The sequence below is a fragment of the Mus caroli genome, unplaced genomic scaffold (genome assembly GCF_978045245.1).
Source record: "Mus caroli unplaced genomic scaffold, Mus_caroli_1 scaffold_14, whole genome shotgun sequence".
NCBI lineage: Eukaryota > Metazoa > Chordata > Mammalia > Rodentia > Muridae > Mus > Mus caroli.
In genome coordinates this window covers 10,201,601-10,345,779 of record NW_028227269.1, presented here as the reverse complement: position 1 = coordinate 10,345,779, position 144,179 = coordinate 10,201,601, and the positions used below count along the sequence as shown (strand labels likewise).

The following is a 144,179-nucleotide window of genomic DNA, read 5'->3' as shown; positions in this document are numbered from 1 at the left end:
AACACATAGCTATGGGAATGCACGTAGTGCTCTAGTTGAATGATATGCACATAGGAAAGGCTCAGTGGGCCGTATGAGTGAATGGCAGGACTCAGTGGCCAGTTAACAAGACTCATGGGAGCCAACGGTCACACTTACACTGTAGAGGCCCAGAGATGGCACTGTGACCCGACCCTTCATCTTAGAAGGGAACAAAACACAGAGCCAGGCGAGTTCTGTGTCATTCCAACAAGCCGGAGAGAGCATGTCGCAGAGAATACCTCCAGATGTGCTCGGCAGATCAAAAGCACAGCTCCAATCATGCCATCAACACCTCTCCACGGTGGATGGTAGATGGCGGAGCTCCGTCTTGCCTATCATGTTAATTATGAAGTCTTTATCTTGGTGCCTGAAGACCTTTATAATTTGGACTCAATGTGAATAAACAGCTTTACTTCCATGCGCCCCCACCCCTTGGCATAACGCCTTACAAGCTGGAATATTTCACATACACTGGACTTTCCTCGAAATGTCATATTTATTAGCTTTTGTTCAGGTGTTTTCTGAGCTTGAGCTAGCCATTCATATATGTATCCTCCCCCCATCCCCCACTCGCCCTTTTGCCTTCCTCCAGGTTCTGTTTTGCAAACCTCATTCTGTTTCCCAGGAAAGGTATGCACTTTCCATACCTCATCGACATCTTAGGGGTCATTGACATCTCTCCTCCTCTGTGTTTACAAATAATTTATTGTTTAACTTATATCCTAAATCGTGTACCAGGTTTGTGGTTCAAGTCTGGGGCACTGCCTGCTTTGTCAATAAAGTTTTATTAGGACACAGACATGCCTCCCTGTTTGCCTATTATCTACAGCTGTCTGCACATGACTGCACACTTGCTTCTGAAGTCACACGTTGGCCCAGTCCTACAGCATTTAATCTTTCTTCCTTCAATGAGAAAGCTTCCAGCCACTAAGTCTGTCCAAGTCACTTTGTATGTGCTCTCATGCTCACTCAACTGGCACGATGCCAGCCAAAGCACCACGTGGCGTTTTCCTCTGCCTGCAAGTTTGTCCTGGTCTTGATGCAGGGAAGGATCAGACACATTGAAGAGTGACCTGTCATTACCTTTTATCCCCAGCATCACCTAATGCCCATTAAAGAGAATGCTTCCTCCTGAAGTGCCAGCTGGCTGCCTGCTGCTGAACCTCTGGGAAACTGTAGCCAACTCCATCTTCATTCTTTCCCTCCTTCTCTCTCTTGTCCCGGACTCCAGGGCATGGGGACACAAAGGACAATAGACAGAGACCCTCTGTCACACAGCTCCTAGCTCAGTATCAGGTGTTAGGACAGTCAAGTACAGTCAGCACCCGTCATGCTCAGGTTCTGTTTTGGTGAGTGTGCCTCCTTAATAATTATATTCATCACTCCCAATCACAGGCAGGAGTGTACATATATACATATACATACATATTAGTGAACATATCTATGGTGGTAACAAATCCAAATTATCAAATGTGCCTGTCACTAGTCAAGGTCACCAATGTAAACTCTGGCTTCTTTCCAGCTCTCATACTGCAGTATATATATATATATATATATATATATATATATATATATATATATATATACAGAAGCATGCCTGTGTCCTAATAAAACTTGGTTTATACTTCTCATTGGGTTTTTAGTGTTTAGAAATGGACTTTAAGCATCTTGCTGAAATGTCATCCACAGTTCCTAAGCACAGGAGTTGTAAAGTGCCCTATGGGAAAAATGCTGGTGTTAGACAGTTCTTCCTTCAGATATGTGCTGTTGGCTGCCATTAAGTGTGAGTCAACATCTACCACATACCTTATCTTATCCCAAGAACACACATCAAACAATATTATGCATTGTGGGTGATGAAACAGTGACAGGAACCTAACAGTAACTTAGCTGTGTGTCACCCAAGGGGCTGCTGCGGGTATAGCTGGTAGCGTTTTGAACAATAATGACAATGAGCTGGTCAGTCGATTCCCAGCAGAATGTGAAACCTCCAGAAGACACCAGGCCTCCAAATAATTTAAAGGAGTTGATGTTTCGCCTTCCATGATTGTTGAGCCCTGCTCCTTTCTTCCCAATACAGCAATGGAGCTGGCTTTGGAGACTCTAGAAAAATGAGTCAGAAAAGGTCCTGCACACCAAGAGCAGCAGCCAGCTAGCTGTCTGAGGTTCTGTGGAGCCCGGAGTGTCTTCCACCTCTCCCCATTGTCTTTGGCTGCACAATCAGGAAGCCAGATCAGATGACAGACATTCACCAACTCCAAAACTCTTACTAGTTGTGACTCACTGAGATTCAAGAAAAAGATGCAAATCTTTGAATTCTGGATATAATTTGTGGAGTGTTTCCCCTAAATCTGGTTTGAAGATCACCCAGGTCTTCATTCTTTCACCAATACTCCGATTTTTAGATGTCATAAACATTTACTGAGTAGCTATGATATGCCATAAAAAAAGACAATAGCTTTCATCTATCTTTTTACATTAAAGCAAAATGAAACAAACAACATTATCTGACCAGTAATATTCTAAAGTGCTCTGTATTGACTATCTTGGCAATAATTTTTTATTACAATTAGCTTATTTCACATGTAGGGAAACTGAGGACTGTGGCTAGATATGTTGTTTCAAATTGGCATGGCTGGTGAGTGAGCACCATGGAATTCTGGTCTCTGTCCTTCTCTAACACCTAAGGACCTTGCAGTTCATGTTCTATTCAGCTTGCTTCCATTTAACTAAGCATCATTTCGCAGTGATTGACAGCAGAGGCATCCCTTGGAAGTAGTTAGTAATGTCGTCTCAGACTGGTTTCCAGATCTACCGAGCAAGATGTGCATCTTCACGAAAAAATACACACACACACACCAAAAGACTCACCTGTACCTATGTCTGAACCATATCATGTAGACCACATGACCTTCCTGTGGCTGATAAGGAAGCCAAGCTAGCTGAATCAAATAGACTGCTGAGACCTCATGGGAAGAAACAAAGAAGTGAAGAACTGGACCCAATATGCTGGTGCCAAACCACAAACATCTTCCACGGTGCTCATGGCCTTTAAGGAGTGTGGGAAGTATTGAGTTTCAGGGTCCAGTTCACAGTCATGTACTTGTGAGACAAAGCTTCGGGAGAGGTGGTGCTCCAAGAGAGGGGGTAGTGTGTGCTGCTGACCAGCAGCAAACATCTCTGATAGCACAGAACCCTAGTGCTAGGTCACAAAACTTACCCACCCTGTCAGGCATTGAAAAGCCAAGAAGAGAGAGACCTGGGGTCTATCTAGCAGACAGTTTCACCAGATGTGACCAGTGACAGACAAGAGCGGGATGAAGAGTGGTGGCTGTTGTATGCTTCAGGCCAGGGGCAAGCACATGAAGAATCTGAATGCCTCCCACACGGGCCAGCCTTTTAACTGTGTAAAGTTTCCCCAGAATGCAGCCAGGCTGATCTCTGTGGCCTCTTGCCCAGGGACCATCTGCTTGCATCTTTTAGCCTGCATACCCTCCAGGACTAGGAAACTCCTTTCGTCCTGATGGAAGTTAACCTTGTATCCAATATTTAAAACCCCAGAACTGGAAAAGCATTCTGGGAGACTATTCCACTGTCATTTCCAGACTCTGCCTTGGAGACACAGTTTAAATCATAAAGCCACATGATAGTTCTTCAAATATGGGGGAGCTGTTGTCAGGTCCAGGCATGAGGGCTGGGCACGAGACACTTAACCTTGGGTGATGTTCATGAAAGAGAGTCTTGGTAGTTGAGTAGAATGTGTGCTGTCTGTGAACCCCCAGGTAGCCTTGCTGATGAGCACCTAGGAGGGAGGAGCCAGGTAAAAGGCAGGTAGCTGTTGGCTGTACATTCTAAGGATGAGACAAAGACAACAAGAGAGGCAGGATGGGATCAAGAAAACGGGAGCACAGAGAAAGAAGACTGGAAAATATTTATCATCTGCTCTTCTCAGGGTGGCATGGGCACCCCCTTGAAAGTTCCAAGAATCCACTCAGGTCTGCAGACGAGCTCTGAACTGACTTGCAAGGAGGCTCAGGGAACAGGCATGTTGAGGTCATGTTTATCTGGGGTCTCCCACAGAGCCAGCCCTGTGCACTGAGGAAGCCATGGCTTTGTTCGAACCTTACTTTTCTCTGATAGAAAATGGAATGACGAGGAAGGGCATTGCAGTTGCTTCAAGTGTTTGCAGTTACAAAATAGAGGTAACAATGTCTGGCAGGAAGATATTTAAGGCTTTTTGGAGGGCAGGGAACCATTGTTGACTTCTGCAGTAAGCTGCTCACTCCTTGAGCAAAACACATTGCTTGAGTGGCTCTTTGTACCCCAAGGCCAGCCAGGATTTTTTCTCTACCCACTGTGTTCAGCTGTGACACAGACCCTCAGCATTTCCCACTCAGCAGCTCTTTTCCGTTTGCTCTCTTCTCCACTCTGGGTATGATAGCATTTCCAACCCCTAAGCATGAACCAGGGAACTCCCGACTCATTTTCTTCTAGGAGATGTCATGACGGCTTCCAGAGGAGGGCATCTGAGTTGAGTGACCACTCCCAACCCTGGACCTTCCCAGACACGGAAGAGAAGGTGGCCCCAGACTGCTTCAGGTCTTGGAAGCTGACAGACCTCCTTGTGTTCGCCCCCAAACAGAGTGGATGCTGTCCCAGCTCCTGTGGGCAGCACCTCTCCTCTGGAAAGGCTAATCAACTGCAGCTAATTGAATCCTGCCTGTTGCCCCCTCCCTCCCCAGCTGAGCTCCAGTTTAGAATATAGTCCCCTCCTCCCTCGGCCCTTTTTTGAATCCTGTGATCTCAGTACTTGAAATCACCTTTAATTTCCTTCAGGAATGAGCAAGCATTTAGAGGTTTGGTTTCAATTATATGTAGTACCTCTCACCCCCCACTTTACAAAAAAGAAGTTTGACCCAAATTTCAAGCCAAATAAATTAGGAAACTACAGAGCTTGGGATATGAAGCAAGGAAGAGGCCAGGCTGAAGTAATTCGCTGGGAGACAGCCTTGTGCTGGTCTCAAGACCTCCCTGCTCACCTTCCAGGCCTCACTGCCTAGAGGCTCAGGTCTTGCTCCACACAGCTCTTCTCTTTGTCTTTGGAGGGCCCCCTCCCTGCCTAGATACCACTTGTCACAGCCTTTAGGCTTTCATTACTTTAACACCTAGTGTCTCTCATTCCCTCACCAATATGCACGAATAGAACCCACAGTGCTCAAGGCTGCCACTGTTCCCAGGACAAAGCTGGCTTCCTTCACCCACTGTGAAGTCCCAATCACTCCCCAGCACTTTTATTGGGAAGCCTTCCTTAACTGCTTCAAGTCAGGTAGGAAGCGAGTCCCATGGGAACCAGACGCCTCACCTCAGCGTCTCTGACTTCCACTCTATGTCCCTGGTTGCCAAGGGCTGTCTGATCATTCATCTTACTCGGCAGTCACTGGTTCATCTACTTGAGCCTTTTGCTACTGTTCTGTACTCCTGACCTGAAATATTTGACCCAGAATCCTCTCTGCCTGCCCAGAAGTTCATGGAGACATAGAAACCTTCCTCCTCCAGGACTCTGCTTTATTGCTTGAGGTTTCCGCGAGTCCTCTGCACACCCACAGAATCAGCCTCAGCTGCAGAATTTAGCACACTACTTCTCCCAGTAGACTGTGGGCTTCTTGAGGACAGGTTTCTATTTTGACTATGGGAAGGGAGGGAGGGAGAGAGGGAGGGAAAGAGAGAGAGAGGGAAGAAGGAAGGAAGGGCAGAGGAAGGAGTCTGGAAGGAAAGGAGGGCAGGAAGGAGGGCAAGCAAGAGAGAAGGCATTGTAAGTTCCTGAGGCATCTTAGGAAGTGCTCTGGTCATGGCTCAGTTGGGATATTTCAGAAGAGCACACGAAGCTAAGCTGATTCTGATGCTACTGGGCAAAAGATTCGTTTCCCAAGCAAGCTACAAAGTCCTGGTGATGTGGTGGCTATTAGGATAGTCACTTCCAGTCTCATCTTCACAATGAATGAACACATAGACATACCACACACACACAAATACACCACACAGACATATACACACCACACATACACACACATCATACACACACACCATAAACACACAGACACATCACACATGGAGAGACACACATCATTCACATACATATACACCACACACATATACATATATACCACACACATACATATATGTCATACACACATACACCATATATGCACAGATACACCACATACACATACATACATACCACACATACACATATTATACACACATACACCATATATGCACAGATACACCACATACACATACATACATACCACACATACACTTATCATACACACATACACCATACACTATATACACACAGAAACACCACACAAATATACATACACATCACACACACATACACACTATACACATATACACACACTATATACACACAGAAACATCACACAAATATACATACACACCACACACACATACACACTATACACATATACACACATTATACACACTCAGTCACATTATACACACATCATAAACACATACACCATATACCATACATACACAGAAACACCACTCAAACAAATATACATACACACACATACACACTATACATACACTATACACACTCAGTCACATTATACACACACCATACACATAAAGATACATCATGCACACAGACACACACACCATACACACACAGAAATACCACACACACACACACACTCACACCACATATATATACATAGAAGAAACAGCACACACAAATTTACATACACATCACACACACATGCGCACAATACATACACACAGACAGTGTACACATAGACACACATCACACACACACACACACACCACACATTTGGACCACAGCCTGGCTCATCACTAACCACTGTCCTTTCCTTCCCACCATGCATGAATTTCTTGCTAAGCTTCTAGGGTTCGTGTGTGGCATCCAGCACTAAGGACACATAAATCTGACAAGCTCCAAGGAGAAGAAAGTTCATGAGCAGCACGGAAAAGGAACGTCTGAGACAAGATGAAGCATCCAAGGCTACCTACAGCATCAAAAGGAGCATTGCTGGAATAAACGGAAGAAGGAAGAAAGGAAGGAGGGAGGGAAGGAGGGAGGGAAGGAGGGAGGGAGGGAGGAAGAGAAGAAACGAGGATGGGCAGAAGGAAAGAGGGAAGGAAACCCTATACTGAATTGGAGGGTGAGAGCTCCTAAGTGAATATGTCCAGAACAGAGGAGCAGCACATTCCAGGCAGAGACCCTGCTCTGAGCTCCAATGCCCTGCCTTAGCACCATCCAGTCAGTTCTTCCCCTCCTAGACACTGAACTCCCCCTTCCAGCAATCCTGCCGTGCAGGTGAGTCCCAGCCTAGGCGTCCCTCTCTCTGTTTATGCCTACCATCCTGCTCTGCTTTCTTTCCAAATGTGAGCCTGGCCCCCTTGTTCCCAGCCTGCAGTCCTCTCAGAAACAGGAGATGTGTTCTTCCAGCTATCCCCTGCAGAGCCAGACAGGCACGAAAGAGCCTAACTTGCAAGTGTTCATCTGTAAATACCAGGTGTGGTGTGGAGCAACAGGCTACAGAAGTCAATCCACACCATCGATATACACATAGAGTCTTTTCCTCTCCCCACTGCTTGCCAGGGCTATGTGCATGTCATGGATCTGGTAGCATTGTGTTTCCAGGTCACTGTCATAGAAGAGAGAGAAAAGCTTAAAATCAAGACCTGGTGGCACATGTAAGGAGATTTTACTTCTAATTCAACATTCTCCCTTCACACTCCTAATGTCCTCACTGTTCCCAGGGTTGTCCCAAGACAGGAAGGAGGTCTGTGTGAGTGCACCCTGAGTACTCTTCAAAATACTCTACAGAGAAGAGAATCGTCAGAGCATGAGCCATAAAGTTCTGGCTACTTCTTGAGTCTGGAGAGGCAGGTGTCTGGTGACCTTGACCCCTGGCCTGATCCTCCTTATATGAGTGCCAAAGACCTAGGAGGCAAGTGTAGAAGCATCCAGAGAGCGTTTGTATGCTGAAGAGCAAAGTGGGCTGTCCTCTAGTCTCTAATTTTTCTGGCACAGAAATTCCTGCCCTCCCAAGCCGGTGGTCGGGAGTTTCCCCCAGGCATAGCGTTCCAGTGAGGTCAGCCCGTGTAATCTGAATCAGAAACATATGCACCAAGGGTAGCACAGGCTCTGGGAGCTTGGAAAGCTATGCTGTAAAGAGACTATTATAATTCCAGAAGTTGTCACCATGTATGCTTTGTATAGCACTCACATAGCCCTTATCTCCACACCAGTGGATGCCAATGGTGTTAAAATCATGAAAACATCCCATAGATGGAGCACAAAGCCAAGTAGAGTAGAAAACCATCATACATGTGTAAAGTATGCTCTGACTGGGATGACAGAGCAATGCCTCTGTGCTCTGCTCTGGGAATGACCACCCCTGCCCCTTCCCTAGAAAAGAGTAAGCCCAGAGAGAGAAGTGCCTAGCCCAAAGCTACAGCATTTATTCAGTTGCACACACTCCTTTATCCATCCCTATTCACAGGGATGATACTGCTCTGGCACAGCACTGCTCATTTCACTGCCACAACCTTTTCCAGAGGCAGAATTGATATCTTCATTGAACAAAGGGAGGAGTGAAGGCCATCAGAGACAGAGGAAATCCACCAAAACCATGCTTCTGCCAAGTGGCAGATCTGGAACTCAGACAACCAACGGGTCACATAATGGTGTGCATTCTCTGAAGAATGGAAGGCTCCACACAGGATTGCCCAAGCCTCGGGGGACACAAGCAGAATGCAAAAAAAAAAAAAAAAAAAAAAAAAAACAAAAACAAAAACAAAAAAACAAAAACAAAAAAACAGGAAGTAAGGCTAGATGTGAAACCTGACCAGGACAGGAAGAAGCCTTGCAGACCTACCTGCCCAGGCAGCTTTCTTCCTCCCCCGGGAATCTGAACAATGTTGGATGTATAACACGGTCTAACACAGTGTGACATAGGCCCTTAGCAGCCTCTTGGGTGAGCCCTGTCTAGGCTGAGGCTGCACATCCTTTAAGATGAATGAGCCCATAGTGAGAGAAGAGGTCTGGGGCTGGACTCTGGGCATCAGAAGCAGGGGCACAACTATTTCATTGTATGGGCATGTGTTGCAGGCACCCATAGGGGCCACTTGGAAATAAGCCCACAGCTGTGGGTGGGTGGCTGAGGCCAGGAATTGGCTAAGTAAAATAGCAACTCTAAAGAAGCCTGGGAACTTGGGCACATAACTCAGTACTCAGCCTGTGACAGACCAGGCCTTGAGGGAAGGCTGCCCAGTCTGGTTCATCCATAAAGGGCATACTGGCAATGTTGCAAAGAGATCCTGTTGAAAGATCCTGCCATCAATACTCCCTTCCTCAGCTAAAATCTAATGTGCTTTCATACATACAAGCTGTGGTTGAATAAGAATGATGCACCCTGTAGGCCCATATGCTTAGTCATCGGGGAATTGAACTGTTTGAAAGGATGACAAGGATTAGGAAGGTGTGGCCTTGTTGGGAGAACTGCCACTGGGGGTGGGTTTGGGTCCCTGCTTGGAAATTTCTCAGGGTCTGCCCTGTTGCCTTGAATCTGGGTCCTGCCCTTCATGTAGGCTCTGTAAGCTGTCTCCTGCTGCCTAGAGCTATTTGTCCTGCATTATCCATCTGATTGTAAGCCATCCATGTTCTGCCTCAGCCTTCTCCATCATGGGTCTTCTTAACATAGCTAGGTTTTCTCTGCCTGGTACAATTCAAGACTTCATTTGTTGTTATTGTTTGTTTGTTTGTTTGTTTGTTTTTGTTTTTTAAGTCACTTTGATCAGGAGAAAATGTTTAGCTTTGGTTATGACAGGAGAGTATGGTACCCACACAGTCGTGTGAATGGTCCCATCATTCCAATTTGCATGGGATCGGCAGGAAAAGGGGAACAAACATCCTGGTTAAGATAAAGTTGTCTATTGACCTAATTTCCCTGCTGAGCCTCTGAGCACTGGAATTCTAACTACAAGAAAGAAAGAAAGAAAGAAAGAAAGAAAGAAAGAAAGAAAGAAAGGAAGGAAGGAAGGAAGGAAGGAAGGAAGGAAGGAAGGAAGGAAGGAAGGAAGGAAGGAAGGAAGGAAGGGAGAAAGAGAGAAAGGAAGAAAGGAAGAAAGGAAGAAAGGAAGAAAGAGAAAGAAAGAAAAAAAATCTGTTGAGTGTTTTGGGCCTAAGTATCCATCTGAAGATTATATATGGTTGGAGAGATGGCTCAGTCGTTAAAAGCTTTTGCAAAGGACCAGGGTTCAATTCCCAGCACCCACATGGCAGCTCAAACCCTTCGGTAACTCCAATCCCAAGGAATTCAGTGCCCTCTGGTGGCTTGCATAATCAAACACATATTCAGGCTAATACTCATACACATAAAACAAAAATAAAATTTCAGGGGGGAACAAAAAGCCTCTGACAAGTGGGCAACAAGGCAAATGTTTAAAGATATTTTTTATGTTTTAAATGTATGTGTATGGAGGACGTGTTCACAGTGGCTAGAGATATCTGATACCCAAAGCTCAAACTACAGGCAGATGTGAATTGACTGGTGTGGGTGCTAGGATTTGAATTTAGGTCTTTTGGAAGAGTAGTAGATACTTTAGACTGCTGAGCCATCTCTCCAGCCCCTATGTGGGGTAGGCACTGAGGTTTTCTTAAAACCATAAAATGTCACATACCATAAAATGTCTCTCTCTCACACACACACTCACACACATGCACACACACAAATACACACACACACACACACAAACACACAAGCATGCATACCTCCACCACCACCACCACCACTCCACATACACATACCACCATCACAGTTGTATGAGGAAAGCTGTGCACAACAGTAGCAAAGTGTGGCCACCTTTTACAACCCCACCCCAGAAACCACTGACAAGATTGCACTCCATTGAGGCAGCAGGAGAAAAAGCACAGTGAGTGTTTATGGGTGGTGTGCTCACTAGGGGGTCCTTAGTAACGGTGCAACACCAGAAATTCTATGGGAGTGTGTGTGTGTGTGTGTGCACCACACTAAGTGTGAATCCTTATTCTTCATTTTCTCCTATTTGAATTGGAACGAGACTTGATCCCCTGACTTCTTCTGTCCTTGTCTGAGAACAGACAGATGTGAAGAGCCTGGCAAGTGTCTGTGATCTGGATGAAAACATCTGCTTCCAGCACAAACCAAACACAGCAGCAGGAGCCAAGAACCTTCCGTTGCCCCCGCTACCGTTTGACTGCTTTTATTAATAACTGGGGAGGACTGCAGGCAAGGGTTTCTGGCAGGAATGAAGGGAAATGATCCAAGAAAAAACTCAAACCCATAAATAAGTTAAAGTCACTGATGGAGGGTGTTTGATCTTTCTTCTTCTTCGTCTTGTTTTGTTTTTTGATAAAATATGAGCAATGCCCTTTAGAACTCTGCACGTAGAGGAGGCAGCCATGAGAGTTCCACCTTAAGTGTTATGGCAGAAGGGTTGGGGGCCCAGATGTGTCACTTTTGAGCTATGACCTCTTCTGGTTGAGTCTTTCATAGTAGGGGAAGAAGGCATTAGAAAGTCTCAGCTTAGCATTGAGGAGAACAGCAGTAAAGAGGAGAAAGAACCTTTGATATCAAACGAGACTAAGATCTGAACCAATTACAATGTCTTGCAATGTTAGGCAAGTCCACTATTTAAATTTTCTGTTTTCCTTTGTCTCACCTGAAGGAAATGATAACAGCTGACAGAGTGTTTATGCAAAATGATTTGGTGATGTGACTATATTATGCAGGGTAGGCATTCCTACTACAGATGGACTTCAAAAATCCAAATCCATTATACAGGTACTCTACTTCACAGCCTGGCAGTTAATGCAGGCTCCCCTCTGACCCAGTCAGTCAAAAGGACTGGGTATCCTACTTTTCTGGAACCATATTGATTTATAATTGCTACTCCGGCACGATCATCAATACATGCACGCACACACACAAATACTTTCATCATAATTGTAATGATAAATTTTATGGTCACTTAAGAATCAGACTTTGGGTTCCATTTTATGATGTGACCATTGCTACTTGCATACAACATCAGCATGGCATAGTGGCCCTCAAATGCCTTGGAAAAAGTAACCTGGCTATTTTGCACCCATTTCTTTGGCTAGCCAAGTCACACTACCTCGTGAGAGGGGCATGCCATCTTCCTACAGGCCCAGGAAGAGAACTTGAGTCAGACATGAGTGTGTTGGCATTAGACGAGGTTCTTGGTGACATTTTGTCCCCGGTCTGTTCCTCTGTCCCTCCTCTCAAGCAATGTTCCTCACCCTTGCTAATCCTCGGATCCTTTATGCAGTTCCTCAGGATGTGGTGACCCCAACCATAAAATCATTTCATTCCTACTTCATACTTGTAACTTTGCTAGTTTGATGAATCATAATGTAAATATCTGATATGCTGGACATTTGATATGTGACCTCAAAAGATGTGAGACCCACAGGTTGAGAGCAGCTGCTCTAGAGATACAGAAAATATAAAGAGGAAATAGTGGTCTATGAACGTGTCAGACCACTGAACATCAAATACATGTTGGATTTTTTTTTAAGGCAGGGTCTCATGTTGCTCAGGCAGGCCTTAAACTCACTACCAACAATGACACTGAACTTCTGGTCCTCCTGCCTCTACCACTTGAATCTTGGGATTCCAAGCATAGTGCTACCATTCAGTTTTGTGCTCTTTTGAAGATTCAATCTAGGAATTCCTGCATGTTGAGCAAGTGCTCTGCCAGTGGAGACCCACTATGGGTTTTTTTTAAGTAAAACAAAATACAAGGTCACTGTTTCCAAAGAGCTCCCTTGTTCATGATCCTACTAAATTCTCTTAACAATAAGATAATATTGGTATTTCCATTTACAAACAAAACTAAGGTTCACTGACATACATACCACTTCCTAAGGCTACGGAAGAGTGGATCCAAGACCTGAACTCAAGTGTTCAAATGCCTAATCTTTCTGCCTTTTCTCCCAGTGGGCCTACAGATACCTATGGAGAATCTCAGTTTCACCTGCTTGAAAAAAAAATGTGTCTATATGATTAAGCTGTAAGGCGTTCTCTTCTTGTTCTGTGTTCAACAGAGGAGGGCCCAGCCCAGTGTGGTACCAGACAGTCTAGTAGTCCTAGGCTCTATAAGAAAGCAGTATGAACAAGTCAGTAAGCAGCACCCCTCCAAGACCTCTGCATCAGCTCCTGCCTCCAGGTTCCTGCTCTGTTTGAGTTCCTGCCCTGACTTCCCTCAATGATGGAGGACAATGTAGAAGTGTAAGCCAAATAAACCCTTCTCTCTCCAGCTTGCTTTTGGTCATGATGTTTCAAAGCAGCAACAGTATCTCTAACTAGGACACCCACCACAGTCAAGGTGGAGAGAAACTTGAGAAAGAAAGTATATATATATATATATATATATATATATATATATATATATATATATGGAAACTAAGACTCAGAGACGGACTGTGGCTTGCCTGATGTCACACAGTAAGGCTGAGCCAGTTGGTGCTCCAGATTCCTAATCCGGGATTCTTTGTGCTTCTCTTTTTAAAACTAGAGACGAGAAAAGGAAGACTCTGCTCCCTTTCTTCCTCATTCAGAAGAGCAGAGAATCTAATAGCGGCACAGGGAGGTAGGAGGCCATGTTTGTACCCTGTAGTCCATGTTTGTGGGAAACACAAAGACCATCATGTTGCTAAAGAGAGAAGAATCCCTGTGGAATCATAGGAGCCAGGAAAGCTTCCGATTGGTAACATTTGAGACAAACTTATGACACAGACCTTCCACTCTAACTAAACTCCACTTGTCCAGGTAGCTGGCAATTTGGTTGCCCAGCTCTTGTACATTCCACAGCCTTTCTTGTGACTAGGTGTGGCCACATAATAAAGATTGTCACTAGAGGAATGTATGCCGAAAGGAGGTGCAGCCCTCTGGGAACCAATCTTCTGAATTGCATGTTTTGTGTGTTTTTCTCTTCTCACGAGAATGGCTGGCTGCAGAAGTCAAGCACCGGAAGTGCAATTCCATGATCTGATTCTCTACTGTTGGATTGAGTAGAGCTACTGCCCACACAGATGCCCCACCCCCTCGCTTGGTGGTATGAGAAAAAAAATGAGTCTCTGGAACATGAAAGAACAGGAGACTTGGGAACTATCTGTTACAGCCATTTAGATTGTGCTAACATAACCTTCTTGAAGGCTCGGTCAGCTTTTCAGAGGAAGAAATGGAAATAAATAGTTCTAATTAGTTCTAATTAGATTAGAATGAACTAGCTATATACCCAGATAAATATTCATCTCTTGCTATGTAATATAGGCTAGCCTTAAAATTAAGACTCAACTTTCTGAGGACAGGGATTTCAGGCCTATGCCACCACACATGATTTCTTTGATGAATATTTGCTAGGCATGCTGTGTGTGCTCAGGTTCAATGCTGATACTAGAACCATCTGAGAGAGAGAGAGAGAGAGAGAGAGAGAGAGAGAGAGAGAGAGAGAGAGAGAGAACAAGACAGCCAGTGAGAACACAGGCACTGGTCTAACCTGAATGAAGTGATCTTTAAGTTGAGACTTGGAGCTATGAGCAGTTCTGGGTTATCCTCCACAAAACTAGAGTTTGAAGACAATGACAGGTGATACAAGACACAAAGGAACCGGAGTGTGATCTTTGGTTGCAAAGGGTTTGTACTTGATCCTCTAGGCAATGAGAGCTACCAGTGAGCCGGGGTGTGGCAAGATCAGAGGAGCCTTCAGGATGTATCTCTGTGGATGTCTCACAGTGGCCGTCAGATCAGCTGAAGATGGAGACTAGAATTGAACCTATTTTTCTCTGTATTACACTTCTAGTATCCTAGCTGAGGTTGCCAGCACCCTTTCCTGAGGAGTGAAACCCCCTCTAGAATCCCCACTCTGGCCTAGTCTCAAGGGGTCATTGGGAATGATCCTTCTAGAGCCTTCCCCTGCTCAAAACGTTGACACCTTTTCAGTGCCCCTCACCCATCCCTAAATAGTCTAGCCACAGGTAACTTCTTAGCCTCTGTTCTTGGCACAGTTGAAAGACTTTGAACTTTTAAACAGATTTTTGATTTTTACAAAGGCTTTGTATTTTTAGAGACTGAGTATTTTAAAGAGACTGAATTTTTAAGTGTTTGAATTTTTAAAGACTGTGGAACTTTTAAATTTTGGAATTTTTATAACATAATGCTGATATGTGTGTGTGATCTTGGAAAAGTTAGGTCTTAACAGTGATATGCTTGTGTGTATACTTGACAGGGGGTCAATTTGTGCTGGCTAGTTTTGTGTCAACTGTACATAAACTAGAATCATCGGAAGATGGACACTTCAATTGAGAGTATAGCTCCATAAGATCCAGCTGTTGGGCATTTTCTTTATTAGTAATTAATGGGGAAAGACCAAGCTCAGGGTAGCACCATTTTGGGTTCTGTAAGAAAGCCATGAGGAGCAAGCCAGTAAGCAGCACCCCTCCATGGCCTCTACATTGGTTCCTGCCTCTAGGTTCCTGCCCTGTTTGAATTTCTGTCTTGAAATTCAATGGACTTTCCTTCAGTGATGGATTACACAGTGGAAATGTAAGCTGAATAAACCCTTTCCTTCCTAACTTGCTTATGGTCTTGATGGTCTGTCACAGCAATAGAAACCCTAACTAGGACAAAAACCATATGTGGTAATTTAAACAAGAATGGCCCTTATAGGCTAATAAGTTCGAATGCTTGATCACCAGAGAGTGGAATTGTCTGAAAGGATTATAAGGATTAGAACATGAGGCCTTATTTGAGGATGTGTGTCACTGATGGTGGGCTTTGAGGTCTCAAAAGCCCATGCCAGGCCAAGTCTCTTCCCCCTTCTATCATCTCTATCTCTACCTCTATCTCTATCTCTATCTCTATCTCTATCTCTATCTCTATCTCTATCTCTATCTCTATCTCTATCTCTATCTCTATCTCTATCTCTATCTTTTCTCCAATATATCAGGATGCAACTCTCATTAACTGCTCCAGAGCCATGTGTGCCACTATGCTCCCCACTGTGATGATACTGGACCAGACCTCTGAAATCATAAGCAAGTCCCCAGTTACATGCTTTCTTTTATTAGAGTTGCCTTGGTCATGGTGCTTCTTCACAGCAGCAGAACATTAAGAGGTTCAACGGAGCCTCTACCCCCTCTATACCCAGGGTCTGAAGTAAGGAAAAACACTGGGGGATGCTCAGAAAGCTTTGTGGTAGCAATTACAGATGACAGACATCATGTTTTCTTAGATTCTATTGAACAGACTTAGTCATATGTCCACAGCTGATTGCAAGAGGGCTAGGACAGATGGTATATCATGTGCCTAGAAAGAAAGGCAACTCTCTTGGGAAATAGATAGCCAGTCTTCCATGGGCACTTATACATCACATCGTTAATTTTCATCTTAAAGATTAGACAAGTTTTATATACATATATCAGCTGTGGGGACTTACTCTGAGGTGCTCTAATCTGGAAGTTAGATTTCCTAGAAGGTTTTTGAAAGGCATGAAAATATCCTCCTCCCCTCTTCCTCCCATATCACCCAATTCTTCTTCCTATGATGACAACTGTGAACCTAAAAAGACCTGAGCATCTTAAATCCCTTCAACACTATCCATATCCCTGTCTCCATATCTCCTGTATTACCATGACAGTGTTGGGCAGGCTCAGGGAGTCAGACATGCCCTATCCATGAAAGGGCTTCCCACCTGTGACTATGCTAAAGGAGCCTCACATGGACTGCAGTTGTTAGATTCCCATCAAAATAGCAGGGTTCCTGGGGGACGGGGTGGGTTTATGAGCCTACCATACATGGGAACTGAGAGATAACCAGACAGGAACAGAAAGTTCTGATTTAGGACTTCAGAGGACATCATTGTCAGGGTAGCATAGGGTTTGGGAGAGGGAGTCTCAACATTAGGGCAAGGCAGTGCCTTTATCTCATCTTTTCGAATGGAAAAGGCACAGTTGACTCTCCGAAAGGACTAAATAAACAACACTCTCCAAAAACCATTCTTCTGAAAGCCTCTATGGGGAAATGGGCCATTTCAGACCCAGCAGGCAATCCCTTTCTTCAGCATTGTGTAAGCCCCTGGAACTCCTCCACCACAAATGGTTCATGTGCTGTAGCTGAGAATTAATTAGAAAGAAAAAAAAAACTTCTTGAGTCAAAACACATATCTCACAACCTATTAGCATTAAGATTAGCATTAAAGAAAGTTGGAAACTATAACATTTTAAGCACATTTTATAAGTCTAATTTCCTGTGTGTCACTCTCAGATAATAAATGCTTTTCCTCCTAGTTCAAAAGTCTTAGTGGGAAGGGAAGGATGGGGGTGGGGCAAAAGAAAGAAAAACTCAATTTAAGGCCTATTAGTTTATTTTTAGTTGCCCAAGATCTGAGAGATCGGGAGCACTTCCCTTTTCTAATAGGACGCGCCTTCCTGTGTAGCAAGGAACTCTCTTGACCTGGGGCCTCCTCTAAGGTGCCACTGATTTTTGACAGAATTCCTCAGGCAAGGGCTTTGAAAGAAGCTAGGCCATGCTTTTGAGGGGAGGGTGACCTGGGGCCTGCAGGGACAAGGTTAATTGCTTGGAGCATTGGAGAATGGCTAGTGAGGGAAGGCCCTGCTTCCTGTATGGCCCTGGAAGACATTTGTCGCCCACAGCTTCCATAATAAGACATTCCTGCTAATTTGCCATGAGCTGAAAGGGATTTCTGTTTTTAGCTTTGGGGTCTGTGGCAACTGTTTTGTTTTAGATGAAAATTAAGTGGGGACAAGGAGCCGAGGCTGGTGGGGGGATGGGAGGTGGAGCCATAATTGACGTGCATTACTGGTAATTACCTAGCTCTTTCTTTCACTCATCATGTTGACAGAGAAATCTATTACCCAGCAGCTCCGTTTCCACAAATTGCCCTTCCCTGAGGACTTGGGGAGTGGGGGGTACTGGAGGAAATCACTGCTTTGTTCCAGAAAGTGGACCCCCAGCATGCTAAGAACATGGCTCCAGTTGTCTTTTAAGCAGAGGGAGGGGATATAAGTAGAGACCCCAATGGCAGAGAGAATGACCTGGTAGTATAGTCCCAAACAGAGAAGCATAAGCAAAGGGAAGATTCTGATGGGCATGGAGTTTGAGGAGGGTCTTCATGGGTAGGCAGGGCTGCTCTGGGCATGTAAGGAGAGTGAGATAATTCTAGAAATGGAGAAAACATTGATGGAGCCCACAAGCATACCAGGGCATGGTACTTTAGGGAAACTTACCCAAGGTCTCATTGCACAGATCTACTGAGATGCTGGATGAATAGATGGATATATACATGGATGGATGAATGGATGGATGGATGGATGACTGGATGGATGGATGACTGGATGGAGAGACAGATGATGGATGGGTGGGTGGATGACTGGATGGATGGATGAATAGATGAATAGATGGCTCAAAGGTCAAATGGGTAGATGGAAGGCAAGTTTGGTGATTATGCAAGGAATAACAGTAGTTTAAAGGAAACCATAGGTTTCAGGGGATTCCTTGTAGGGGACATGAGTTTGATTGTATCTTCTCTCATTCTTCAACTTCCAGGGCTTGTTTCTCTTCTTCCCTCATTTTCTCTTATCTCTTCATCTTCCTCCTCTGTGTGTTTGACTCTGACTTCCTTCTTCCTCTTTCCCCTCCATCCTGCTGTCTCCTGCTGTCTTGTGTTTTAGCTCTTCATGCCTTCAATTGGTAGGCCAACATCAAATCCTTTGGAAGAGTCTGTCGGCTTTCCCTGACTTTCTTAAATCACACCATTCTTCAGCACTTCCAAACTTCCCCACAACCCTCTCCCCAGTACTAGAAATGGAACCTAAGGCCTTACACATGCTTGGTAAACCCTTGACCACTAAGCTATCCCCAAACCCACCCACTCCTCAGTCTCTTTTGACTTTTTATTTCAAGTATCTCACTGATTTCCCCACGTTGAATTTGATCTCTTGTCCAGGCAAGATCAAGTCTTCCTGCTTCAACCTCTTGAGTGGTATTATAAACCTGTGTCACCACACCTGGCTCCGAGCCATCCTCCAAAACACTGCTCTCCAGCATGTTCAGGAACTGAGAAGCTGCCACCCGGTTTCTGTCCTTTCTGATTTTGTGATCCCTTCAAAATTCTGAACGGAGCTTCGATTGTGAGTCAAGTACAAGCACACCTTACAACATGCACTATAGAGACTCCTTGTTGAGAGTGGAAGGTGAGGACTATGTATGGAGTGAATGTAGTCACATTGTAAACCCGAGGCTGACTGAGGCAGCGCTAAGCTGTGCTGAGGCCTGGTCTCATTCCACAGACCCCAGTCTTTCTCCATGGTACTCAACAGGAAGAAAAATCTCGACTCCATTGCATTGAAGGCAGGGGCTGCATTTTTGATGCACAACGATCTCTGAGCATCTTTTCCAAATGAAGTGATTTCAGTCTCAGTTTCTTCACTCTCCTCTGCTATCCTACCTTTATTGCTCTCCCCCTTCCCCTCCCCATGCTTTAGCTTGTATACTTTCTTACCTGTCTACTTTTATCTCTATCACCGTCAAGGCAGAGGCCAAAATATAAAAATCCCAGCCTAGTCTGCTTTATCAATGTAGGGAAGGCATAGCTGTGAGTGGTTCCTGAGTCTGCAAGTGCTGTAGACCCATCATCTCAGCCCCACCCCAACCACCTGAGAGGTGGTCTTAGAGGACATGATGCTCCACAGGAACAAGGCTGTGCACTGAAGTATCAGTGACTGTGTCCATGGTGATGACTAGTTAAGGATCAAGATTGTTTACCTGCTCCCTGGAGAGCAGAGACAGAGCTGCTGTCCTCCCCCATGCCTCTGCTCCAGGTCTTGGCTGAAGACAGATTCGGAACAAAGCGACAAGAAGGAGATCTACTTGTGGCGTCAAGCTGAGCCTTACTTTCCAAGAAGCTGGAGGAGAATTGAGACACAAAATCAGTCAACTTCTGTACCCAGGAATGAGGGTGCACTATTTGAGATACCAAGGCACCCACCCTTGGGTTGTCTGCAGGGCTCCAGTCCATCCTTTGATCACTCAGGGGAACCTGTACTCTCTAAGAGAATGTAGCTGAGAATGTAGCTGAGGCTTCAAATGCATTTTACAGGGAACTGTCTTCTAAGAGTCGAAATCTTCTCAGGTCCTGGGTTCTGGTGTCACAGGTTCCCCAGTACCCTTGAATTACTTGGTTAAGTATCCTTGAATTACTCAGGAAGCAAGTGGCTTCCACTGACATAAATACCTGACAAGAGTTTTTCTAATCTGTGTATACTACTCTTATTCTCTTTATTCTGGGAATCCAGTCTGGGGCCACATGTATACAAGGCAAGTATTCTCCTAGTGAGAAACATGCCTAGACCTCTTTTTTACTTTTTATTTTGAGAAAAAGTCTCACCTCGGTTGCCCAGGCTAGCCTTGAAGTGACTCTGTAGCACAGGCAGGCTTGAAATCACAGTCTACCTGCCTTACTTTCAGGAATAGCTGGGATTACAAGCCTGCACCCTAGGCCAGGTTATGATATTTATTTTATCCCAACACATAAGAAATGCCTCCATTTCTCCATCAGGAGTTCAAGTCTCGCAACATGAGACTCAGCCTCAAATAAACAATAGAAACTAACACCAGAGGTATAGAGAAGTGGAGCAAAATAAAAACAAAAAACAAAAAAACTAACGAGTTACAGAAATGGATGTTGACTCTAAATCCTCTCTTCTTTCCCTGGGCCCTGCTTCCTCTAAGGGCTTCCTCAAATGGCAGAATCAATTACCTGAGGAGTAGCTGTGATGGTTTGTATATTCTTGGATCTGGAGGTGTGGCCTTGATGGAATAGGTGTGACTTGGTTGGAATAGGTGTGTCACTGTGGGTGTGGGCTTAAGACTCTCACTCCAGTTGCCTAGAAGTCAGTCTTCCACTAGCTACCTTTGGATGAAGATGTAGAACTCTCAGCTCTGCCTGCGCCACACCTGCCTGGATACTGCCATGCTCCCACCTTGATGATAATGGACTGAACCTCTGAACCTGTGAACCAGCCCCAATTAAATGTTGTTTTTTATAAGCCTTGCCTTGGTCATGGTGTCTGTTCACATCAGTAAAACCCTAACTAAGACAGTAGCCAAGTGATCTTCCTGGATGTTCTCATTTTGTGGCTGTCCCTCAGATGTCATGTTTTCCTGTAGCATAGCATCAGATAAAGCTGTCCCACATCCTTCTGGTAGAGGTCACCATAGTAAGAAGGGAGTAGAGTAGTGATCCAAATGCCACCAGAACTGGACATGTGGCCACACTGCCAGGCAGGATTCTAGACATCAGGGTAATGAGGAACTGTGTGAAGTTGATTCTCACAAGACTGCAAGGCTTCCAGCCAACAACAGCATAGACCACAGCCAATTGCATTTAATTTGCTATTGTTAAGATCTTATTACTGGCCAGGCATAAGAAAGCAGGATCCTAGGAGAGAAGGGTCTCAGGAGGACAGGCCTCCAGTCTAGCTTAGAAAAAATATACCAAGAGAAATCAGTACCAGGAGTGAGGACAGAAGACCCACTATGCCCCATGACTTCCTGGTAAGGTGTAAAGGGGCCTCTGTTCATGTGGGAACCAGTCTTCTCCTAGCAGCCTTTAAATAAAGATGTAGAATTCTCAGCTCCTCCTATAGCATGCCTGCCTGGATGCTGCCATGCTCCTGCCTTGATGATAATGGACTAAACCTCTGAACCTGTAAGCCAGCCTCAGTTAAAGTTGGTTCTTTTTAAGACTTGCCTTGGTCATGGTGTCTATTCACAGCAGTAAAACCCAAACTAACACAGAAGTTGATACCAGGAGTGGGGTCTTAAAGCCCACATCCACAGTGACACACTTCCTCCAACAAGGACACACCTCCTAAGAGTGTCACTCTCTAGGCCAATCATATTCAAACCACAACATCATCCAAGTTCAGCTTTGTGAAATAATGAATTTAGTAGGGATGCAAGTGACTCAAAGGCAGTTGTGCCACCAAAACATCTCATCCAGCACAGTGATGATTCATTAAGGAGTCCCAGCAAGCTGCGGTCAAGCAGTCAATGTTCCACCTCACATACACTCCAGCATTGCCCCTCAAGACCGCATACAACAAGGGAAGCAGGAAGGCATGGTGACAGAAACTCCAGGGGTGGGCCAGGTGATGCCCACTTCCTTCCATGACAGAATGTTAACAACCTTGTCACCATTACCATAACGCTGTACTGTTCTACTCTTTCACTGTCTCCTCTGTGGACCAAGGCTTCCTGAAGTACTCCATAATGACTGCTTCATGATAACCAGATGGTCACACCTGCTACAACACTTAGATAGCCCAGACCAGCCTCTCTCTCTCTCTCTCTCTCTCTCTCTCTCTCTCTCTCTCTCTCTCTCTCTCTCTCTCTCTCTCTCTCCCTCCCTCTCTCTCCCTCTCTCTCCCTCTTCCTCCCTCTCTCGCTCCCTCCCTCCTTTCCTCCTTCCCTCCCTCCCCCCTCCACCATTTCCTCTCTCCCTTCCTTCTTCCCTTCCCCCTCTCTCTCACCCTTCCTTCCTGACCCCCATCACTGGAGCCTGAACCCTAGGCCTTGCATGTGCATGAACAACCCCCTAAGTTTACATTTTTAAACCAATGGGGAAAACTCCCTTTCTGAAATGTCTGGGGTTGAGCACACACAGCTGGAGCTCCAGGCAGAGAGGACAAGAGCAGTTATTTTGGTCTCAAAGACAATTCACCCAAATCCCCATTTTGACTTTAGTTCTATACACTAACATCAGAATGGAGGGGGAAAGAAGGGAGAGTTTGCGGAGGAGACGGGGCATCTACTCAGTGGTTTTCTAAAGCACCCCTTATCACCACATGACCCTCACTTAACTGAACAAGCATTTAAGGGCTACCTGCTGTGTGGTTGAAACTAGTCTACATGCCTTTCAGTCATGAACAACCTGGAGCTGGTGGGCTGTGTTCAGTAGCCCAGGATAGCTCTGAGGACAGCCTCAAGCAAGACTTACTTTAAAACGTTGTAAACTTAACACATTGGAGGCAGGGGGCAGGGGTGGGGGGACTCCAGTGAGTAGTTCTCAGGCATGCACTCCATAGTCCACAGTGTTGTTACAATGTCTAAACCTTGACCATGCCTGTGATACAGGACACTCAATTCCAGGATCCATGGTAGAAGCAGATGACTCCCAGAACTCACAGGAGGTAAGAGAACTAATCCTCTGACCTCCACACAAGTGCTGTGACAACAGTGTGCCAAGTGCGTGTGCATTCGACGATGCACACACGTACACACTAAGAAGAGTAATTGTTTCAGATGCACTCAGTTTAAATCTCCCAGCTGTCCCACTGGGAACACCATTGTCTCTGCTTCCACTAGACGGCAAACTGCATCCTTACTATAAATGATCCTAGCTTCCAGACAGCTATGAGTTTTTCTGGACTTTTTTTTTTTAATTTTGAGCTCATTTGTTGCGTTCTTGGGATAGTTTGGTGGTTCTGTCAGTTATAACTTACTATTTCCTTCTTCCTTTACTCTCAGGGATGTTGTCCCAAGGGTTGGCCCTGAACTGCCTATATTTACCTACAGATCCTGTGCAAAGGTAAAAGATATGCTTCTCAACTTTATATACCCCAGGACAGGGGAGCTCCAGGGCCAAGAAGTGGGAGTGGGTGGGTAGGGGAGCAGGGCAGGGGGAGGGTATGGGGGACTTTCGGGATAGCATTTGAAATGTAAATGAAGAAAATATCTAATAAAATAAAAAAATAATAAAAGAAAGAAAAAGATATGCTTCCTACCACATGGGAAAGACACCTGGCGCCCTGGGCACAGAGCTCTGCTGTGAGTAGGTGTGGGATGGATGCTGGTGTGATCCAGGCTAGCCTCTTTAAGTAGCTGGCCTTCACGCCGATCCTGCTACAGTTTTCATCTCTGTGGAGATGTACATGGAATTAATTTCCCATGTCGGGAAGCTGAGATGGACTTACAGAGAAAACACTCAGGTAAACAGCTGTGTCCCATTGCAGATACTTCAGGACTGGCAGTCATCTTTCTCAATAGTCACAAACGATGGGAAACACTGAGGTCCCAGCCCAAATTCCTCATGGGAAAAGCATATGGTCTTCTTCTTGAAGAAGAATGGACGGAGAGAGTGGGACGAGATGTTCCATCAGCAGAGGAACAGGTCCCCATTCTCAGACCTCGCTGCTCCACACTTAGCGTAATATTGCCCAGGGATGAATTTCGTGACCAAAACCACACAGGGCAGAAAACTCATCCAACTGTTTCTGCTTGGCCCTTGATTTTGAGAAATTCTTGCACATATATGTCGGATTCTTTTTTCGAAACAAATGTTTAAAACTGAAGTATACCCTGTTCCACTTGATCCTGGAAGAAGAAGTCTAGAAACGATGAGATCTGGCTTAACACGCAGTATAATCTTGATGAAATGCTGATTTTCATATTGTTCTCAAACTGCACAGTTGCAGAAGCCAAGGCCAAATGAAAGCAGGCTCTTTCCAAGGAGAAAGCTAAAGACTTCAACCCAGCGTGACAAATCAGAGCGTGAGTGGCACGCCGAACACAAGCACAGTTTCTCAGTCTGCCCGCAAAAGCAGAGGCTCATGGAAAGAGACATGCAGGGTGAGGTCCTGATCTGGCTCCAATCTCTACCCCTGCTGACAGCTTCCCCCCTGCCCCCCAAAGACAGCTCTACCATCTGTTTGGAGCCTCAGCATCTCTAGGAGTGAAATGGACTTGCTCAAGTTTGCCTTTAGGGGATGTGTACAGAGGGGACTGTGTAAATGCTCAGTACAGCTAAGTACCAAGTCCAACTTTATCTGTTACTAATACGGCAGTCTGGGATGGGGAGGATTTAGCTGTGGGTTTTTGTTTGTTTGATTGTTTGTTTGTTTGTTTGTTTTTAACAACAGCTTTCTGGGGTGTAAATGACAAGAAACTTGAGGAAAATGGTGCCTCTTCCACAGGGTGAAGCTTTCATAGCAGCCCACAGTACGGTTCTGGCATCAAATGGGTAGAGTGTGGGAGGTGTGACGGTTAACCCTGAGCATCAACCTCACAGCATCTACAGTCACCAGACAGACAAGCTCCAGCAAGTCTATGAGGGGCTTTCAAGATTGGGTTAATTGAGGTGGGGAGCACCTTAACTGGGGGTGGACCATCCCATGGACTAAGATCCTACACTGACCAGAAAGGACAAAACAAGCTAAGCACCAGCAGTCATCTCTCTGTCCATCGGGTTGCAGGTGACTGGCTACCTCATGCTTCTGCCACCATGATATTCCCTACTGTGGTGGCCAGTACTCCTGAACTGTGCACTGAAATAAACCCTTCCTAAGATGCTTTTGTCGGGTGCTCTGTCCCAGCAACACAGGCTGTGTTCTGCACAGATGCCCTCATCTGAGCACAGGGAACATGATATAGCTAGCTATGGTGATGCTCTCCTGGGATCAGAAATATACAACTGAAAGAACACTGCCTGAGACTTGAAGGATCCCTTCCTCCTTCCTTTTCATCCCCTTGTCCTCCTTCTCTTTCACACCCTCTTACAAGCCTCCTCTTCTAGATCCTCACTAAGATGCTTCCCCATTTCCCTTGAGGCACGCCTTTCAGAACCCCATGTCTGGGTTTCCAGGTCCCCATAGCCCCTGCTTCACTAGCTTCAAATGCTTTCCTGTCACCAGCACTCACCATCCCCGGTGCTTGCAACCTACAAAGTTTCTATTTTCTTTGCCACTTGGTGCACCTGGGCAACTGGAGCCAGTTTCCAGGAGCTGCAAGACCAGAGTGACCCTTCAGACTGGATGGCCATGGTAGGCAGGATGCGTCCTCCCGCAGGAGTGCCCTCATTGGCTTTGCAGCTCTGGAGCTCCAGCAGAACTTATTGAAAGGCAGTACACAGATGTGGTGGTCGCTCTGGACAGTGGGAAGGCAGGCCTCAGCTCTTCTTTCTGTTTACGAGATGGGTCCAGCTCACCCTTGTGCACCAGGTCTGCTGGTTTCACAACAGCTTTCCTCCCTGAGCTGCTCTACAAACCAGCCCTGCTTAGAGCACCTTCCTCCTCCCTCACATCCATCCTTTCTACTCTCACCTGAGCACTGACACCTCGGTAAGATGAAGCAGCACTCCCTCCCTCCCTTCCAGAGATAACTAATCACTCTCTTCTCTCTGCAGCTCTGCTTCTATTTCAAGATTCTCCCACAGAGCACTTAGCACACTGCATTCTAATTGTCTCTTTCCTGGTGCCTGGAGCTCTTTCAGGAAGGGGTCTGCACAGAAAAATTATATGCTACTTCTATGTAAGCCCTAACCGTGTGCTATGTCTTCCATGGCCATGACTGGTTACTAAGCTTGATTCCAGCTTACGTGAAGGAGGACACCACAGCTCAGAGGGACACAGTGAGGACACTACAGCTTGGGACTCAGGCTGCCTGTCTCTAGAGTCTGAGGGCTACTTGCCACTTTCACCAGTAAGCATCTCTTCTACAGCCTACCCCACCTTCCCTGCACAGGTTCTGTTCTGGGTAGTAGTCGGGACATCCTCTGGTAAGAGTGGTCCAAGCATCTAGGGTGGGAACACTTGGCAGCTGGATATCAAATGTGCCCTAACTTGTCCTGGACAGTGGACAAGGGCAGACATGAACAGAACAAGCCCTTTCCTCTTCTGTGGGAGCTGTTATCTATACTGACCCTTTTGTGGGGCGATGAAATAAATTCCTTCTGGAGAGGAAGTCTTGTCCCACTGCTTTTTCGTTGTTCAGTATGCGGCAAGTGTTAAAATTCGTTTTCAGGATCTGTTCCTAGATGCCCAAGTGGTTGTGTTGATATGCCATCAATTGTGCTGAGCATCAGGTACCCAGACTATTTGCTTTATGTAATCGTTGTGTGGGCTTCTTGTGCACTCTCTGAAAGAATGTTCCTAAAAGGGTCATTTTTTATTTCCTGAGGTGCCTTTCCCCCCCTCTAATTGCTGGAAGGTTTGGAATTGCTCCTCCTCCAGCTCCATCTTCATTCTGTGCAAATGTATTTCCTCATGTCACATCTCCCTGACACCTCCGTTCTCCCCCGGAGAAGCAGACCCTCCTCCAGCCTCCCACGTGCCTTATGTCTCTCCAGGAAAACCTCCGCAACTCAAAACCAAGTTGGAAGAAACACACTCCCTTGGTTTTTCTCCTTTGTAAACAGATTTGACATAGTGAAGGGGGAAGAACTGGACCCCCATGAGGAAGAGATATGCCATGAGTTTTCTGAGATACCTGGGCAAGTCATTTACCCCTTCTGTTCCTTCTAAAGTGAGGGATGAACACTCTGAGACTAAGAAGTAGGAGGGCCTGGGGTCAGGAGATTTCATGAGCCAGGTTTCAGAGAATTGGATGGAGGAGAGCTTCTCAGAGTCCCTGCATGGCTGGAGAGACACCAATAGCTACGAGGGTGAAGCTGCCTCTGAATAGGCTGTACATAGAAATCCAGTCTAAGGCAGGCAGAACCAGATGACCACCAAGCCTCATTTTGCTTCTGTCTCTGGATATCTGGTTCATATGGTCAGCAGTTTCTGTCACTAGAGGTGTCAGCAATGCAGCTGTTCCCTTCCCTTCCAACCACCTGCTCCCACTGAGCTGAGCCTGTCACCCAGTGGAGACACACACTTGTCTTTCCCGCTACTTGGCTTCTCCAGTGAGACACTATAGGTCTAACCTGAGCATATGTCTTTAAGGCATGTGGCTCTCAGCCACAATCTGACCCCAGTGAAGGATGGAAAACGGAGATGCAAGTACTTCCCAAACATGGCTTCCTTACTCTTAAAGTACCTGGCTGTAAGAAGGGTGGGGGGTCAGAAACCAGATGGGAGGAGATTTTCCTCCGGGTTTTCTTTGAATATTATGTATTGCCGACCTAGAAAAGACCCCCATTGCTTAGCCTGGAGGGGATCGCCTGAGCACATGTGCTTTAGTTTAAACCAGCTCATGTGCTGGTTCCACTGGTGTGCCTTGAATACTGCCCATTTCTGCTCCTGCTGGGGAAGCACTGCCTGAACCTCTGACAGAAACTGTCCCCACTCCCAGCACATGCCTGCTGGGCCTCTCCATACATGCTCTTCCCACCTCCACTGTGGGAAAGAAAGCAAGGCAGCCGCCAGTGCTAACCTAGGTGACTTCCTCTTTAAACCTCGGATTCTACCTTGTGGGTATGTGTCTGTCTCTTTCGCTAGACTGGGAACTCACGGAGAGAGAGAGGGCCCTACATGATTAGTCTGCATATCCTTGAAGCTGATGATCGTATCTGCCACACAGCTGGGGCTCTGTGTTGGTTGAATGAATAAATGTTGACAGACACTGGCTACTTAAAATTGTAACCAGAAGGAGAAGTTAAACATGCTGAGTGATGTTCTCCTCTTTGAAGATGATTTCCAGGAGGAGGGGCGCACACCCAAGAACACTTCCAGGAAGATACAACTGGAAAGTTGTTGCGATTTGTCTTTCTGAATCCCGTTATCACCCCCAACACGACACTCTCTGAGGCTACCCATTTTCCTTGTAATGAGTAACTCAGTTCTTCTTTATAAGTAAAATTCCATAATGGTTATTCTGCATTTTCTTTACCCATTCATCATCTGATGGGCACCTAGGTGGATTCTACAGTGTGGCTATTGTGACTGGTGCCACAGTATACAATGTTATGCAGCTGTCTCCATAGTAACCTGACTTAATTCTTTTCTTTCCTTCCTTTTTCGTTGTTTGACAATCTCAAGGTCTTTTGAGGGAGGAGTGGGGGTTATTTGTTTGTTTGGTTGTCGTTTGGTTTTCTTTTGTTTTGAATACTGAGTTGGACTGGGGCTGAAGAGGTAGCCTAGCACTTAACTGCGCTTAACTGCTCATACAGAGGACCTGAGTTTAGTCCTGAGCACCCAGGTTTGGGGTTCCAATAGCCACTTCTGGCCCTTGCAGGCCTGCACTCACACAAACACACACACACAATCACACATATGCACACACACACATGCACACACTCATACACACACGGATACACACTCGTAGACTGACACACATATGCACACACACTTACACATGCACAGACACACTCACAGACTTTCATACACACTCTCTTTCACACCTATGAATACACACACACACACATGCACAAACACTCACACATGCACACTCTCACAGACTTTCACATACTCATACACACTCACACATGGATGCATACTCACAAACTTACACTCACTCTCTCACATGCACACACTCTCACACACTCTTACATACACTTACACACATGCACATACATAATCACACACACACACACAAACTCACACAAACTCTCTCTCTCTCTCTCTGTCCCCCGCCCCATACACTGTCTCTCTAATGCATATTTAGTTAAATAGCAAGAAAGAACTACCTACTGGTTCAGGGACCATGATGAACATGTGGAAATTTGAAACTGATGGAACATTGCTCTGTGTGTGTGTGTGTGTGTGTATGTGTGTGTGTGTATGTGTGTGTGTGTGTGTTTGGTTTTGTAATTGTGTTTTGTAGTTGTATGTGTGTGCATGTGTTTGTGTACTTGTAGGCATGTGTTTGTGTTTGGTTGTATGTATATGTGGCTGTGTGTATGTGTGTGTCTATATGTATACTGCTCCGTGTGTGTGTGTGTGTGTGTGTGTGTGTGTGTGTGTGTGTGGTTGCATGTGTGGTTCTATGTGTAATTGTTCAGGGAGCACAAGTATAGAAAAGGGGAAGAAAGCCTCAGAGATCTCTTGAATACTTAACAGCGACCATCCGCCTTTCAATTCCTCTTCCACAGATATCCCAAGGCCATGTGGCAGGTGCCCTTCAGTTTAGTCAAGGCCAGGCAACTGGACTCCAAGTGTTCTTGTACTCAGTGCCATGCACTTTTCTCCATCATGAGAAGCACTAAGTGCCTGCCTCTGCAATGTGTTTCTAGTAGGCTAAAGACCCATGTGCTTCAAAGAACACTAAACTTAAGAGTCAGAAGGACCCAAGCCTGGGACACCATTTTATCTGTGTGACCTTAAGACATCACTTCCTTCTCTGAGTCCTGATTTGGATGTCCAGAAAGTGGCAAGAGACCTTTAAAGTTTGACTAAAATAGCCTAGACCTTCTGTCCCAGGACAGTCACTCTGGCTTGGGAGTGGGGGGTAGGAACTCTCAGTAGTAGCTACAGGGTCATAGATGGAGTGGACCATCCCTGCATGGCATCTTAGGGGCTAGAATATCCCTTTGAGGAAAGATAGAGCCAAAGTCAGAAGTCAACACCAAGTCTTGGGGTATTGGGTTCCTCATAGAAAAAAAGTAAATATTTCAGCTTCCATGACGTCTTTCTGTGGAGAGAAATCAGCATGTATGTATGTCTCCTAGAGGCAAGCATCCCCCACAAACAGCCAAGGGTAGGAAGGGTAAATGTCAGTGGATTTCCCTTGCCACTCCAACACCTCATCTTTGCTATCCCATGGTAGAAGATGGAGATGACCATGGGTACAGGGAGGGAACACAGTCATTGGTCAATCATCCATTTGGTCATTATGCCCTGAGCACCTATTCAGCACTGAACACACTGGTGGATAAGTCTAGGGGAGTGGACAAAGAGGATGTAAGACATCTAGGTACTCACTGAACCAAGTATATAGACTATACCAAAGTTGTCTGCAAGGAAGTCGAACTAGAACCCTCCTGCACAAGCAGCAGGAGACCTGGGTTCACTGTGGACAGTGTCTGGAGAAGGTTTTTCTCCAAAGGCGCATTGGGGCTCAGATGTCACCAATGGGAAGAAACTAGATGTGTAAGAACCCCAAGAAGGAAGCTCAAAGAGTGTGTGTGAGAAGGCCCAAAAGATGCTAGAGAGCGTCAGTATTGCCTGGCACCCAACTCCCTCAAGCTTGGACTACTGACAGCTGGACAGAGGAGAGGCATTTCGTGACAAAACCCTAAAGACGTAGAGCTACGCCAACCCTCTGGTCCACAGGAAATCAAAACCTCTGATTCTGGTGTTTGTCCTCATCATTCCTGGTGTTTGACAACTGTTTCCTTTCCACTCCAGGCCCAGCCTCCAAGTGCAGAGACTCCGCAGCACGCCAATGAAATTGATTTAGTGGTTGCCGTACATTCTCTCCCCAGCCTGGAGCAGCAGAGATTTACAGCTCCTGCCGGGCAGCCCCTCCCTGCTTCCTGTAAATCTCCCACCACATTTGGGGCGGCTGCAGCTATTTGGGTAACCTTTATCTGAACCAGAACTTCCTCGCTAGGAACTTCAGAGGGTACCTCCAGGAAGGACGGGAGAACCCCAGGGGCCGACTTGTTTTGGGGCGGATTCCATGCCTGCTGAGGACAGCTGCTCCACAGGCATTGGGCAGAAAACAGTTCTTCTTTGATGCCACGACTGCCTTTGTGGGGATGGCGTGAACCCCCAAAGGAGCATTTAGGGTTTATGGAGGGCGTGTGGAGAGGCAGCACGCTATGAAGCCTGCATGTCCAACTCCTGGAAATAAGCATGGTGAGGGGCATCGTCAGAGGCCAGATGCTTCAGATGGAAGCTACAGTAGTATGTAGTAGAACGAAAGTCAGACATGTCTCATCAGTGTTATATTTACATCAAGGTGTCATGGTCTGGTTCCCAGCCTGGAATCCCATCTCCATCAGACCAGATCTTTCATTATTCTTGGATCTATCCCCAGCATTAAGAACCACACCTGGCTCCTAGTTAGGTCTTGATAATCGGTGAGTAAATAAATGATTAAGGAGAGTGGGGCTCCATCATTATATGACTGAGGGCAAATCATTGCCTCTCTGAACCTAAGTTTTCTCCATTGGATATTAGAACTAATAACGGATCAATCAAAATATTCAAGGACAAACTGTGGCCCTCTTAGAACAACATGCATAGAGTCTAGTCACTAGTTCTCCCTCTCCCTCTCCCTCTCCCTCTCCCTCTCCCTCTCCCTCTCCCTCTCCCTCTCCCTCTCCCTCTCCCTCTCCCTCTCCCTCTCCCTCTCCCTCTCCCTCTCCCTCTCCCTCTCCCTCTCCCTCTCCCTCTCCCTCTCCCTCTCCCTCTCCCTTTCCCTCTCCCTCTCTAAGGCTGGAGAAGGTACACCCTACTGGGCACCATGATTCTGGGTCTCACACACTTGTCCCTGTAGAAGTTGCTATGCCACACTCTTTTTTTTAAGAAGCCTTCCTTTTGATCTGACAGAGCTGGATTCAAGGGCTTCGAAGTCCTTAGAAGCCCTAGTCGGAATTGTCTCTTTTGTAACTGCTACCTTGTTAAACAGGCAGACCTTGGAATCAAGATTTGTCTGTTCTTTTCAGATTCTGGCTCCTCTTGCAGGGTGGGAGCCAGGCACTTGCTCTGGGCCTGACACTGAGAGGGGAACCGTCACAACTTCCCTTAGTGTTCACGGTGACATTTATCCTAAACAGGGTTAGGAGAGTGGCTGCGATCTCTGGCCAGAAGGAGCAAACTGAAATTGCTTCAGTAAACAGCTCAGTGGAGAGCAAAGCCGGGCCTCATTAAACCACAATTAGGATTTCTGCTCCGGCTTCAAGGGAACTCCGTTTGGGACCCAAGACTGTTTATTTGAATAAGGCAGAGGCTGGGGAGGCGAGTGTGGAGAGGCAGAGGCGGAGGTGGAGGTCAGGCGGCGGGCGTTGGATCTTTCTGTCATTCTGGACACTTGGATAATGGGAAACCTTTGACCTCAGCCCTCCCAGATCCCTGGATTCCAGAACCAAATAACTACAGGCCAGCAGTTTTGAATCTCCCTCAAATGACTAATTAAATGGGATAAGGTATGTAAAGTGCCCTATGAGCAGTAAAGACTTAATAGATGTGAGTTACCCCCTTAGCATTTTGACTCAACAGCCAAGCCACAGGAGAAGGGAAAAAGCTGCTTTCACCAGAAGCCTTGTGTGCAGTGCGAGCGTCTTTCACTTGATTGCTAGTGTTCCGCCCACTGAAACAAGCAAATGGCTGCGCCAGTCCTTTGCAATAGGTCCTACCTTTTAGGTTGGACATGCCACGTTTCCTTTGATATTGCTTTGAGATGGAACCCTGCCCATCCCTGAAGCCCCTCATGCTTCCCCCGTCTTCCCTTGGCAGTGACACTTGGTTAGCTCCGCTTTTCTCAGGGCTTAGTCCTTGTGAAGTCCTTCTTCAGCATGGTTTTCCTGTTGAAGCTTCCGTGGGCTTCAGAAGGATCATTCCAGGCCAGGCTTCTTGTTTTTTCTTCAGATGTTGAACCTGAGAAAGAGTTGAGGAACTGATGGTGATTTTGCCTACTGTCTCCACACCCAAAAGGAGCCATGGGCCATCCATTCAGATAGCCACTGTTTATTGAATAACTACAGTATATGAGTGGTTAAGACATCATATGTGTGACAAGTGACTACCTTCAAGGTGCTGGTCATCTGGAGGTTGAGTGGCTTCTTATGATCCTCTAGGGCAGTGGTCCTCACCTTTCCTAATGTTGTGACCCTTTAATATATTCCCTCACATTGTGGCGACCCTTCTATTCTTAAAAGTATTTTCATTGCTACTTCATAAGTGTAATTTGCTACTGTTATAAATTGTAGTGTAAACATCTGTATTTTCCTATGATCTTACCTGTCTCCTATGAAAGGGTTATTCAAGCCCTCAAAAGGTCATGACCCGCAGGTTGAGAACTGCTATCATAGAATAACTTACATGGAGTCTGGCCACTCATGTCCACTCATGGTTTCATGAATGGGACCCTCTGGGCTTCACCAGAAGCTAAGAGCATGTCATCCATATGTTAAAACCTGAGATCACAGCAGTGGGAGTTCTACCCACTTTGCTAATGACAGGGGCTCACCTAATATATACAAGACTCCAAAAAGAGGGAACAGAACTGCAGATGGGAGAATCTCTGAGTGCAGCTTCATCCCAGACATCTCAGGGCAGCCTACCTAAGATTCTGAACAGAGCAACTAGCACAAGGGTTGGGCCATTAGATTGGATCTACTGACAGATTCACTAAGGTCTAGGTAGAACGCAGACCAAGCTCGCTACAACTTTTGTGACTGCCAGCTGATGGTTTACATAAAAGACTGAGACATTGACTGGAGAGTTTTGGAGGAGAGAAGCTTGCCACCAAAGAGGAGTTAGCACTTGGTGTTCCCAGAGCATATTACAATATAGAACTGAGACCCCAGATCTCAGAAGCTTAGTTCTATCACTTACCGACCTCAGGACTTGGAACAGCTTGTCCAAAATCACCAGGCCTTAGTTTTCTTCTTTACATATTGAGAAGTGCTCTCTTCATCCAACTAGTCCCGAGAGGTTCAATAAATCGGGATTTTTATCTTATTTTTCTAAATATCAGACACTATGGAATGTGATATAGACACAGAATAAGACATGGTATTTTTGATGAATATATTACATTTCTCTGATTTTTTTTTTATTTTAGGTGAACTAAAGAGGAAAGAGCTTCCTTTTTATGGGGAATGGAATTAGGAAAACTTTCAGAGAAGTCAGTTGGAAGGATTTTTGACAGAGAATCAACCTGGCCAACATCAGACTGTCAATAAATCTCTGTTCAGTGAGTGAGTGAGTGAGTGAGTGAGTGAGTGAGTGAGTGAGTGAGAACTCCAGGCAGAATTTCTTCATAAAATGAACATTGAAAACGGATGGATATGGGCTTGTCAAATATCCATGTGTCAGTGGCAAGTGGCCAGTAAAGAATGAGTAGCTAAGAGGATGATAAATGAGTGAATAGGTGGGACACACACTTGATGCTGGCCTATGTGACTCCCCTAGGAACTCTCTCTCTCTCTCTCTCTCTCTCGCTCTCTCTCTCTCTCTCTCTCTCTCTCATTCCTGGGGGACAAACTCCTAACAGCTGAAGGTAAATAAACAAATCAAACTCTATGGTCACATCAAGGCCCTTGTTGAATTCACATTCTTCAGAGCAAAGTACTCTCTAACTCCATTCTACATGCAGCTGTCAGCCCCACCCCACCCCACCCCACCTCACCCCCACCCCCACCCTGCTGAGAACCCCCTGGGGAAAATAGTATAGGAGACTCTGGATGGAGCTGAAGATTGAGGGCATCCAAGCCCAGGAGGAATCATGAAGGATGAAAGGCACAGCCATCTCAGAGAGGGCATCGACCTTCCTTCTCTGCCTTTTCTACAACCCAACCCTCTACCCCTATGCAATTCTTTCATTTTCTGTCCTCAAGACCATACTTCTTCTTACTTTGTGGAATATGGGCAAACATGTTAGCCACCCACCCCAGCCTGAGTGGGCACTGGGTCGGCTCACCATACCTTCCCCAGTGTAGGGCAGGTCATAAAAGAGACTTTAGTTAGAGATGGAGGGATCAGTCCCATTGATTACACAGTCCACTGCTGAGGGTTCCCAGGAACTCAAAGGACAGCACTGTCTTCCAATTGTTGATGACATTTTCCCAAACAGGAATAGCACTGCATGCTTCACACCACTGTTAGTAAACAGTTGTTAGTTTTTAATAGCAATGCTTTGCTTAGCAACAAACCCTCTTATTTGCATAACCCTCTGTAGATTTTAATGTTTTATTTTGATTGTCTCATTTTCACTTCCTAGCATCCTTGACAGGGAGATGAGACAGAGACCATCCTGTCTCATTTAGGAAAGAAGCTGAAGGGCCACCAGGTCATGTGACTTGCCCTAAATCACTCAGCTGGGATGCCGGGAAGATCATTCTTAGTTTCCTGACTCCCCACAAGCTAAACACCCCCCGAAATGATGGTGTTCCACTTTACTGCTCCCGTGGCCATGGGGAGAAGGAAACAGAGGCACAGAATGGTTTGGTGGAAGACCATTTGAAAGAAATGGTGTTTTTAATTAAAGATAAAAAATGCAGGCTATGTGGGCTCATAAATACTGAGTTTAGCCTTAATCGATTAACGTATCCTAGTATCAGATTAATAGTGACTTCAAAAACTGCAAAACCCTGCCAATGCTATAGCAAAAGGTTTTCTTTTTAAAAACTTACCTTTTTTATTTTCAAACTTATGTGAAATTCTATGTCTGGGCAGGGCACCCCTGCCAGTTTTTATTATTAATTTATTCTTTGGCAATGTCATGCAATATATAATGTGTTCTGGTCATGCTCATTTCTCTTTATCCTCCGCTCACCTCTGATAACCCTGCATTCCTCCCACCAACACTTTGACAGAAATGAGATGGCAAGGTAGGATGGCATAAAGCCAAAACGCTTAGAGGCTAACCTGAGCTTGCCGCCCGGCTCTGCCGTGGTGAGAAAGACATCCAGCTGCCTTGGCTTCCTTCTAAGTTGAGGAAAGCATTCTCTGTCTCAAATGGCCAAGGTCTGGAAAGGTAGGCACAATGTCATATAGCATCTAACCGGTTTCTAGTCAGTCAACATGCATGGTGTCGTCACTCTCGGGAAGATGCTTAAAGTCTCTTTAGACATGGGGAAAAGATGCTGTATTGTGAGAGTATAACGGACAAATTCCTGAGGCCTCAGTTCCTGATCTCCTGGAAAACCTTGGGAAACAGAGCCTCTGTATTTTGTGTAGCGTCTTGCATCCTTTCCAGGCCGGGGCTGCCTCTTATCTGCAAAGTGGTGGGTCACAAAACTAATCACAACAGTTTGTCAGGACTGGATCAGTCTGGATGGTAATTCCTGGGTTCAGAATTTGTCAGCCAGTACCATTCAGCAGACTTCAAGGAAGGAGCTTGGGAGATGCAGGTTGCAGCTCCAACCAAGCACTATAGGCTGGAGAATTCGGTTCAAGCAGCCTACTTCCTCCTTCCTAGAACGGGGAGAATTGCTTGCTTGCTTGCTTGCTTGCTTGCTTGCTTGCTTGCTTGCTTGCTTGCTTGCTTGCAGCACTGCTCAGGGGCCTATGAGAAAATCAACAGCTTTCATCTTGGCTAAAAGTACACCTACCCGAGGACCTTTGAACACAACCCTACACAAAGATCCAACCTCCACCCACCTTAACCTGAATTTGGAGGACTAGGTGTCCAAAAAACCTCATCTACGATGCTGAAAAATCATGAAATTACAGATGCACTTGTTTTCTATACAGCAGAGCTCCGTGTACCTGCAAGGGCCGGGAGGGCTCCCCTGCATCTCTTGGTGGGAATGGCAGCTCCTTAGGGACACCATTCCTTCCCTCAGGCTTGCAGACATCAGCTCCTTTGATTCCCTTTCAACACTGCCCAGCATTTCTGTCCCATCTAAAGAGGGAAGCAGGGTGCTGGCAGTAACCAAGGGCCTGCTGACTTTAACCTTTAAAAAAAAAACAAGCTTTATTGTGAAGACCAAAAGGCCTTATAAACCTTAATGAGCGGCATATGTGAAACACATACGTGAAATGCTTGTTTGAAAAATATCTCCCAGCTAGCCTTCAATAGCATAGCCTTATTATTCTAAACGGGGGGCTTGTCTTACCAGCGGACTGAACAAAACCCCAGTTGGAGATAATTATCTTAGCAGAATTCCCCGTGGGTCCTCAGAGAGGGCTTGGGGGTGGAGGTTGCTGGAACACATGTGCTAACTCGGGCTGCTTTGTATACACAACAAATACAAAGGTTGGGCTTCTGGAATGATGACCTCAGCATCCGTTCCAGGGATGGCAGATAGGTCTGTCTCTATGGGAGGGGGCTGGAGATGGAAGATGTTTGACCAAACTCATAGGATAAGTAAGAAGTGTTGAGAGCAGAAGGTATGTGGGGGGTGAGGGGAGAGTATAATAGCTGGACCAGAAATGGAAAGGCCCAGGTAATACTAGCTAACTCAGGTTCGGCCATGAGTCTGAGCAAGTGACTATAAAATGACATCGATGTGCCAACTCAGAAAGACATTCAAGTGACAAGAAGTTATGGAATCCGATGTCACTGATAAATAGCAGTCTCTGTGACCCTAGGATATTGAGAGCCTGTTGCTGATTGTGAAAGCAGCAACCTGTCACACAGCCTCTCTTACCTCAGGAAAGATGGCCAAAGATGAGCTCCGCACCGGTATCGTGAATTCCCCGTGCCCCCTTTGAATGGGATGCTTCAGCTGTCATTGACTGGATGGTTGCGGCTGTCAAGCGTCTGGGCCTGGTACCCAGATGTTCAGGGAAAGTGGGCCACTGGGCTTCAATTAGCTGGGTAATTGTTTCAATTCCTGACTGCTCTCTACCCCTTAATTAGCTCCCTGCTGCCTTCCACCCCTAAGCTCAAAAATACCACAGCTCTGTCCTTTCCCACCCTGAAGCCGGCAGAGGAACTTGGGTGGGGCTGGTCCTCACAAGCACTGGCAGCCCCAGGAAAGGTAGGCAGGCCCCGTCAGGCCCCAAACACTCTTTGATCTCTGTCTTCCTTTCCAGGCTCCCTCCAGAAGATTTAGGATAACCGTACTGGGAAGCTGTAAAGCGGGAGAGCCGGGGACCTTTGAGGCCTTGAGGATAAAGTGAATCCATCTGGGGTTAAGACTTAAGGACTGTGTTACTTTGTACAAACTCTTTGGCTTCCCCTGCCTCTGTTGTTCTCATCTGTAAAATGGGGTGACAGGAATTATGCTATTAGCTCTAGTTGTTGAGGTAACTATAGGCGATAGTTGTTAGATACAGTTACTAGTATAGGTAATAGTTGTTCAGTAACGTAGCTCGTTTCAAATCTTATATGCAGGTAAGCAATATGTCTTGTACTCTGTAAACAACGCCTCACTTTCTGCTTCACACTTTTCCATAAGCAAATGCTCAGCGTGTCACTGGAACCAGTTTCCAAGTAGGGTGTTGCCTCTTGCTTTGGGACTATGATGGGCAGATAAGCCCCATCTGTACTCTTAGCCTCAGTTTTTTCAGCATAAACCATTATTCACTAAGGATCCTTCCATCTTTCAGCATTCTAGAAGGAGAGAAAAAAATGGCACTTTCTAAAACTCTGGGGACTTTCCATCCCAGGCAGAGCCCTGTGTCCAGTCCCTGCCTTGTCTGCAGAAATGCACCCCTCCTGTTTTCTCACCAAGGTAAACAGAGTCATTAACACTTTAATCTTAATTACCACTAATGATAGTGAATTTGCCTCATTAAGTAAAACGGGGCTTTCTGGTCTCATTTGTCTCCTAAGCTGCACCCAAACGTTTAAAATTTCAACTGTGTAATTCCAACTTCGAGGCTGAACCTAATTGGTCAATTGCAGGTTATTAATGGTGGATTTGAGTTCTAGGATAATCTTTGAGGGATAAATATAGGGCAGGACAGAGAGGTAAAGGCACAAACACCCAGATCAAGGCAAACTGAGCGCCAGGAGAGTAGCTGAGCACCAGGAGAGTGGCTGAGCACCAGGAGAGTAGCTGAGAGCCAGCAGAGTAGCTGAGCAACAGAATAACTGAGCTTGTTTCTTTAGTGATTCCATTAGTTTGTAAGTTTTCCTTAGTATTCATATTTTTTTAATTTTTAATTTCATGAACATTAAGTGTTATAAAGCCAGGAAATCACCACTTTTATGAAATATATAAAAGGTTTTAGAGTGGGTGTCACTTTCTATGCATGCCCTTCCACTCATGTTTTTATGTATTCAGTGATTTTTACGGAGAAATGTTTCTTTCATTATTTTTTAACCAGTTTCTTGACAATATCACCTGACCTTGATAATTAATATCTCTCTCTCTCTCTCTGTCTTGACAGTTATCTCTGTGTAGCCCTGGATTCTAGAACTCACTCTGTAGACCAGGTTGGCCTTGAACTCAGAGAGATTCACCTGCCTCTGCCTCCTGAGTGCTGGGATCAAAGGCATGAACCACCACTACAGGTGTGTGCCACCATGTCTGGCTTACTCAGTGCTGGAGGTTGGACCAGGGATTTGTCAGTGCACAGTAAGTACTCTACAATTACCCAGTCTCTTTTGTACTTTTCACTCTTTACACTTCTTCTCTTCTCTGCTGAGCAGCTGAGACCATAGACCTGTGCCACGAAGTCAGGCCAATAAGACATCTTTATGTAAAAACACACATAAGGTAAGGCTTTATGTTATAAGTCAGGGAAAATAGGAACAGAGACAGGCAGGTCTGGTTCAGTGCTGATTCACCACTCATGGTGGCTGAATAGGACAGAATAAACTAACTGACACGGCCAAAATTTAATCATTCATCTCCATTGAAAAATGTTTATATAGGCGGTGACTTAGAAAAGAAGTATATTCTCTGGGTTCTGCATACCCTAGAGTGACCAGAGAATCTAGAGAGAAATGCAAGGGTCTGGAGTATCTCTTGCCCTCATTGTGCCACTGCCTTCCTGCCGTGGCCTCTGGTCCCCAGACACCTGCCCCAGCCAGAGAAGCTAATGATCAGTGTTTAAAAGAATGAGGTTAGCGCCTGAGAAGCTTTGAGAACATCTATCCGAGCCTTCTTTTACCCACTTGTGAAGTAGGGGTTCAGATACTCTGTGGCTTCAATCTCAGAGTTGTAGTGAGGATCAAATAGAAAAAAAAATGTTCACTATAGAATTTGATAGCGTGGAAATGCCTAGGACAAGGGAGAAGGTTGGATGCTGGCTGCTGAGTCAGTTTTACTTCATCCAGTGTGGGCACACACATTCTTCTGCACTGACTTTGGGAAGGTCAGCAAGGTCACGGTCTGAGAACAGGTGAGAGGTGGAACCCTCAACTCCATCTTGCTCAGAATCCACTCAAGCAATGCTGGAGACAATCCCTGTGCATACACATTGGCCGTTCACATACCACCTTAGGCCTCAGAAAAAAGGTTTTGAAATTTTCAAAATAAAGCAATGTGAAAAATAAGAAAGGTGCTCTGCTTACATTTTCTCTGACTTATAACATAGCCTTACCATATGTGTGTCTATATAAAGATGTCTTTTTGGCCTGACTTCATGACACAGGTCTATGGTCTCAGCTGCTCAGCAGGAAAGGGAAGAAGAATATCCAATTGGAGGCCTGTCTAGGGTTTCAAGTGAGTCCACAGCCATCCTGGGCATCTCTGTTCCAGAGTGAAAAGTACAAAAGAGACTGGGTAATTGTAGAGTACTTACTGTGCATTGACAAATCCCTGGTCCAACCTCCAGCACTGAGTAAGCCAGACATGGTGGCACACACCTGTAATCGCATAACTCAGGAGATAGAGACAAGAGGATCAGGAGTTCAGGGTGATCCTGGGCTACATAATGAGCTTATAGACAATCTAGGCTACAAGAGACGCTCTCAAAAATAAGAGAGAGAGAGAGAGACAGAGAGAGAGACAGAGAGAGAGACAGAGTCAATCTGGTCAATCTGGGGATAAAACATTTATGCAGCATGCATAAGACTTTGTAATCAACCTTAGGACTGCAAAGATTAATTAATTAATTAACAAGCTATTAAGCATGTACTATGGATTCATTAATGCTAAACTTGTGGCCTGGGCCAGCACAATAATTCATGCCCATGGGATGTTTATCTATTACCTATTATCTCACCACATCTTCTTGCTTAGCAACACACTTCCTCTCTGCATTTAGGAGTCATTTCGAAATTGCCAACATAAATTACAAAAAGCAAAAACAAACAAAGAAACAAAACTTGTGATATTACACAGATTATAAAAAGAATCTGACAAGAAGGCAGGATGAGGCTTCACCTTGTTTGACCTGGAAGGACTTGAATGTCTGGGGGTCTGAAAAGGACCAGAGAGCAGTGTGGTAAGTATCATCTCTGGGGTTCTGTAAGTCTTTTAGCAATAGGTGAATTTTTGACTGACATACTTCTGATGAGAGCATGAGTCTGTACCCCTCCTTTGGAAGCATCGGGTTGTAACTCCCAAGTGTATGCTTACATATACTCTGTGGCCAACGATTCCTTCCCAGGTCGAACACGGCATAAAACTGCATGTTTGTACTCACCAAAGGAATGGCACTAAAATGTACATAGCAGAATTAAACACAAGACACGTATCTCTAGAGAGAGGACTGCTTAAAGAAATTATGGTTTATGCATACTAGACAATACTATGTAGTAGGGCTACAGTGTGGTTTCTTTTCCCAAACTACAGGCTGGCAGAGGCAGGTGGATTTCTGAGTTCGAGGCCAGCCTGGTCTACAGAGTGAGTTCCAGGATCAGCCAGGGCTACACAGAGAAACCCTGTCTCGAAAAACCAAAAAAAAAAAAAAAAAAAAAAAAAAAAAAGCCAGCACAAAAAAATACATGCTGCACTTTTCCGAAGAATTACAGCAGAAGTCAGACAGAACGTTACCTTGGGGGTGTAGTGACTGGGAAAGGGCTCAAGGCATACTGGGCCACTGGGGGACCCAGTGATGCTCTGAACCTTGACTTTGATCATGACTGCATGAGTGTACACATATGTAAGCTTTGTGTGCTTTCTGGATGCGAGATACCTGTCCATTAATAGCCTTGGACCTGAGGTGGGCATGGGGAGAGACAGAAAGGCAGACAGAAGAGGAGATGCGTTCCATTACAAATTGAACAAACTAGAGAAATATTGAGATTCTAGAGCCTAATTTGTATTCACAATGGCCCCAGGAACAGCTGTAACCCTGGCCAGGCCCACCAGTGGCCTGGAGAGAGCAGTGTACACTTCCTGACAGCTCTGCCTCCAGTCAGATGGATGAGGAGTGCTTTCTTGTGTCTCTGTGGTACGTTGAGACACTTTTCTCAGAAGCCCCCAGCAGACCTCTCTTCATGTTGGATTGAGAGGTTCTTGGTCCCTAATGAGCCCCACAGCCACACTGGCAAAGGGAGTGGGACTATTGTAGCCAACCTTGCTGCTTCCCTTAGTTCTCGGGCCTGTTTTGGAATCAGTCTTGCAGCAAGCAGTGTAAAAAATGTTCTGGGCCCTACGATTAGTAGCCTCCATACAAACACCCAAGCATGCCCACATGGAGACTTGGAGGCAGGAAATAGGGGCAGGTTTCAGGGCTAGGATTGGGACCAGAATTTGACTTGGAAGGATATGAATGATTAGCAAGTGAGAATGACAAAGGACAGCCAGGAAGGGAAGGATATCACTTTTTGGAACATTCCATTGTAGTATTCATGTTTCCTGCCACATTCTACTGACTACTGCCAACCCCATGTAGCCATAGCAGATGGTTCCTGGGCATAGCAACAACCTTCATTACCTCATTCAACAACTATGTGGGCTCATTCACCCTAAGAGTAGTTATAGCTCCAAGGAAATAGGGTTGAGTTTTCCAAGGTTCACACTTGCAGAAGCCATCTCCAACATGGTAATTGGTAATCCCTGCCTCCTTGGATAGTGTCTAGAGATATGCCCCAGTTCTGTTTAGTAGCCAAGGGCATGAAGTGAAAGGGACAGTGTGGTATTTCTGAGGTTAGATCACAAGAGTGTAGCTTTTCTTTTGTGTGTTTGTTCTCCCGGTGGGTTCCCTCTCAGTTCACTCAATGTGGGAGGAAGACACATTGTGAGCCATCCTATAGGAAGACCCACAAGGTTTTCCCATAACTGGAGCCTTAGGCCAACAGCCTTGTGAGTGCACCATCTTAGAACTATACTCTTCACCCCAAGTCAAGCTGTAAATAGCTCTGGCTGACTGCATAACTATAACCCCTGAGAGTCTGAGCCAGTGTCATCCAGTAAAACCACTTCCAAGTTCCTGACCAATAGAAATGAGACAAACAGGTTTTCATAGGCTGTTGCATTGTAAGCCACTGAACTGCTCGTTGGCAATAGACTGCTAGTATAGATAACCAATACCACTCTCCACCAATGGAGATAAGTGTTTAGTCTTCCAAGCTTGGGATGGACAGTCAGTGGTTTTATGGAGTTCCTAGGGCAATGGCACTCTAGATACCATGGTGCAAACTAGCTCAGTGATGTATCTCAGAGCCCTACAAACGCTAGACAAGCACTCTGCCACTGCAGTATGTCCCTGGTCCTTGCATCTGTTGTTGACCTGTCCTCTGATCTTCTGTCTTCCTTTGCATTCCCAGGATCATTTCCCAAATGAGCAATCTGTACCCTAATCTTTGTAGAAGGCTCTGGTTTGTTCATTGGTAGGTTTGGGGACACAACTAAGATGGAGCACTGGGTGTACCCAGGCTCAAAAGCAAGCATCTGTACAGCACACAAGTGAATCCAACGCCTGATTATTTGCCCTGAGAGTTTTGAGGACAAACAGCCCAGAACTGGAAGTTTGCTGCTCCTCCTAATATGCTATTCCTAGGGCTTCCCTAGACAAGTATCAGAAGGTAGAGGTACACAAGCTCCTGTGTCCAGGGGGCACACTTGAACATATGTACACATGTATGTGGAGGCCAGAGGCCAGTCTTGGGTGTTGTACCTCAGGAGCTGTCTCTCTTACTATGGAAGCAATAACACATAGGTGTCACCGATTCAGCTAAGCTGGCTGACCAGTGAGTCCCAAGGATCCATCCCTGCCCCTTCTTCCCTAACGCTAGAATTATTAGCATGTGCCACCACACCTGGCTTTTTATGTAGGTGCTTGGGATTAGACTCAAGTCCTCATGCTTGTGTAGCAAGCATCTAACCCACTGAGCTATGTTCCCAGCCCAACCTGGACAGATATATTGTTCCATGATTCTGGGGACTCAAAAGTGTAATCCCAAGGTGTCAACAGGACCAGGATCCACCGGAGGCTTTGGGTATACTTCCTTGCGTCTTCCTGGCTTGATGGTGGCTGGCAGTGCTGAGTCCCCTGGCTTTCAGGAGCATCGCTGTATTCTCTGTCCAACAAGGTGGTTCTTTATGTAACTTCAGTTCCTTTTCTTCTACCCTCACCAGTCCTACTAACCTCACCTTAACTTAATACATCTGCAAAACCTTCCAAATAAGATCTGTTTGAGCATGTCCCTGAAAGCTTGTCTTGAGAACCCATGCAGATGGTGTGTGGAACTATGGCCTCTGGGGAGCGGGGGGGGGGGCAGGGATTAGGACTAAAGGAGTGTGGGGCTCCCACAATGGCCTTAATGGCTTTATATGGTACTGTGCTTTCTCTCCGTGCAATGCCCTCTGCCGTATTGTAATGTGGGAAGGAGTCCCTCACCAGAGTCCATGAAGATGCTGATACCATGGGCTTGACTTCCTAGTGTCCAGAACTGTAAACTGTCTAAGCATCTGTACTTTAAAAAAGACCAAGTCTTGTGATTTTTAAGATAGTGGGAAAATACAGTCTACTACAATGTTCTGTTCTGTGGTCCTTGAATAAAATTTAGGCCGACACTATTAAATCTAGCACTAGTCTATGTAAGTGCGAATGAACCTCTCAACCTACTTAGGACTAGACATGCATACAAACAAAACACAGATATACAAGCACACACACACACAAGCAAGCACACATGCATATGCACTTGTACACACTGAATACATCTGCAGAACAAAGGAGAATGAGAAGAAGGGTGAGCTAGCTCTTTCCATCTTATGAATCCCAAAGCCCACAGTACATCCATGGATCACCACTTTCTAAGCTTGAAAGTTGTTGCTCAATTCTCTACACTAAATGTTGAGGAGGACTTCACAAGAAGAGGACCACAAATGACTATGGGATGGCTCAGGTACTCTTCCAGTATCTTGTGTTCATGCATCTGGGCTTCTGTAATCTTTCCACACCTCAGGCTGCCTCATAGACCTGGTTTGTGACCCCAGCAAAATCTGGGCCACATGTGCTCTGGGGGCCTAGGGATGAGACTTTCTGAGCACATAGATCTGCCCATCCTTCTGCCATGTCAGTCAGAGATGGAAGGGGAGGGGCAGCTTTCACACTTTGGAAAGTGACAGCATCATTTCCTAATTATCACATTTGGGGGAACAGATGGGAGAGCATGTGGAGGAATTGTGGGCTTCTTTTAAAGGGGGAGATGTTTTCTAAAGAAAGTTGCCACAAAACGCTTCCACCCGGTTGTCCCAAAAGCGCTTGAGATTTGGAGGCACTCAGTAAATAGGATGCCCCATACATACCTTTTTGCAGACACTCAGTAAATAGGATTCTCCCCACACCCCTCCCCTTTGCAGAAGAGGAGACAGAAGTGAGTGAAGGGGGACAGGGTGGGTATGTACAGAGCACCCGCAGTGTGCCAGGCATGTTGTGTTGTCAGTCTCTTAAATATCTGCAGCAAAAACTAGGCGTTGAGTACATGCCCATTATCCCAGAACAAGGGAGGTAGAGACAGGAGGATTAGGTGTTCAAGGTCTTCTCTATCTACGGGTCAAGTTGAAAGCAGCTTTGGGCTATATGAGACGCTGTATAAAATAAAATAAAATAAAATAAAATAAAATAAAATAAAATAAAATAAAATAAAATAAAATAAAATAAGAACAATAATTATAACAACGATTTGAGGGAAGTGTATGATCATGAACAAGAAAATGGAGGCACAGTTGTCAGGAAGTAGAGCTGGGGGCAGGGCTGGGGACTGAGATGACTCAGTGAGTAAAGGTGATGTCACCAAGCCCAGTGACCTGAGTTAAGTCTCTGGCACCCACGCGTAGTGGAAGGAGAGAATCCCCTTCTGCAAGTCGCCCTCTGACCCCCATTGTGTGCTGTGGATAAGTGCATGTGTGCACGCATATGTGCACAAGGTAAATATATTTAAAAAGTAATAAACTTCTTTAATATGTAGAGGTGACTTCTGAGCTGGAGATTATCCCAAAATCCTCTTTAGACTTTGCCACACAGGGGTGGGGTGGCAGTGTGGCCTCTGCTCTCCTCCTGCTTGTTGAAAGTTGGTGAAAGTTCCTCAAAAGGTTAAATACAGCTTATCATATGGTCCAGTAATGCCACTCCTAGGTAGACACCCAAAAGAATTGAAAGCAGAGATTCAGGGTACAATGGTCACAAGGTAACAGCATCCTCAGCCCAAGCTTCCACTGACAGATAATGAACAAACAAGTATGGACCAATGTGCCAGGAGAAATGGCTTAGAACATCACAATACTGACACTGTGACAGCAGAGGTGAGCCCTGAGGACATCATGGTAAGCGCGAGTAACCAGACAGCGAATGACAGATGCTGTGTGATGCCACTCACACGAGGTACCAAGTGTTGTCAAAGTCACAGAAAGTGGTGTAGCAGTTGCCAGGGTCCGTGGGGAGGGTGGAAAAGTAGAAAGAGGGAGCACATAGAATAAAGGGTTTCACTGGGAGATGAAACACTCTGGAAATGTTTAGTGCAATGCGTTTCGTACATTATGAATGTTACTCATTGTCTGCTTGTCGCTTGCAATGGCTAAAATGATTCATTTATGTTATATTTTAAAATACACAGAGAGGGAGGATATAGTTCTTGCAGAGCCCTGTGGGATCCTGGGCCAGGGAGAGACGGGTTTTGATGGTCAGATCTACCAGATCCTGGGCAGCTTTTTTTTTTTTGGAAGGGATAAGTCTTGAAGGATTGGTGGATTTCATCAGCAGCTCTGAAGAAAGAAATGCTCAGGTGCCCCAGAGAAGACAGAGCATCTTCAAACCTCAGCCAGGAAAGTAGTGGTGTATAGTATGTGTGAGATGTTCTGTGGGCTGAGTCCTTGAGACCCTGTCTCAGAAGAACTGAATGGAAAACTATTGGGAAAGACACATGACATCAGGGCCCTGGGCCCTGGGCAGTATTCCTTCAGCATCACTGCACGGGGATTGGGGGTAGGGAGGATTATATTCTCCACCTTGCAAACAAGGAGAAAAACATTTCCTGACATCACAGTTCCCTGTGCTCTATGTCTCCTCTCTGCTTCAGACCCAGCAGATCCCTTCAGTGTGGTGTCTCTCAAAACTTACTGGAGGCTAAGCAGGTCCAAACATGGTTCATGGGCTTTCTTTAAAAGAAAAAAAAAAAAAAGAATATGTATACTTCTTTGTTTGTGTGCACGTGTCAGATGAGTTGCAGCTGCAGGTGGTCATGAGCCACCCACTCTGGATGCTGGGAAGTGAGTCTGCATCTTTCACCAGAGCTCTCAACTACTGAGCCATCCATTTAGCCCCAAGGGTCACGATTTTCACCTGCACACCAATGCAGAGCTTGCTCCTCTGCCCCATTTATGCCTGTCAGTGCTCAACCCCATTTCCCACTGAAATCAAGACTTCCAAGCAGAGTCCCAAGGGAGGAGGCATGGCTTCCCCTTGTCTCCTCCACTGTTCTCAGGTCCCTGTTAGGCCCTTGCCGCAGCCTGGAGAATGTGTTCCATTCTGGTAACAGGCCAACCCCCAGCAAGAAGAACCCACTGAATGTCTTGGCCGTGAAAGTCAGTAAGTGTGCTATGGACTAGACGCTGCTTGCTCTGAGCTTCAGTTTGGACCTCTGAAAAATACAGAAATGATCATTTATGATAGTCCTCATATCAAAGTTAGACAATGCACTGTGAACTTATGAAAATGGCTGGGGAGAAACAGTGGAGCAGTCCTGGTGAAATGGAGCCCCGATCCCAGGAGCCAGAACTCTCCTATCTCATTACTAGGGAGTGAAAAGCTGGTAGCTCCTTTGGACTGAAGGTGGGTAGCTTCTCAAAATGTAAGACATACACTTAACACGTGGTCCAACCAGCTCACTGCTTGGCTCTTACCCCAGAGAACCGGACATTTACTGTTAGAAAAGCCAATGTGTGATTGCTGGTCTGGGGATTACTCCTAATCTCTGAGCAAATTCAACCACCCACTGCCAGATCAGGACATGCTCAGAGAAATGGATTGTTGGTGATTTGGTTATAAGAATATCCTCAATTGCCCTTGAGCCAAGATGACATGGGCTACAACTTCCTAAACTTGTAGAAAGTTGTAGAAGGTAGTGGGTTGGTGTACGTGAACACTGGGATTGTGGAAGTGTCACCGCAATAATGAGATCTTTCTGAATGGGCCGTAATCAATGAATTCATGTCAAATGCATAATGAAGTGGCAGTGCTTGCCTGTGTTGTGACATACAACTTCACTGCAGCCATGGTTCTGAACACTCAACACACACACAGTATATGACATCACACCACAATGTCAACTGACCCGGCCTCAAACACCTTGGCTCACATCCGAGACTACAGTATGTTGTGAACTGTGGTGTTTTGGTGCATTTACAAAGATTTTCTGCTGCCACAGAACCATCATGGTTTAATTATGGAAAACAAAGGCATTTGGCTGTTTTCCTACCACCGTTCCTCCCCAACGTAAATAATAAAGTTAGTGTCTCTTCAGTTTGCATTGTGGTAAAATGTTTAATTTTTTTAAAAATTGCCGTTGGAGTTGCTGACTTGAGTTTCATATTTTAAAAATTGCTAAATGAATTCTGGCTTGAGATTAGAACAGAATTTCCAACAATTTCTAAAATGGCCCAGAACATACTTCATCTACTTTGAACTGCATATTTATGTGAGTGGCGTTCTCAGCATTGACAATCACAAAATCAAAATATCGATCAACCCTGAAAAATGTTGAAGAAGCTCTACATCCTGCAGAATGAACTATTCAGCCAAGATTTAATTCTGCCTATAAAAATAAACAAGCATGTCTATCTCATTAGTATGCAAATTGGCTTTCATCTGTAATAAATGGTAACATATATATTTATAAGAATTATTTTTAAATACATTTCTTCATGGTTTATTATCAGTATATTTTGAAGAATATATTTTATTTGCCTCCATGGCCCCAGGCAGGTGTAAAACATTTCTTCATCAAAAGGGAACTTGAGTGAAAAAAGTTTAAAAAAAATAGACTTGTATAAGCCATGACATATCTAGGCCACACGGTATGTGCATTTTGGTACAGAGCCATGACAAAGACAACAACATGAGATTAAATCAAGACATAGAGGGGAAATGAATCAACCAAGAGACAAGCTCGAAAAATCTGAGGCTGATGCTGATTCCACAAATCAGAGTGTGTTTATCCTCAGCCTTGCATGTGCACATGTATGTGCATGTGTAGGTGGATTGCTCAGCTGTGTATGTGTGCGAGAACTAACCCTTTATCAATTCCCACCTTATTCGGTTGAGACTGGGTCTCTTGCTGAGCCTGGAGCTCACACTTTTAGCTAGATAATGTGCTTATGCTTTTTATATGGGTGCACAGGAGGCACTTGACTGAACGAGCTATCTCCCTGGCTGCTGTGTGACAAAACACTCCCTGAAGATACAGGTTTACTTGTTCCACCTGTGAAGCCCACGACCGACTAAAGTACAGATGCCACCAAAGTCCAACTTAGTGAACAATAAGTTTCTTTTATTGGGGTTACTTACTGGAGGAGAAATAACTCAAAGACAGCTCTGACATGGAAGCTCACCACTGCATGGTGGGCAGATCACAAGACTGGGAATCTGGAACATACTGCACACCCTGCAGCCGGTCCAATAGGTGGGAGAGTGTCTGTTTCTCGGTGCCTTTGTTAGCCTAGACCTCTTCAGGCCTCTCAACTGGTCTCTGCTTCCTCTGGGCAGTTCGTCTGATTTCAAAGTCTTTTTTGCAGCTCAGGCATTCTGAGACTTCTTGGCAGCTGGTCTGCTCTGATAGTCTTTGCAGCTTGGACCTGCCTCCTCTGGCAGGGAGGGGCCTAGTGAATCTGGTCAGTTTCAGGAACTCCCTGAAGCTATTTTGAGTTATTTACCTTCCTATTTGAAGACCAACACTAGCGCAGTGAACCTTCTTCTAAAAGGTAAGAAATAGAATGGGAATATAGCTCAGTGATAGAGCACTTGTCTACTTTGATCCCCAGTTTCAAAAATCAAGCAGATAGACAACAGATAGACAGATGTTTTAAAATAAAGACAAGCCATACAATTAACATGTAAATATGACTTGCACAGTCCTTTATACAACTGCTATCAGGTGTGGCAGATAGCATGTAAGTGCACATGTTTAAATTCCATCTGATTGGCAGATTATTACAAGAGTGTTATACAACACGCAATGGCTACAATATTGTGTGGTCACAGATACCCTCCAGCTCTGTGAAAGTCTCAGGAGATCACTGTGGTGTATGCAGTTCACCATGACTGAACTGTTAGGCTTGTGTGACTATTCTGAAGTAGCCTCAGTAGCCTTCACGTAGTGACAGGATAACCAAACCATGATGCCCATATGATGGAACAGGTGACACTCCAGAAGCCATAGAACAATAGGAGCAGAAAACAAATTAGAGATCCAAGGGACTGAGAGGAGAGAGAGGAGCACAATACAGAGAGGTGCCAGGCAACTGTTCCAGCATTTGACGGCCCTGGTAGCTCCATGGATATGTGCCTTTCTCAAAACTCACGAAACTGTGTACAATAAGAGAGAACTTTTACTATACCGAATAATGTCCTAACTTTACAAATGAATAGAACAATAATTAGAGAATAGACGTGATCACACTTGGAAGCCCTAGGAAGGTGGGAAGGAGAGAAAGTCTGCTATGACCCCGCCTCCTTCCATTATCACTCCTGAGCATGTGACCAGATCTTCTTCCCCCAACCTGCCAATACATGCTGCTCTCTTAAGCCAGTGGTCTTGAAAGCAGACTATTAACTAGACAGGCTTTCTCTGTCCATCAACTGTCCATCAAAATTGGGACTGTGAGTATCACCAGGGAAAGCATTTTTACTGCACATATAACTGAGAGATGGAGAGAACTGGAGAGCAAGATACAGAGAACACAGAACTATGAGACTATAGCTGACCTCTGCGAGTCTCCCTCATAACGCAGTGCTCGTTCTATAGAGGTGGGTCAGGAGACCCTGTTGCACAGAAGAAATCAGAGGATGCTCACTGGCTTTCCAAATCTGGGCTTTGAGATTATGAAAAGAGCTTTTGTCTTCTGAGTTTGTTTCCTGGGAGAAAGAAGTGATATATTGAGTAATGTCTAAACTCCTGGTAGGCTCTGGTACTCATAAAGTCCCTTGTATCGCATTGATATTGATAGGATCCATTGCCTTAAACTGTCTCAGAGGTTCAGTTGAGGTCAAGCAGTGACAGGTCTCCAGAGATGCACAGTAGAGATCAACTCAATCTAGTGCTGAAGCTGCTGGCAAGCCACAGCAGGGTTTTCTCCAGCTTCGAGTGCCTTCTTTGGAGGGAAGCTGGGACACCTTGGACAGCTCCCAGATATCTCTGGTAGTCATCAAAGGGGACATCTGCCCGGAAAGGCTCTCAATGCTCTGCTAGATGGGCCAGGAATAAAGGGGCACAACATGTTGCTGGGTTTATGTACAGGAGGCAAGGATGAGACTCACCACTGCTCTATGACACTTCTGGGTTGGGAGCTTTTACAGGAGCCGTTTAAATTCTCTCCCAAAGAGGAAACCAACCTCTGCAGAAGTGCACGTTCAGAAAACCTCCTCTGAGCTCCAGTCAGACCCAGATATCCTGAGGCTCTACCATCCATGGAAGATGCTGTTGCTCCCTCTCCCCCTCTCCCCACTCCCCCTCCCTCCCCCTCCCCCTCCCCTCTCCCCTGCTCTCTCCCACTCTCTTTGATCTTGCGCTCTCTCTCTCTCTCTCTCTCTCTCTCTCTCTCTCTCTCTCTCTCTCTCCCTCTCTGAGGCATTCTCCATACATCTTTGTATTTGGACAATTCCTTCAGGTTTTAAGTCTTAATTCTGATCACCTCACAGACTGCTCAGGGCCAATGAGTTTCCCTCCATAGTTTCTCAGCTCCTACATTTGCAACTCACTCGTGTATGTTTCCTTATGACTTTCTATCTCATGACACTGCCCACCCCTCAATCTAGAAATCTGTGCATGCTCTTTCACTGTCTGAGTGTTCCAACCCTCCTCTCTCTAGTCAGAAACAGGGCTCTTTCTATCTCTCTAAAGATATAACATTTTGATTTAACTTAGTTGAGTTTCTCATCTTTTTGTTGTTTTTTTTTTTCCTTTTGTTTTGTTTTAAGCCCTGATCTCCTGCAGCCCAAGGTGGCCTTAAACTCGTTATGTAGTTAAGCATGACTTTGAATACCTGATCCTCCTGCCTCTACCAGCCCCACAACTGTAATGATTAGGTGTGCACCACCACCCCAACTGGAGAGCTAATCTTGATCATTGACTTTCTTGTTGAACATTCATCAAAAACTCCCCTGTGGAGGCTTCTGCTGAGATCCTGACATGGACTCTGTGTGTGTGTGTGTGTGTGTGTGTGTGTGTGTGTGTGTGTGTGTGTGTGTGTGTGTGTTCTGATTCTGGGCAGGTACCTATTATTAACCCTTTGCTCACTGTGGTGTCTTCAAACTGGCTTTTCAGAGGGTGGCAAGGATCCTGTGTGATATGGCTTACTGTACCCTGAGCCTCTGAGACTAGAATGATCTTCCCTAAAAGGCACACCCTCCTCCCCTATCTACCACTTCCTACAGGAGCCCCCATTTCTGGAGAGGTAGGCGGCATCTATGGTCTCTCAGGAGTTTTTTGTCTTCATGCAATCTCTCCCTGTGTTCAGCATGCACTTGTCCCTCTATTCAAACCAGCAGATCTCACTCTTCCTAATGCTGAGACCCTTTAGTGTCATCCCTCATGCTGTAGTGAACTCCAGCCATAACATTATTTTCATTGCTACTTTATAACTGTAATTTTGTTACTGTTGTAAATCATAATATAACTATCTGGGTTTTTCAATGGTCTTCGGTGAGTCTTGTGAGGTTTTTCGACAGCCCCCCACCCCCGAAGTCTTGACCCACAAGTTGAGAACTGCTGGTCTAGATTATGTTAGGTACTGTGTGCCTGTGACTCTCAGGTCCCTGATCTTCCATGCCCTGGCCTGTGACATTTGCAAAGGCAAATTGTTCCATTCTGACCTTAGATCTTGCCTCTGCAGGGTGTGTTATAAATGACTTCTTGGGTTCCTCTCTCAGCCATCTTTGCCTTCAGTTCTGTGTGCCTAACACCCAGAACAGATCCTCTCCCCACGGAGATGACTTCAGGCCAGGGGAATGCCAGGCTGGAAGCCGGATTTGATTAAGGGGAAAAGAAGAGTCTTATGAGGCCACAGGGCAGGCGTGCCACCACACTGACCCCACAGAGGCGGGTGATAATGGGGCGGGGGACCAGTGCTGGGTCTGATGTTACCCCTGCAAACCTGATTACAGGGCCTCTGGCTGAAGCTTGCCTATGCTTCTCAGAAAAGAAGCAGGCTTTCTTGCCCTAGGCTGGTCCCTGAACAGGCAGGTTTAAATTGAATCAGACCCTGGTTCCTGGTACAGAGTGGGCCATTCACTGGCCTTACGTTCCTCACAAGACAGGCCCCAGCCATGTGGTCATGTGGGTAAATTGAGTGGACTTGTGGCAGACAGCCAGGCTTCACAGCAGCTCACACAGGCCAGCCCAGAAGGCAGGCTTCAAAGCAACAGCTAAAGCCTGACTTGGGACAATGCTGGCTTTAGCAGCCACTGTGATTGTCTTTGTTGTTGTTGTTTTTGCTTGGTTGGTTCTGGTTGTTGTTTGTTTGTTTGTTTGTTTGTTTGTTTGTAAAGAACAAAGGCAGGATTCTGGAGACATGTGTGTCACTTAGTGGTGAAGGAAGCTTGAAGAATCTCCCCTGACAGTCTCCTATGTGTGTAAGGTGACAATGGTTACACTCACCTTGACTGTCCCTTGTAGTAGTGCAGGCCTGTGATCATCCCAGCTACTCTGAAGACTAAGGCAGGAAGATGATGGCGACTTCAAGATGGCGACTTCAAGATGGCGACTTCAAGGCCTCCCTTGATGTGAGATAGGGCAGAAGTCCCAGGAAGGCCTGAGTAGGTGTGGTTGACAACCTGAAGCTTCTGATATCTTTTTTTAAAAGTCCTCCATCTTGCAGGTGGGATAGTAACACACAGGCAGAAGGAACGCTCCATCCCCTCCACTCATAGCACCTAGGTGGGAGTCACCCTGACCCCAAGGCTGCCTATGTGCTGACTCAAGTCTTAGCCTAGACAGAAGAAGCAAGCTATGAGGGACCATGGATGGAGAAACTAATCATCAGAGGGTCTACCACCTGCAGAATGACACTGGAATTCGTATTTCTTGGGTTCCCATACAGAAGCTTGCTTGTACCTTATGTTTAGAGATGGGGAACCTACCGCCAGAGGTAAGGAGTGACTCCCCAGACCTGCAGTGAGGCTCCATCTTAAAGCTTGATGCCAACTCTCAATATTCTGGCCCTAGTCTCCTGTGGTAAATAAAATAAGACGATTACTCACTGAGTGGTCAGCATGTGGGAGACTTTCAAGTTGAAACTCTGAAGGCCCAGGGAAACTCCAACATCGTATACTTAGGGGTTTTGTTTGCTTGTGTTTTGGTGGTGTTGGAGAGTAAAGTTAGTGCCTTGTGCATGCTGGGCAAGCTCCCCACCACTGAGCTGCAGCCTGGCTTTCTTTATGCTTTTAACTCTGGGACAAGGTCTTACTGAGTTATCCAGCCTGGGCTTGACCTAATTCTAGAACCTGGGCAAATTCAGAATTTTCTATCCTCCTGCCTCAGCCTTCTGAGTAACTGGTTTCATTGGTCTTGCTGGGATTAGGGGTCTTTACCACAAGGCCAGGTTAAAAATACATCCTCAAATAGGAATTTAACTATGGCAGCACCTGAGCTTCACTCAGAGCTTTTAATCAGCCCCAAGCAGGCTGAGGGACCTCCTGAACCTAATACTGGGTCTGAGTCCCTGCTCTGTGTACACCTCCAGGTCTCAGTACCTCAGGTGGACTGGATGGGGGGGGGGGTCCTCCCAATGAGCACCCTGCAGCATCACCTAGGAGCACTGCCTCTCTGCTCCTGTTTCCATGGAAACACCTCAGGACCCATTGATCAGCTCTTGTTCGGGGCTTTCATTAGCTTGAGCGGTGGAATAAGTTTTGATTCAAACATGACACTTTTTTAACACAGTGAAAAACTCGTTTTGTATAAAACCCCATTATGTGGAACAGACACGCAGGTTGATGGCCAATTTAGTTAATAGAGCTTTGCAGCTGACACTGAATTAAATCTGCAGGAAGCAGCTTCAGTTTGCCCTAGAAGAGTCACGTGTAAATTTGCAGCAGGCTGGAGGCGCCGAGGGGAGGCTCCCAACCTGACCTTCTCTATTCAGCACTGTCACCCTCTTGTCCCAAGATCAAAATGTGCAGGTGCTATCCTGTCAGGCTCTCTGGATCCCTAGGATGACATCTGAGGTCTTTAAGTGAAGGAAGAATATTCTTGCTAGGAAGGTCACTTTGTCCTGTCTCTTCCCTCCTCCACCACTACCCACCCTCCCATTTTCCATCACACAGTACTTCTGTCCTTCTAGGACACCATGCTTTTCTGGTCTCCTGTACTTACACATGAAGAGCACCAACCTTCAACCCATCTGCCTGACCAAACCTTGAAGGATGCGATTCTTCTCTTGTGGTCTTTCTATGATTCCCTCCTTGAGCCTCTCTGGCACACAGCCCCGTTCCTATATTAAAACCCATTTCAGATGGCACTAAATAGTGTGCACATAACCACCTCCTTAGTTTTCATTGTCTCCAGTCACTGCTGGCTCTCTCTGAAACTGCCCCCTTCTCTGTAAATTTAGAACGATGACACCCACTGAGAAACTGGACTGGTGCACACAAGAGGACTGCTTCTCAGCAGTGTGGTACAAGGCCCTGCCACTTTTCAGCTGTGTGGCACAGTTTCTTCATTTCTCTTTCCTTCTTCTTACCTGCACAATGCAGGTTATAAGAACACAGTCATCTATTGGCATCCCCAGGAAACTAGCTCCAGCGCACCGAAATCCATAGGGGCTGAAGTGTCTTATTCAAGCAATATAGCATTTATATACAGCCCAAGGACACTATCTATACATCCTACAAACAATATCATAATTAATTCTGATTCCAAATACAATGTATATGTTAATATGGTAACTAGCTGCTATGCTGTATCATTTAGGGAGAAGCAGCAAGGATAGAAGGCAGCGTATGTTAAAATATTGAGCTATTGTAGAAAAATATCTTCTAATTTAATGCATGAATATGAAACGTGAGGAAAAGAGGACTCCCTACTCGCTGCACTGGTTCTCTGAAAAGAATGAAGGTGTTCTTGTGTTTGTGGAAATGACTTCAAGTTGGTAGAAAGCTGTCATTTGCTCTTGAAGCAATATTCCCACTGCCAGCCCCTCACTCTGGATAATAATATCCTTCATACTATTGTCCATAAGACTATGAGTGCAGCTATACAGAGACTTTCAGGGCTCCTGGGTGATTCTCATGCCGTCCTGGGAGGGACACACATGCACATACATGTCCTTTCTTCTCAAGGTCAGAATGGGTGTGTACTATAAGGACCTTTGGTTAGATCCAGAGCCAGTGAACAGGCTCAAAGGTATGCTGGCCTCTTCTGGTATAAGCTTAGTCAGCTCCACCTCCCCCTTCCACATACTTTGAGGACATATGCCAGTACCCCGGTGTACATTATAGGACATTTGTAGCTCCTTTTATCTATCTGTCTCTCAAGCATCCTTAGATAAATGACTGTCCATCTTCCTTCCAACCTCTGGGTCTTCTCCCATAGCCTTATACTGGCATGGGGGCTAGAGATCAACACAGATCTGCTTCACACAAGAGTGCATGAGCTGCCTACACCATAAGTGGAAGGGTCAGGGTCCAGCATGAAGGGTGTCTTATTTAGGAAGCGACATTCTCCGCTATAAGAAACATGGCCAGAGAGTAAAGGAGCCCCTAAAACAGGCGGTCACCATGGCACATGTAGCCTCCATGCCCTATCCAGACTGAAGGAACCAGTCCCCAGAAGCCAGAGTGTTTAAAGGACTTACAGCACAATGAGGACACCACATGCACTGTGACTGATGCTTTCCCAGAGCAACTTCTGTGCAATGTCTAGGGAAGACCCAACCCCATGTCTGAGCCCAGAGCAAGGCTAGACTGAAGTCTCTGCTGTGGCTTCATCCCAACGCAGCTCCCCAGCTCCCCTAGCCGCGATGCTCAATCCCTAGTTCCTTAGCCCTGGGAGTCCCTCACACACTGATCTCTGTTTCAGAATCAACTTCTAAGAGGCTGCACGAGGGCCTCCCATCATCACCAATGGAGTGACATGTGGGACCTGTGGAAGCACAGCAGGGGATGACAAAAAGCAAGTAGACGCTAGTAGGAAAGGGTAAAGGTGTCAGAGAGAGGGGACAGCATATGCCAAGTTCTGGGGTATTGGAGATTCAGGGGGAAAATCACTCTGTGAGAGCAGAGACCAGGCATTCAAACCCCCAAGAGTATAAACAGCTTGGCATGAATGAAGATATTCTAAAGAGACACTTAAGTCCTGACTACCCATTTATTGAAACAACAGAACCCAAGAAATAGAAATTCCCTCTGTGTTTCTTATTCTGGGAGAGGGAAAAACCTGGGAACCTGGACCCAGCGAGATGGGGAATCTTGTCTCAGAAGAGATGCATGTGTTAGCTGTCTGCAAAGCCCTCTTATTGGATAACATAATGATGGGTCAGTGGTAGGCGGGACCATACTAGGCAATGGCTGTTTAGATGTGCATATCTCTAGCCCTCAATTTAAATGTAACCTCACAGGTTCTATGCCCCAGTGTAGGGGAATGCCAGGGCCAGAAAGCTGGAGTGGGTGGGTTGGTGAGCAGGGCGAGGCAGGTGGAGATAGGGTGTTTTCGGAGGGGAAACCAGGAAAGGGATAACATTTGAAATGTAAGTAAAGAAAATATATAGTAAAAGGAAAAAGAAAAAAATGTAACGTCACTTACAGAACCCTGAGGAGGAACTGAAGGAGGTCACTGGGTCTTCTGGTCCTGCTTCCCAATTTGTTCACACTGAGTAGATCTCCCCTTTCTGCTTTTTTGCCAATTATTTTGGCTGTTTTTTCTTAAGAATTATTTATTCACTTTATGTGTATGAGTACACTGTACCTGTCTTCAGACACACACCAGAATAAAGCATCAGACCCCACTAGAGATGGTTGTGACCTACCATGTGGTTGCTGAGAATTGAAATCAGGACCTCTGAAGGAGCAGTCAGTGATCTTAACAGCTGAGTCATCTCTCCAGCCCTATTTTGGCAGTTTTAATTGGCCTCTTGATGATAGGTCACCAAACTTAGTTTGTTTGGGTACAGACTGTGATGCCCCCCCCCCAATGGTAATAAAAGGACTGACCTACACACTAAGGGGTTCCGTACAAATCATGGAAGTATCTTCCATGAAGTGTCTACACAGATGATGACTTTCAAAGCTTGAAAGAGACTAAATAAGACCAAAAACACTTCTTGAAGCACCCATGCCAAGTTCACACCAAGGTGACAACCACAATCTATTTCAGAGGAAATTCCCATCAACTCATGGCCAAGAAAATGTTGGAAGCTGCTACTGGCCACCACTGTGGCCCCATGTCTTGAAACCAAAAAGAAAAATTTGTCAGTCCTAAAACGGGACACTGTGTGAAAAAGGTAGAAACTTACCAAAATTTCAATGCTATTCTTTTTCTGAATGCATAAGAAGCAAATGAATGAGAGGCTGCAAGAGGAGGAGGTTTGAGTTCAACAAGAATTCAGTACTTGTTTAAGTTTAAGTATTCTCTTAAACAGAAATAAGGTGAGCTCCAGACTCTTGCAGTCATGACGAAGGTTGGTCAGACTTTTGAAAACTCGCAGTAGCTGGGTAGAGAATTTCTGGCTGGGTTAGAAGATCCCATCCAAAGACGGCCAGGCATGGCAATGTGCATTCCTGTCATCATCTCAATACTCAGGGTACTGAGTCAAGGGGAGTGAGAGTCTGAAGCCAGCGTAAGTTACACACTGAGAAGTTATTGAACCAGCAAGATAGAGCAAGACTGACAGCAAGTGAGAGAGAAAGAGAGCTTGTTACTAGAATACAATTTCACCTACCAAATCAGTAGCTCGCTCGCTCGCTCGCTCGCTCGCTCGCTCGCTCGCTCGCTCTAAAGCTGTTAACTAACCAGGTAACTAAGAAGATATAAGAAGACGGTGGAGCATCTTTTGGAAATATGCTTAAGAAGGGTACAGCTGGGTCTTCAGGCAGAACGATTTCCAGTTTTCAAGGAACCGCCAGATTGATTTCCAAAGTGGCCGTACCAGTTTGCAATCCCACTAGCAATAGAGGAGTGTTTCTCTTTCTCTACATCCTCATCAGCATCTGCTGTCACCTGAATTTTTGATCTTAGCCACTCTGACTGGTGTCAGGTAGAATCTCAGGGTCGTTTTGATTTTCATTTCTCTGAAGACTAAGGACTTTGAATATTTAAGTGTTTCTCAGCCATTCGAGTTTCTTCTGTTGTGAATTCTCTGTTTAGCTCTGTACCCCATTTTTAACTGGGTTATTGAGCTTTTTTAAGCCTAACTTCTTGAGTTCTTTATATATTTTAGATAATAGCCCTCTGTCAGATGTTGGGTTAGTGAAGTTTTTTCCCAATCTGTAGGTTGCTGATTTATCCTATTGACCGTGGCTTTTGCCTTACAGAAGCTTTTCAGTTTTATGAGATCCCATTTATCAATTGTTAATCTTAGAGCCTGAGCCACTGGTGTTCTGTTCAGGAAATTTCCCCTTCTGCCAATGAGTTCGAGGCTCTTTCTCATTTTCTCTTCTATTAGATTCAGTGTATCTGACTTTATGTTGAGGTCCTTGATCCACTTGGACTTGAGCTTTGTGCAAAGTGACAAATATGGATCCATTTTAATTCATCTACATACAGACAGCCAGTTAGACCAGCACCATTTATTGAAGATGCTTTCTTTTTTCCACTGTGTTTTTTGGTTTCTTTATCAAAGATCAGATGTCCATAGGTGTATGGATTTACTTCTGGGTCTTTAGTTCTATTCCAATGTTCTACCTGTCTGTCTATGTACCAATACTATGTGGCTTTTATCACTACTGCTTTGTAATATAGCTTGAGGTCAGTGATGATGATTCCCCAGAAGTTCTTTTATTCTTGAGAATTAATTTAGCTTTTCTGGGTATTTTGTTTTCCCATATAAGTTGACAATTGTTCTTTCTATGTCTGTGAAGAATTGTGTTGGAATCTTGATGGGGATTGCATTGAATCTGTAGATTGCTTTTGGTAAAATGGCCACTTTCACTATGTTAATCCTACCAATCCATGAGCATGGAAGATCTCTCCATCTTCTGAGGTCTTCTTAGATTTCTTTTTTCAGGGATTTGAAGTTCTTGTTATGCAGATCTTTCACTTGCTTGGTAAGAGTTACACCAAGGTATTTTATACTAGTTGTGGCTATTGTGAAGGGTGTTGTTTCCCTAATTTCTTTCTCAGCCTGTTAATCATTTATATAGAATAAGGCTGATTTTTTGAGTTAATTTTATATCTTGTCACTTTGCTGAAGCTGTTTATTAGCTGTAGTAGTTCTCTGATGGTATTTTGGGGGTCACTTTTGTATCATCTACAAATAGTGATACTTTGACTTCTTTCTCATTTGTATCCCCTTGATCTCCATTTGTTGTCTAATTGCTCTAGCTAGAACTTCGAGTACTATATTGATAAGGACACATGCTCCACCATGTTCATAGCAACCTTATCTGTAATAGCCAGAAGCTGGAAACAACCCAGATGCCCCTCAACTCAAAGAATAGATACAGAAAATGTGGTTCATTTACATAATGGAATACTATTCAGCTATTAAAAACAAAGACATCATGAAAATATCATCTAGAAAATATCATCCTTAGTGAGGTAATTCAGACCAAAAAGGACATGCATGATATGTACTCACTGATATGTTGATATTAGCCAAAAAGTACAGAAAACCTAGGATACAACCTACAGACCATAAGAAGCATAATAAGAAGAAAGGCCAAAGTAAGTAGGCTTCAATCCCACTTCAAAGGGGGAAGGAAATAATCACGAGCAGAGGGAGGGGGACCTGGGTGGAAAAGGGGAATGGGAGGGAAAAGGAGACCAGGATCAGATTTGGGGGGCACAGGAGAGAAGCCCAGGGGCCCAAGAGAATGAATAGAAGTAGGCAGCCTTGGAGGATGGGAGATGGGGGACCCTCTAGAAACTACCAGAGACCTGGGAGATGAGAGATTCTCAGGACTCATTGGGGTGACCTTAGCCAAAATGCCCAACATTAGGGAGAAAGAACTTGAAGAGTCCACCTCTGGACTGTTCCTCAAGTGGAGGAACAGGGTTACTAAGTCACAATCAAAATTCCTGACCCAGAATTGTTCATGTCTGAAAGAACTGAAGGGACAAAAATGGAGAAGAGACTGAAGGAAAGGCAGTCCAGTAACTGGCCCAACTTATGGGGGGCACCAAGGCCTGACAGTATTACTGATGCTATGATGTGTTTACAGACAGGAGCCTAGTATGGCTGTCCTCTGAGAGGACCTACCAACAGCTGACTGAGACAGAGGCAGATACTTACACTCAACCACTGGACTGAAGTCGGGGACCCCTACGCTTAAATTAGGGGAAAGATTGAAGAAGCTGAAAGAAGCAGTCTCAACTAACTCAGACCCCAGGGAGCTCCAAGATACTGAGCCACCAACCAGGAGCATACACAGGCTGGTATGAGGTCTGCTTGGACTGACCTAAGTGGGAGAAGATGAGTTTAATCCTCAGGAGACTTGAGGCCCCAGGAAAGGGGGAGGCCTAGGGTGGGGAAAGCACCCTCTCAGAGGCAAGGGGGAGGAGGGGTGGAATGAAGAACTGTGCGGGGGATGGGGGACTAAGGGGAGGCAACAACTAGAATGATAATAATAATAATAATAATAATAATAATAATAATAAAATAGTAATATCAACAATGAAGATGATGAAAGAATAGGAAGGTAACAAGACAGGAAGTCACCTAATATTAAGTATGGAGAACCACAACAAGTATCTAAAACATATAAATGGAAGTTGTCTTCATTTCATTTCAGTTGTTGTAATAAAATATCTAAATGGAATGCAATGGGGGAAAGGCTGGTTTCGCTCACAGTTCCAGGTCATGATACATTATTGCAGAAAAGTCAAGGTGCAGCCAGAAACAGCACATCCACAGACGAGAGCAGAGAGAAAGGAATGCATGCTTGCTTGCTTGCTTGCTTGCTCGCTTGCTTGCTTTTACTTCTAAGTTCTCTACTACTGTAGTGTCCAGGTACAAGACCATCTTCCTAGGGAATGGTACCACCCACAGTGGTCTGGATTTCCCCATATCAATAATTTAAGAGGAAATCCACACACATACACAGACACAAAGACACATGTTTTTCTACAGGCCAACCCAATCCTCCACTGAGACTTTTTTCCCAAGTGATTCTAGGTTGTATCAAGTTAATACCTTGTTCTAGGCTGTTATCAAGTTAAATTTACCACAGTAGAGGGTCAAGGGAAGACCTTGTAGAGCTCAGTTCTAGACCCTGAGATAAGCTACTGCCTGGCAGATACTGAAGCTTCGGGCTAGAGAAAAGGTCCTCTGAGGCCTGACCTCTGAATAGGAGTTTCTCAGCTTGGCTGGTGCTGGCATCTCTAAAGAGGAGGATGAATTAAAGCTGCACGTGCAAATGTAGAAAGCTAGCCCCTAAACAGCTGCTGCTTGCATAAGAAACTACCACTACTAGGTAAAGCAGCATGGCTGGGAACCCTCCCAGGAAAGTATGGCCTCCAGCCTTCCAGTTTTCCATCATGCTCATTGTTGGCTCCCTGTTCAATGATAACAGTTGGTACTACATAATCCAAGCCCTGAACCAGAAACTGATTCTACAGTACACTTAGAGCTGAGAGAAAAATATGGTTATGTAATGAAAGCTTAACACCCAGACACAGACCTTTGGGGGGAGGGGACTGGAAAGGTTAGGCAAGGCTCAACTCAGAAGAGTGACTATTAATAGGTCTCTGTATTGACAATGTGAGGAGAAAAAAAAAAAGAAAGAAAATCACTCATAATTCTCCTCCCTGACATGACCTTTGCTAACATTTTGATATTTGGTTTACACATATATTGCAATGGATCCTCCTAAATTATGGTCTTGGTTTTATACAGTTTTACATTCTATTTTATATGTCTGTGCATGTATATTTGCAAATCTATGCACATCTCAATATATAATGAGTTGTGTTCATCAATGACATTGAGTTTCTAAAGTCCCTAGTAAATATGAGAGGGACCTCATTTGTAAATGGAGTACTTGAAGAGGAAGCTAAGGAATCGATCATCACAGTGAAGTCCTGACGTGTCATAACTGATGTCCTTATAAAAAGGTAGACAGAATGCCATGCGGAGATTGAATTATATTGCCAAGCAACACCAGGAATTGCCAATGGCCGTCTGCAACAAGGAACTAACTAGAGATTCTCCTCCACAGCCCGCTCCCCCCTCCAAAGACTCTAGTTCTGATGACACCCTGATATGAGACTCCCTACCTCCAGAACTTCAAACTAGGAAGAGTGGCTTTCAATCGTTTCAGTTTTGTAAAGTTGTTCGTGAATGAGCAGCAAATAGAAGTGGAAGTACATGCCTATGTTATTCTAAATTCTTCACTGGGTGGACATGGAGTCAGTTGCCCTATCTGGGATACTATTTAGCGATGACAAATAGCATTATATTTCATCATTTCTACAATTTTGGGCTATTTTCTTCAAATAGATTTTGTGATGTTAAATGACTTGGCCAAAAAAATAGAGAGTTTTTTAAGCTTCTAATGAAATTTTTACGAGTTATAAAGTTAGCTTGTGTTTTTAGTAGATACTTTTCAAAATAAAAGAACAGACAAATGTGAAATATCAAATTACCCAACATGAATCACACTAGCCAGAGATGTCCTGTATAATGCTGACTTGTTTTTAACATTTTCTTAACATATATAATTATACATAATAATGGGTTTCACTCATGTCCTTTTTATATAAAGGTACGTAATGTAATGGATTTCTATCATATTTGTCCCCCACATCGTGACCCTCTCTTCTTGTCCTCTTCCTACTTCTGTTAGCCTCCTTCTCCATTCCAATGATTTGCTTCAACTTTTATGGTGTGTGTGTGTTCTAATGAATTCCATTAAGGTTGTTTATAGGAGTGTGGATGGAAATTTTCTTATGGGAGCATTTGTCCTGTGGTGGTTTGAATAAGAATGGACCCCATAGACTCATATATTTGAATGTTTGGTCATCAGGGAATGGCTTTGCTGTAGCAAGTGTGGCCTTATTGGAGGAAGTGTGTCACTGGGGGTAGGCTCGCAAAAGTCCAAGCCAGGCCCAGCATCTTTCTCTTCCTGCTTCCTGAAGATCTGGACCGTGAAGTACTCTCTGCTACTTCTCCAGCACCATGTCTGTCTGTGTGCCTTCATGCTTCCTGCCATGATAATGGAGTTAACCTCTGAAACTATAAGCAAGCTCCAATTAGATGCTTCCTTTTATAAGAGTTGCTGTGCTCATGGTGTCTCTTCACACCAATAGAACATTGGTTAAGTGGTTATAATACTGAAAAGCATGTCTCTTCCTCCCCTATGAACTATTTTGTAGGCTTAGATTTTTCTAAATCTACTTTGCCTCCCTTCTATCCCACCAACCAAAGGTAGGGAAAAAAGAAGGTTTCTAGGAAAAGGAGGTTGTGGACCTGTTTAGAAGTAGTTCTTTGGAGCAATTCCACTCTTCGTTCTCAGAATACCAGCAGTACAGCCCGTTAGCGAACACCAAGCATAAATCAGTAGCAGTGGCTTGATCCAGCAGAAACCACAAGGCTCTCTGCCTTTGAATATTCATGAGTAAACAGAAGGGGCAAGAATCAGCAAGAATACCACAAGTTCTTTGATGCATTTCTCTCTATGAAGTTTAAGAACAGTGAAGATCAGCAAAGACCAGTGAAGAAGTGAGACCAGAGAATCACTGTACAAGATGTAAGAGCCTCCTTTCACTGTTTGTGTGGTTCCATTTATACTCTTTCCAAACATTACACACCCTCTCAAGCATCCAATTCAGCAAAACATCATATGTGTCTGTTCCATTAAAACATCCTCTCACAAGACAGCTTCCAGAAAACATTACATGCCACAACCGAGTTTCCAAAGAAACCAGAGATTTCCACTCTACTGTGTTCTATGTATAAATCATCAGGAGTGGATGGGGCCTGAAGAGGCCTTCCCTCTTTGATAATAGACCAAATTTTATACAACTCTCATGCAGGTAATTAATGTCAGCTGCTAAGAGACTGAGAGTGCAACAGTCATACTGTGCTCAGAAATCAACATGTCTCTTCCATTCCTTCAGCTGTTATATTCTTTCTATCCTTTCCTTGGAGAGGTTTCCTGAGCCTCAGAGCGGGTATTATAGATGCCCCTATTGTGGCTGAGCATTCAACAGCTATCTATTCTCTTTACTTTGGCCAGTTATGAGTCTCTGAAGTCCCTCAGACTGGAGCTGGCAACAGCACTAATCAATGGGCATACACATGACTATTTAGGAGGCAAATTGATAGGCATAGCATGTTCATTCAGCAAAGGAACAGGAGCCTCTCTACTTCGGCCTATGCTCTCCTCAGCCGTAAGATTGTTTTCTCTTAATTTTTGATGTTATAATTACATCACTTCCCCTTTACCTTCCCTTCCTCTAAGCCTTCCCACATATTCCTTGCTTTCTTTCAAATTCACGACCTGTTTTTTCATTAAGTGTAGTGACAGACAGACAGACAGACAGACAGATAGACAGATAGACAGGTGGATAGATAGATAGATAGATAGATAGATAGATAGATAGATAGATAAATAGATAAATAGGTAGATAGATAGATAGATAGATAGATAGATAGATAGATAGGTAGATAGATAGATAGATAGATAGATAGATAGATAGATAGACAGGTAGATAGATAGATAGATAGATAGATAGATAGATAGATAGATAGATAGAGACAGAGAGACAGACAGGTAGATAGATAGATTGATTAGATAGATAGATAGATAGATAGACAGACAGACAGACAGACAGACAGGTAGATAGAGACAGACAGACAGACAGACAGACAGACAGGTAGATAGCTAGATTAGACAGACAGACAGACAGACAGACAGGTAGATAGATAGACTAGACAGACAGACAAACAGACAGACAGACAGACAGACAGACAGACAGACAGATAGATAGATAGATAGATAGATAGATAGATAGATAGATAGATAGAAAGCATGCTCAGTCTGTACAATGGTACTTGTATCTATGTTTTCAGGATTGACCATTTGGTGCTGTATAACCAATTGCCATGTTCTTCCTGAAGGAAAACTATTTTTCCCACACTAACATGCCTGAGTTGCTTGTAGTTCTTTGTGTAGGACTGGAGCCTCATGGATTTCCCTGGTCCAATTTAGCATGTCTATCATTCAGCTAACATTCATAACAGCTGGGGAGATCTTATGGTATTGATTCTAACACTACCAGGAGACACAAAGTCACAAAAAACTCCTTGATCCTCCTCTTTTGGCCAGTTCCTATTGTTATTGCACATATAGTCTACAACTGAGCAAGAGGGTTGAGGATAATTCTTCCTTCGAATCCTGCACAGCACGCTTAGCACTGTGGGAGCTAGCTCACAGGGAGGAGAAGTCCAGTCCAGTTCCATCATCATTTCTCTAGGTTCTGCCTTTGTTGCATCAAGTTCCCATGTATTATAGATCTCCTTTTAGTTTGGCCCTTCTGCCCCTCTATTTCATACATAACATATGCTCATATTTATGATAACCTAACTGTCTAGTATTATGTTTCATAGTTTTTTCTCATTTATATCTCTCTGTGCATTCATTGTGAATGTGTGTGTGTGTGTGTGTGTAGGTGTGTGTGTGTGTGTAGGTGTGTATACATTCCAAGTAGCATTTGAACTTAGAGAGGCTACCTTGGCTACAGAGATTAGAAGGGCTTTCCTTTGAATATTTTTCTTCTAAGGTAGAGTTATATCTGTATCCACATCTTAATATATTCCTTATACCAGTGTGTTGTGTCCGGCCAGCGGCTCACATGTCTGGGTTCTAGTCTGGAAAGGCATCTTGGAAACCTGGAAGAGAAGAAGGAGCTAGGCAGACAAGAAAAAGATGAAGCTAAGACAAAATCCTGATCAAAGCTCAATTTTACTAATTTGTGCACCTAGTTATGAAGGAGGGAAAGGGGCCCGATTCCTGCCAAATCATCTTGGAGTAAGGTTGTAAGTGAACACGTGATGGCTCCTGAACAGCTAGGAGGCAGGCAGTGAGAGTGGCAGGACGATAGGGCGTCAAGCTCCGCCCAGATGCTCTTTAACACTGAAACCTGAGCAAACAGGTTTCAGGCTGGGGAGGGGATTTGATCAGCTCAGTTAAGCGTGGCCTTATTAATTTAATTAATAGAGGGGAGAGAGGTTGGAGACCATACCTTGAGAAGGGCAAGCCCTTCACAGCCTCCCACCCTAGAAAGCCAATTGGCCTTGTACTTTGGAGCTGGTCGACATCCCCTCCTCCCTGTTCCCCACCTGTCATCCAGAATGTGGAGGAATATCCATGTACACTCCTTCAGTGTTATTCAGAATAAAGTGCATTTCAAATTCGTACAGTCAGTCTTCACCAGGGTTCCAACGCCCTAAAAAGACCTTGTAGCTGACTACTCAGTATTCAGTAAAAAATTTTAACTAGAAAGTTACCTATTCAGTACTAATTAGCATTATAAAAGTCAGAGCCAACAGCTCAGGGCTAGTCTGCTAGTTGTTTACAGGGACAGAAAGGACAGTCTTATCCAGATACGGTTTACCATAAGAAAAGTTAAGAAATCCTACGGAGACATGTTTCTTCATTTAGCCCTAAGAATTCAGGCAGAACTAAAAGGCATAAATAAATTTTATGCCTCAGCCCAGCCTTTTCTTTTTTATATTAACAAGAGGGAGGAGATGTAACCTCCTCTCCCCAGCCTGAAACCTGTTTGCTTAGTGTACTGGCTAGTTTTGTGTCAACTTGACACAGCTGGAGTTACCACAGAGAAAGGAGCTTCAGTTGAGGAAATGCCTCCATGAGATCTAGCTGTAAGGCATTTTCTCAATTAATGATCAAGGGGGAAAGGCTCCTTGTGGGTGGGACCATCTCTGGGCTGGTAGTCTTGGTTCTATAAGAGAGCAGGCTGAGCAAGCCAGGAGAGGCAAGCCAGTAAAGAACATCCCTCCATGGCCTCTGCATCAGCTCCTGCTTTCTGACCTGCTTGAGTTCCAGTCCTGACTTCCTTTGGTGATGAACAGCAGTATGGAAGTGTAAGCCGAATAAACCCTTTCCTCCCCAACTTGCTTCTTGGTCATGATGTTTGTGCAGGAATAGAAACCCTAAGACACTTAGGTTTCAGTGTTATCGTCCTGCCACTCCCACTGCCTGCCTCCTAGCTGTTCCGGAGCCATCATGTGTTCACCTGCAACCTTACTCCAAGATGATTTGGTGGGAATCGGGCCCCTTCCCCTGCTTCATAACTGAGTGTCGGAATTAGTAAAATGGAACCTTGATCAGAATGACTGCCTTGGTTTCATCATTCTCGAGTTAGCCTAGTCCCCTCTTCTCTTCCAGATTCCAAGATGCCTTTCCAGACTAGAACCCAGACATGTGAGCCACTGGCCGGACACAACACCAGTGGAACCAGGCAGATAGAGGAACATCAAAGTGAGCACTGACTTCACCGTTTGTTCTGAAATGAAGAAATCTGAGACACAGGGGTTTGGAAATTTACCTAAACAAATTCCAGAGAAAGGAGGACAAGACAACAGATCCCATCCTACATCTGCCAGCGGGACTGACCAGTCAGCATATCTAGGAGGTGCAATGGGGAAGCAGCGTTTGTCCTACCTGACCGATGACAAGAAACATGTGGTATTCTGAATCCAGCTCAGACCTGGGCAACCTCCAAGAGAAGTACTCAAACCTCCAAGAAATGCCACCAGACATGTTAACTAGTATCTTTAAATGATTCTAACACCAGGCAAGTCCAGGCATGAGAAAGGTGAAGAATCCACCAGCATGGTGGCGCACAGGAGGCAGACACAGGCGGACTCACAGTTTGAGCACACAGTCCATCTCGGTAAGGAAGTCACATCGACAGGGGTATGAGGCAGCTGATCACATGGCATCCACAATCAGCAAGCAGAGAGCATGAATGCTGCTCCCTGAGTGCGGTGTCCTTTTTGTCCAGTCTAGGACACCACCCATGCACAGGTACTTGGATATTTAGGGCGTGTCTTCCCACCTCAGTTAGCCTAGTCTAGAGGTGCCCAGAGTTTTAGTCCCATGCTGATTCTAAATTCCATCAAGTTGACAAGTTTAACCCTTACAGTGATCATGCAGTCTACATGGAAGCTTGCTTCATTTTTCCTCTTCATTTGGATGCATTTTTCTTTTCTCTTGCCATGTCAGCCAAAGACTACCACCTATACAACATACAACTCTCAACAGAAGTGGTTAAGACCGGACACCATTGTCAACATCCTGAGTTCAGAGGAGAGTACATCGTCTCTCATCACAAATACATTGTTATCTCTTGATGTTTCTAGGTTCTCTTTATTAGGTTGAAGAAACTCTCCTATAGTCCTGGTTCACTGAGCATACCACTAGACAAGGCAGATGTAGGATTCGAACTCAGGCTTTCAGTCATCAAAGCCTGGGCATTCAGCCCTCTAGCACCAAACATGAGCTCTCTTCCATTATTTGTTGACAGCTCATTTTACAAAGAGCCACTTCCCCACCCCTGAGAATATATGTATTTTTTTAACTAGGTAATAGAAAGGAACAGATTTCTCAAAGGCTGTCTCAGCAGAGGCTTGACGAATGCTCTGTGTTGCTCTAATGTGCAGGTTCTCATTTCTCACCAGCTAGACTCTTCATTAATTTCATGTAAGTGGTGTAATTAAAGTAACTGTTAATTGGTGTATTGCTAAGGTGCCATTATGGTATGTGACAAGCCTTAATTAGCATGTGGTCTGGCACTCAATGTTCTCAACGAATCACTCGGAAATAGAGATTCTCTCAAGAGCAGCACTTCACATGAACGAAAAGGTAGTGCAGGAGTTTAAAGGCAATATTTTTAAAAAGAGAACAATCACTTCTTGCGTGCTTTTTGTATGGAGGTGCGACTCTGCAGCCCCTTCAGAGAAAGATTGGCAGGCCCGAAGAGTCTGTGCTCACCTCTACTGACTGGATAGTACACTGGGTAAAGATGGGTCTTCCTGTTGTCTCGGGATACACACATCTCTGGCCAATGCCCCTGTTCTGTAAACTAGACGACCTCCATCAGTCCAGAGACCCTCCTACCTCTGCTGCCTGGAATGTCTTTGGAGATTGTTACCTTTGTTGAGTATCGGGAATCATCTTTTTTATTGTTTTTTTTTTTTTTTTCCTGCCACAGGGGATTGAACCCATGCACTACACATGACAGGCAAGCACTCTGTCACTAAGCTACATCCCCAGCCCTCTCTTCACTTTCTTTATTTTGAGACAGGGTCTCATTAAGTTGCACTTTCTGGCCTTGAGCTCATGCTCTGAACTTCCCATCCTCCTGCCTCAGCTTCTTGAGCAGCTAAGATCATGGACCTATGCCATGGGCCTAGACCCAGAGGTCATTTAAGTGCACACGTGCGCCCGTGTGTGTGTGTGTGTGTGTGTGTGTGTGTGTGTGTGTGTGTAATTGTTTCTGTCATTAATAAATGCTTCCTGGAAATGTTTTATGGTCTAAGCCTCTGAAGGGATGGGAAGAGCAATGCGGCCTGGCTGTGTCCTGGGGAAGCTTGCAGGGGCAGAAGGGAGCTGCACACTGGATTCATTCAGCAGTTGTACTCAGTACCAGGTGTTATCATAGGCAACAGCAGCCAACTTGTGCCATCAGCGTAGCCACAGATGCTATAGTCCTTGAGGGGTGTCTCTCCAAAACCTGTGACAACATTTTGAAATGCTAATTACCAGGCTGTTGATACAAATCAACCATTTTTAATGATGACATTCAAAGGAGTAATGAGGTGGGAAATGGTAAGAAGAATATTGCTTTAGAAATACAGTTCTTAGCTGTGTGAGTCTAGACCAATCAGCTTGATCTTCTGGAGCCTACTTTACTCCCTTTCAACTGAGAATGAAACTAGCCACATTTTTAGACAAATGCATGGCTTAAATGATACAATTTGGTTGTTGTTTAGGTCAATGAGAAAGCAAGTGCTTTACATATATAAGGCCATGAGTTTAGTCCCCAACACCTAAAAAATACTTTGAAAATATATTTTCTACAACTATCCAATACAAATGGCATTCAAATTCATTAGTAATATGTTATTTTCTTATTGGGTGATCTACTTTTATTCATTTAGTTTTTAATTAAAATTTCTCTTTGACATCACTCAAAATAACACACCATAATTATTACTTCTATTTTAAAATCTTTTCCTAGTTTCACTTCCATAATTCAGGTAACTGTTAAGAGCTAACAGCTCTGTTGCTCGAGAAGAAAAATCTTTAAGATAAAACCTCAGCCAATTTCCTATGGATCTATACAGAATACAGAGGTATTGTATTAACCAACTCGGATCAGATGAAGGAAGGGGAGGGGAGGGGAGGGGAGGGGAGGGGAGGGGAGGGGAGGGGAGGGGAGGGAAGGGAAGGGAAGGGAAGGGAAGGGAAGGGAAGGGAAGGGAAGGGAAGGGAAGGGAAGGGAAGGGAAGGGAAGGGAAGGGAAGGGAAGGGAAGGGAAGGGAAGGGAAGGGAAAGGAAGGGGAGGAAAGAAAGAAAGAAAGAAAGAAAGAAAGAAAGAAAGAAAGAAAGAAAGAAAGAAAGAAAGAAAGAAAGAAAGAAGGAAAGAAAGAAAGAAGGAAAGAAAGAAAGAAAGAAAGAAAGAAAGAAAGAAAGAAAGAAAGAAAGAAAGAAAGAAAGAAAGAAAGAAAGAAAGAAAGAAAGAAAGAAAGAAAGAAAGAAAGGAAGGAAGGAAGGAAGGAAGGAAGGAAGGAAGAAAGAAAGAATGTTCAAAGATGGGTCCGACCCTAGTGCAACCAGGCTGCATACCTTAGCAGACAACCATCACACCCAGAACTCCAGGGGGCGCCATTGGTGCAGCCATCAACCTTGCAAAGGCAGCCCATCGGACCTGGACTGGGATTGTGCCTAGACCATGTTCTGAGGGCATCAGTATTTAATACCAGAATCATTTCACAGTTAGACATATCTGTCATTGTGTGTGAGTGTGTGTATATGAACTCACAGGTACATGTAATGAACCGTTAGCAAACCTGTACAACCAAGTCATCGAGTACCAACTTAACCCAGCCCCATGGATACCCCCGGGGACTGCAGAATTGGATAGACAGGGCAGGTGGAATTCCTGGGGAGACTCTCACTGTGTGATAAACCGTGTGTAAGTCAGCTGACATCTACTCCGTGAAGACTTCAGGGAAACAATGAAGACAGTATCTTCCATGCAATTTAAAGATACTGCTGAATCTATGAATTGAAAGTCTATATATGACACTTGGTGCTTGGTCCAAACACATGAAACGGGGAGGGGGAGCAGGGGAATTGTGTGGGATTCTCACCAAAGGGTTAAAGCTAAGAGTTTTATTCTGATAACAAGTTGTTTGAAGTCAAGGCAAGAGAATTCTATAAATATATTTTGTTATGGCAGCCTCTTTCTCCAACTCCCTGAAAGTTCTCTCAATGAATAGCGTTACTCAACCCTGCAATTGTCAGACTGTGTGCTCAGATAATGGCTGTTCATTCACTGTGTATCTCCTGGTGTGGAATTGTCTCAACTTCTCTTTTAAAGAGCGCAACAGCCTAGAAAAAGATGATTGAAGACAATAGCTTTTACAGTCTTTCTGGAGGGGCAGTTTTGTTCTGAGGCACTTGCCTTCGCTCTGTAAGAATCCAATGTTGTTTCTGCCTAGGTGATTCTTTCCAATGCTTTATGCTGTCCCTTACATTTTTATCTTAGATATCAATTGACAAGTCAATGCGCATACATTTATAATAAAATTTTGGCTTAGCCTCTTTTATCCTGCTAAGAAAGAAAGGAATAAGAATATAACCATTTACTTAAAGAGTTATTCAGTGTCCATTAGATACTAGTGGTCCAGTTGAGAGGGCTTTGGCACTTAGTAAAGAGATAAATCCCCTCCCTGCAGCCATTAAATTTATGTTCCGATAGGAGAGATAGAGTTTATATATATATAGATAGATAGATATAGATATAGATATAGATATAGATATAGATATAGATATAGATATAGATATAGATATAGATATAGATATAGATATAGATATAGATATAGATAGATAGATATAGATAGAGTTTATATATATATATATATCAGCTGTAGGACCTCAAAGCAAGACAACAGGGGAGGTGAGGGAGAGTGGGTGGGTGTTTTTTAAAGCCACTCTTCCTCTCCAGAAATCATGGTGCCATAGCTGCCCATAATTGTGTACGCCTGTAACCCCAGCTCCTCGAGAGTCTGAGGGCAGAAGAGGAGGATTACAGATTGAAGGCCAGCCTGGCAACACAGTAAGACTCCATCAAAATCTTAAAAAGAAGGAAAAAAGAAAGACCTGGGGGAAATATTAGCAGAAACTGTAACAAAGGAAGGACTTTGTCTTGGTCACTTTTCTCAATGCTGTGAGGAAAACAGCTAACAACAGAGTTGCTTAGTTTTGACTCAAGGTGTAAGAGAGCAGCTGTTACAGCAGCAGGACCATAAAGCAGCTGCTCACAGGGCATCCCCAGTGGGCAAGCAGAGAGTAATGAGTGCTGGTCCTTCTGCACTGGGTGGTCTACCTACCTCAATTAACCAAACCTAGAAACCCTCTCACAGACATGCACAGAAGTGTGTCTCCTAGATTTTTCTCCACCTTGTCTGTCATGGCTCAAAAGAAAAAATGCCCTTCCTAGGCTCATATATTTGAACACTTAGTCCCCAGTTGGTGATGCTGTTTGGAAAGCACATGGAACCTTTAAGAGGTGGAGCCTTGCTGGAGGAAGTGCATCATTAAGTAAAGTACAACATCCCCACCCCCTGCCCCTCATCCCCTAACTTCCACCCACAGCCCTACTTCCTGTTCTCTTTCTCTGCTTTCTGTGTGCTCCAGAAATGTGACCCACGTACCTTGGTGCTCACTTGTTTTTCTGGCCGTGATAGACTGTATTCCCCTAGAATTTTAAGTCAAAATCAACTTCTCTGCATTGCTTTTGATCATCACAATCAATATTAACCATCACCACTGGAATCTAGAAATATGAATAATAAGACTGTAATGGATACAGTCTTCTTTCTTTCTTCCTTTCTTTCTTTCTTTCTTTCTTTCTTTCTTTCTTTCTTTCTTTCTTTCTTTCTTAGTGGGATAATAGAAGCTAAGTTAAAATGTTATTGTAAATGCATGCATATTCAATAATAAGAAAAAGAATCCAGTCTTAAAATCAGCAGAAGATTCAACACCGGTTTCATGAAGAAGAAATGGACATGATCAATATGCCTATAAAAGGTGTTTGACATCCTGAGATGGTGGGGAAATGCAAATTTACATTACAGTGAGATACCACGTTCAGGAAGATGAGTGGAACTTTTTAGTCTTGAGCGCCAAGCCTTGGCAAGGCCTGTGGAGTCACAGAATTACATAGTGCTGGCTGGACCGCAAATGCCATAAATACTTTGAAAAAAAAAGTTTTATTTTCTCTCGAGTTAGACACAAACTTCCCCTCATCTACCAATTTTACTCTGGGGTAATTACCAAAGTGGAAGACATATGCCCAGAGAAAGCATTTATATACAACAGGAAGAGCAACTTTGTTCAAAATGACAAGAGAGGCCTGGGGGGGGGGGGAGGGGGGAACTATGACTGTCTGGAATAAGAAAATAAATAAGTTGTTGCCTGATATAATGGGGGAGAGATTGTTGATACAATCTGAATCAGAGTGAATTGGAAATTATGCACAAAAGAAAAGATGGCAGACTCAAAAGACCATATGCCATCAGATGCATAACAGGGCCTAGAGAGGAAAACTAATAGCTAATGGGGAGGTGATAGAGAGTTGGCTTGCAGAGGCGTGAGGTAGGGCATGATACTTGTTACTGAATACGAAAGGCATAAATACAGTCTCTATTTATGCAGACAGTAAAACAATGTATGTGTATATAACATACGCTCATATCCCCAATCTTGACAGCCTGAGTCTGATTGCTGAGACCTACATGATGGGAGAAAAGAGCCAGCTGACACCCACAAATTGTACTCTGACCTCCACACGTGGCTATAGTACACAGACCAATACACAGACACCCAACACCTACAATAAAGAAATGTGTCTTAAACTTTGTTAATGAACTATAATCTCTAAGTGTATTTACAGGTGGATCTCCATAAACACGTAGATACCTGTATTTTAATTAATGGGGAGGAAGATTACCTGGTGTATTTATTTGTCAAAACTCATCTGACTGCTCAATGAAATATATACCTTCTACAGTTTGCAAGTGATTCTTGTTTGTTTGTTTGTTTGTTTGTTTTTTGAGACAGGGTTTCTCTGTGTAGCCCTGGCTGTCCTGGAACTCACTCTGTAGACCAGGCTGACTTTGAACTCAGAAATCTGCCTGCCTCTGCCTCCCGAGTGCTGGGATTAAAGGCGTGCACCGCCATGCCCTGCTTTTTTTTTTTTTTTTTTTTTTGACTCTTAAATACAATATAAATAGCTTTTAAAGAAGAAAGTTAAAGGGCTGGTGAGATAAAGCTGCAGGTGAAAAGGATTCTCTCATGGACATGACCCCCACCCCCACCCCCCCTCAACCACTGTGGAAGAACAGAGCTCACCCTGAAAGCTGGCTTCAAACCTCACACCTGTCTCATTGCATATGTGTGTGCACACATACCACTACTAACCATAGTAAATTACATAGTTTTTTTAATAAAACAAAGAAGTTAAAAGGTTAAAAAAGAAATGAAAGAGATGGGCTCCAATGAAAAATGAATCCCAATGGGGAAATGGTAAATTGGAATATAAAGAAATGATTAAGGATTGACAAGAAAGACGAAGAAAGGTAAAGATGCATAAAAATCAGGGCAAGAAAAACTGATAGTTTCTGCTTAATGATCCACTAGGACAGGTGGGGCACGCCCTGTCCTAACCTTTGTCCAAACTGCAAGGTCATGGACAAAATTCAATCCTGTTGTTTTAGTGCACCAAATTTGCTCTGTTTTTTGCTTGTCTGTTTTATGAAACAGTAGATAACTGAATGGAAATTTTGTTTGTGTTTAGCTTTGGTTTGTTTTTTGAGACAGCCTCATGTAGCCAAGGTTGGCCTTAAACGCCATACATAGCTAAGAATGACTTTGGACTCCTGGCCCCCAGTACCTGACTGCAACAAATTTTGGTAGCAATGGAACAGAATATTACTCAATTATGAAAGAAAATGAGCCAAGCAATGAAAAGACACAGAAGAGCCCTATATGCATAGTGGTGAGGGAGAGAAGCCAAACTGGAGGAGCCACGTGCTGAAACACACCCCAATAACATGACGTTCTGGAAGGGACAGAACTAAAGATGATAAGAAGACAGGCAGTCGCCATGGCTGTTAGTGGAGGAAGGAGTGACTATGTAAGGTCCAGGAGACTTTTCAGACTGTTCTCTGCAACAGTAGGCACATGTCACCATACGTTTGCCAAAGCCTGTAAACTGTATGACACACAGAGTGACTTCAGGTAAACCAAACTTCATCTGGTCATGACAGGTCTGAGTGAGCCCCGCTACCAAAGCACTCAATCCTGTAGGGAGCTGACAGGGGGGCATCATGTATACCAGCAGGTAGGCTCTTCGTGGAAACTCCTTACCTTCCACTTGAATTGATGCTGAACCCAAGACTGATCTTAAAAAAAAATAAAATTTATTACAGTCCTAAAATCTGTGATTGGGTCAGGGCAGAACTTGTATTTAAAAACAAAAGCATTACTTCCCCAATTCTCTTCATACAGAAAATTCTTCTCAAAGTCAGAATGAGAAGATTGAAATTCAGGCAAAAATCAAGTCAAGGTTCTGCTGCAAAACCGGGACCTAAAGGTGAGGTTGAAAGTTTCACAATATCACTGAATACAAGCAAAGTCAAGGTGGTGGTGCCCTGTGGACACTTCAAATGCAACGAAGTCCTTTAAGGGCTGTATGAAGCACATTGCTGTTGGAAATTGGGCTGGCACAAATCTCAAAAGAAGCCTAAGGCACAGGAAAAGTTCCCTCTATAAAATTTGTGGGAATGCCTTTTGTCTAATGGAGTAGTCCATTCATAAATGATTCATAAGAAATACACTACATTTTTAAAGGAATTTTACTACCTCAAACTGAAAGAGACAGATCTCCCTCTTCCCTCCCTCCCTCCCTCCCCCTTCTGCTCTCTGTTTTTCAACACCACTTCCAGTATGCAGAAAGAGGTCTTAGAGTCGATGTATATCCCTGATGACCTGTATGGCACAGAGGCAAGCTGACAAACTGTCCCCACAGGAACCTAACCCAACTACAGATCTGTGTTCAAAATAAGTGAGCATTGTCTTAATTCTAACTTTGAGATGGGTAATGATGCAGCAGGAGAGCACTGAAAATGAGTTGTTGTCATTGTTGTTGTTTTCTTCCAGAATTGGTGAAATGTGGCAATCCAGAAGATCCCAGAAGTCAGTAACTCCTAAGCAAATGAGCCAGGCATGTAACCCCGTGCCTATCATCTTAGGACTTAATGTAAAAGCAGAAAGGTTGGGAATTAAAGGCTAGCCTTGGCTACAGAGTATCGGTTAGCATGGAATGCATGGGACCCTATCTCAAAAAGACAAAACAAATAGCAAAAATCCACACAGAGAGCTGGGCGTGGTGGCGCACTCCTTTTATCCCAGTACTTGGGAGGCAGAGGCAGGCAGAGCTCTGTGAACCTGAGGCAGCCTCATCGATGCCACCAGAAAAAACAATCAGAGACAAAGCCAAGGTACTAAACTCTGTCAGAAAAATATTTCAAGAATTCCTAAAGCTCAGAGCAGGAATATGGCGTTTATTACTCTAACTTTCTCAGATGTTTGAAAATGTTCACATATACACAAACAAAACATTGTAGTAAGTGAATCAAAAAGAAAAGGAAAAAACCAAAACTTGTCCCTGGCATTATAACCGTAACAATGAAAGACAGAGGACAGAGGGAAAAATTACACTAAGACAGATAACTAATGTATTAAAGGAATAATCATCCCACGTCAAAATAAAATCAATGGGCGACAGCATCATTTCTGAGTATGGAAAGTTGGTTTGTTTTGTTTTGTTTTTAATTAGAGTTTAAAATCATTATCTATAAAAATAGTGGTAAATATGAATATATGAAAGTCAAAACACTTTGGCTTACAAAGCATCATTAAGAATGTAGACTACATAAGCCAGGGAATAGGGAGACGGCATCGTGTAACCAAGAGTGTCAAAATACCAGCTAAAAAGAGCTAGACAACCCAGGAGCAAAACGCCCAGGCTGCCGTGCATTAGGCACATTTCTGTTGCTGTAATAAAATACCATGGCCAAGGCAAGTATGGAAGAAAGCGTTTATTTTGGCCTATGATTTCCAGACCATCACAGAGAGGAAGCATGGCAGCCAGTGGCAGATATGGTGGCAAGAACAGGGAGCTGAGAGCTCACCTCTCTAAACACAAGCCGCAAGCTGAGAAAGCAAACGGGAGTAAGCAAGGCTTAAAGCTCTCAGAGCCAGCCCCAGTGACCTGCTGCCTCTAGCAAGGCTTACACTTCCTAAGCCTCCCTTAAATAAATAAAATCAAACGGAATACAGAGTGTGCGCTCTTTGTATTGATCATGCACTGGTAAACTTTATGTTTCAGTGTATGTTTGTTATAGTCCATGATTTGAGCAAAGGTTGAGAGGAAGTTCAAAGAGCTTGCAGAGTCTACAGAACAGTGTATTACCCTGGCCTATTACCCAATAGACTGCAGGGTTCTCTGTCAATTCCCTGTTGCTCTACCTGATAATTTTTGTGCCTCCTGTCCAGTGACCTCTGTCCATGTGTCAATCTCTCCCATTACCTTGCCAAAGTTGTTAGAAAGAAAGAAAGAAAGAAAGAAAGAAAGAAAGAAAGAAAGAAAGAAAGAAAGAAAGAAAGAAAGAAAGAAAGAAAGGAAAAGAGCCAGACATGGAGGTGTTTACCTGTAACAGCAGCACCTAGGAACTTGTCTTAGTTAGGGTTTCATTACTGTAAAGAGACACCATGACCAAGGCAAGTCTTATAAAGGACAACATTTAATTAAGACTGGCTTACAGGTTCAGAGGTTCAGTCCATCATCATCAAGGCAGGAGTGTGGCAGCATCCAGGCAGGCATGGTACAGGAGGAGCAGAGAGTTCTAGATCTTCATCTGAAGGCTGCTAGCAGAATACTGGCTTCCATGCAGCTAGGAGGAGGGACTTAAGGCCCAAACCCACAGTGACATTCCTACTCCAATAAGGCCACACCTGCTCCAACAGGACCACACCTTCTAATAGTGCCACTCCCCGGGACAAACATATTCAAACCACCACAGAAGTGGAAGAAGGAGGACCAGAGTTAGAGGACAGCTGTACGTGAGATCCCACCTCAGAGTGAAGCAGAAGTATAGGCAGGGTGAGAATGAATCACTTTTGCAAGAATCTATTTTTTAAGGAAGCCTGGAATAAGTAAGGGCTGGAGAGATGGCTCAGTGGTTAAGAGCACTGACTGTTCTTGCAAAGGATGCAGGTTCTGTTCCCAGCACCCACACTGGACAGCTCACAAGCTTGTACAACTTCAGTTCTAGGGACTCCAATGCCCTCTTCCATACAGCGAGTTTGAAACCACTCTGGGCTACACAGAATTCAAAGCCCTTTTTAATCACATAAATGAGGTCCTGTCTGCCTATTCCCCACCAAAGATATCAGAGGAGTCCTTACAAGGAAAATATACCCATTTCACAAACATCCCCAAGGTTCCCATGATGTGGCAAGCTTTGTGCTGAGGACATGTGGCATACCTGGCATCCTTTAAGAGTTCTAGAAAAATCAGCTGGGGACCATAAAGCATTAGCAGGATCAGATTCTATGCTGATCCTATTGGAGAGCATAGCTAAGTCTTTGTCCGTTGTTTTTTGTTATTGTTAATAAGATCTGAGCTAAAGAACATGCCTATAGCCGGGCGTGGTGGCGCACACGAAAGACAGAGGCAGGTGGATTTCTGAGTTCGAGGCCAGCCTGGTCTACAAAGTGAGTTCCAGGACATCCAGGGCTATACAGAGAAACCCTGTCTCGAAAAAACAAACAAAACAAAACCAAAAAAGAACCTGCCTATCAAACATAAACACAACTTGAAACTCAGGTTCAAGGTTATTCTCTTGCATAGCCCTCCCAGAGCCTGGGGAAGCCTCCAGCAAAATGTTCATGTGCCTGTGTAGGTAACATTTTCAAAAGAAAGTTGTTTAATCCCAACCACCATTATACTTTATTTTATTTCTCTATCATATTGCTTTCTGTCAAATAATGTAAAAAATTAAGATGATATCTTGATTTAATAGAATATGTTATCTTTCGGTCATCTGGATATTATTCAAAGGTGTCTTAATCAGTTTGATGTTACTATAACAGAATACTACAAACCAGGTCCATTACAGTGAATTACTGGCTCACAATTCTTAGGTAATTTATCTGCAAGTGTAATAGATAAAGCATTAAGTTATCAATGTCATGATATAGTGAACTGCATAGCTAATTTGGTAAAAGACTGGAAACGAAGCTTTATTTAACAAGAACTTTCTATGTTCAATAAACATATGAAAAGCTGTTCAATCTACTTACTAATTAGGAAAATGCATTTTTAACTCATAACGAATCCACCATTTCACACTAGAGTTGGAAAAAAAGCTTAAAGTCTGGCAAAATTGAGTGGTGGTGAGATTGGAGGAGCCAGAATATTTATACACTGGCGGCGGGAGTATGGACTGGTATAATCGCTTTGTAAAAACAACATGGCATCCCATGATAAATATCTGCTTCAGCCTGCAGACAGTGAGAAAACAGGGTGGACTTCAGACCAAGTTTTATCCAGGTTGGGTACGGTGACCCTACGGTGACATCCTCTACAAATACAGAAGTGGCCAGGAGACAGTGATGAAGTGAAATCCCAGAAACCGCCCAAACATTTTGTTTAATTGTGTGCAAAATGATGCCAAACTGTCAACATCTTCCCCCTGATCTAGAGATCTTCACGGAGTCTGTACTCAGTTCTGCTGCAGAGGCAAAGGACAGGGCCCACCATGCTCCGTAGACACAGTGCCTTCCAGCTTCTGTGAGCTTGGGTATGGAGTGGACTTCTTGCTTTTATTCGGAATCTCACTTTTCTCCTATGGAAAGTCATGGTCTCCGGCTGGGAGGTTTGTGGTGAAGATTTTAAAATGCTGTGTCAAATGCACTGCAAGCTGTGAAAGTCTCAGCAAACGTGCCTTCATTGAATGAGAAAATAGAGGTGAGTTGGGCACACGGGGCCTGTCTGGGAGCACAGGAGCCAGCTTGAAAGGACTGATACATACTCACACTGTTATTGTCACTGTGGTGACCTTCTAACCAAGCCCTACTTTATGAAGACTCAGAACGGATCGGGTGGATTCCCTTCGATCCTACATTATAAATACTATCTCTCTACAGACAACTGTATTTCTCAAAGTGACCACTGAAACACTTTCAGTTTTGTAGTCTTTCAGAATCTTGCCACCACTGTCTAGAGGTGGCACTTATCTCCTTCCCTGAACCCCAGCCCCAAGGGACACTGTGACTTCCTTGTTGGATAAGTGTTATAAGTGATGCCCTGTGGAAGATGGATGACGGATGGTACCTGAGGAATGATGGCCAAGGTCACTCTTTGGCTTATACACACATATGCACACACATGCACCAGTACGCATACTCACACAGAAGGAAAAAGAATGAATGAACAAATGAATGAGATGAAGGGGAAGGGAAGGAAGAGTGATACCCTGTGATTGATTTTCAGGCTAGCTCATAAGTTTCTGAATCAGTCACCAGGCTGTAAAGGCGCCCAAACTAGCTAGATAGCTGGACAGTCAGAAGAAAAAGAGAAACTGAGAGAGACCTCAGCCAAGAGCCAGGGCATCATTTTCTAAACAAGCAAAGAAGCCAACCTCTGAATGATTCAAGGCCTCAGACTTTGAGTCCTCTTAGTTGACACATCACAGAAGAGTTTGTCTCTGCCCCACTTACTGGGGTGATAGGAAAATATCCAGTCTTCCTGCTGTTTTGTTTGAATTCCCAACCTCCAAACCGGCAAACAAATACTTGTTTTGTGACAGTAAGTTTATAGTTCTGTTTGGTGCAGTAATAGTAACTGTGACCATCTATGTATCCCTAGACTATGGACAGCCTAAGGAAGGAGACTGGATTATTTTCTCCCATATTAAACAAGCTGAGCAGAGGACAGACTCAGGAAACAGTGGGGGGCATGTCCTTTTAAGGACATTCAATAGCACTTCCTGTGATGGTTTTTATATGCTTGCGCTAAGGAGTGGCACTATTAGAAGTGTGGCCCTGTTCAAGTAGGTATGGCCTAGTTGGAATAGGTGTGTCACTGTGGGTGTGGGCTTTAAGATTCTAGTCCTAGCTTCCTTGAAGCCAGTATTCTGCTAGCAGCTTCAGATGAAGATGTAGAACTCTCAGCTCCTCCTGTACCATGCCTGCCTGGATGCTACCATGATCCCGCCTTGATAATAATGGACTGAACCTCTAAACCTGTAAGCCAGCCCCAATTAAATGTTGTCCTTACAAGAGTTGCCTTGGTCATGATGTCTCTTCACAGCAGTAAAACCCTAACTAAGACACTTCCCATGGAATGTGCCATGGTTCAGTGAGACCAGGGTTTCCAAGACCTGGATGTGTTACATTCATGTTTTTTGTCCATAAATATTTACTGAATGACTAATGGTGAAAAGAGCTGGCTGGATGCTCAGACTTAGATAGAATGGTAGACAGACAGCATCACTGGTGACTGACTACTCAAAGCACTTGCAGCTACCTGGAAGCGGGGGCTAGGGAATAGATTACAAATTTTCAAAGTACACAAAGTTATTCTAGATTGGGATAAACACAAGTTCAAGGCCTGGTGTCTCAATTCAGGGATTTTAAAGAACATGTTTGGTTTTTGGTTTGTTTGGGTTTTTGGATTTTGGTTTTTTGGTTTTTGGGGTGTTTGTTTGTTTGTTTGTTTGTTTTTTCCAAGACAGGTTTCTCTGTATAACCCTGGCTATCCTGGAACTCACTCTGTAGACCAGGCTGGCCTCGAACTCAGAAATCTACCTTCCTCTGCCTCCCTAGTGCTGGAATTAAAGGTGTGCACCACCACTGCCTGCTGAACATTTTTCTTTGACTGGCACTGGAGAAATGTAGCAGTGGTTAAGAGCGTTTATTGCTCTAGCACAGGACCTGGGCTCAGTTCCCCACTCTTACATGACAGCTAACAACCATCTGTAACTCCAGTTCCAGCGAATCTGGCAACCTTTTTCTGGCCTTATCAGGCACTGTAGGAGTTTGATGCAAAGATATACATACAGACAAACATCTATACATGTAAAATAAAGAGAAGTAAATCTTTTTAATTTTTATTTTCTCTTTGATAATTTCATACATGTAGACTTTATTTTGGTCAGATACTCCTTACTCTCCCCCACATGTCTCCTTCCTAACTTCATGTCCCTTCTAAGCTAATTTTTTTTAGCTCAATATGTACGTGGATATAGGGTCATCTGTTGGAACATGAGCAAACTACTACCTTCTTTCTCATGTTTGTATACATACATACATACACACACACACACACACAGAGAGAGAGAGAGAGAGAGAGAGAGAGAGAGAGAGAGAGAAAGAGAGAGAGTTGGAGACAGAACTCCAGAGTCTAACACGAAGTTCACTTATATTGCTTATAGATTTATATACAACATATGATATCTTCACTTTTTGTTTTTTTAGACAGGATCTTTGTTTTTCTTTTTTCTTATCTTTATATGTATGGTGTATATGCACATGGTGTACAATCATGTGTGCTTACATGTATGTACTTGAGTGTGCACATGAGGGTCATGTATATACATGTATGCATATGAGCATAGAGGTCCAAGATGAATGTTGAGAATTTCCTTGATCATTCTTCCACTGAATTCTATGACATGGAATTCCCTAGTCAAATACAGAGTTCACCATGTAGATACCCTGTCAATGCAGCTTGCTCTAAAATCCCATCTCTGTGTTCTAAGGCTGGATTTACAGCCAGCTGCCATGCCAACCCAGCACTGATGTAGACTCTGGATAGCCAAACTTCAGCCTTCTTGCTTGCGGGGCGAGAGCTTTAATTGCTGAGCCATCTCCTCAACTTGAGTCAGGATCTCGCTATGTAGCTCCGGCTGGTCTTGAACTTGAAATCCTCCTTGAAAGCCTCTAGAGCAGCTTAACCTATGGGTCAAAACCCCTTTGGGGGAGTACCATCAGAAAATACTGATATTTACAATTCGTAACAGCAACAAAACTATAGCTGTGAAGTACCAACAAGAATAATTTTATGGTTCGGGGACACCACAACATGAAGTACTGTATGAAAGGGTCACAGCATTAGGAAGGTTGAGAACCACTGCTCTAAAGTTCTGTGATTACTGGCTCATGGTCGTATTTTTAGATTATTTGCATTTTGACGCTAATCTATCTCATGAGGTCAGGTGTGCAGTTTTTCCTTGTGGTGTCTTGTTATGCTCAAAAGCTTTTGGGTTATTGGAGCATTTCAAATGTGGGATTCTGCATTTCCCCCCAACACACACACACACACACACACACACACACACACACACACACACACTTTGACTCTCTCTGCCTTTGGAGGTAAGACTTTACATCTTAGCTTTGACTACCCAGAAACTCAGCATGTAGCTTGTGCGGGGACTCATTTATGGCAGTGTTCTGGCCTTGGGATTTCGAGGGCTGAGATCACCTCCATGTCTCCATCACTTGTCCTACTAAAGGACATACACAGAAAAGATAGCACAGTGGGCAAGATGGTTAGAAAAGGTCCCGCAGCGAGGGTAATGCTGACGCTGAGAAGTGCCTAAAGTCTGTTGGGGCTTTGGGTCAAGAATGTACTAGATGGATGGAATAATAAGTGCTAATGTTTGTGAGCAGAAAGAGCTTGGACTGTCTGGGGGCCCATGAAATATGACAAATGTTGGGGATTGGAGTGCCACTGCCAGGCCTGGAAGCTGGAGGAGGAAGGGGCCAACCTTGGAAGCTGTTCGGCCGTGGCACCGTGCTGACCACGCACAGCTGCCTGGATTTTCTTCTAAAGTCAATGGGGTACTACCGGAAGGTTTTTAAGTATGTTGGTATGGTTTTCAAGAGTTTACCTCATAACTTGGTCCTTCCAGTAACAGCTGCGGCTGTAAGACAAGAGAAGTGACAGAAGCTTGTGTTAATGTTGACATCCCTGTAGGTCTTCTGCAGCAGCTGGAAAATAAGCCCTCTGGAGTGCTTCTGAAGGTCTCTCATGCAGTGAAGAATGGCAGCGAGTCTGCGTTGCTAGAAAATGGTAGGGAGGGGAGCTCACAGCACCACAGCCTTCTGGGAGACACTGCAGCCTTCTGGGAGACGAAGTGAGTAAGTTACAGGTTTCAGCTCATCCCCCAGGCTTGCCTTGCTTAGCGAGTGCAGTCCTGCATTCAATCCCAGGACTGGTAAAACAAACAACAAACAAACAAACAAAACTCTGTAGCCACTTACTGTGGCTCCCAGAGGATGTGAATTTGGTTCCCAGCATCTGAGTCAGGCAGCTCTCACTGCTTATAATTTCAGCTTCAAGGGATCTGGTGCCCTATTCTGGCACCGCCCCGCCCCCATAACTGCACACACATAGTACACACTCACACAGACACACATAAATAAAAAATAATAAAAATAAGCCCTAAAATCTCATAATCTAGCCAGGTGTAATGACATAGTCCTGTAATCGTACCACTGCATAGGGTGAGACAAGAGGATTTTGAGACAAAGCCAGCCTGGGATACGTATGTACAACTTGTGAGGGGGAAAGGCAGGAAAGGGAAGGGAAGGAAGAGGGAGAAGGGGAGGGAAGGGGAGAGGAGAGTTAGGGGAGGAGAAGGGAGGGGAAGGAAGGGGAGGGGAGGAGAAAGAACAATCCAAAATATTCCAAATGTGGTGAACATCCCTCCTCTGAGATTTGTAGGATTATGACTGTTATGGGTTTCAGGTTTTTAAAGATTTTGGAAGATTCACATACTTATCAGAGAGCCATGATTTGTTCTCTGTTCTCTGTCCCTGTATTGTTTATCTTTTTCTCCTTCACACACACACACACACACACACACACACACACACACACACACACACTTCAACTTCAAGTACACAAAGAAAAAAGCCAAAAAGCAAACTATCATGGCCATCAAATCCAAACTCTATTACTGCCTGGATGCTTCGTTCTGTTGTTGGGTTTGGTTTGTTGTTTTGTTGTTTTTGGTTGGTTGTTTTGGTTGGTTGTTGTTTTGTTGGTGGTGGGTGGGTAGGTGGTTTGGTTTTGGTTGTTGTTATATTTGGTTTTGGCCGTTCTAGAGCCTGAACCTAGGACCTTGGGCATGCCGAGCAAAAGTCTGTGGGCACTGAGCCTCGCAGAGAGTTTCCATCATTGCTTAAGAGTCTTCTTATGACTGCATAGGAGCTCTGGCTTGTAACCCAGTTCTGCCCACTCTGTTATCTGCTTTCTAAAGCAGAAGGAACCCCACCTCAGGACTCTACAAATGCCTTAGCTACCCCTGGAGTGGAGGCAATATGGAGGCCACAGTGAATTGTCCAGATGTAGGGCCTTCAGCTCCTACATCTCATTCCTGCCATAGCCCACGTTCTTGGTTGACTTGTGTTCCTGGACACTGGATATTTGTTGTGCTTTTTTTTTTTTTTTTGGCTATATCTATTCCAAGTAGGTGAAACTTCCTGGTATAAAGGAGAAGCAGCCCTCATTGTGATGCTAGACAGTATTTGTAGAATTTTGTATCTCCTGCTCGCCAGATATCATCCTCACTACAGAATCCTTACCACAGCCTCTTGTTGGCTCTCTAACTAGGTCAGCCCCTCACCCTTTTGGAGTCCCTTTGCTGCAAGGCAACATGCACAGCTTCCAAGTAAGCACGCTCCAAGATGTGCACACATCTTGCTTTGTTACCATGAGGAACCCATCAATGAAACCCACATCGTGCTTGGGCAGGAGCAAGGAGGAGTTCCTCGAACCTCCAGAGAGAACAGTCTCTGACCAGGCTCTGCAAAGAACGTTGGGAGTGCAGGCTCTGAGCCACCCCTTGTGCTTGGCCCCTGTCCAAGAGACAGTGGAGAGGGTGGTAGGAGTGGGGTCTTGCCCTTTGCACACGGCACGGTGGCTCATCAGCTCATCTTCTGAGTGTGGTCCCCTTCCCAGCTGTTGCTGCCTGAATCATGTTTCCCACGCCCAAGCCAGCCTAGCTGTCACCAGCTGTGACCAGCTGTCAGGCAGTTGTTAGCACTCCACTCTTCTCCCTGCCACGTGACAGCCCCTGACCTCAGCCAGAGACCAGAAGAGCTTTCTGACAGGCAGGCTAAAGGGCAGGCCACAAGGGAGACCTGATCAACTAGGAGGCAGGTGGAGTCCCACTATAGTGGTTCATGGAGATGAACCCCACAGTCAGACACTCAGAGAAACAGGATTGGAAGCATGGTAGAAACACACACAGAGAGAGAGAGAGACAGAGAGAGAGAGAGAGAGAGAGAGAGAGAGAGAGAGAGAGAGAGAGAGAGAGCACATGCTCCAGTGCACGCAAAGATACTTGCCAAAAAGGCTGGACGTGGAGATCATCCTGGCCACGATGGAGGGTTGGGGAGGAGGGCGCGGAAAAGACTCATTTTTCCTGATTGTGAATCACAGAAACAAAGTCCCGGGAGGTCCTGGGGCATCACATCCTCATTCCTGAGAGAGCAGAGCCAAGGCTTCCGGGGAACCTAGGTGAGCATGAGGCAGTTTAGAATGGTGTGACAGAACCTTTCTAATCTACTTTTGCCTCAAGACTCCTGCCACCTGGAGTTTTATAGCCCCTGCTGTAGATGGGAGTGCATATGATTTCCTCAGTGCATCATCTTGGGCTCACGGCAGCCTTCTTGGTTAAGACCTAAAGACCTCTTTTCCCTCTCCCCAGCTAGCCAACAGGCAAAGCTATCACCACACCACCTAATAGCTGGTTCCAAGTGCCTAGACAGCTGGGCTGATCTCTCCTTCAGTTGTGAGAGTGCACAGATTCACACACCATTATTGTCCTGATTCACAGATGGGAATGGCAAGGCCAAGAATTGGTTCATCCTTCATTCCACAGATGTTTGGGAATGTTGAGTACAGGCGAGGCTGGGGTTCAGCTGGTCTGCAAGCCCTACCCTCTTATAGGCTCTGGCGCCTGTCTGAGGACAGGTCCCTGAGGGTAAAACTAACCAAGCCAGGGAAGGCGCAGGAGCCCAAGAAATCTCAGCTGCCTCCCCTGAGATAAGAGTGCTTTGTTCTGCAGGCTATTTCCTGCACTGAGGAATTCCATCTTCAGTTGTTGCACAACTGACCCTGGAAATGTCAAGAATGGTGGCTATTATTTATTAATGAGCTAACCATCTGCATGGCTACACACACACACACACACACACACACACACACACACACACACACACCAGCTATAAGCCTGGGACCATAAAAGGGTCTCTCAGTTTGTTAACACTGATGGTTAGAGTATGAAAGCCTCCACTGCAGGCCTACAGAGTGACTCAGGATTGCTGGCCCGCTGTGGCCAGAGGAGATACTGCCTCATCCACCCATCAGCTCGTTTCCTGGGGCAACTGGCTTTACTGATTGGAACTCAGTTTTTGCAGGTCCTAAATGAGGACAATGGTCATAGTGCTGCCTATCTCGAGGGTTGGCGGAATGTGAGCAATGTGAGATTCCACAATGCACCAAACAGACGGCAGGGCTTTGTCCTGACTCCATGGGGCAGCAGCAGTCCCCTCTTGAGAAAACTACTTCCAGTTTTTATCTTAGAGGTTCTTTTTTAATCCAGTGCTCAGAAAACACAATTTGTATTACGCTGGTCACAGTTTCTGTGGTCTTGCCTCTTGCTTGTTGGTAGAACTTGGCACCTGTTTTGTTATGAAGAACAAGTGATCAAAAGGACAAGAGCTCACAGTAAGGGCAGCGAAACAAAGGCTTGGTTTGAAAGGCAGACTAGACAAATCAGCCAGGAGCCTTACTTATCTAGGGAGGCCTGCAGAAAGCTGCCCACCCATAGGAAAGATCTTTCATCCTGACATTGCTGCTCAAAAGAAAAAAAAAATGTTTGCTGGTCTGAAAGCCTCATCAAAACCATTATGAAACAAGAAATCCCAGGTTTCCTGAGTATATTCTTCCCAGGCCTCCTCATGTGAGCAGGCTAGTTGTCTCTCTGTCATGGGCTAAGCAGCGTCAGCTTACCCAATCCTTCCCGCACGTCATCTATGTTTTTCAGATGAGGAAGTGAGGGCCCAAAGAGGATAAGTCACTTGGTCAGTGTTACTTAGATAACAGCAGAGAATGACCAGGAAGGCAGGATCGGAAGTCTTCCAAGCCCATGTGTTGCAACCAAACTCACTGCTTCTCTTCTGAAAGAAAAGATCCATTTTGTACCTGGTGACACCTGGATAAACACCAGGTGACAGGGACAAGCAGAGTGAGAGGAGCCTATCAACTGTGACATCCCACACTAGGCCAGAGCTTGTATACCAAGGCTCAGATTTATGGCAAGTCATTTAGAACTTGCTATTTCCTCCACCAACAGAGCCTTGCTTTTCCAGAAGGAACCACCCCAGGGTTCCTTGAATAATGAGCTCTAAAATAGTACTCACCATAACTTTCCAGGAACACAATCTGCTTGCAGGAAGTGGAGGGTGGGGGGACACTATATACTGGGGAATGCAGATCTGCCAGGGTCCCTCGCAGGCCAGAGGCAATCCTCAGAGGACACCTTAACAGGACAAATCTTTCAGGCACTCCAACTTGTGAATAGCTGTTGTACAGCCAACTGACCCTTTTTTTTATCTCTCATACCAATATAGCATCCCTGTCCTGTAAGTGATGCCTAACTCAAGTTTTCATTTCCAGTGACATACAGAAAGGAGCACCTACCCCAGATTACCCTACCCAAGGTCACACTGCAGATAGTCTTAACTTGAGAGTCAATGTTCAAGCATATGACCCAGAAATTTCACTTCCGTGTGTGTGTGTGTGTGTGTGTGTGTGTGTGTGTGTGTGTGTGTGTGTGTGTGAATGTGTACATATACACACACACAAACAAATTAAAATCTGAGATATGAAGAATTATTCATCCCAGTGAAAAGGTGACAGACAGTCCAAATATCTTTTGACAGCTGGGTAAACAAAATGGGTCATGCACATAGACAGGGAGATATTATTGAGTCTTAGAAAGGATTACAATTCAGGTAGATGTTGTAACATGAGTTAACCTTGAAAACGTCATGCTAAAGAAAGAAGAAAGAGACAAAAGGGCAAATGCTATGCAGTTTCACTCAGATAAGACACCTAGACTAGTTAAATCCTAGAATCAAAAAGTGGACAAGTGGTTTCCAGGAACTAGGATCGGAGAAGAGTTGGCAATTGTATGGAGCTTCTGTCTGAAGAAATGGAAATGTTCTTAAAATGCATCCAGAAGCAAAGAACCACTCTGAACAGGCAGAGCCATCCTGAGCACAAGCAGTACAGCAGGAGGAGTCACAATACCTGACCTCAAATTCCACTACAGTCATAGTGTATTACTGTACACACACATACGTTCAGCTACAGAAACAAAAATAGCACGAGAGCGGCACAAAAATAGACAGAGACCAGTGGGATAGAATAGAGGACCCAGAAATAAACCCGTACAGCTATGACCACCCAGTTTTTGACAAGGAAATAAAAAATATGCATTGACAAAAAGACAGCCTCTACAACAAATGGCAAGGGGAACCTGGATAGTCACATGCAAAAGGGTGACACTAGATCTGTGTCTCCACTCTGAACAAAGATCTTAATGTAAGACCTGAAACTCTGAAACAACAGAAGAAACAAAGCAAGATCCAGGCATGGGGAGCATATGAAATTAAAAATCTTTGGTACAGCAAAGCAAAAAGACAGAATGAGAGAAAGACCATCCAACTGTACATCCTTCTGACTGGTAATTAATATCTAGAATACATCAAACGGAAAAAAATTAAACACCAACAGAATCCTTCAGTCAACAAGTGGGGAAATGAACAGATAGTTATTCTCAAAGGAATAAAAGTGACCCAACAAACTTGTGCAGGGAAATAGTCAACATTTTAGCCATTAGGAAAATGCAAATTAAAGGGGGGTGGAGAATCTATTTATCCCAGTCAGCGTGGCTATCAGGAAAACATGCATGGGGGATCACATCTGTAATCTCCAGCATTCAGGACAATATTGTCTCCCCAAAAGAAAAGGGAAAAGGATTACAACAAACACTGGTGAGAATGTGGGCAACTGGAAACCCCTATCCCTGATGGTGCGACTTTAAACTGGTGCAGCCACTGTAGAAATCAATATGGAAAAATTCTTAAAAGACAAAAAAACTTGGGCTGCTGAGATGGACCGGAGCAAGCAGGGGCTGGAGCAAGAGGGAGAAGGGAAAGGGAAAAACAACAAACAAACCAACCAACCTGATACTAGAGCACCCTATGATCCAGGTGTACCACTCCGGGAAATATAACCAAGGAATCTAAGTCACAGTCCTACCGAGATATTTGGACATCCATGTGTATTACTGCTATAATATGACTAATATTCATAATAGCCAACATAAAGAAGCAGCCTAGATGCCCATCAACAGATGAAAGGACAAAAAAGTATAGTATGTGATAAAGTATATACAACATATACTACGTAGAATTTTATTCAACTGTTAAAAAAGATCAAATTATGAGTTTGTGGAACAATGGATGGGGCTGGAATTCATCGTGCTGAGCAAATTCAATCTCAAAAATCAGATTCAGAAAGACAAATTCTGCACGCTTTCTTTCATATGCAAATTTGTATTATATATATATATATATATATGACATGAAAGTAGAAGGAGGAATGTCAGGGGTGGATGTGGCCAAAGGGGTGTGCAGGGGAGAATGGAGTGATGATAAGAAGGAGGAGAAAGACAAATGTTTATATTTTCTCTCATATGTGGAATTTACATTTAAATTCATATGCACATATATATGTATATATGTATACTTAAGTGTCACAAAGGCAGAAAGGTCACTGTTGGGGGGAGGAACCACTGGGAAACAGGCCACATGATTGAGAAGAATTGCATGAAAGACAAGACTAAGCAAGAAATAATGATATCTACGTATGAAAATGTCATAACAAAACCCACCAATCTGTACCCTAATTGAAAGAACTATTTTAAGAAAAGAAGAAAGTTGTGGAGATGAATGGTGGGTGGTGGTGATAATTCGAGTCATTTAAGGTCACTGAACTGTATGTAACATCTCATAGTTGAGACCGGAAAGTATATTCTGCACTCATATGACCACATGAGAATGCAAGTCAACTCAATGAAATAACAATGGTGGTCACTGTGTATTGAGCACCCACTCTGTCATATGAGGAAACAATCACTCTCTGAGCTTTGAAGATTGAACAAACTGAAGTGGATGAAGATTAATAGCACACACAACCCTCTACCCTTCCCCTTCTCACACCCCCTACACCTCCTCCCTTCCTCCTTCCTCTTTCCTCCTTCCTCCTTCCCCCTTCCCCCTTCCCCTTTCCCCTTTCCCCCTTCCCCACCCTCACTCCCAACTGATAGCAGAAGCCAGGCTATGAAGTAAAGCCAGGTCTTTGTGCAGGTCTCTGTTTCCTTGGGTTGTTTAACTTCCCTCTTGGTAGCCTAGGGGGAAGGATGTTGTTTTTCTTACAGAAAACAATTAGTGAAAGTCATTTAGCATTGGACCATCAGTTAGTAGGGCCTCTAGCACACCTCATTGTCACTGGAGTTGATTCCTCCCAACTCTGCCTAAACCTAGGCTTCTCTAATCAAGGAATGAGATGGATGACCTGGTACCAACCTCAAACACACACTCAGCCCCATTCTACTACTTAGCCCTGTATGGCTTTTTAGGCAAGGTTCTCTTTCTAAAATATGGTAAATTCATACACTGACTGAAAGTCCCAGTCTGCAGTGGAAAGCTTTGGATTCTACTAGTTGGCTCATGTAATGATAATGCTGTCTTCATTCATGGGCAAGTGTCCTGGCTTGGATAACCCTATGTACTGACCACCTAAGCTTTCTTTGATCTTGGTTCTCACATTCAGGGTTGCCTCTTACAAACTTTTCCTCTTTCTTCTTCTCCTCTTCCTTCTAGTCTTCCTCTTCTTCCTCCTCCTCCTCCTCCTCCTCTTCCTTCTTGTCTTCCTCATCCTCTTCTCCATATCCTTATTCTATTTCTCCTGTTTAAAGACAAGGTCTTCATGGTTCACATGAAACTTATTGAAATCCTTCTGCCTCAGACTCCCAAGTGCTAGGATTAGAGGTGTGAGACTCCTCAACTGGCTTCTTATAAAAATTTTTAATTAGTGTTTGGGTTGAAGTCTAAAAAGTATAGCCATCCAAAGAAATCAAGGCTGGTTTTGCTAGCTTTGTGGTCAAGTAGCTCAATGGGGAAAATAAGACACAGCTTCGTTTTAAATTTGTAAGCCAAGATCTCTAATGACGGCTTTAGTTCTGCCTTCAAAGCTTATAAAATCTCTTATTGTCCGATAGAGGGATTGTTTTGTGACCAAAAGTAAGAAAACAATACAATAACTCAGTTTTAATAATTTTTTAAAAAGAAATTTAATCTTTTTTTTAAGCATGAAGTACCATGTACAAAATGACTGACCTGGAAAGATGTATCCAAAGAAGTCAGTGGCAGAGTCGTGTGTGTCCCCAGGACCTGGAATTGGTCCACAGCACCGTTCCACAATGTCTGCTGATAGACTTCAGAAACGTAACTTCACATGGAAGGTTTTACATGGTTTTTATTTGATCTAAAAATTATATATATTCAGATCTAGAAAATATAGACTAACACAGAAGACAATAATTTCATTTTCCAAGATAATAGCTGTTAATTTTTGATGCACATTTAAAATGTTCTGCATTTGGGTACATGTTATTCATTCAAAAACAGGATCATTTGTTAACTTCCCTTTTACAATGCTCTTTCCTCAGCCCTGCACTCAGGAGGCAGAGGCAGGTGGATTTCTGAGTTCAAGACCAGTCTGGTCTACAAAGTGAGTTCCAGGACAGCCAGAGCTATACAGAGAAACCCTGTCTCGAAAAACCAAAAAACCAAACCAAAACAAAACAAAAAACCAAAAAACAGTGCTTTCCTCCTCCTCCTCCTCCTCTTCTTCCTCCTCTTCTTTCATTTATGTCACACTTTCTAGTCCCTTACCCCATTTTATTAAATATGGATCTTATAAGGGCTCATGAGGAGGCTCAGTGGATAAAACCACTTGCCACAGAAACCTGAAGGCCTGAGTTAATCCCAGGATCCCACCTGTTCTCCCAAGTTGTCCTCTGACTCCCACACATGTGCTTACACACACACACACACACACACACACACACACACTCGACAATCATGCTGATGAGATGGCTCAGCTGATCAGGTGCTTGCTGCCACTCCTGAGAACTTGAGCTCTACCCAGAACCAACCTTTTGAGCTGTCCTCTGACCCCTTCGGACCTCCTCAGGAGTACCCACATGCATTTGCATACAATATAAAGCAATGCAATTGGGGGGGGGGGCTTCAAATTAAACATAAAAGAAGAAAACTTGAGGAGTGATCTTCAATTTCGAGACACATTTCCCCATAACCCACTTTCTCTGTCTCTTGATCCAAAGGGAGACCTCAGCAATGGTATCTGTGGTGCTTTGAGAAAGTTATGTTCTAAAGGGAACACCATACCAGGAGATGAGACATCGACCTAGCTTCTGATCCTGACGTAGGCTTCACGAATCTGGCCACTTACAGAACACCTGTCCTTTAACACTTAGTTCCTCTGTGTTCTGAAGCTCGGTGGTAGCCAGATACATGTGGAAGGCTAGAATTCAGGTAAGCTGTAACCGCGGTGCCTTTGATTTTGGCTCCCTTATTTGCTTCCCTGCTTGTTGCCGGCTAGGCTCCTAGGCTCTCGCTTGGCTGCACGTGACCTTCTCTTGTTTCCCTGTGAAATTCTTGCTTATAGGCCTCAGCTAGGTGGCCAGCAATTACCTAGCCTTTTCAGTCACTGGGAATTAGAAATAGTCTTTCCCCAATGTGTTTCTTTGCGGTGGATCCTGAAGCCTTTGAAATGTAAATTACTTCGACCGGAAGCTCTGGAAACAGGACTCTACCCGGCCTCCAACTGGCCTCCAGGGTCTGCTCCAATCCCAGAGTAGGCAGGATCCTGTGGCCTGCTTCCGAAAATTCAAAGGGGCATTGTTCAACTAATGTTCTCCACCAGAAAGCCTAGATTAGTCAGTAATTCCGCCCCCACTTAGTCTTTAATATCAAACCGCGGTTAGCATGGCTTCCTCTGGTCACTGGTCTCGGGTAACTCAAAAGGAGAAGTGTTTATGACGTCTTTGGAGAGTCGAGATCAATTGAAGTTGCTCTCTGAGCTCTCACGGTGAATAAAATGAGGGTTCTGAGGTTGCGCGGCTGTCCGTGGGCTTGGCGTGGAGCAGGCACAAGCACAGGTATTTGGAATGAAATGGGTCCTAAGAGCTATGACGAGATAAGGAGCGCTCCAGCTGCTCAGCGATAAATTTGTGGTCTCTGCCCCACTCTCCTTCGAGCTAGCCCCGACAATGGAGCTTAGTCAGCTCCAGCCCGAAAAGAGAATGGGCTCCTTTGCGTGATCACCACCTGCCGTGCTTCCTGCTAGACTGCCCGGGACCCTGTCGTGGCTTTTCCAGTAAATGCCCCATGGCCACACGCGTTATCTCCACAGCCTCCTGGAATCCCGCTCAAAAGATAGTACAGGAATGTAAAAGGCACAGGCCTCGAGGACAAAGGGAGCCGAGGAGGAGATGCAACAGACGAGATAGCTACGAAGTCCTGGAAGCTGGAAAACAGATATATTAGTGGTGCCTGACTCAGCGGACCGGTTAGCTTTCCTGGGTGGGTTGAGCAAAGTCGAGAGGAGACAACAGCCCACAAGGAGCCAATGAAATCTATGGATTGATTAGCTGTGTCTGATGGAGGGACTTGAGGGGAGAAACGTGATTCTAACTCCCTTCAACGGGAGTACTCAAAAAAAAAAAAAAAAAAAAAGTCAATGCAAGCCCAAGCACATGGCTGGCTCAAAATCGGTGGCACCACCTTTTTCTGGAGATTCGGAAAGGGCCTAAATGCCAAAGAGTGAACAATGAGCCCACCAGATGCCCACTTATATGTTTTGGCAGAAGGGCAGAGCGTCTCCTGCTTAAGGAGTTGTAGATGGCGACTCCAGGCACATGTGAGGGCAGGGGGATATTTGATCTTAAAAACTCAAAAGAAGAATCAAACACACCCCCACAGTGACAGCACCTCCTACCTCAGCACCCCCTCGACCTGACTGTCCAAAAGCTGGCAATCTGGCTCTTACCACACCTCCCTGTGGCTCCTTGACAGGTTAGTTTAATTGTGGAAACTGATTAAAGTAAGAAGTTGGGAGGGTGGGGGTAGGAATACTGACAGTCACCCAGACAGACCCCCAGTTAGCAGTCTCCATTCCCATCACCATGGCACTGAGGGGCTTCACTCTGAAAACCAGGGCGAGCAGGGGTCACTCTGCCTTTGTAGAGCCTTCATACACGACGAGGAAATCCAAATATTTTGAGAAAAAGGAAGGAACCTGTGCCTTTCAGAAGATCTTTATCCACATTTAAGAATTCCAGACTTGGGTTTCCAAGAAACGAGACACTGAAGTTTTCCAGGGGTAAAAGATAATGATTTAAAAACAAAACAACAAATAAACAAAACAACAACAAAATAACCAAAAAAAAAAGATGCATGTCTTCCAAGTGGCAAGAAAGCATATTTTCAAAATCCAATGGGTACAACATTTAATAACAGTAGGTAAAAAGAAGATACCATAGCTGAAGCCACATGAAAGCATTGTCTTAAAAATCTCTGACCAAAACAGTCTCAAAGTACAGGTGTCCCTCCCCAGTCCAAGTGCTGATCAAATGTGAGTGGAGAAAGAAAGCCAGATTTAGAAGATCTCTGAAACTCATATATCACAAATAACTTCCTTGCAGAAGTAGCTACAAAACCCTGTCAGTAAAGAATATTTTTGATTTTTACACTTGCAGTTGTGTGTGTAGGCTTGTACCAAAGCACCTGTGTAGAGGTCAGAGGACAAGAGGACAGCCTGTAGCACTTGCTCTTCTTAATGTGTGGGTTCCAGGGACTGAACTCACATGGCCAGAGCTGGAAGTAAGTGCCCTCACCTGGACGTCATCTTACCAGCCCACTAAATAGTTAATAAAGTAAAAGAAGCAGGGTGCAGTGAGGCATGCCTGTGACCCAGTTCTTAGGAGACCAAGGCAAGAAGAATATGAGTTCAAGGCCAGCCTGGGCTGCATAGGGAGAAACCTGTTTCAAAACAATAACAATAATTAGAAAAGAAAAGAAGAAAAGAGGGGCTAAGGCTAAGTCAGCGATGAGCACTGAAGTCTATGTATGAGGCCCCTGGTTTTGGATGTCTCAATGTTTGGAAGAAAGAACAAAACAAGAGGAGAAAAAAAAAATAAAAGCAGAAGGAAGGAGGGAGAGAGGAAGACATGAAGTAATGAGACTGATTTCCTGCCTACCTGAAACCAACAAAGCCAAAAGTAACTCAGGGAAACAATGGCTCTTGGGATATGAGCTGTCAGCTGGCAGAGACCAATGATCCTGGGGTGGAATGAATACAAAGCATGCCATGCGATGAAAGGGTGAAGCCAGGGCTTCCCTGAGCTCCTAGCAAGCAGGTGAAACAAAGGCAGCCAGCACCCATGGGGTAGAATAACGGAGCTTGACAGCAGGCAGGAAGAGATTTTCCATCTGCTAGAGGTATCCCTCAACCACTCAGGTAAGTGTTTAGCACTGTGTATGAGTGAGAAAAGCAGCCAACGTGAGGAAATAAACCTTTGAGAAGTTTAGATGGCATAAGGCTGGGTCCAGAGCCTGCTCGTGGAACATAATTCATAAGGCATCAGCTAGAGGGCTTAAGAGTTTGCTTCTAGCTTTAGGGGAGTCACCCTAGACTCATCACTGCTTGCTTCCAGCCAAAGAAAGACTAAAAGCAAGAATCAAAAAGATAACATTTCTTCCATGTAGTTTAACTTTGTTTTTCCAAGAATGCAAGGATATCTAGCCAATGTAGAGTAAATAAACAGTGTGTGGCATCTAATTAAATATATAATAACAACAACAACAACCAGGAAAAGAACTCAAAAGACAGACTTTCTTACCAAGAAGAAAACTCAGTCCAGGGGAACTAACTCAGAAATAGCAGAGGCTAGACTACTAGACAAAGACACAAATAGTTATGATAATTGCATTATACATTCCCAAGTAGCAAAGGTTAGAGGAGAGAATGGACATTAAGATTCCAGCTATAGAGATAGAATATGTACCTAAAGAGCATGTGGAACTTGAAGGGAAACTTTTCAAGTCCAATATGAGAAGCACTTTGGATGGAATTAGTGTTACGGTGCACATTGCAGACAAAGATATCTGTGAATGACTTAGTCCCCTTTCCATTCCGACAACATAATATCAGAGTCTGTGTGAGTTATAAACTGTGGAAGTTTATCAGGTTCATGGTTTTAGAGGGATGTGCAGAATAGAGAGGCTGCCTACTGTGTCTCTCTTGCTTGGGTATCTTTGTCTAGTAGAGGCTGTCACATGTTGGGAGGGAGAGCATCAAAGAAAGAAGAAAGGCTCACACAATTCCTCTGCTGTTCTGTCCTTAGCTCCCTCCTGGCCTACTCAGGAAATTGGTGCCTCTGACTTGGACAAAAAGAAACAGGGCTAGATGAAAAGCTGTACTCAAGCCACCCCACTCCTCTTCCCTTCCCTTCCCTTCCCTTCCCTTCCCTTCCCTTCCCTTCCCTTTTTCCTTCCTTTCCCGTTTTCCTTTCCTTCCCTTCCCGTTTTCCTTTCCTTCCCTTTCCTTTCCTTCCCTTCCCTTTCCTTTCCTTTTTCCTTTCCTTTCCTTTCCTTTCCTTTCCTTTCCTTTCCTTTCCTTTCCTTTCCTTTCCTTTCCTTTCCTTTCCTTTCCTTTCCTTTCCTTTCCTTTCCTTTCCTTTCCTTTCTCTCTCCTTTCCTTTCTCTCTCCTTTCCTTTCTCTCTCCTTTCCTTTCTCTCTCCTTTCCTTTCTCTCTCCTTTCCTTCCTCTCTCCTTTCCTTTCCTTTTTCCTTCTTCCTTTCTTTCTTCTTCCTTTCTTTCTTTCTTTCTTCCTTTCTTTCTTCTTCCTTTCTTTCTTTCTTCTTTCTTTCTTTCTTTCTTTCTTTCTTTCTTTCTTTCTTCCTTTCTTTCTCTCTTTCTCTCTCTCTTTCTCTCTCTCTTTCTCTCTCTCTTTCTTTTCTTCCTGGGAGAGTCTCACACTATAACCCAGGCTCTCATCAAACTCCTGGCAATCCTCCTTCGTGCCTTAGCCTCCAACTTCTGGAATTATAGGTATGAGCCACTACTTGACAAGCCAAGTCAAGGCAGGAGGATGACTTGAGTGCAGGAGTTTGGATTCAGTCTAGCTCCTCACAAAACAAGACAAAACAAAGCAAGAGACATCAATCAAATGTGGGGCAGATTTAAGCATTGAAACAAAAGGAAGGATTACTGAGGAGTGGACTCCAAAAGCCAAGTGATTACCTAGACTGTAAGCCACTGGGTGAGGCTTCCACCTTGAATGTGGACTGGGTTTAGTGACTCATTGTTAAAGAAAGAGAAAAGGCAGATGTGAAGGTGAGTCACTGGAATGTTAATGCCCTCAACCCCCCAAAGCAAAAATTTGGAGGCAGAAAAATATTCCACCCAGATTTGACAGAATGTATAAACTCACAAATCCAGGAGACTGAAAGGAATATTGGGAAAAATGGTATCAAATAGGATCACCAGATTTCTTCAAGCTAATGATAAGATGAAAAATCCTAAAAAAAAAAAAAAAAGAACCTCAGGGGAAGCCTATCTCTATACTAAGGAAAAAGAGATAAGGATAAGCGAAGACTTCTCACTGAGTAACGCAAGCTCAAGAAATGAAGCAACATTCTTAAGCAAGAGGAGAGTGAAAAAATGCATGACAAAGAAATCATCCAGTGAATTATCTTTCAAAAATGAAGAATGTGGGCCGCTAAGACCACTCAGCTCTGGGGTGTGTTCTACACAAGCCTGGTGGTTTGAGTTCCATCTTCAGAACCTATGTAAAGGTAGAAAGAGAGAATTAACTTCAAAGAGCTGTCTCCTGACCTCCACGTACACCTTAGCATGCACATACAAACACACACGCACACGCACATACACACACACACACACATGCACATACACACACACACACATGCACATACACACACACATGCACATACACACACACACACATGCACATACACACACACATGCACATACACACACACACGAACATACACACACACATGCACATACACACACACACACACACAGATACACACACACACAGATACACACACACACACACACGCAGATGATAGATAGGCAGGCAGATATCATCATCATAAACTTTACCAAAAAATCAAGAGTGCGATACTTTTTCATGTAAAGGCTGAAATGACTGAGCGGCATGCCTGTACTGTAAGAGATGCTAAAGAAAGTGCTTCAAGCAGGAGAAAAGTGATGGGAGCAGGGAATGTGCATCCCCACAGGACGAGAGAGAGACTGGCAATGCCAGCTTCAGGGATGACGATAAATGCTCTCTGTTGTCTCTCTTGTTCATGAGATAATATCTTTCCATGAGTCCACGGTTCTGCTGCAATTCTCTATGAAGACCAGGCTGGTTCAAGTTCTCAGCAATCCTCCTGCCTCAGCCTCCCATGTTCTAGGACTACGATCATGGCCTACGATGCCATGATTAGCCACAAAGCTGTTTTTATTATTATTATTTAAATTTCTTTAAAAAATAAAATGAACTAAAGCAAAAGTACTAGTAAAGTATTAACAAATTGGTGAACTATTGAGTAGTAAAATAGCAAGACTAGCTCAAAGCTCTGCAGAAAATAGGGATGGAAATCTGTAACGATCAGGTCCCAGTATATGAGCAGTAGAATACCACCACTTTAAAATGTCTGTGTAAGGTAAAAATGCATCCTGTGAAGCTGGGCCTGGCACTGCCTGTAATCTCTGCAGTGGAGAGGATTACAAGCTCAATGAAACCTGAGCTACAACTCATAGTGAAACTCTATCTCAACGCAACAAACAAGAAGCGTTGGCATACACTATAAAACATAAAAACAACAAAGTAAACTTGGTTGTGTTTAATACAACAAAGAGTTTAGCTATTGAGTTAACAGGGAGGTGAGAATAGAGTCGTGTACCAAAAAAAAAAAAAAAAAACCTCAAGTGAACAAAAACAAATACAGGAAAAGGGGACAGAACAGATTACAGAGATAGAAAGCCAATACTCAAAATGGCAGATTTTTAACCAAAAAACATAATAGCCATGTTCAATATGAACGGAATACCTTCTGGTAGGTAACCTTCCAGGTGGCCATCATTGAGACACACCTTCTAGTATGTCTAACATCAGGAGTGCCTCCCCTTGAGCATGGGCTGGGTTTATGACTCAGTAAAGGATGGAAAAGATGGGATAGTGTGTGCTTGGAGACCAGGTCATCAAGGGAGGGTGGCTTTGCCTTTGCAGTTTCTCCAGGCTCCTCTCTGTCTTCCCTCCCATCATCTCATGGAAGAACAGTGCATGGAAGAACAGGCTGCTGTGATTAGAAGGCGACCTCCTGCCAAAGGCCTCCTGAGTAAACACAGATTTAGGCCCTTCAATCCCTAGCATATTCTGAGAGTGCAGCCCCCTTCACAGTAACCTGTGAGGCACCCTGAGTCAGGTCCTCCCACTAAGGTGCTTCAGGCTTTCCAGCCTTCAGAAACCAGTGCAATTAATGTTTTAAAGTATTTTACACTCTTTTATTTCATAGTAATCTGTTATATAAGAGTAAAGAATTAACACATTATTTTAAATCAGACTGGACTTAAAATAAAAAGCAAGATTACCTTTTCACTCCCAATTAGATGGCTAGTATATTAAACACATAAACAAAATTAAAAAAAAAAATCAGGAAGTAGCAAGTGTTGGCAAGGGAGTTGAGGAAATGGAACCCTGGTGTTTCACAGTGAGACTCAGCAATGATACAGCTGCTGTGGAAACTGTATGGGTATCCTTAAAAAGTAGACGCATAGGATTACCATGGTCTGCAATGCTATTCCTGCACACATACCCTAAAGAGCTGCAAGCAGAGATTCAGATACTTGCAAACCAGCGTTCAGAGTAGGATTGTTCACAATAGCCAAAGGTAGAAGTAGCCCAAGGAATCACTAACAGATGGGTGGATTAACTAATATTCTTTATTAATTAAAATGAAATTAAATTAATTAAAATAAAAACTAATATTTTTTATTAATTCAAAATTAAATGTTGGTACCTTCTGCAACATAGATGGAAACTCAGAGATAGTATCCTCAAAAAGAAAAAGAAAGAGGAGAGAGGAGAAGCAGAAAAAAGAAAGGGGAGAGGAGGCGGAGGAAGAAAAGGAAGAGGAGGAAGAAGAGGAGGAAGGGGAAGATGAGGAGGGGAGGAGGAAGATAAATATGCAAAAATCAATTGCATAGCCATTTTGGGTTTTGAGTTTTGTTTGTTTGTTTTTGAGGCAGAGTTTCACTACAAGGCTTCTACCTCAGCTTCCAGACAGATGGTTTGATTATTGGACTAAAACAGCATACCCAGCCCCTCAGCTGTACACCTAGGCATTTGCAACAAAGAATCAAAAATTGAAATAAAACCAATTCTATTTACTACAGCATCCAAAAATATTAGCAACTAAGGGAGAAAATTGATAAAGGGTATGGAAGAGTATTTATTGAAAAGCCATAGCCCACTACTGACAGTCACTGAATAACAGTTAAATAATGGGGAGCTATTTCTTCACTGATCCTATTACAATATTCTTAATGCCAGTCCTCAGTAAGTTTCTCCAGATTCAACACAATCGAGTCCTTAGATTTTTTTTTAACGATAAATTTGGCATGCTGATTCTACAAGTCACATAGGAATGAAGAGGATCTAAAATGCCCAAAAACAGTTTGGGGAGAAAGAAACAAAGCTGAAAGCTGAGCATCTGTGACTTGGAGACTTATATAGCTCTAAAAATCAAAATTATGGGCTGGAGAGATGACTCAGTGGTTAAGAACACTGACTGCTCTTCCAGAAGTCCTGAGTTTAAATCCCAGCAACCACATGATGCCTCACAACCATACATAATGAGATCTGATGATGCCCTCTTCCACTGTGTCTGAAGACAGCTACAGTGTACTTACATATAATAAATAATTTTTTTTTTTTTTTGGTTTTTCGAGACAGGGTTTCTCTATGTAGCCCTGGCTGTCCTGGAACTCACTCTGTAGACCAGGCTGGCCTTGAACACAGAAATCTGCCTGCCTCTGCCTCCCAAGTGCTGGGATTAAAGGCGTGCGCCACCACGCCCAGCTATAAATCTTTTTAAAAAATCAAAATTATATACATCAACCAGCTTTCTGCCCAGTAACAGATACCTGAAATGATTAAGTTGTAAAGAGAAAATTTTAGTTGCCTCCTCAGTTTGGAAGGCTTAGGTTGCCACATGCCTAATGCCCCAGATATAAGGCAAAAGTCACGCCTGGAAGTTGTCCTGTGATCTCTACATGTACAGTGACATGGCATGTGTGTGTCCTGTGTCCACACTCAAGCACACACACACACACACACACACACACACACACACACCCTGCAAGCCAGATGTGGTGGTATAGTATGTATTCAATAATTGGGTCAAGAAGATCAAGAGTTCAAGGCCATCCTCAACCAAATAGGTGGGAATCAATCTGCTTCACAGGAGATCCAGTCTCAAGAACACAAAAATTTAAAAAAATTAAAAGGAGCAAAAAAACATTATCAATAGAAAACAATGAATGAAAGAAAAAAGAAAGAAAGAAATGAAGGAAGGAAGGAAGGAAGGAAGGAAGGAAGGAAGGAAGGAAGGAAGAAAGAAAGAAAGAAAGAAAGAAAGAAAGAAAGAAAGAAAGAAAGAAAGTCAGACTTCTGTAATATCCAACTCTCCCAATTGCAGATATTTACCTAGAATTTCAAAATGATACATTTATTTCTGCAATACTTCTTACCTGAATGTTCAAAGCATCTTTACTGTAACAGCTAAAGAATAGAAACAACCCAGATGTCTCCAATGGAAAATAGACAGAAAAATGAAGCATCTGAATTAAGTAAGGTCTACCATTATCACAGCAGGAAGTGCAAACGAGTTAATACAACCAAGACCATGGATAAATGTCCACCCCCTCCAAAAGGGCTGAGAAGACCATGCCAGATAAACACAACTACATGCCATATGAATCCATTTTTATATAAGATTACAACTAGTCCATGATGAAAAAGCAGATCTGTGGTTGCCTGGGTCGGGGAATGACAGGAGACAGGGATTAAAGAAGCACAAGGGTGACAGATGTGTTCCTTATCCTGATTACTCTGATGATGTCACAAACTCATTCGTCCACATGTCAAACCTCATCAAAGGGTATATTTTAATGTGTGAAGTTTGCTAGTCGTTAATTATTCCTCAATAAGCTATTTTAAAATAAAAGGAACCAGGCTGGGGAAATAGTGTAGTCAGTAAAGCACAGGGGCCTGATTGCCATTCCCAGCACTCTAGGAAAACAAGCCCAGCTCAGAGCAGCAAGGTGGATGCCCCACCCAGCAGGTGAAGGCACTTGCCACCCAGTCTGCTCTGAGTTTGCACCCTGGAATCCACATAGTCAAAGCAGAGTCCTAACTCATGCTTGCTGTCTCTCTGATCGCTGTACACATGCTGCAGTATGTGTGCACCCACAAACACTCATATACTCACACAAGAGAAACAAGTAAATGTAATTTTAAAAAAAAAATTAGCCCAGGCCACACATACTGTATTAGTTATTTTCTTATTGCTTAAAAAACAAAAACAAAACAACACTCATGATCAAATGCAACTTACAGAAGAGCTTCCCATGGCTTACAGTTCCAGAGACAAGACTCCATGATTCTGGGGTGAGGGTGGGCATGACAACAGGAACAGAAACCTGAGAGGTCCCACTGCAGCCGCAGACACACAGAGAAAAATGGGGATTGGCAATGAGCTCTCAATGCTCACCCTTGGTAATACACTTTCTCCAGCAAGGCTACACCACCTTCCCCAACAGCAAGGCCAACTGGAATCCAATACGTAAGTCTATGGGGGACATTCCTCATTCAGACCACCACATGCATGCAAGTATAATCTCAGCACTGGGAAGACAGAGACAGGCAGATCTCTGCCTGGGGTTCCATGACCATATAGCCAAGCTTAGTTTGTGAGCTCCAAGCCAATGAGAATCCTTAGAAGAGCGAAGTGGACAGTTTCTGTGGTACGACATTCCAGGTTGTCCTCTGTCTTCAACACACACACTCATACATACACACCCACTTGCACACTCAGAACATGCTCATACGTATACACACATTATAAAAGAGAAAGGGCAGAAAGTCTTGGAAACTATGATATCCAGGACTCTGGGAATCCAAAACAAGCAAAAGACCATTAGATGAGTCACCATGGTAGTAAAGACAGAACACTCAGGACACAGCTGAATATGAAGGAACAGTCAACGTGGACTGTAATAAGGAGACCGTTCTAGGGGGTGTCTCCAAGAACCAAGAGGAAGACTTAACTGCTTGTATTTGAATGCACTAATTAATATATGATGGAAATAACATCTAACTCAGTGGTTCTCAACCCACCTAACGATGCAACCCTTTAATACAGTTCTTCATAGTGTAGTGACCTCCAACCATAAAATTATTTTCATTGCTACTTCATAACTGTAATTTTGCTGCTTTTGCTACTGTTATGGATCATAATGTAAATATCTTATATACAGGATACCTGATATTTGACCCCTGTGAAAAGGTCATTTGATATCACCCCAAAACGAGGTGGGGAGGGAGTCACAACCTACAGGTTGAGAACCCTTGATCTAACTGGTGAACTTGACCATGTGATAGAGCCATAGAAAGCTTAGTCAAGAAAATGGCGGGGCCTAGCAAACACAGAAGTGGATGCTCACAGTCAGCTATTGGATGGATCACAGGGCTCCCAATGGAGAAGCTAGAGAAAGTACCCAAGGAGTTAAAGGGATCTGCAACCTATAGGGGGAACAACATGATGAACTAACCAGTACCCCGGAGCTCTTGTCTCTAGCTGCATATGTATCGAAAGATGGCCTAGTCGGCCATCACTGGAAAGAGAGGCCCATTGGACTTGCAAACTTTATATGCCCCAATACAGGGGAATGCCAGGGCCAAAAGAATGGGAATGGGTGGGTAGGGAAGGGGGGGGTATGGGGGACTTTTGGGATAGCATTGGAAATGTAATTGAGGAAAATACGTAATAAAAAATATTAAAAATTAAAAAAAGAAGAAGAAAATGGAACTATTTTAAGACCTAGGAAAGCACAGGAAGCTGTATGAGAGATGTAATCATAGTAGCCAACATGGCTGTATTCTAATTATATTCACCTAGGCAAGAAAATGCAAGTAGAGATCATTTATTTAGCCAACCTAGGATTAACTGGGAAAAAGGAGACAAACATGGGAATTGGATTGCAGTTTCGCAGCCAGTGGCAGAGTATGCTAGAGCTCAAATTCTGACTCCCAAGAAGTTGGAAGGAAAGCAGGACTAAAAGTAGCATATCAAGAAACAGCAATGTGGGGCTGGAGAGATGGCTCACCGACTGCTCTTCTGAAGGTCCTGAGTTCAAATCCCAGCAACCACATGGTGGCTTACAACCATCTGTAATGAGATCTGATGCCTTCTTCTGGTGCATCTGAAGACAGCTACAGTGTACTTAGATATAATAATAATAAATAAATCTTTTTAAAAGAAATAGCAATGTAAGTATTCTGTGGGGCAGATGGACATGAACATCAGAGAGGTAGCTGCCGGAAGCAATGACACAGTGGATGTCTCTAGGAACAGTGGTAGGAACGGGAAGTCCTTGACCATTACTGTACTGTTTACATTCAAAAGCCAATGCTCTCTGCCTTTTTAAACTATCCATAAATGTGCCTGGGACAAGACACAATTAAATTCAAGAAGGCTTTAAAAAGAAAGAAAGAACACCCAATAAGCATCAGTAACAATGAAAGTGACACTGGGGCTGGAGAGACGGCTCAGCGGGTAAGAGACTGCTCTTCTGGTGCTCCTGAGTTCAAATCCCAGCAACCACATGGTGGCTCACAACCATCTGTAATGAGATCTGATATCCTTTTCTGGTGTGTCTGAAGACAGCTACAGTGTACTTACATATGATAAATAAATAAATCTTGAAAAAAAAAACAAGAAAGAAAGTGACCTTATTGCTTCCTATTTTGTCTAAGTTTCTCCAAGGCTATTATCACTCTCGTTTTTTAAAATATCAAATATATAGATCAATAAATGCATGAACAAAGCCCATCACATTTACTATTCTCAGTAGGTTAGAAGACAAGACAAATGAAGATGGGAAATGCCAGAGACAGAAGCAGCTGGCAAAGTTCCTGGTCCCCAGAGTAGCCTCCCCTGAGAAATGATGATGGCAACACTCCAGGACAGAAGCGTGGCTTCCTGAGAGCCCAGGGCATGTTTACTACAATAAGGGACAGCCTCTAACACATATTCCCACACATACCACCACAATGACAACACCATCACTCCCCACCCCTACACACACACACACACACACACACACACACACACACACACACACACACACCATCCAGATTAGTAGGAGATCTTCATATTTATTCTCTGAAAAAGTTAGGAATAGTGGCCCAATTCCCAGTCCCCGTTACTCGGTAGTCCAAGAAAGGAGGATCACTTAAGCCTAATTCACAATGAGCCTGGGTCAACTGAGCAAGATTCCAATCTCAAGACAAAACATAATGCAAGCCACACATTGTTGTTTGATTCCCAGGTCTTTCAGGTGCTTGTTCTGTAGGATGGGAGTACGAAGGGAAAGGAGGGAGGAGGTGTGAAAATGGTTCATCAGTTAATAAGACCTGATTGCCCCCGCCCCCCCCCCCGTGACCTCCATGGACTCCAGGCAATCAAGTGGTACCCATCGTATATCCACATAAAATCTACAAAATACCCATCCACATAAAATGTGAAATTTTTTTAAAGGCGGGGGCTGGGGGTGAGAACTGAAATGAGCCAATCAAGCGCTATCTTAGAATATTCTAGAAATTTTATAGCAAGACATTAGAAAATGGGGTCTTTGCATATATCATGCTATTGAAGTCAAAAAAGAATTTGTTCCCCCTCCCCCTCTGGTAGGAAAAATGAAGAAAAGCAATAAATTCTATAGGCTTAATTTGAACCCGAGATCCACTGGCTTCTTTGTCTCCTAGTTCCTTTTCTTCCATCCCTCCATCCCTTCTTTATTAGTTCTATTTCCTTTCAAAACTATTTATACTGCATCCAGGTAAAATACTAAACTCTGGGCTTTCCAGAACTCTTGCTATAGAGGATGCCTGAACATACAATAAATAAATGAACACAGAATCAGGAACTCTTTCAGTTCACAAAGCCAGACGATGACGGCGATACGTGGGCAACAGTACCTTGTTGAGTCAGAAAGATGCTGTAGCTCAACAAGGTTTGGTAAACAGAACTGTGTATGCCAAGAGTAGGAGGGAAAGACAAAAAGATGCTACCCACACCCGGCCTGAGCCCTGCTGCTGAGATACACACACACAACCCTAAGCCTGTTCTTCGCCTCATCTGCTCTCAGACCATAAGAGATAGCTGTCTATTTACAGGTTACCAAAGAGATTTCCTGGCTGTCACACTTGACTTTTATGATCCATGTCCCTCAGTGTTCCCGTTGTCTACTCAGGGTCAACAGTTCTTAGACATCCACCCCCACTGTCCTCCCCTCACACCAACACCTGACTTAGTGTACCCCACACCAGCTCCTTTCCATAGACTCCAGCCACACCCACCATGGAATTATCAGCAAAGTACATAGCATCCTGGTACCATCAGTGGATGTTCATGGTCAGTTGGCTAGTGAGATCTAACTCCATGGAATTAGGCCTTTCTTAGAGTCTGCTTCTTCAAACCATGTGGATGCCAAGCTCCCTGCATGCACAGTTTACTGGACAATGTCCCCTAGAATGGCCTGTGACATGAGAGAGTCAAAGAAGTAAACTTGACCCCCCAGAAGATGAACTCTGCTTTTGTAACATTTGATCTGCTAATCTCCTGGGGTATATTTGTTAATTTTCTCACCACTGTGGCAAAAACATTCAAGGGAAAAGAAAAAAGCAACTCAAGGATAAAAGCATTTGGTTGGCTCACAGTTTGAAGTCAGAGATGTCATGGTAGGAACACAGCAGGTCACACTGAATCCACAGTCAGGAAGCAGATTCATGAACAACGGAGCTCAGCTCACTTTCTCCTTTTTATTCAGCTTAGGACTCTAGCCCAAGGAACAGTGCCCATATTCAAGGTGTAACTTGCTGCCTCGATTAACCGAATTCAGAATCTCCCTCATACACACAGGGATTCTAAATTTGCTTCCACGGGGATTCTAAATCTTACCAAATCCACCATGATGATTAGTGACCCCAGAGAGGAAGAACTTGGAGCTTCAGTGGCCCTTCTGAGTTGTCCCAAACTGGAGAGTGGAGATGGGGCTTTTGTAGCCTCCTATAGCTTCTGCCAGTCATGGGGACTGCCTTGTCAGGGGTATAACTTGGAGTGTTGCGCCTGCCTCCGAGCAAGAGCAGTGTCTAGGGAGGAGGCCCACCACGGGCATCAGCTTCACATTGCCTGTCAGCTGGCAACAGTGCTGGAAGCTAGAGCAACGAGATCTTTCTGGTCATCTGGGAGTTGGAGAGAGAGGACAAGGGGCAGACATCACACCCCCCCCCCACTTCCACACTTGTAGAAGAGAACAATTAACTTCTTTTCCCTAGGCATGTGTGGAATCAACATCTGGATGCCTCAAGCCTGAGGCCCATTACAAGTAGCAAAAGAATTTGGACAGGATGCATTTAATCTTGAGTTAATGGTACAGTGCTCCGCCAAGAAAAACCTCTCAGCTTCAACATATTTTACTTAGAAAAACTGTTATTGTCAGGTAGAGGGGAAATTCTTCCTCCCTTTGGCTGCTCTGCCAGATGACATAGTTACTGCAGGGGACCACTGACCTGGTATGTTATCTCTTTCATCTGAGAAAGTCTCTCCCCGGCAGACCCATCTCCCCAAAACCTGGCCATGGTCCCTGTGTAATTCTAGCCTCTGACAGCTGCAGGAGAAGGAAGAAATGAGACTTGCAAACAGTCGTTTTTTTAGAGGCCACGTTGCTAAACACTAGATACATTGGATTTCCCAGAGCCCCTACCCCCTGTCCTCTCACTACCAGGGTAGATCATATGTGGGAAATTCAGGGGGAACGCTCTGAGCCTGTTGTTCATTCTTACCCAGCCCCAACTCCACAGCAAATAGGATGGTTGCTGTCAATAAAACCACTTTGTAGACTAGACAGACCACATGTAGAAGGAGGATGGATGGTAAAATTATACTAATACTCTAGAACAGGAAATGGACATTCTTTGATGAAGTGGCTTGATGGAGTGAGCAGGAGAATTGAGTTCAACTTTAAAGTTCAAGGACTTTCCATCTACCGTTGTCTAACGAAGCAATGGAGCGTGGTGAGTGCATGTCCAAGCAATGGGGAAGCCATTTAGGACAAGCAGGAAGGCAGCAGTGAGAGCAGGGCTACCACAACCTGAGAGTAACCCACTCTTATCTGCTCCTCAGACAAGTCTTGAACACTCAGAGAATTTGGAAGAGCCACTATCAGCAGTCCAGAGCTGGGTGGAATTTCTCCAGGTGGGACAAGAAAAGGGCTACTTTGAGTCTTGAGCTTTCTGATCTCTGTCTCCATACACCGGTTGTCTCCATACAAACAGAGGAGCTTTGCAGTCCCTTCTACAAGACTTTGTAGGGCCAGGATAGGACTAAGGATAGGGTAGGAAAGGTTAGAGGAGGGGAGGGGAGAGGAGGGGAGGGGAGGGGAGGGGAGAAGGGGGAGGTGGGGAGGGGAAAGGGGAAAGGAAAGGGGAAGGGGAAAGGGGGAAAGGGAAAGGGAAAGGGGGAAAGGGAAAAGGGAAAGGGAAAGGGAAAGGGAAAGGGAAAGGGAAAGGGAAAGGGAAAAGGAAAAGGGATGTGTATCTATAGCCCACCTTCAGTACAGACTCTCAAAGGACATAATAGGAGTTGGAAATGTAGCTCATTTGGAAGAGTCCTTGCCTAGAATGCACAAAGTCCTTGGTTCAATCTTAGCACCCTATAAAAACAGGTATGGTGGTACATGGATGTAATCCCAGCACTTGAGAAGTGGAACCATAGTAGGGCAGTAGTGGTTGCAGGCCTTTAATCCCAGCACTTGGGAGGCAGAAGCAGGCAGATTTCTGAGTTCGAAGCCAGCCTGGTCTACAGAGTGAGTTCCAGGACAGCCAGGGCTACACAGAGAAACCCTGTCTGGAGAAAACAACAACAACAACAACAACGAGAGAGAGAGAGAGAGAGAGAGAGAGAGAGAGAGAGAGAGAGAGAGAGAGAGAGAGAGAGAGAGAGAGAGAGGAGAAGTGGAACCAGGAGGATCAGGAGGATCACAAGTTCAAGGTCTTCCTTGGCTATGTATTGAGTTCGAGGCCAGCCAGGGCTACATGGGACGATTTCTCAAACAATACAAATCACTTGGGGAAGTGTGGGTGTAGACTGTTATACTGTCTTTATCTTGATTATATTCAATGACCGAATCAAAGCCTGTGGTCCCAGTCTACAAAGCTTTTCCACAGAGGCTCCACCATTTTTCACTCAGCGATGTTGCTTGGGTTGGGGTCACTCATCCTGTTTCTGGCTAAAGAAAACAGGAATCAGAAAGAGCTACTTGTCTTCCTCATAGCTTCTCCTAGCACCATATCCCAGGGCTCCTTACAAATCCTCTGTTCTTCCTGCCCCACACATCCCCATGGTATCTGAGCGGGGTAGGGCAGACCTAGGACAGGGACACTAAGTTTTGAGGAGAGCTGTGTTTGCATCCCGGGCCTTGCCTTGGGTAAACCTGGGTTTACTTTGCTGTTCCTAGCCCCAGCCTTCTCATCTGTAAATGGGACCTAGCATTCTCATGTATGAGAGATTTTTTTATGACTAAAGGATATGACATTTACAAGGAAGTAGCCCATACTGTTTGAAATACATTTGACATCTGTTTTCCTGTCTCAAAGATGTGCAATTATTCCTACCCAGACCTGTGATTATTCTCAGACACTTATTTTTTACCTGTCTAATTCTAAAGATAACTTGAGTCAACTGATTGGGTGACAAACTCACAGCAGAAGGAGAGTCGTTCTTTTTCACCCTTGCTCTCCGGGAATAAATTTATGCAAGTGCATCAATGTTAAGAGGAGGCAGGTGAATGAAGCACAGAGCAGGCTGCAAAGATAGCTTAGTGGCAAAGAGCACTTGTTGCTCTTGCAGAGAACCCAAGTTCAGTTCCTAGCACCCCCATGGTAGGTCACAAACATCCGTAACTCCAGGACCAAGAGATCTGATGCCCTCTTCTAAAATCTAAACAGAAGAGCATGATGCCCAACAGGTACTATGTCAAGACTTAAAGAAGCAGGGCAGACTGCTGTCTACCCTCCCTGGCTTCAATCAAGGATGATGACCGGACTGTGGGCTACTCCATGTGGGCTTTCAAGACATCGAGGTTAGGCCATTTGGCCTCCTCAGCCTTTCTGTGCTCAGTATACTCTCCCTTGTCTTCTCAGCCCCACGCCTGTTCTGAGTCTCCATTGTCACTCACCTGGTTCTGCACTAATAATAGCTTCTGCACTGATCACCTGGCCTCTTGTCCTCCTCAGAACCTTTTCTTCACCATATGCTTTACACAGTTCTAAAGAAGAGTGTCTCTAGAGCGTACACTCCACCTTAGTTCCTGGAGAGGTCCCTGTCATGACTGGAAATAAAACTTGGTGGGATTCCATGGAGCCCTTCCTTCTTTCTATTCTGCTATTTCCTCTTTGTCTGCCTTCTTGTCCCCTCACATACACTGTGTCTCTTTCTTTCTGCATCTTCTGCCTCAGTTTGGCGGGCACATCACTGATCCAGTCTCTCCTTTGTTCTGGATTTACTGAGAGCCTACCATGTTCTGGGTTGTATGCTAAACCATTGAGTACAATCAAGACAAAACAGACAGAGAAATATACAACATGTGTGATTTTGGTAACAATGATAACTGCAAGTCAGAGCTGTGCAGGCAAGGACCTAGAGGAGTATGGGACTCTGCTTTTGATCTGAATACATGGACACCAAGGACTAAATCCGTAGGGAAGTAAAGGAGTCAGTCACGCCTAGGTAGGTGGAAGTGAGGCATACAAAACTTCAATGATCTAAAGCAGTGCCTCCCACCCTTCCTAATCCTGAAACCTTTTAAAGTAGTTCCTCATATTCTGGTGACCCTCAAATATAAAATTCTTTTCATTGCTACTTCGTAACTACAATTTTTGATACTTTTGTGAATCAAGATATAAATCTGTGATTGCCAATGGTCTTAGGTGACGCCTGGGAAAAGGTCATTTAGTCCCCAAAAGGCTGAGAACCTCTGGTCTAGAAAAACAGATATAGCCGGGCCTGGTGGCACACACCTTTAATCCCAGCAGAGGCAGGCGGATTTCTGAGTTCAAGGCCAGCCTGGTCTACCATGTGAGTTCCAGGACAGCCAGGGCTATACATAGAAACCCTGTCTTGAAAAACAACCCCCCCCCCAAAAAAAAGAAAGAAAAGAAAAGAAAAACAGGTACCCAAACCATGATGAGCATGAAACTGGAGTATATAGAGGTGGTTTTCAGGGGTGTCAGAACCCTCTCAGGTATGTAAATTCTGCAGGCTTCTTCCCTGGCTTCTTCTCCTAACCTGGTCTTCTCTAGCTGTCCTTCTGATCCCCCAACTCCCTGCCAGTCCTACATATGCTCTAGTTTTGTGCACATCCTGTAGCCTCCGAAGCACCAGGATTTCTCTTGACCAGACTACTCGTGATTTTAAGTACCCCTGTTCCCCACTGCACCTGAAGCTCTCTGTAGCTTGGTCGTGCTTTCATTTCTCCAGGCTCTTAATAAACATTTATCAGTAAGTGGATGAGTCACAGCATCTACGATGGAGATGGGGAATAATACATCATTGGCATTCATGCAAAGTATCATGTGACAAAGGGACCTAGCTGGCTTTCTCTCACTATAACAAATACCCACAAGAAATCAGCTCACTAAGGGAAGAGTTTGATTTACTAGCCCTGCTGCTTCAGGACACCTCATGATTAACTTCATAACTGGGAGGGAAAGAGAGAGACAGGAGAAAAGAGAAGAAGTCCCACAGAAGTTGGACCTCCAATAGTCCAAAGGTTCTACCTCAAAGTTTCCATAAACTCCAAGTTGCCTTCTTGGGGACCAAAGCTACAAAGATGGGTTTGGGTGGGTGGGGCAGCAGTTATCTGAATCATACAGCAATCTACAAAGGGATACAGACAGTTTTTAGAAGAGGTGGGGAGATCGAGGAAAGAAAGATGATTCTAAATGTGGGGCAGAAGAGGGAGGGAAGAGTAAGAACTGCCCCTGGCAGGGAGTAGCTGGGGAACTGGAGATGAAGTTGGGTGTTGGCAGGCTCCAGAGGGGAGGTGGGTGAGGAATCCCAGACACAGGCATCCTCACACGTGGGAGGATTCTTTGGAGAAGAGTGAGTAGACCCAGAAGAATTCTGTGAAATGACAGGAAGAGCTCATGAGCAGAGTCCCTGTATCCTCCACTCTCTCTGGGACCAGAATCTGTGGTTGTCAGTGAGAGGTGGCCTTCCTTGTCTTTGGGAGTTTCTGAAAACACTGACATCCAAGGAATAGCTGAACAGAAATGGAGGCTAAAAGACACTGGGGCTGTGACAAGCTGAAGTGAACATGGACACTTGTCACGTCTACTGTTCTGGTACATCTTGCTTGGCTACAAGCTGCCTGTCCAGACCTGGGGACATACAGTGGACCATCAGGCTCTATCAGATGCATCTGTCAGAGGCATCCTGGCTCCAAGACGGAAGTCTAATTGGTCCACTCTGACAGACATACCCAGCACCATCCCACTCATCTTCCCACTCAAGGCAGAATCCCTTCTGAATTAGTTCCTGAGAACTACCCTAAACAACCACTATAAACTGGATGTCTGGAGTGGACAGACTGTATGGACAGGAATTTTTCTTAATGTAGAAAACCAAAAGTCAAATGAAGGCATTGGCTCCTTTCAAAGCCCATGGCAGAACCCACCCTACCCCATCTTACATTCTGGCTGGTTTCTGGAGTCATTGAGATTCTTTGACTTGTAGCTACAGCATGTTTAGTCTCTGTTCTCAATGTGTTGTCCCCATGTTTCTATCCTCACAAGACACTTGTCCCCATGTCCCTGACTTTACATGATGTTGTCCCTGTGTCTCTGTCCCCACATACTATTGTCCCTATGTCTCTATTCTTGAATGGTGTCCTTTCACATGGCTTTCAATCATCTTGGGTTAGTTAGGAGTCCTCCTTACTCCTGCATGACCTCATTTTGCACCAGCTGTTTCCAAGGAAGGTCACACTATGAGACACTGAGGATAAGGATGTCAACATATGTTTTATGGGGAAGGCACACTTGGCCCATACACTTCTAACGTTATTTCTAACAAGAGGGTCCACAACTCCAATGGGCCCATAGTCTCTAGCAAAGATGGTATTTTATTGGAATGTTTCTTCTCTCCTATCTCCCTCCCAATTCACTCCGTCTCTCCCACAAATATTTATCAAGGGATTAATGTATTCCAGGAAGAGTGCCAAGTCCTGGGTGCCCAACAGTAAACAAAACAGAGGCGGGAATGGCTTTCATTATATTATCTTCTACCACAAGTCCTCTGAGGTCAACCGAGTACCCCAGCTGCATGCTGCTTATCTTTCCTTTACGTGTATGAACACATGGGAGGTTACCTAAGACTCTGGTGGATCCACCTCCTTTCATTTCGTTATATGGTCCTCACATATAGTTCTTGGATCAAACCGCAATATATTTGAGAGTGAAAATGGATAACATTAATAACAATAAGACACAGGTATAACCCAAGACTCTCTAGGGCCATTAAAGCATATGGCCCATGCATATGGCATGGGTCCAGGTCCCTCACTGCTACCCTCACTGCTCTTTCTGTCTGCTTTTAATCAGTACTTTCAGGGCTAAGTGCCACATGGTCTCTTGTGATGGAGAGAAGCAAGCAGTAAAAGAGAGCATTTGAACACAGTAGGCTCAAGTCACACCAGAGACAAGAGGCAAGCAAAGGAGGAAGGCAGTGCTCTAGAGGTACTGCAATACGGTACGGGCCTTTCAATAGAACTTTCTGCTGGCAGGGCAGTTGGAAGGCAGGTAGGTCGCAGGGCTTCCTGCATGTTGCTTTTGATTTCAATGTATGCTTTCTTCCTGGAGTCGTGGGAGCTCTCACTGGTGATGTGGTGATTTGGAGGAAAAGTATTTCTAACAGGCTTCTGTATTTGACCTCCTGGTTGATGGTGCTACTTAGGGAGGGTATGGAACCTATAAGAGTCAGAGCCTTGTGGAGGAAGCACACGCGTGGAGATAGGCTTTGAGGGTTGATAGCTTTACCCTACTTCCTGTTCTCTGTGTCTGCTTCCTGTGCATGGATGAAACTGTGAGCAGCCAGCTTCCTGTGTCTACCATCATGTTTTTCCTGCCTGCTTCCAGAATCTCGTCACCAGCATGACTGGTATCTTCCTGGGTCAGTAAGCCAGAACAAACCCTAACTTTAAAATAATTATTTATTTTTATATGCATTGATATCTTGCCTGCATGGACGTGTGTGTGAGCATGGCAGATCCTTCGGGAACTAGACTTACAGAAAATTCTAAGCTGCCATGTGGTTGCTGGGAATTGAACCAGGGTCCTCTGGAAGGGCAGTCAGTGTTAATAATTGCTGAGTCATCTCTCCAGCCCCCTTCTCTTCTTCAGTTGCTTTCATCGGGGTATTTTACTAGAGCAACAGGAAAGAAACTAATACAGATGCTAACCCTACTTGAAGAAAATGCCACAATATTAGTGGATGGATACACTTATCCCAGATACTATAGTATTATCTTCCTTCTGGTCAGATTTGTTCTGGGGAAACATGGCCAGAAGGCAGGCTGGATTTGGCTACTGAGGCATTAGGTAACATAGACACTATAGACCACAGTAACGTCAAGTCACTAACTTTCTCTCAAAATAAGGTTCTGTTAGGGAAGGGAAGACTATGTTCTCTGTCCCTGTGGAGACAAAGATCATACTTGATCCTAGCTCAAGTCCAGTCTGGGCTACATTATGAATTTGAGACCACATTAGCCCACATGAGTCTCTGTGTCAAAACAAAACAAAATACCCAAGGATCACTTTGTCACGTACCTCCAAGAAGCTAGTATACTGAGCAAAAACACATTATGTATACACAATTAAACTTAAGCCATGGCAAAATACCTAAGGATTGTCACATATGTTGTGGTTTGAACAAGCCCACAAAAACCCATGTTGAAATTTAATTGCCACTGTGAGGCGTTAAGAGTGTGGAAAACTAACAAGATGTCTCTGTGGTAAAGGGACTTGCTGCTAAAGCCTGACATAAATTCAATGACTAGAATCCATATGAGGGAGAGAACAGAGTCCTGCAAGTTGTCCTCTGACTTCTCCACCCACATGATATCTCATGTGCACTCAAACAAACATGCACACATGTAAGAAAGAAATGTAACCAGTTGGTGGTGGGCACGCCTTTAATCTCAGGACTCTGGAGTCAGAAGCAGTTGGATCTCATGAGTTCCAAGCCAGCCTGGTTACAGTCTACAGAGTGAGTTCCAGGACAGCCAGGGCTACACAGAAAAACTGTGTCTTAAAAAAAACAACCAAACAACCAAAATGAATAAATAAAAAGAGTTCATGAAAAACACCCTACTATGGAACTTGAAAGTGAGACTTTGGGGAAGTATTTTGGGATCAAATGAGGTCATGAGGATGGATCTGAATCCAATGGGCTTGTGGCTTTCTATGACAAGATTAGCAAGTGACACCTAAGCTAGGATGCTCAGTCCCTCTGACCACATGACACCCTGCTCAACCTCGAGGCTCTGTGGGTCCTTTCTCTAGCAAGGATGACCTTACCCTATGCTGATCTTGATCTTAAAATTTCTAGCCTTTAGAACTGCAAACTGGAGAAAAGTTTCCTCTTTAACTTTTAGGATATTTTTAATTTATCCTGTGAGGTTTTCATACTTGTATACAATGTATTTTGATAAGATCCATGCCCACTCCTCATCCCCAAATTTTCCAGGACCCTCCCCAACATCATGACCCTTTCCCAGCTTCCTATTTTCTTCTTCCTCCTCCTCTTTCTGATCCTTCTCCTCCGGCCCCTCCTCCTGCAGCTCCTCCTCCTGCCCCTCCAGCTCCTCCTCCTCCTCTTCCTTTTCTCCTCATCCTCTCATCCAATTAACTTACCATTGCTCACATGTGCATTGGTGTGGCACCAGCCAGTGAAGCACGGACAGTCAACCAGTAACCACCCCCCCCCAAGAAAAAAAATGACTCTCCCTCCCCAGCAGCAGTCAACTTGTTTGTCAATCGCTCCTCAAGGAAGGGTGGGGGCGTCTCATGAACCGCCTATGCTAGAATTTTAACTGGTCTGATCTTGTTCCGGTTCTGAGCAGATAATTGCAGCTGCTGTGAATTCATATGTGCCGCGGCTGTGTCATGTCCAAAGGACATCATTTTCACCACTCCTCCTCTGGCTCTTCTTACATTCTGCCTGCCCCCTCTTCCACGATGCTTTCTGGGCCTTGGTCAGCAGAAGGGGTTACCATGGATGTCTTACATAGTGCTAACACCATTATCAATTATTCTCAGAGGTTTGCTCAGTTAATGCAGCCTCATCACTACCCTGGAACTCTCTGGTCATTGAGCGTCTGCTGCCATGCTTGATTGAGATGGATGCACTTTCAGCCTTCGAGATTATTGTTCAGAACATTTGCACAGCCCCAGATGGAGTGATATCTGCATCCGTATCTGTCTTAGTCAGGGTTCCTATTTCTGCCCAAACATCAGGACCAAGAAGCAAGTTGGGGAAGAAAGGGTTTATTCGGTTTACACTTCCAGACTGCTGTTCATCACCAAGGAAGTCAGGACTGGAACTCAAGCAGGTCAGGAAGCAGGAGCTGATGCAGAGGCCATGGAGGGATGTTTCTTACTGGCTTGCTTTCCCTGGCTTGCTCAGCCTGCTCTCTTAAAGAATCCAAGACAACCAGCCCAGAGATGGCATCACCCACAAGGGGCCCTCTCCCCTTGATCACTAATTGATCACTAATTGGCATTTGCCCCACAGCTGGATCTCATGGAGGCATTTCCCTAACTGAAGCTCCTTTCTCTGTGATAACTCCAGCTTGTGTCAAGTTGACACAAAACTAGCCAGTACATTACCCATCTTAGATTCAGCACTACTCAAGTAGGGAGTTGGCCCCTCTACTTGCCAACCTTTAGAGATGACACAAAGCACATAGCTTAGACACAGAAGAGCTTAAACACCCAGAGAAAAGAATTAGCTGTGGAGAGCAAGACCTGGGCCATCAGTGAGGTACTTGGCCAAGCCCTGACTCTTCCACCCTTGTGGGCTCCCTCCCATTGAAAAAGGATTGTATACACCTTAGAAAATCTGTGATTCTAACTAGCGTTTGAGAGGCATAAGCAGGAAGATCAAGAATTCAAAGACAGGCCGGGTGGTGGTGGCGCACGCCTTTAATCCCAGCACTCGAAAGGCAGAGGCTGGGGGCTGGTGAGATGGCTCAGTGGGTAAGAGCACCCGACTGCTCTTCCGAAGGTCCAGAGTTCAAATCCCAGCAACCACATGGTGGCTCACAACCATCTGTAACAAGATCTGACTCCCTCTTCTGGAGTGTCTGAAGACAGCTACAGTGTACTTACATATAATAAATAAATAAATCTTAAAAAAAAAAAAAAAAAAAAAAGAAAGGCAGAGGCAGGCGGATTTCTGAGTTCGAGGCCAGCCTGGTCTACAAAGTGAGTTCCAGGACAGCCAGAGCTATACAGAGAAACCCTGTCTCAAAAAACAAAACAAACAAAACAAACAAAAACAAAAACCGAACAAACAAAAAAAGAATCCAAAGACAGCCTAGGATATATGATGAGTCTGAGACCAGCCTAAGCTACATCATAGCGTTCTCTCTCAAAAATTCAACAACTAGGGATCTAGTTCAGCAGTAGACCATTTGTCTGACATAGGCAATGCATTATCTTCAATTTCAAGCATCAATCAATAAATATATAAATAAAACAATTGAGGTGTCCTTCCCTAATACCTATTTCTATCCTTATTCTATTTTTTTTTCTCCTAATTTTAAAGGCTAGTGTCAGTTTGTGAGCACTGTCCTTGCTAGGTGCCTTACTGCGATCTGACTCCACCCAGCATGTGCTGGCCAACTAGGAAAAAAAGGTTTAGCCCAGATTCCTCATCAAATGGAAACTAACCGGAGTATGTCCCCTGGGGTCCTGCTATGGTAACCTTTGAGCTTTCGGTGGCTGGATGTTGGGAGAAACCAAAGGATGGAGTAGAAGCTGGGACACGGAATATCTGGAATGAAGGGGTTTTGTGTGTGTGTGTGTGTGTGTGTGGTGGTGGTGGTTTGTTTTGTTTTGTTTTGTTTGTTTGTTTGTTTTTTGAGACAGGGTTTCTCTGTATAGCCCTGGCTGTCCTGGAACTCACCTTGTAGACCAGGCTGGCCTCAAACTCAGAAATCCGCCTGCCTCTGCCTCCCAAGTGCTGGGATTAAAGGCGTGCGCCACCACCACCGGCTGGAATGAAGGTTTTATTAGACATTATGGATGGATTTCAACATGAATTGTCCCCAACTTTTGTTTAGACTTGTAACATTTTACCTCAATTATGATGGGAAAATAATAGAACCTCTACTTTGAAGTTTGACTGTGAGTGGTTGCCCAAGCTAGTGATGGCCTGTGTGTGAAATCTGGAGTAGAGCCCCAGATAGAGGCAATGAGCTGGGCCGTGAGGAGGGCATCATGGCCTCCCTGTTTTGTAGGTTGCAGCCTTAGGTATCTGAGCTGTTTTAGGTACAGGTCCCACCTAAGATATTTTAGGTTTACAACAGGTGTACTGAAACCCAACTCCCTGGTGAAGTACAGAGCATCTGTGTTTGGGGAAAAAAAAATAGACATGAACATTCTGTTCCCAGGTTTATGTGGAAATAAAATATGGACCCTGATTGCAAAGAGGCACAATAAAGAAAATGGAGGAAGCCAGGTTTCTGATCTGAAGAATAAGGAAAGAAGAAGAAATAAAAAAGAAATAAAGAAGAAGAAGAAAGGGATACAGAATAAGCTCACTTGAGGGTAAGCTTGGTGAAGTGGAGGGTGGATCAGTGGATCCGGTGGATCGATCAGCTGATGAACCCTCCAACAGACTGGCCTGTGTACATGTCTGTGGGCCACTTTCTTGATTAGCTTTTGGCACAGAAGGGCCCAACCCACTGTGGGTGGTACCTCCGGGCAGGTGGTCCAGGTTTTATTTAAGGAGTCTGAGCAAGCCATGAGAGCAAGCCAGTAAGCAGCGTCCTCCGCGGTCTCTGCTTTTAAGTTCTTGCCCTGGCTTCCCTACCTGATGAAATGTAACTTTGTAAGCTAAGTAAACTCTTTCCTCCCCCTCAAGAAACAAACCAGGATAGGGACACAAGGGATGGCAGTGTCTCTAAGATTTCTATGAAGCAGCAGTATCTCATAGATGGTATACATTTAGAGAAAATAAGGTAGGGCTCTGAAGACTTAAAAGGTCTCGACTGGCACAAAGTAGGGCCCGGAGAAGTCAGTCCCGGCTCAGCGCTACCCAGACCCTGGGCAAAATGCGAGACAGGGTATGCGAACATTTCTGCCAGGAGCTTGGAAAATGACTGGGTAGACCCCCCACAGACTGACTCTGAGGGAAAGTACAGTGAATCTTTTGTCTGATACGATCTATGCAGACTACTAAAGGCATGTTTAAGCTCCAAGGGCCCAAGTGTGTGTGGCCAACCGGAAGTCGGCACCAGGGGCTGGCAACATCTTGTCTTATAGCCTGAAGATCAGGGAGGTTAAAAAACTGAAGCTCCATTTTCCAGCCCCTGAAGCAAGACTTTAACCCCCTCTGCATCTACATCTCTAAGTGTTTTTTTTTTTTTTTTAAGAATTCTGTTGATAGATATTATATAATCACATTGTTTAAATATTTGAGATGGTGATTGCACCTCCATTCCACGTTAATTGCTACTTCTGTGAACATGTCAGATGCTCTCAGGCAAAATTAATTAGGGCCAAACAATTGATTGATGGCCTTTAAAAAGCCAAACCCTCCTTCGGAAACAATTTTATAATCCGACTGCAAAGTGAATTTAAAAAAAAAAAAAGAATTTATCAGCTCAAGGATAAACTCCAAAAGCCCACTGAAAGTGTTTTCAGCAATTGAACAAAAACTAACTAACTAACTAACCAACTCAAAAAACAAAACCTACCAGTGTGAATAAATTTAAACTTAGTCCAACCTGCTGAGACAGAATTCTTCCTCTAGAGCCAGGGGGTTCATGCCTCAAACTGTATGGTTAACAGGTTTGACATATCTGTTAAGATGTGTCCCCTTATTGCTGGTTTTATTCTCGTTGGCCCCAAATTCTTTCTTTAGTTGTAGATTCCTGTCCTTTCCTCTTGTCAATTTCTGCAGTAAAATTCTGTTTCTGACCTGAAGAGTCTTTTGTGAAGCGAATCCTTGTGGCTCAGAGAGTAAACACACCCAGAAAGCCTAACTGTTCCCCAGGGATCATATTAGGATGACGCTCCCGGGATGCGTGGAGTTGTGAGGGTTGATATTATCAACTTGATAGGTTCTAGAAGCATCTATGAGACCCATCTCTGGGCCTGTGACAGAGTTTCTAAGTTGAGTTTGTTGTGGTGGGAAGAGCCACCTTAAGTATGAGTGGCGCCATTCCATGGGCTGTGGTCCTAGCTGAAAGGGAAGAAGAAAGCCCAACTGAACCCCCACATTCATCTCTCTCTGCCTCCTGACTCTGGATACAATGAGACCAGCCACCTCAGACTCAAACTGTGAGCTAACATAAACTCTTCTTCCTCAAGATATTTATGTCAAGTACAACGAGGGACATCATGTTATGTCATAACAACGAGAGAAATAACCAACACAACAGCTACCTTTATTATTTGCATAAAATAAAACAAGTTTCAGAACATTGTCTTTGAGAGGCCTTCCTTGTTTGGACAGATGAATATCCATCTAAGACCACCAAGAAAATTCATGTACAATACTAAAGGGTTTTTTATTCATTAATTTATTAACTTTTTCATCCTAACGACAGCTCCATCTCCCTCTTTTCCACCCAGTTCCTCCCTCTTTCCTCCCCTTCTCCCCTTCCCCTCTTTCTCCTCAGGAAGGAAAGACCTCCCACAGATATCAACCTGTCTTGGCATATCAAGTTGCAATAGAACTAGGTGTATCTTCTTCTGTAAAGGTCAGATTGCTTGTGGGATGCTGTGGTGGTTCGAATACGCTTGGCCCAGGTAACAACACTATTAGGAGGTATAGCCTTGTTGGAGTAGGTGTGGCCTGTTGGAAGAGTTGTGTCTTTATGGACATGAGCTTTAAGACCCTTGTCCTAACTGCCTGGAAGCTAGTCTTTTCTTAGCAACATTCAGATAAAGATGTAGTACCCTCAGCTCCTCCTATACCATGCTCTTGCCTTGATGATAATGTCCTGAACCTCTGAACCTGTAAGCCAGACCCAATTAAAGGTTGTCCTAATAACAGTTGCCTTGGTCATGGTGTCTGTTCACAGCAGTAAAACCCTAAGACAGAAATGAGGACAGGCCATTGTAAATTAGAAGCCACTGTGGACTACATAGTGAGTTCCAAGCCAACATGAGTAACAGAGACACTATCTCAAAACAAAACAAAATCAGATTGCATGTTATAAACACATATTTAATTGCGTGCATGAGGTTGAATAGAAGATTGTCCTGGATTTGGATTCTAATTGTGCTGTTTATTAATACTGAGTTCTTGGGTTACAGTTTCCTCTGATAGAAAATGAGTATGAAAATAAAAAACCCAGCACACTGGAGTGAAGACTAAGTGAGAACGGCCATATTTAGCCATGTGGAAATGGAGGGATGAAGATGCAGATTCAATTTAAATGAGAGCTAACTTATTCAGAAAGTTAAACATGAAGAACAGATATAAACAGGGCTGACAAAATGTCTCAGTGGGTAAAGGCACTTACTGCTCAGCCTGATGACCTGAGTTTGCTCCCTGGGAAACATACAGTGGAGAAAGAGAACAACAGACTGAAGAAAGTTATCCTCTGATTTCTACATGCATGTTATGGCATGCCAGCACCCACACACATACATACAATGCAGAATACAAGATAAATAAATGCAATAACCCTTTAAAAATAGACATAAACAGTTATAATTAAGATATATCTCAAGGCCATATGTTTTAAGTGTCTGTTGATGCTTACAATTTTCTTAATTTAAAATCCAGTATTCAGCTAAGGATATGATGCAGTTGGAAGAATGTTTGTCTGGCAGTATGAAGCCAAGGCTCCCATTCCCAGCATTTAGTGAATTATATCAGGTGGTACATGGTACTTGAGAGATGGAAGAAGGAAGATTAAAGCTATTCTCTGCTACACAGACCATTCAAAGCTAGCTTGGTTTACACAAGACTCTGTCTCAAAGATATAAGACAGTCGTGCTATGGAGGCAGGAAGATGTGAGTTCAGGTTTATCAAGACACTATTTCTAAAACCAAATGGACAAGGAAGTAAACACTCCCCTTGTAGAGCCTGTCTTAAAGAGCGTTTTTAAAGAAGACAAGCTGTGGAATTTGATTGAAATTTTTAACCTGAGTTCTGAGTTTCTCATCTCTGAAGGATGGCAGATAGTGGATAGCAGGTGGGAAAATAATCTGAATAACACAATTTAGAGCATGAGGAACAAGCAGGGATATTTTTGTGTAGTTAACACTCTATAGTTACAAGTGGGTATCAGGTCTACTAGTCGACACCAATCATGCATATGACAAGGAAGGAGCCATTATTATTGTCCCAGGACCCTGTCATCTCCAGCATCTTCCAGTTTTCTCTGCAGTTTAGTGTTCACTCTCACACCTTCACACAATGGGCTCTCAGGACCTCCTTGCAGAGGATCCAGCCCTGACTGTCCTAAGTGGCTTTTTGGAACCTTGATGCAAGTGTCCATGACCCCTTCACTCTTGCATTATCAAAGCCTCCATAACATTACCCTGTGGGAGACCTTACCAGGCTCTACTGGAAGCTCAAGGTGCACCATGATTTCCAGGACCAGGGCTGTAGAGGTCTTCGTGGCTGAGGCTAACCCTGAGTAATGTTTTCCTAGATGGTTATTTTTTAACAGAGAAGCCCTATGGTAGAAGTCTCAGTTTGGGCTCTCTCTTTTGAAATCTATTTGTATTTTTTTTAAAGATTTATTTATTTATTATTATATGTAAGTACACTGTAGCTGTCTTCAGACAGACCAGAAGGGGGCGTCAGATCTCATTATGGATGGTTGTGAGCCACCATGTGGTTGCTGGGATTTGAACTCTGGACCTTCGGAAGAGCAGTCGGGTGCTCTTACCCACTGAGCCATCTCACCAGCCCTTATTTGTATTTTTAAAGTTAGAGTGTCACGGGCTAGAATGATGGCTCAAGAACACTGGCTGCTATTCCAGAGATCCTGAGTTTAATTCCCAGCAACCACATGATGGCTCATAACCATCTATATTGAAATATGGTATCCTCTTCTGGCCTGCAGATATGCATGTAAGCAAAACACATGATAAATCTTTTTTTTTTTTAATGTGGATAATGTCCTATCCTTGGGGCACCTTTCCTGTTGTGCAGGAAAGAGCTGAAGATATCACTTTAATGGTATTAATCTCTTCAACAAACACATCGGCTTTTTCTGCCCCATTCTTGGCCTCAATCTCACACTTGCTAACACCTCTCCCTTCATTGAATGGCACATTTTCATGTCTTTCTGCTCTCTCATTGCAGAACTGAGAAAGACTAGTGAGAAGTAATCATGCCACAGCTGTAAAGCTATGCTGTTTTAAAATTTCCTCCACCAAAATAATTTATTCCATTATTTTATATACATTCACACACACATATATATCACACACACACACACACACACACACACACACACACACACAAGTCTCCTTCAAATACTCAGGACACGGACCAAGTGAAGCCATACTTTTTGCTAGACTATAATGTGAATGCCTGATAGTCCACTCATTCATGATAGAGTTCTTGTTGCTCCCCCTCCCCCGAAACCCCATGAGCCGAGCTTCTTCTCTTTGTTTTTCCCTTGTCATTTCAGTCTTCTGACCCCTCACTATGGTGACTCATTAAGTGCTATTTACAGAATTCCATAGCTTCCCTAGTCCACATCTCCAAATCCCACGTTCTTCCTATAAACCAATGGCCTACGAACAGTATAGGTTTATCATATTAACAGCCTCACTTCTTCAGCACCAATATTCTGGGTTACTCAATTCTCATTGTTGTGACCAGAAAAGATCCAATACAAGGGAAGAAAGACTGGTTTTGCCTTACAGTTCTAAGGCATCCAGCCTTTCATGGTAGGGAAGGTACAGCATGAGGTGTCTGTTCACATTTCCTCCTCAATCTGAAAGCAGAGAGAGATGAATTCTGCTGCTCTGCTCTCTCCTCCTTTTCATTCAGTCCACCAATGCTGCTGCCTACATTCAGGGTGGATCATGCCTCTTCTATAGAAACACACTCACAGTCACACTTAGAGGTGAGTTCTCATGTAGTTCTAAGTCTAACAAAGCAGATTTACATCACAGGTTCTATATTTGGCAGATACCTGCAGCTTCCCTTGGCAGGTATAGAATGTTGTCACCTCTGTCTTCTGGGGTCTCCCTTGCAGGTTCAGTTTTCCTCTTAAAGTCCCATGCATCTCTCCACTGCAGCTGCTAGTAGAGATTGCAACCTTACAATTCACATCCCTTCAAATCTTAGCAGAAGCTGGCATGGCCTCATTACAGTTGAATTCTGTGTACCTACAAAACTGGCCATGGTATTGTCATGTGGACCACAACAGGGTCTTCCACAAGAGCAAGCTGCATATTAGCCTACCTGAATCATGTAGCCTCTAAGTGTTTTGTAGGCTGACCACAGAGAGATAAATCTTAAGCCAATGCTGGATTCCTGAACTCCTTTGAGCACTTCTCTGTCACCAATGGAAAATATAAAATTAAATCAGCTCCACCCCCTGTGTTAATATAGTGTCTTTTTTTCTTTTATATATATATATATTTTTTTTTTTTTCAAGACAGGGTTTCTCTGTATAGCCCTGGCTGTCCTGGAGCTCACTTTGTAGACCAGGCTGGCCTTGAACTCAGAAATCAGCCTGTCTCTGCCTCCCAATTGCTCGGATTAAAGGCATGCGCCACCACCACCACCGGGCAACATAGTGTCTTAGTTACTTTTCTTTTCATATGACAAAACCCCATGGCCACGGAAATGTATAAAAGAAAATTAGGGACTCACAGTTCCAGAGGCTTAGAGTCTATGACCATCATGGCGAGGAGCTTGGGGGTTGGTATGCAGGTATAGGACTGGAGCAACAGCTGAGAGCTTACATGTAATACACAAGCCTGAGACAGACATAGAGGGAGCGGGGAACAGAGAACACTCACCTGAAATCATGTGGGCTTTTGAACTCTCAAAGCCCATTCTTAGTAAGACAGCTCCTCCACCAAGGCCACACCTCCCAGTCCTCAACTAGTTCCACGAGCTGGTGAAGTATGCCTTTAAGAACTCAGCCTGTGTGGCTATTCTCATTTAAACTTCATATATGTGGTTTCTGAGATGCTCGGGCACTGCTTCAGTTAGCCCAGTGCCAAGCCCATGGCCTCTTTGTGTTAGCAACAGAAACCATAACACATGACTGCACCATGTCCATTTCAACTCCATCTGCTTTTGAGACTTTTGGGGCCTGACTAAAGGCACTGAAAATACCTCTGTAGCAGTCAAATTTTATTGTCTTGAAAGATCCTCTGCCTGGAAACGCACTGATCGACTTTAAATTTGGCCTCCAGAAAAGTCTTAGGGCATTGATTATACACCTTCAGATTCTTCAGCACATCATAAGAAGGATGGACTCCATTCCAATCCTTAGGAATGTCCACACTGTCATCTAGAACCTCATCAGCACAACCTTAGTGATCCACATTCTATTGAGCTGCCCCACGGTTTGAGTAGGAATGTTCCCATAGGCTCACATATTTAATTATTTGGTCTCCCATTGGTAACACTGTTTGGAGGGGTTTATTAAATCTGATCTTGATATAGGAAGTAGTCACTGGAGTTAAGTCTTGAGAGTCTGAGGCCTCAGGCTGCTTCCCGTTTTCTTTCTGTTTCCTGCTTACATTGAAAGCTGTGAGCACTCACCTTCCTACCCCTGCTTGACACCATGTCTCCCTTCCGAGATAGGCTCTATCTTAGTTAGGGCTTTACTGCTGTGAACACACACTATGACTAAGGCAACTCTTATAAGGACAACATCTAATTGGGGCTGACTTACAGGTTCAGAAGTTCAGTCCATTATCATCAAGGTGGGAACATGGCACCATCCAAGCAGGAATGGTGCAGGAGGAGCTGAGAGTTCTATATCTTCATCTGAAGGCTGTTAGCAGAATACTGACTTCCAGGCAGCTAGGATAAGGGTCTTAAAGTCACACCCACAGTAACACACCTACAAGGCTATACCTCATAATAGTGCTACTCCCTGGGCCAAGCATATACAAACCATCACAGGCTCTTAACCCTCTGAAACTAGAAATCTCATAAACTCTTCCTTCTATATGTTGTCTTGGTCACGGTGTTTTATCATGGCAGCAGAAAAGTAACCAATAAAGAACCAAATAAATCAACCCTAAGACTCACTCACCCATCTATACTACTAGGCTAGACCTCCTCTAGTCAGGTCCTCCAAGAATTTGCAAACTCGTCTCATAAACCCACTCCTCCACATCACAGATGGCGCTAACAGATCTACTTCTCAGCACAGGGTTTGGTGTTAGATTTCTGTCACAGAAGAAAATGCCAGAGACAATCAACTTTATAAAGGGAAGGATTTGATTGGCTCATGGTGTTAGAGGCAGCAGTGGTTGTTCCATTAACTCTGCTTTTAGATTGTGGAGATGCCAGAAGACAATGGCAAGTAACACAAGTAGCATTGCTTACTTCATATGGAGAAAAATAGAAAGGGAAAAGGTACAGGGGCCAGAGTCATCTTTTAGGCGGCTCAAAGACCTCTAAGATTCCTTATATTGTCAACTTTTCAGCAGGGCCATCTAGGAATAGTGCCATCATACATGGTCATTTAGGAGACATCCAACCATAATACTTATGTTGAAATTTAATCCATATTATGAGCTATTAAGAAGTAAAACCATGGCCGGGCAGTGGTGGCACATGCCTTTAGTCCCTGCACTTGCTAGGTAGTGCCAGATGGATCTCTGAATTTGAGGACAGCCTTGTCTCCAGAGTGAGTTCCAGGACAGCCAAGATTATACAGAGAGACTTTCTCTCAAAAAGAAGAGGAGGAGGAGGAGGAGGAGGCAGCAAAAGGAACAAAAATGATATGGGATTTTTAAGAGGTGACTAGAGTTCTAGACACAAGAATGGATTGATCTACTGATGGATTAATGGGTTGATTAGGGGGATAATAGATTATAAAAATTAATTTTGCTGGGCTTCCTGACCACTCTGTTTCTCTTAGCTCATGATGTACTTCACTTCCTGAGGATTTTACCAGCAGGAAGGTTTCAACAGATCTGGCCCTTCCATCTTGGAAGAAAGCCATGAGGGAAAGTCAGTATGTTCTTTATTACATAAAGTATTTTGCTTCAGGTGTTTTGTTATGGAAACCCAAAATGGACAAGTACCTTTGACTCATGAACCCCATATCCCCTCTGTGGTATGAAAGCATTTGGGTATGTGTGTGTGTGAAATGGGGGTGATCTTTCCCACCTATGAACCAGGAAACTGAGGCCAAGAGACATTAAATGGTTCATGCATGATTCTTCAGCCAGGCAGTGGTGGCACATGCCTTTAATCCCAGCACTTTGGGAGGCAGAGGCAGGTGGATTTCTGAGTTCAAGACCAGCCTGGTCTACAGAGTAAGTACCAGGACAGCCAGGGCTATACAGAGAAACTCTATCTCAAACAAACAAACAAACAAACAAGACTCCAACCTAGGCTTGAAGAACTCCAGTTCATCCGTCTCCAGCTTTGTGTTACCATCCTTACACTTTATGTTTCTTGTCCCAGGTCTAAAGTTACTTGGGTTCCTGGACAAGCTAAGAGGGAGAAGCGCAGCCCAGGAAGAGGACATGTCTGGAGGAAGAATTCCTAACCATTGTTTTAAAAGGGAACCAGAAATGGCTCAACAGTTAAGAGCACCTACTGCTCTTCCAAAGGTCCTGTGTTCAAATCCCAGCAACCACATGGTGGGTCACAACCATCTGTAATGAGATCTGATGCCCTCTCCTGGTGTGTCTGAAGACAGCTACAGTGTACTTAGATATAATAATAAATAAATCTTAAAAAAAAAAAAAAGGAACCATTGTAGAAGGATCATTGCAGTCCCAGCTGCATGCTCCCGACATAAGCTTCTTGGTAACCCCGTGGAAGGGCTGGAAGGGAGGGATGTAGCCAAACCTTGGTGAGTTTCTAGTATAAACAAATCATGGGATTTGATCCATGCCACATATCCCAGAAATAAGCATGATGATCCAAGATCCCAGGGCTAGGCTTTTCCCACCCACCATTTGCTTCTGCAGCTGTGATGGAATGCAAAGTCAGGGTGCAGAGGGCTCCAGTGTTCAGAATTGCAGGTCCTGCTAAAGGAGCTACATTTTCATGTAACACAGGCAACAGAGGTTTAAGATTTGGAAGAAGAAGAGACAGCAAGTCTGGAGAAGGGAGGCTATGTAGCTTCTAGGAGAGCCTCAGGCTGAGCTCTGAGGAAAGAATTTGAAAGAGCAGAGAAGAAAGGGAAAGGGTTACTGGGCCAGAAGCAGCTGTTTCTAGAAATGAGCTGATGGAATCGCAGATAATTATCATCAGTCCTGAGCTAAACTCAGAAAACAACTGAAAGATCCCCAGGCAGGTTCTAACTATTTTACCCAGTTCCTTCTAAGGGTCAGGGTGAACCCTGCAGTGAAGGGGGCCTACATCTACCCTAGGAAGAAAGTGCAATCCACAAGAGGCTTTGGGTGAGACTGGACATCTAACATTCTGACCACTGGAGAAGAAGCTCTAAAAATAGTAGCAGGTAAAGCTGGCCAGGCCACCATCCTGCAAAGGCACCTGGGAAATAATCCCACAAAGAACAAAGGTAGAGGAAGACTGCTTCTCCCAGGAGATTTTGAGAAAGTGATTGGAGAGCCAGATCTGGAATCAGAATTCCCTGTAGCCCTCTGGGGTCTCCAGATGAGAATGGTACCCCAAGAACAAAACAAAGGGGATGCCTGATGCTCTCTACACATTTGGAGAGCCTGCAAGGGCTATAACACTCTACCCCACCCCCAGAGCTGCCAGTCTCCAAGGACATCTTTTAAGAGAATGGGGGTTATAGAATTTCCAACCCTGCAACAAAATTGTGGTCTATCCACTTAGCTTTCCACAGTGCATAATTCTTACTCCCTTCGTCTCATTTCTCTTCCCAAGTGTCTGGAATGTTCTTAGGTTGAGAGAAGGCATCACTGTGTGTCAAGTCTGGGTGTCTCTTGAAGCTGCCATCCAGGAAACAGACAGCCCTTGAGTCCACAGCTTACAAGACTCTCCCGTTTTTTCAATCAGTAAACTGGTAGCACTGAAAGAAGAAAAGGCTGGCTAGGTCTTGTTAGTATCACTTGCTTTTTTATTATTCCTTTCGTCCTCTGAAGCCTGTATGACTAAGTCTATGAGATAAACGGATTCTAGTTCAATTTTGCCTGCCGATCACTATGTGCTTGGGAGAATCACAAGATCAAAACATGAACATCCAACAACCTAATGAAATTCTGAAGCCTACAGACTCTTCCTAGGGGAGAGAGGAAGTATTCAACTTGGTAGAAAATAAATGATGGGTGAGGGAACAGGAGGATGAAAGGGCCTGATGAACAGGTGAGCGCCTATGACTCCGTGGGGGTGGAGGTGATGTTTTGGATTATCTAACCCAATCTCCCTCATGATATTGTTCCAGGACAGGGGTTCAGGACAATCAAATTCATCCAGAAGGATCTTGTCCAAGGTAGGTAAAGGGGATTCAGAGAAAACTTTTCTATGCTTTGGTGCTATGAGATAGGAGAGCAAAGAAAAATTATGAAGACTTTAGTTGGCAAGCCAAATGCCACATTTTAGGGTGTCTTGTCCTCAACCCAATTCTAAAGGGACCCTTGTGTCACTGTGCCCAAGAAGTTGGAATTTCCCCCAGGAGTTTCACTTTAGGGGAAGAAAGAGCCTTGAGTCCTGGTTCCAGCCAGAGAGGGAGCTTGTCTTCAGGGAAGTGATTGTACAGATCTCACAGAGTTCTTGCAAATTGATATTAGAGCACCTTGCAAGAGAAAATGGAGCTGAGACAATGCTGCCTCAAAAGTGGGTGGGAAAGACCAGGACTCTTGTGTCACAAATACCTGTTTCCTTCCGTTTAGTCCTATACCTGTCTGGACATCGAAGATGGACTGAGGGCCTGGGATGGGGAAGGGGGGTCATTGAACCCCTTTATATTTGTTTCTCTCTCTGATGTGATCACATTGAATGCACCTCTGTTTTCCACCATTGCTAGACTGCATCATTGGTCTATTGAGGACGAGTAGTCAAATCTTGCTTGTTAACGGCTGCCTTACAACTATGATTAGAACAAGCATTTAAAATGGTGTTACCGGGCTGGAGAGATGGCTCAGAGGTTAAGAGTACTGACTGCTCTTCCAGGGGTCCTGAGTTGCTCTCCCAGCAACGTGTGTCTGAAGACAGCTACAGTGTACTCATATAAATAAAAAAAGAAATTAAAAAGAAAAAAAACTTTTAAAAATACACATTAAAAAAAAAAAGATAAAATGGTGTTACCACCCTTTTCCAGTGCCCTTTTCCGGTGGTGGCACTGCTCGGTGAGAAGCTTGAGATAGTACTTGTAGCTGTGCTGTCCAAGGATCCGCTGCAATCCGTGCAGGTCTTCGGACAAAAGAAGACAGTCACTGCTGTGGCCCACTGCAAACGAGGAAACGGGCTCATCTACGTGAATGGATGAAGCCTCTAAGAAGGAGAGCAAAGATAGCCTCATCCAGTATGAATGGACCCTTCTTGTAGCTGACCTCCAGTCGCTGCGAATCCAAAAAGTTTGGAGGTCCTGGTGCCTGTGCTTGATACCAAAAAATCCTACCAATAAGTCTATCCCAAGGATCAGGATTCGTTTACCTTTGTAATACACATCCTAGGATTTTTTTTTTTAATGATGTTACCGATACAACTCCTCAGTCACACACTCACCCTTGGCTAAACTCTCTCAATGCTAGCTTTGAAATTTCCTCCAGCCTCCAATGGCAAAATACGTGCGCCTAGTTTGGTGGGGCACCTCAAATATTATAAACTTCATTCGGCTGTAGTGGTCAGCTTGTGATTCAAATTCAGCTACCACCTAATTTGCCTCATCTCAGCCTCTCTGAACCCTTCAACGTTGAGTTCAGTGGCAGGTAGTCTGGAAAGGTAACAGCAAATCTGGGTAGGAAAACATAGACTTAAGGGTAGTTTAGGCCGGGCATGGTGATGCACGCCTTTAATCCCAGCACTTGGGAGGCAAAGGCAGGTGGATTTCTGAGTTCGAGGCCAGCCTGGTCTACAGAGCGAGTTCCAGGACAGCCAGGGCTACACAGAGAAACCCTGTCCCGAAAAACTAAGAAAGAGAGAGAGAGAGAGAGAGAGAGAGAGAGAGAGAGAGAGAGAAAGGCACCACCACCACCCAATCCCGAATGTTATTCTAATCAAAACAAACAAAACAAAACAAGCAACAATGGGGAAGAATGGGTTTATTTTAGCTCACAAGCCCATGTTACAGTTCACTACAGCAGGGTAGTCAAGGCAGCAAGAAGTTCAAAGGGCTGGTACATCCACAGTCAAGAGCAGAGGGCGAATGAAATATACTTGACATTCAGTTCACTGTCTCCACTCGAATACAGTTCAGAACCCAATCCCAGAGAACGGTACCACCCACAGTGGGCGAGGTCTTCCCACATCAGTTGAGGCAATCACTCACAGACATACCCACAGGCCAACCTGACCTAGACAATCTCTCATCAAGACTCCCTGCCCAGATGATTCTAGGTTGTGTCTAGTTGATAATTAATCTCACCATCACAGGTATTATAGATAGATGTAAATACACATATATTTCAAATGCCAGACACGCTGATCCATCCTTTGATCCTTTTCTTTATAATTTTGATTATATTTATTTAGTTTGGGTATGCTGCAGGGGTCTGTGTATGCCAGGGTACATCCTTGGAGGTTAGAGGGTGACTTACAGGAATTCTTTCTCTCTTTCTACCACGTGGATCCTGAGATCAAACTCAAGTTGGCAGGTGTGGCAGCAATCCACTGAGCCCTCTCAGCAATCTTTCTTACCCTTTCCTGTTCTCATAGTTTCAAAGTCATTGTTTACGGTAGATAAAATGTTTTCTTTTTAGTGACTGTACATTAAATTCTTTAGTATATTATACATGCTTCTTTTAAAATAACAGCAATAGTTATTATTACTTATACGGGATCTCCTGGAAATGGAGATACGGGCAGCTCTAAGACACCGTGTGGGACTAGGAAAAGATCCTAGTTCCTCTGGGAAAGCAGCCAAATGGTCTTAACAGCTGAGCCATCTCTCCAGCCCCTACATGTGCTTTCTGATTTAGGTGGCATGTGTACCCCAACAAAACCACTACAAGTTGAGTTTCTTGTTTGTTTGTTTTTCAAGTGTATTTAAAGTGATTAACCTTGGCTAGGAGTAACTTAATAATGGAGCATGTATTTACTTAGCATGAAGAAGACCCTTGGGTCCAATTCCTGGCATCAGAAAAATATATATGTATGCTATACTGATATATACACTTAAAAACAAATAAGCATATCTCAAAATCTAGCAAGCAGCATAGCCTGGCAGCACAGTGCACTGTAGAGTATCTGGTGTTTATCCTCAAGACTGTAAGGCTTACTAGAGAGTATAGCTTGCTATCTCTGCCCAGCGCTGTTGAAAGAGTACCATATGTTGTTGGTTCTGGGAAAGTATTATTATTGGAGGGGGTAGGGGTGTCACTCATGCTACAGCATGCCTGTGAAAGTCAAAAGACAATTTTGTGGCAGTCAGTTTTCCTCTTCCACCATGCAGGTCCCAGGGAACCAACTCAGGGTGCTGTGCTTGGTAGCAAGTACCTTTATCCAATAAGCCATCCTGCTGGCCCTACTGTGTGTGTGTTGGTGGCATGGGGGGAGGGTGTCTTTGTCTTAAGATAGGATTTTGCTATACCACCAAGGCAAGCCTTCAACTTCTATATGTAACCTAGGTTGGCCTGATTAGTTAGCTCAGGCTAATACCAAATTTGCATTTCTTTAGACTCAGCCACAATAGCACTAGGATCACACGCAACATACCCTGCTTGTTGATAGGCACTAAGAAGTCTTACAGTGTTTTTGCTATTGACAACCTTGAAGCATTACATATTCTTGGTGATTTGTCTTAATCTCTCTCTCTCTCTCTCTCTCTCTCTCTCTCTCTCTCTCTCTCTCTCTCTCTCTCTCTCTCTCTCTCCCCCCTCTTCCTCTTCCTCTCTCTCCCTCCCTCCCTCTCTCTGTCCCTCTCTCCCTCCCTCCTTTCTTCCCTCCCTTCACCCAGGGTATGACTTAGTCTGTAAACCACTCTAGTCTCAATTTACATAAATCTACCTTCTTTGGCCCCCGATGTTGAGTGTTGGGATTAAAGATGAATGTCACTAATGGAGTCTCAGTTTGGTTGTTGTTGTGGTGTGGTTTTGTTTTTGTTTTTTGTTTGTTTGTTTGTTTGTTTGTTTGAGACAGGATCTTGCTAAAGACACCACATTAGCCTCAAATTTGTAAATCTTCCCAATTCTCCCTCCCAAGTGTTGATGTTTACAGGTATGCTCTGTTATCTTCAGGCGTTTTAAAAACTATTTTACATTGCACACTTATTTATTTTAAGGACTGGGTGAGATCATAGGACAGCTTTAAGCAGCTGATTCTCTCCTTCCACTATGTGGGACCCAGGGATCAAACTCAAGTTGCCAGGCTTGGCCGCAGGTTCCTTTATCCACTAAAGACATTTCAACAGCTCTTGCTTTATTATCTCTTTTGGGGTGATTCTAGAGTGGAATTCTTTCTACTTTTGGGACAGAAGCAGCAGTGGTGTATGAAAGTGTTCCTATCTCTCACTCTCCAGCCTCACCACCGTTTTGAAGCAATCTGCTAGACTGAATTTTTAATCTCCCTTAGATTTAATTTGGATTGTCCCGAGTCAGGTGAAGTAGCCCATTTTCTTGTTGGTACTCAATTTGCATTTCCTGTTTGGCAAATTGCCTATTCATATCCTGGAGCCACATTCCTCTCTGGCTTTTCTTTACCTCCATTCAGTTTCTAGGATCCCTTCCTGAACGAGGAATATAACCTTTGCCTGTGAGGGCACTCAGGAAGTGCCATCCCAAATATGACATTTTTGAGAGCTGATGAACTCAAGGGGCGACGGAGTTGGAAACTGCAAGTGTAGGCTTAGCTGTTCTCCGTACCCCTTATCTACATAAAGACATCCTCCCAAGGCAGCTTGGTTGTTCTGAATCTACTTGCCAGTTTCTTATCTCCCAGTGGAGATTAACTCTGTGACACCCAGCCAAGGTAGACTCTCCCTGACCTATTCTGTGGGCCACTTCCAGACAGGGTTAATAATACCTGAGACTGTATTGGTCTGATAAAGTCAGACCTGCTTTCTTTCCCTCAGCTCCCAGAAGGCTAGGCATCCCGGGACACTGCATGAGTCTCAGTCATTTGACCGTCCTTCAGACCTCAGATGTGTGAGCCTCCCATCCACTGACATATTGTTAAGTGTATTTTCTACTATGCTAATCTGTCTGTTTTGATAGTTCTACTTTTTGCAATCAAATCTTAAAATCCAACCTATTTTCATATCTTACTTTTTTTGTGCAATGCAGAATGTAAGTTTTCTTTTCTCCTCTTCCTCCTTTGTCTTTTTTTCTTTCATACAATACTTCCTCATCGTCCTCCCCATCCCTGACTTTTAAAAAAATAAATGTCAATTAATCTGCAGGATTTTTTTTTATTTTAGTATGTATATGTGTTGACCTGTTTGCCTCAAAATGCATGCAGAGATCAGCAGACAGCTTGCAGGAGTCTTTTCTCTCCTTCCACCACATGCATGGGGCCTCAGGCAGTTAGACTTAGAGGAAAGGGTCCTTACCACCCGAGCTAGCTTACCAACTGGATCCCAGGGATTTTTCAACTATTTTAAGCAAAAATTACAAGTCCTTTATTTTGTTGGGCCGGGGTCTTGTGGCATAGTCCAGGATGACTTCGAACTCCCTGCCTCAGCCTCACGAGGGCTGGAGTACAGTACAAGGGACTGTGCCTTTATTTGGGCAGGAGAAGTTTGGACTCAGTAAGATAGTCCCAGAAGAAATCTTAAAACTGGATGAGGTTGTTGGTCTACTAACCAGTCATGGATTAAATCCTCCTGGGTTTGTGTACCTGTGAACTGTCTTTATTTATTTCATTTGGTAAAGAAAGAAATATAGGAAGGAAGGAAGGAAGGAAGGAAGGAAGGAAGGAAGGAAGGAAGGAAGGAAGGAAGGAAGAGAAAGAAAGAAAGAAAGAAAGAAAGAAAGAAAGAAAGAAAGAAAGAAAGAAAGAAAGGAAGGAAGGAAGGAAGGAAGGAAGGAAGGAAGGAAGGAAGAAAGAAAGAAAGAAAGAAAGAAAGAAAGAAAGAAAGAAAGAAAGAAAGAAAGAAAGGAAGGAAGAAAGGAAGAAAGAAATAAAGAAAGAAAGAAAGAAAGAAAGAAAGGAAGGAAGAAAGGAAGAAAGAAAGGAAGAAAGAAAGAAAAGCAACATCCCACCATCATTTTATTTATAAACCAGATCCACTCTCTAATTCTTAAAGGAGCCATTCCTGTTGGGTGTGTGTCTATTTTTCCTAGTGTAGGTGAGGTCCATGAAGCTGTTGTCCTGGTCCACATTGGGTCTTAAGCTGTGAACAAAGTCTTGGTTTCGAAGACCACCAAAGACTCCTTTCCTTTGTGTGTGTGTCCCTTGGAATCTGGAAGTGAGTGCGTCAACATTTACTTGTAAGAATAGTTGGGTTTCTGGGCAAATCCACCAAGAATGGGTATTAGGTCATTTTTCTCTATGCACAGTCTTTTATCTTTCCACCTGCCAATGAAGGTACCAATAAATACTTTCTGACTTTTATCATTCTGCTAACCTTCAGATTCAGACTTGCTGGTAATTTCAGTAATTGCTGGTTTGCATTAAGAGCAGGAGATTAGAGATTAAGGTCCAGGGAAGATAAACGATTTGCTCGGAGGCATACAGAGTAAGTAACCAGGTCACCTCCTCTCTGTCCCCTCTTTTCTGAAACATCTTTTAGCAGGGTGAAGAGCACAGGTGTGGAGAGAGAACCTCATCCATAACTAACCAGGCCATCTCCAGTCCCCTGCTGCTTGAGGGAGTTCTAGTAGGCAAGTCAAAGTGTCCTTTATGTGTCTGCTGCTGAGGTACTGAGGAAGATTCTGGAAGCCAGATGTGGTGGCACAGACCTGTAGTCCCAGAGTTTGGGTAATGGCAAGAGGATCAATTCAAGGTCATCCTCCTCAATAAACATAGAGTTCAAGGTAACCTAGGATTATATGAGACCTCGGCTCAAAAAACAAGCAGAGCCCGGGGGGGTGGGGGGGTGGGGTGGCGCATGCCTTTAATCCCAGCACTCAGGAGGCAGAGGCAGGGGGATTTCTGAGTTCAAGGCCAGCCTGGTCTACAAAGTGAGTTCCAGGACAGCCAGGGCTATACAGAGAAACCCTGTCTCAAAAACACAAACAAACAAACAAACAAACAGAAGAGGCAGGCAGATCTCTGAGTTCTAGGCCAGCCTGGTCTACAGAGTGAGTTTCAGGACAGCCAGGGCTACACAGAGAAATCCTGTCTCAAAATACAAAAATAAATAAATAAATAAATAAATAAATAAATAAATAAAATAAAAAAGCAAACAGAAACACCTTTCCTCGCCCCCGCCCCCTACCACCAAAGCAACAACAAAAAGAGAAGGTTCTGGGAGCCACACCTATCTCTCTCCCACTGTGCCACTAATAAACAAAACTAACCTGCCAGATCTGGCTGTCTAAAAGGGTTCCTTTCAATGCAGCCTACCTCCAGCAACATCCAGGAACACTTACCATACAGCCCCTGCTGTGTATGTATAATTACAATCCTCGGCAAAGTTTTCAGAGAGCCAGCATCTTGAGGGAGAATTCAGCGGGAGGTCTTGGTTTGGAAGAGGCCAGGGGTGTGAAAATGAGGGTGTTAAAGGCTTTTGCAAAGGTAATGGGTTTTACATATGTGAGCCCAATAAGAAAGGCCCTTGAAAGGGTGGCTTACCCTCATTCATGGCTACTTCCTAGAACCTGCCTTAGTCCCCAGAATTATGTAGGCATTCAGGGACAGATGGGAAGACTTTCACACATGCTAATACACATTTTGACCTTGATTCTCTAGGCATTCTCTTCTTGGTCGCTGGAGGTGAATGAGGGGTGTCGTTTTCAATTTAGAGGGAAATGGAGATGCCTCCCCACAAACAAGCTTAAGGGTTTAAGGGTAAATCCCACCCTACTGAGAATGTGTGTTGAAAAGGGGCTTCACCCAGGGACCCAGGTTACTCCTGGAAAGTTTTGTGGGGCACGAGCAGTTATTTTTAGCCCCACATTTAGGAAACAGACCTTTTAGCATGTTTGCCTAGACAGAAGTGAGACGCTGTGGAATAGGGAGGGAGGGAAATGTGCCCTCGGCTGTGAGGAAAGAATACTCGCACCCTGCTCTAGTCTAAATAAGATGTCGCGCTCTCTCTGTTCACGCCACCTCTTAATGAGGCAAATGGGACACAAAGAGGCCAAATAGATGGTGGCTTTCCTTGATGTCACCATCCATATGAACTCAAGGTATACAGAGCAGTCAGTGATTTGGGCAACGAATGCAGCGGTCCTGATTTCAACCCTGGCTTCGGAAAGCTTTTGTTGGGAACGGTGGGCGCGACTTTAGGGGACGTCCCTCCACGCGTTTCACAATCCCTTCCGCGGTAGCAAGGATTCGCTAATTGTCTCGCGGGGGTGGCCCCACTCGGGCTCCGAGGCTGGGCGGTGCGGCTCCGCTTTCTGCTTGGTCTCCGCGAGGTGTCGCCTTCGGCCGAAGAAAGCGGTAAGGCGCCACCCTCGTAGCCCGCACTTATTTATTTTCAAACAAGGGGGGCGCCCCTTCCTTTCAATTTGAAACTAGAAACCTCCTGCGGTCTCGTTCCTACGTGGGCGCGTCCTCGGCCTCCCATTTTGCACTCCTGTCGCCTTCCTTCGAGATCACACACGAACAGCCCCTCGACCAGGCCTTGTTCCACTTTGGCCTGGAGCTCATCTTTCACACAAACACACACTCGCGCGCAGTCCACGCAGGGACTGGGCTAGAAACCTCTTTTCCCATTCCCAGAACACACCCAGAGACCTTTAAAAAAAAAAAAAAACACGGAATGCAGCGGGTGCAAGCCAGGGGGTCCAAAAGGGAGGGGGAAGCACTCCTCGGGTTTCCCAGCTTTGCTGCTTGCAGTCAGAAAAACGAGAGGGGGGAGGGGGAGAGAGGGTGGGACGGAGGGGGAGAGGAGAGGAGGGGAGGAGGGAAGGGGAGAGGGGGGGGGAGAGAGAGAGAGAGAGAGAGAGAGAGGGGGGAAAAAAAAAAGAAAAGCAAATGGCTTTTGGCGCGAAAGGCTTTGGCGCCTCCCCTGATTTTTATGGAAATCAAGAGGGCGGGGAAAAGCCTCTTGCCTCTGCCTTTCTCCCTCCCCCTCGTCTGCGCCACAGCCCCCTTCTCTCCCCGCCCCCCGGGTGTGTCAGATTTTTTTCAGTTAATAATATCCCCCGAGCTTCAAAGCGCAGCCAGTGACAGTCATCTGTCTGGACGCGCTGGGTGGATGCGGGGGGCTCCTGGGAACTGGGTTGGAGCCGAACGAGCGCTAGCCAGGCGTAAGCGCGCACACACTGCAGCCGCCCGAGGACAACCCCCTCCCGCCGCCGCCCCCTCAGCCCACCCGGAGACCCCAGCACCGAGTCGCCTCCGGATCCCCGGCAGTCTGCGGGAGGTAAGAAGCGGTACTTGCGAAGCTCCGAGCGCCCGGGGAACGGCGGAGCGCTGCGGCTAGGCAAGCCCCTGGACGCGGCTCTGCACCCTGCACCCAAATATGCCGGGCTTTTCGGGGGGGAAGGATGGAAGGGGGCAACACACCGTGTCTGCTTCCGAAACAAAACCATCTGGGTTTTTTTTTTTTTTTTTTCCCCCTGAAAAGCCTATTCAGCACCCGAAGGCACCCTGGCTGGAAGAGACCCGCCCTAATCCTTTTTACAGCCCTGGCCCAGGCAGAGAAATAGCTTTAGCGAAAAGAAATTCGCCCGGCTCCACAAGATTTGTCTGAGTGTGAGCTGACTGGGAACCGGTGCGTCCCCACCCCAAGCTGGGGTTCTCCAAAAGGTGCCGCGGGGAAAGAAGGAAAAGGGGTTAGGCGAAGCTAGGTGCCCGAGTGATAATGTAGGTCACGGCTGCTCCGGCTTAGGAAACGCGATTCTCTCCGGCGACCCTCATCGTGCCGGCGACCCTGCACCATTCCTAGGAATGGGGTTCAGCTTTTCCCCCCTCCTGTTGAAGAGGTTGAGGTCTCTGAAGGGAGGGAAATGGAAAGGGTATAGGTATAGGCAGCGATGAGTACCAAGGGTATCTGCCAAGATTGAGGCTCTAGGTGGAGAGGGTTGTATATAAGTGCCTGTTGTTGGTCTGACTGGAGAAAGGCCCTTAATAATTAATAAAGTTTCCTGAACCCCGTTAGCGTTTGCGCTCCCGTGATCGCATTTCTGCAAAAGGGGAATGAAAGGTACTTCAATCCCATGCCTGGTAGCTGGGCTAGAGAGCAAGGACTTCCTTTAAGCAACTAGTGCAAGTGGGGTAGTCGCGCTAGTAAAAGCTGAGATCTGCAGCTTGAACACCCCCCCCGCGCCCCCCCCCCCGGCAGTGCCTTGTGTGAATGAAACGGCAGTTTCCAAAGTTGCAGAGAGCCACACCACCCCCTGCATCTGCAAGCCCCCTCCCACTCCCAGTCTTAGACAGCTTGTACACAAAAGGAGGGAGTAGGGGAGACGCTCAACTTTCTCC

General features: G+C 44.5%; 1 protein-coding gene across 1 annotated transcript in view; it reads left to right on the top strand.

The window, feature by feature from the left end:
• The first annotated feature begins 142,955 nt into the window (after positions 1 to 142,955).
• The window catches only part of Mycn (MYCN proto-oncogene, bHLH transcription factor), a 5,720-nt gene continuing 4,496 nt past the window's right edge, over positions 142,956 to 144,179 (top strand). The window contains exon 1 of the mRNA XM_021179477.3: positions 142,956 to 143,118. The gene's annotated coding sequence lies outside the window, so the exon portion shown is untranslated. The remainder of the gene's footprint in view (positions 143,119 to 144,179) is intronic.